The sequence below is a fragment of the Cynocephalus volans genome, chromosome 5 (genome assembly GCF_027409185.1).
Source record: "Cynocephalus volans isolate mCynVol1 chromosome 5, mCynVol1.pri, whole genome shotgun sequence".
Classification (NCBI taxonomy): Eukaryota; Metazoa; Chordata; class Mammalia; order Dermoptera; family Cynocephalidae; genus Cynocephalus; species Cynocephalus volans.
In genome coordinates, this window is record NC_084464.1 from 63,294,298 (window position 1) to 63,438,476 (window position 144,179).

At 40.1% G+C, this 144,179-nt stretch overlaps 5 protein-coding genes across 7 annotated transcripts in view; 1 reads left to right on the forward strand and 4 right to left on the reverse strand.

Moving 5' to 3' along the window:
* Nucleotides 1–11,139: 11,139 nt before the first annotated feature.
* On the reverse strand, nucleotides 11,140–25,465 carry LOC134377818 (glutathione S-transferase A4). The gene is made up of 7 exons (XM_063096547.1): nucleotides 25,400–25,465; nucleotides 24,345–24,449; nucleotides 20,719–20,770; nucleotides 19,163–19,295; nucleotides 18,143–18,284; nucleotides 16,279–16,410; nucleotides 11,140–11,738 (listed from the first exon to the last, which is right to left on the reverse strand). The coding sequence occupies exons 2-7, from the start codon at nucleotides 24,429–24,431 to the stop codon at nucleotides 11,616–11,618; spliced, it is 669 nt and encodes a 222-aa protein (XP_062952617.1). The 5' UTR covers nucleotides 24,432–24,449; nucleotides 25,400–25,465; the 3' UTR covers nucleotides 11,140–11,615.
* A 7,245-nt stretch (nucleotides 25,466–32,710) lies between these two features.
* CILK1 (ciliogenesis associated kinase 1) lies at nucleotides 32,711–70,557 on the reverse strand. Of its 2 annotated transcripts, XM_063097535.1 has the most exons (13): nucleotides 70,457–70,557; nucleotides 66,583–66,637; nucleotides 60,075–60,196; nucleotides 58,978–59,057; nucleotides 48,025–48,157; nucleotides 47,153–47,324; nucleotides 44,886–45,053; nucleotides 42,489–42,809; nucleotides 40,794–40,984; nucleotides 40,514–40,662; nucleotides 37,101–37,229; nucleotides 34,234–34,356; nucleotides 32,711–33,053 (listed from the first exon to the last, which is right to left on the reverse strand). In XM_063097535.1, the coding sequence occupies exons 1-13, from the start codon at nucleotides 70,555–70,557 to the stop codon at nucleotides 32,899–32,901; spliced, it is 1,899 nt and encodes a 632-aa protein (XP_062953605.1). In that variant the 3' UTR covers nucleotides 32,711–32,898. The 2 variants fall into 2 exon arrangements, with proteins under 2 accessions (XP_062953605.1, XP_062953604.1); XM_063097534.1 differs by lacking the exons at nucleotides 32,711–33,053; nucleotides 34,234–34,356 and adding an exon at nucleotides 35,626–35,692.
* LOC134378438 (uncharacterized) lies at nucleotides 70,514–89,478 on the reverse strand. 2 transcript variants are annotated; one of them, XM_063097536.1, is made up of 3 exons: nucleotides 89,301–89,387; nucleotides 80,727–80,844; nucleotides 70,514–70,729 (listed from the first exon to the last, which is right to left on the reverse strand). In XM_063097536.1, the coding sequence occupies exon 3, from the start codon at nucleotides 70,704–70,706 to the stop codon at nucleotides 70,587–70,589; it is 120 nt and encodes a 39-aa protein (XP_062953606.1). In that variant the 5' UTR covers nucleotides 70,707–70,729; nucleotides 80,727–80,844; nucleotides 89,301–89,387; the 3' UTR covers nucleotides 70,514–70,586. The 2 variants fall into 2 exon arrangements, with proteins under 2 accessions (XP_062953606.1, XP_062953607.1); XM_063097537.1 differs by lacking the exon at nucleotides 80,727–80,844 and having other exon boundaries at nucleotides 89,301–89,478.
* Nucleotides 89,479–92,255: 2,777 nt separating this feature from the next.
* On the forward strand, nucleotides 92,256–116,402 carry FBXO9 (F-box protein 9). Its single transcript, XM_063096629.1, has 13 exons — nucleotides 92,256–92,838; nucleotides 96,937–97,023; nucleotides 99,265–99,418; nucleotides 101,858–101,917; nucleotides 103,393–103,492; nucleotides 105,904–106,046; nucleotides 106,497–106,611; nucleotides 110,602–110,720; nucleotides 110,918–111,008; nucleotides 111,588–111,683; nucleotides 112,017–112,110; nucleotides 113,667–113,818; nucleotides 115,816–116,402. The coding sequence occupies exons 1-13, from the start codon at nucleotides 92,836–92,838 to the stop codon at nucleotides 115,922–115,924; spliced, it is 1,323 nt and encodes a 440-aa protein (XP_062952699.1). The 5' UTR covers nucleotides 92,256–92,835; the 3' UTR covers nucleotides 115,925–116,402.
* A 26,699-nt stretch (nucleotides 116,403–143,101) lies between these two features.
* Nucleotides 143,102–144,179, reverse strand: part of GCM1 (glial cells missing transcription factor 1) — a 12,576-nt gene continuing 11,498 nt past the window's right edge. Inside the window, exon 5 of the mRNA XM_063096088.1 lies at nucleotides 143,102–143,842. Within this exon, the coding sequence (XP_062952158.1) occupies nucleotides 143,102–143,842 (741 nt within the window). The remainder of the gene's footprint in view (nucleotides 143,843–144,179) is intronic.

Here is a 144,179-nt window from a genome sequence, read left to right on the forward strand (position 1 = left end):
ACTTGTAGGTTCTAGACATATTTGTCCCCAAGACCCAGTCAAGAGTGAGATACAAATGACTGTGCCATGTGCCAGTGGCAGTGAAATCTCTCAGACAATGGGATCAGCAGAAAAATGCCATCCTAAAATGATCAAGAAAGTGGCAAGCTTCTTGCTGGCACTGCAGAATCAAGACGTGAAAGGAGGCAGAGATACAGGCCCCTGGAGGTATGAGAATAAACTAGGAGGGGATCCAGCAACCTCAGACAAGTGGACAGGAGTCTGGGTACTAGGGATGGAATATAACGTTTTCCTTTGGGACGGGTGGAGTCCCTGTGTGTATTAGTCTGTTTTCCATTGCTTATAATAGAATACCTGAAACTGGGTAATTTATAAAGAAATGAAACTTATTTCTTACAGTTTTGGAGGCTGGGAAGTCCAAGGTTGGGGGACGCATCTGATGAGGGCCTTCTTCTTGGTGGAAACTCTACAGAGTCCCATAGCACCATAGCAATTCAGGGAATCACATGGTGAGAGCTAAGAGCGTGTGCATGTGCTCCCCTGCTCTCCTTATACAGCCCCAGTCTACTCCCTGATAATCCATTAAATCATTCACCCATTAATCCATGAAAGGATTAATCCATCAATGAGGGCACAATCCTCATGATCCAATTTCCTCTTAAAGGCCCTGCCTTTCATATATTGTATTGGGGATTAAGTTCCACATAAGCTTTGGAGGGGACAAACATTCAGACCACAGCATTGGGTGAGAGGGGAATCCTAGGCTCCTTGGGATACAACCTCCTGGGTGTGGATCAACAGCCACTCTGGCCTAACCACGGGAACGAACATCAAGAAACCCAAGGGCGCAGGTGTGGATCTGCTTTCAATCGCCGGCTCCCATGCCAAGGACAGTATCCACATTATGTCCAATTCTCAAATGGAAGTGCTAAGTGGGTGTTAATTTCATCCTCTTTCAAAGGAAGGGGGCTCCGGTCTTTAGAGAAATGAATCCTCACTATTGTTATGTAAGCTTATTCCATCTAAGTCTCCATCTCTTAATCTTTGAAATGGGGGTGATAGTTATACCACCCACCACAGAGGGTTATTGTGAGGACTGAAGACTGAATAAAGCAATATATAAAATATGTACTGCAACATCTGACCCATATCAAGTGAGCCCTCCACTGTTCTTTAAACAATTACAAACAGATTTAGTGTTTAGTTCTAGAGATTCTTTTGCTAAGATTGGCTTGTCTGTTACTTTTCTGCCGTTCATAAATGTTTGTTGCAAAAGCAATGGATATTTTGTAAAAGGAAACTAAAACTTTTGTAAATTTGACTCACTACTGCAATATAAGATACTTAAAAAAGAAAAATCTGGTGTGGCTTTTGCCTTCATTTTGATAGGAGCATTTTTGTGGTTTGCTGCTTTATGGGAGTGTATTATGGAATTTTATGTGACACTTTTGTCCCAGCACAGTTTCTCCCACTTCCCTTCTACCTGTCCTTTCCATCAAGGCATGTGGGAGACCAAGGAATATAACTCTGGAGGAGGCCACATTGCTAATAACCAGCCATTCAAATAATAGCATGTCACCAACCACTTCTAGTAAAAATCCCAGCAAATGTTCCTGTGTCCCGTAAGTATCTCGCTCTGCCAATCAAACACTGTACCTGATCTCTCAGCCTCAGTTTCATAGTGTTCTAAATTAGGCTCTCAGGATGGATGATGGATGGACTGAACTCGAGTGTGTCAAAAAAGCTTCAGCAGACTCCAGTCCCCACCCTGAACCCCTCCCAGGAGGAGCTGTTCCTTCTAGATTAGCTGAGCCCAAAGAAGAAGCCCCGTGCCTCTCACAATCTCCCACCTAGCCAAGAACCAACTGCTGTCCCTGGATTCTGCACTGCAAAATCCCAATGAGGAGACAAACTCCTGGAAGGCAGGGTCATGTATTTCTTCCATCCTCTGTAGAACCAACCCAGCATTACCCCAGACACTGTGACTGAGCAATTTATACCATTGACACGGTCAATGTGCCACTTTGAGACACCAGTTTCTAAACTTCATAAGATTCCTGGGTTGAATCTTTCATTCTTTCTTTCAACATCAAACATTTTTGGGCTCCTACTATGGATAAAGTGCTAGGTTAGGAACTCCAGGCATACAAAGATAAATAAAATGTAGTTTTATAAATAAGATATAGTTTTTGCCATCAAAAACATCTAGACCACTATCAGGTAAGTCAGAATGAAATAAGTATTAATAAAGGTATAATGTGGTATTACAGGAACTGAACAGAGCCTTATGAAATGAGTATATATAAATATAAATTTGTTTTTCTGACCCCTACCCCTCCTGGCCCCTGGCATTACAAGTTAAGGATCTAAACCAGGTCCTCTAATCCTTTTTGCTTGAGCTCTAATAAGTTTCAATACCGATTAGGATAAACCACAGCTTGGTAATACCGAAGACCAAGGTTGTCTATGCTTCAAAAAGTAAACCCAGTTATTTTCACTGTTCAAAAGTACATGGTCAAAGCTTAAAAGAACAGGTGCCATGGAAATATTCATTCCACCCTGTGGGAAATGAAGAAGCAGGGAACAAAGGAGCAGTGCTTTCTGGATTTCACCCAAAATGCAAACACTCTGACAACTCTGCTGCTGAAAGACCCAGAAACCCGAGAGGTCAGGTTGAGTGTATGCTCACACCCATCTCTTCACCTCTGGTGTTTCTGCTGCTGATATTGGCCAACAGGTGTGTCCTGAATTAAACAAGCCTGGTTCACCAAGTAAGCTCCTTGCATGGGTCTTACGGCATTGGGATTAAAGTCCCAGCACTCAGGGGTCACAGACTTCACCTGTGCACAGCTTTGCCTGAGATGAACAGTGGGACACGCTCCCCACCCACAGCCCAGGTACCTGTCCAAAGTGGGCTGAAGAGATACAGTGATGACTGCATAACAACCTTTTGCTAGTTGGAGTATGGTCCCTAGGTTAAAAAAAAAAAAAAAAAAAAAAAAAAAAGGCCCCAAATCTTTTAGAAAATGTGGAAGAACACATTTATTCTAACACATTAATCTTAGTTAGGTCTTGGGTACAAGAAAAAACAAAGACCTGTGTTCAAATCTCAGCTCTATCTCTTATTTGAGCTAGTTTTTCAACCTCTCTGAGCCTCAGTCTCCTCATTTGTACAATGAGGCTAACGGTGCATAATTCATTTGGTAAGTTATGAAGTTGAAATGACATAATGTGTGCAAACTGTTGAACACAGTAAGGACTCAAGAAATGTCACACACACACAGACTCACATCTCTAGATTGAGGCTGAAAGGACGAGTCGACACCAGTTGATGATCCACCAGAGAGGGCTCGTTTATTAGGCGGCACACACACATATATATAGGGCTTTAAGGGAAGGCTGATTGGCTTAAAATACAATCCCTACTTAGCATACCGCATGGGGCTTGGCGTGGGTGTGGCTGAGAAGGATCAGGGTGTGATCCCTTGGGGCATTTGGGTTCTTACAGAGGCACTGCTCACATGCGAAAAAAGTCAAACTTGCTTCTGATACAAATGGATGACATTCTCTACAAGTGTGATCTTGGGACCAGCAGCAGTGGCTTCTGGGAGTCTCTTAGAAAGGCAGAATCTCAGTCCCTGGCCCAGGCCTACTGAATCAGATACTGTGTTTTTAACACGATCTTCAGGTAATTCACATGTATATGAAAATAAAATTTGAGAAGCTGGGACTGGAGTGACAACCAGCTAATCGGTACTTGGGGCTCAGTGTGCGGCCCTAGGCTGCTCTTCCAGGATACTGCTGGACAGGCATACAAATCAGGGAGTGACATTTAAAAAGCAGGGTGAAAAAATCGTGAAGTGCTTAAGTTGTGTGTGGCTAAGGATCGAAAGAGGTCAGGGGAGAAGGAAGTTTGGAGATTTATAAGTAAATTTCCCATGCTAGATTATCTTTATTGACCCTCTTTCAAGAGAGGAATTCCCAGGATTCAAGACCCGCCTTCAATTTCCAAATCTAACCAAGTTCCACATGTGTAGGTTCCAGCCCTAGGGCAAGGTCAGAAGGAGAAGTCAGTTTCCTCAACTGAAAAATGAGAAGTTGGTTTGGAATTAGATAATCTAATTAGTCTCTTCCAGTTTTAACACTTCTGATCTTGTTTCTCTTCCCATGCCTTCATCCTTTGCCTTATGCTCCTATCTGCTGAACACACACCTTAGGACAACAGCCAATCTCTCTGGTGTGAAATTCTTCTGACAATGATAAGTCATTCTGGGTAACGTACAAAACAAGATGTTTTTCTCAATTATTTGAATAGTTAGGCAAAAGCAGGCTTTGAGTGAATTTTCTGGATAATAAAAATTGTAAGGGCTAATTTAAGAGATCATGAGTTTTAGCACGCATTTTGGGCCAGAATATGAGATGTCAATTCTAAATCTATTAACAATAGAAATATCCTTAACATTTTTACTTTGGCTTCTCTAGTGGGTCACAGTGCCCTTGTAAGAACCCAAATGCCCCTAGGGATCACACCGAGGAATGTAAGAACCCAAATGCCCCAAGGGATCACACCCTGATCACATAAGTCCTTCTCGGCCACACCCCATCATGGCGCTGGTTGCCCTTCTCTTCCGTACTCTCCTTCCCGCCGGCGCGAATCGCACACCAATCAGCTCACCCCAAGCCCCATGCGGTATGCTAAGTAGGGATTGTATTTAAAGCCAATCAGCCTTCCCTAAAAGCCCTATATATATGTGTGTGTGCTGCCTAATAAACGAGCTCTCTCTGGTGGATCGTCAACTGGTGTCGACTCGTCCTTTCAGCCCTATCTTCATTAAAATCAGCAGATAATAATTTGTCACTGGAACTAAAAACTCTCTGGATAACCCTGAATTTAAATTTGCTAGTTTAGAAAGACATAGTATCATTTTAGCTTTAAGTGTATAATGCATCACAGAAAGAATAGTTTTAAGTTGGAAGGCAGCAATATTAACAACACAACCAAGGTTTTTGGTATAGCTTTAAAATATAGCTTTATTCTAGCTTCAGTATAACTTTAAAGTTACAGTGATTATGAATTATTCCTATTTTTCTAACATATGACATTTGCAAAAGATTTAAGTAGTTAGATTTGACATATTACCAGCCAACATGGTCTCCTACATAGAACCAGCCCCTCCAAAAAAGATCTCAAGTGTTTATATGGCATTTATACTACACAAACAACCAAACAATATTACTGTGGGGGAGAGGGGCACTTACTTACACAGTAAGATAATTAAGGAGGAAGGTCTATACCAAGCTCATATGCTAAGTATATTTTCCAGAGATCCCTATATTTCATTTTTGGAAATTAAATTTCCTTTCAATTAGGGTCTGATAGATTGATTCATGTTTCCAAAACTCACAAGAGATTGTCTTATACCCACAAGTCTTACAAACTTAGATGAAAAATATTCCTGAGACAAGAAAGAGACTTTTTTTTTTTTTTTTCTAAAAGATGACTGGTAAGGGGATCTTAACCCTTGACTTGGTGTTGTCAGCACCACACTCACCCAGTGAGCTAACCGGCCATCCCTCTACAGGATCTGAACCCGTGGCCTTGGTGTTATCAGCCCCACACGCCCCCAAGTGAGCCACGGCCAACCCAGGAAAGAGACTTTTATCTACCCAAGTCGTCAAGACTGCTTGGAGAATAAACAAAGTAAGCCATCACATGGCCCATTGCTGTTGAAAGACTGGGGCAAGTACTAGCAAATTTTGTGTTAGAGCTTGCCTTAGAAAAACCCCTGCTTCTCAACTCGGCACAGTTCCCTGAAAATGCAGGATCCCGGAGGAAGACCTCAGCGTCCTATCATTTGGGTTAAATCTTCTAAAAAGTAGATACTTAGATGCAAGAAGATTTAGTTTTTCCATTAGGCACCATGGCACAATGTGGCTGGTGCCTATCTCTTTTTCAACCGGGTGCAAAAATATCTGAGATTTGCCTGAGGAGGAAAAAATATAATGGCTCAAAAATTAATAAATGTTTTAAAATTCCACCAGGCATGTTGTATAAACCAATCAACTGAAACACCACTTAACTCTTCTATACTTGTTTTTGAAATTACATTTAGTGTGATATGGGGTGGGGGCATTTTGACATGTCTGATATTACGCATATCATATGTATTTCATACAGAGGCAATGAAAGTCTTCAAAAAGCCTTGCCTAGATGTACATTTGCTATCTCCTTTTCATTTACATATCAACTCTACAGGGGAAAAAATACCTGTTTCTTTTAGTTGTTACAGTCAAGTTTTGAAATAATAAGCATTAAATTAACCACCAAGTTAAAACAATTGCTGACTATAAGCAGCAAATTTGGTAGCAAAATATTATAACTATCCAACCAAACCCAAAAAGAGTATGTAAAAACTTCATCACTAACCTTATCTCTTCTGGGATCTCATCTCTGGGGTTCTGTGTAGGGATTAAATGAATTTCCTTTCCTTTCCTATTGAATGCTCCCACTCAAAGGATTAGCCAATGAGCATTCTAGTTTGCACACACACAATGTGGGGCTTCACTGTACATCCATTGTTTGTATATTTGATAACACATGGAGTTACCCAAGGAAGAAGAAAGTAAGATTTCACTGGCTCATTCGACAAATATTTACTGTGTACTCCTCTGCGCCAGACACTTTTAGGCCTTGGCTCTACAAAGGTGGCCATGACAGATCTGATTCCTGCACCTGTGGTGCTTACATTCTAGTTGGGGAAGACAGGCCATATAAATATATAAACAAATAAATGTGGTTTGTCCAAAATATTAATAGCAGCAATATAGTGAATAATCATAACTTGTGGATAAGTGAAATGACAGCAAAGTTATAAGGTATGCGAGGGAAAAATTGGAAACCCTCAGTTATGAGGTACCTGCACTGCCTGTGAAGTGGTATAGTGCTATTTGAAAGTGGCCTATGATTAGTTGTAAATACATACTGCAAACTCTAGAGAGTCCACTAAAAATGTTTTTAAAATAGAGTAAAATTGATATGCCAAGAGAGAAGAGAAAATGGAGTCATACAAAATGAGCAGTTAAAACCAGAGAAGGGAGAAAAAGAGTAGAAGACCAAAAATAAATAAATAAAGAAAGAAAGAAAGAAAGAAGAAGAGCAACAAATAGAAAAAAAGTTAAAACATGGTAGATATGAACCCAACTACATCAGTACATCAGTAACTACTTTAAATGTGAATGGTCTTAAACACACCAATTAAAAGACAGGGACTATCATCAGTGGGGAAAAAACGAGACCCAACTATATGTTGTCTGTAAGAAACCCACTTTAAATATACAGACACAGATGATTAAACAGGTAGGAATGCCAGCGGGTGCCAAGTTCTATGAATATAATAAAATAGAATGAAAAGAGGAATGGCGGTATGTGGGGAGTGCTGTAGATTTCATGTCAGAAGATTCTCCTGCATGGGGATGTTTGTGCTTATAGAATAAGAAGCCTGCCATGCAATGTTCCAGGGCAGGTGATTTGGGCTAAAGGAATAAAAAACACATTGAACAATGAGGGAACACTGGCAAATACAAAAGTCCATGCTGGTATTATCTGTGGCAGACCCTGCCTCCTGAGACTCACTTTCTGCTTTGTTCCCAGCCAGCAGAGGCAGGAGAGAGTCAGGTGTTTCTTTGGGCTCCCAGTCTGCCAAAGCCTCTCTGACTGTGGCTTTACACTGGGTTGTTCTGTCCCAGATCTGGTGCCCCACACCGTCCAGCTTTCCTTGTCTGTCCCAGACACTGGAGCCTCCGCAATAGCCCTGTCCATGCGTGGCCATGCACTTTAATCCCGCGGGCTCACTTGCCCCGGCTTTATTCATGAGCCGCATGCCTTCCCCTGCTCCCTGTCTCACGCTGTATTTGGGTTCAGCCCTGAACACTCTAGCACACTGATATTTTTTGAGGATAAACAATACTGTCCCTGACCTCCTACTGTGTTATCAAAGTCTGGTAACACATAAAACTGTTGATGGTGGTGGTGGTGGTTGGAAGTTTGAGACTAAAGGGTGGGAGTCTGCACACAAAAGGGAATGTGATGAAAAGGAGGTAATGCCACCTGAGGCAGCTGGGGGAGGAGGGGACTGTTTCCAACATGGGAAGTGAAATGCACAATTTAATGTCATGCAACTGTGAACAGGAAAGACGACGTGGGAAGCTCTTTTCATCAGAGACAGCCTGGCCTCTTGTTTTTATTTCCTCTAATCCTCTAATTCAGTGCAGAAGCCAGCCTTCCTCCCTGGTTGTTTTCTCAAAGAGCCAGCATTGAGGACCCCCTTATGTCTAAGGGAATTAAACCCCAAAGAGCAATGTGTGCAAAATGGCTTAAGGTCCATACAGCAAGTCCTTGATCAGTATTATCAGGCAAGGACACTGGCTAGTAAAAACACACCAAAATGAGAGTATACATAGCCCAAACTTGCTTCCTTCCCACAAAATTCAGTAATACAGACCCCTAAGTGTTAGCAAGTCAATGTCTGGTTCCCATATGTAAACTAATCTCAAAATGAATGTAAAATGTTTCTCCTCCCTGAAGGTTCTAGAGGGAGCAGTCCACAAGGTCACCCTCACTTCTGACACCAAGTGCACACTAGGCATTCCCAAAGCCAGCCTCAGGTTTGACAATTCGCTAGAAAGACTCACAGAACTCAACTGAAAGCTGTTACACGTACGGCTCTGGTTATTACAGGGAAAGGATACAGAAGAAAATCAGCCAAGGGAAGAGATCCATAGGGCAGAGTTCAGGAGGGTTCCAAACACAGGGCTTCCAGATGTCCTCTTTCTGTGGAGTCATCCACAATGTTAACTCCTTCTGACAACGATGTGTGACAAAACACCTGCAGTGCTGTCACCAGGGAAGCTCACCTGAGTCCTGGTGTCTAGGGTTTTTATTGGGTGTTCATCATGCAGGCATGGTTGACTGCCCAAGTGGCTGATCTGTTTTCAATCTCTGCAGTTAGGCTGATACCATGTGACCCAAAGCCCCCAGCCTATATCACACTGTTGGTGTGGCTCACAGCTCTCACCCTAAATCATACTGTTACTAGCTGGCTGGCCAAGGTCCCCAGGCAAACAAAGATGCTCCTATTTAGGCACGTCATTCCAAGGGCTTAGAGATTGCCTCCTAGAGGCAAGGACCAGACCTCTCTTAGGGCAAGGTGAAATTCTTTACTGCACATGCACCTGTTTCCTCCTTTTTGTTGGCTACTGCATGCAGAGACCTGGCTGGAACTGGGCCTCTCCCTTGGGTAGCAGCCTGAGATGTCATTGTTCCTCAGGCCTGCCCTTGGTGCTTCACGTGCCACCATGCATTTTCTCTTCTAGGAATTTTAAATATTAGAGTGATGACAGATGCTGACACTGTGTAAGTACTGAGACAAATCACTATCTTGATGTTTGCACTTGATTTTCCTCTAATAAAAAAACCGAGGCACTTGCATTGATTGTGACAGGCATTAATGATCACCTCCCAATTATCTTTTGTTCTTTTTTTAACCTCTGAGCAAAAGATTCCTCCTGTAGTGAAGCATGAGTGTGTCTTCTCTATGAGACCCTCATCAAAAACTTGCCTTTCCTTGGTTTTTAAGTTTCTGAGTAGCAAATACTCCAAAAGCGGCTATTCTTTCTTTTCCAAAATTACTTCTGCTCTCCCCTACCCTGTGGTAAACTTTTCTAGAACAGGGGCTTGGTTCTACGATTCTGCCTTCTGGTGCCCTACCTGGCATATAATAGGTGCTCAATTTAGTATTTGAGATGGAAATCAACACACTTACAAGCAGTATTAATAGATCATACTTTTAGTTCTGAAATGCAAAACATTAGAAGCCTACAAAACAACCACTTGGGTAGTAAGAAGATAAAAATAATATATATTTGCATTTTCTTATACATGTGTCAAACATAACTGGAAAGATACACAAATTATAACTGTGTTTGCCTGTTTCTGTGTTTCCCAAACCTGGGTTGCTAGAAGGCAGGGTTGAAAAAAAGATTTCCAAGACTGTATAGCCCTTTATACTATTTTTACTTTTGAACCATGTGAATGTATTCCACATTCAAAAGTAATTTAATTAAAAAATTCCAACACTGCCAGCACCTTGGGGCCCGCCCGGGGTCTGGAGGCATGAAGCCTGGGACTGGATCGCCCTCCCACAGCCAGGCACACCACCAGTGCCAAGGAACATGCCAAAAATATCACCTTCGTGTGGGTGGCCCACCACAGCCACCACAATAACCATGGCTGACGCAAAAGCAGCTAGATGCCACAACCACCACGCAGATGGTCTGCCAGCCACCGGAGTGCATTGACAAAAGGAGAGTCACCAGCAGAGACCAAAGAAAAGAAGAGGATGTCTCTCTTCACAAAGCCCATTCCAGAGTGACAGAAGAAGCATCTGCTCTATGATAATACTGGGGAACCTGAACACACCTCTCAGCATTGGACAGATCATCTAGGCAACAAATCAACAGAGTAACCATTACTCTTTCAGAAGGAGAGAAGAAATCTAGGGTTATCGGTGGTGGGAGTGGGGAGCGAGAGGGGGATAGGGAGAGAACATACAAGGGACATAATGAATAAGTACAATTTGTAACAACATATATGCTAGTAATATTGATTTGATCTACGTATGTCAATGTTGAACCCCCAAAATATGTATAATCAATTAGGATTCAATAAAAATTAAAAATAAATAATGTGGCAGTGTTGGAAACTGATTGAGTCATGGGGGAGGATCCCTCATGAATGGATTAATGCTCTCCCTGGGGGAGGAGGGGTAGTGAGTGAGTTCTCACTCGATTAGTTCCCACGAGAGCTGATTGTTTAAAGGACCCTGGCACCCCCCCCTCGCTTCCTCTCTCACCATGTGATCTGCTTGTACCTGCTGGCTGCCTGCCGCTTTTCCTCCATGAGTAGAAGCAGCCTGAGGCCCATGCCAGATGCAGCTGTCCCAGAATCATAAGCCAAATAAACCTCTTTCTTTTATAAATTACCCAGTCTCAGGTATTTCTGTTACAGCAACACAAAAACGGACTAAAACAAATATTGTTTTTAAAAAAAAAATTCCAGCAACAGGGCAATGATTGGTGAATTATTTATTTTGGGTAATACTGACTTCATTCATTACCATTATTTGATTATCATAGCTCAGAGGAGAGTTATTCACTAGATATTTTGTTATACTTAGACACTAAAAATTAGGAAGAGACTGGAGGGGGTTACAAAGGGGATAAGGAAAGGAGAAATAAGCTCAGAAAAGAACATGAGATCCTGTCCATCCACATTTCAGGATTAACTACATTTCAGGATTAACTAACTACAATGAGTAACACGATCAGATCTAACTTAAATACCAGCATCTTAAAAAGGTTTTCTGAAAAAAGTACCATAACAATTATTCACTGGACCAAAAAAAGTCAATATTTCTAGAAGAGAAGATCTCTTTAACACAAAAGATCCCATTTAGGACCCAACTTACTACACAGGACCATGACAAAGCTGGGATGAACTAAGATATTACTGTGTACACAGCCATCTCTAGGGACAAGCTCACTCACAATGTGTCATTTTATGGCATAAAGACACTGTAGACAGTTCTCACATAGATTTCATCAGGTGGAGGCTTCTTCTTGCTGCCAGGTTCAAGGAATCTCTTAATTGTAGGGATATTACTTATTTTCACTGAGTACTCCTGCAAAAGGAAAATATAAAAGCGAAGGTTAATAGCAAAGGTATTAGTTTCTATGAAAACACAGATGTAGGCTGGCCAGTTACCTAGTTGTTTAGAGCATGGTGTTATAACACTAAGGTCAAGCGTTCAGATCCCCATACTGGCCAGTCACATAAGTAAAAATAAAATAAAAGCTTTAATGTTGGCATTCAAAAAAGAAGATGATGAAGAAGAAAGAAAACACAGTTGTGCAAATTGATCCATCAAATTTGTTCAGTAAACATTTGTTGAGGGGACCCAACCAGAACTGCAATCCAAGATGGCCAGTTACATTTTTCATAGCCTATGGCTCAGATCCCAGATATTTATGTAAATTGGAATGGAAAAAAATTGTATTTTTCATTCAGAGTCCAAATCTTATCAGTTTCAGTAAATGAGAAGAAAAGTCTATTTTGACCTAGTGCTACAGTTTACCTAAAGAGCTAAATCTCTATCATTTCCCCTAGACTTTTTAGCTCTTTTGAGTACATTCAATGGAATGCACTTCACTGCCTGTGAAGTATGTGTGTATGTTCATGAGCATGCCTGGAAAAATTTCAGATTTGATAAGCTCAGCAAATAAACCTGAAGTTCCCTGCATTCTGCCTTCTGGGTTTAGCATTCCACCTATTTTGGCTATTTTGAACAATATGAGGAAGCATATATTCATCATATATAATTATATTTTATTATTTTGTTTGTTTGTTTATTATTATTTTTTACATTCTAAGATGTTGTTGCAGAGCAGTTGGGGGGGGAGGGAGAGATGGCAAGGGAGAAGGAAACACGGTGGGAGAAGAAGTAGGAGGGGTGGAGGAGAGGCCTGTGGCACCCCGCTCATTCCTGCAGGGGAGACCAGGATACTTCCAAAAGTGGCTCAGTCATTGCTGTACATGGTGCAGATGTTAGGGGGCTGTGGCTGAAGCCCTTGCCCCCCACCACCCCAGCTCAGGAGCCTGGGGTGCTTATTGCAGTGGCTTGATGTTCATTGCTAGGCTGGTTGCAGGTGTTGGGTGGTAGGGCTGAAGCCCTCAGACCCCCACTGCCCCAGCTCAGGAGCCCAGGGAGCTTCCTGCAGTGGCTCGGTGGTTGTTGCTGGGCTGGTTGCAGGTGTTGGGGGGCATGGCTGAGATCCAAGGCCCCCCACCATCCCAGCTTGGAAGCCTGGGGCACTTCCTGCAGTGGCTCAGTGGTCATCGCTGGGCTGGTTGTGGGTGTCAGGGGGGCATGGACAAGGCCCTTGGCCCCCCACCGCCTTGGCTTGGGAGAGCCTGGGGCACTTCCTGCAGTGGCTCAGTGATTGTTGCTGGGCTGGTTGCAGGTTTGGGGGACACAGCTGAGGCCCTAGCCCTTCCCCCTCCCTGGCTTGGTAGCCCATGGGACTTCTAGTCCTTCTAGGTTTTATAGGTGTTCTTCGGTGATGCAAGACCTTTACTAGTTAATGTCAAATTCTGTCTCTGGTCTGTAGGTATTTTGTTTTTTCTTTCAGTTCTGTGTTGGATTATTTGCTGTTCCTACCACTTAAACTCTGCACTGGAACTAATTTGTTGTCCTTTGCTTACTTCTAAAATGGGGGAACTGTGGGGACAACACCTTAACTCTGTGGTTGAGCTAAATTTTTGCTTTGCTGCTGATTCTCTGGGGAAGGATTTTTGTGCAGCTCAGGTTTTAATGGTTGATGTTATAGGTATTTCCAGATCTTGTGAGATCTGGTACACCTGGGTTTTGTAGACACTCTGGTCTAGGCCTGAGTCTTTTCAGCAAACTGCACTCCCTGCAGTTCTATATTCCTGACCAGTCTCCACTGAGTGGTCCTATGCTGAATGGGGGGCAGATCAGCTGTCTTTGCTGTGCCCCAATGTTCCCCAGTGGGCCCATCTCCCCTACTGCCTGTGCTCCAAACACTTCCCATGGGATGGGCCATGCACTGGTCCCTTGCAATGACTCACCAGCCTCTGATTGGCTCCTTTTTTTCAGTTGTTGTGGTTTCTTGCTCCTATGTGGGTCCATGGGAACCCTGTTAGTAGTCTTGCTGGCCTGGGGGCCACCAAGGCCTTCTTCTCCCCTGCCGCTTCCAAGTAACTTCATCTGAAGGGCACAGGTGTGGCTTCTGCCAGCTCCTGCTCCATGAACTCACCAGGGCCAGCCTTGAAACAGCCGGGGTTCACAATAGTTGGAGTGGTCCTTCCTTTTCACATCGTGACTTCTCCTGCCTTCATGCACTCTGTAGGTCTCTATGCCTCTTCCCCTGAGCTCTAACGACCCCAGCTTGGCTGTCGTTGCTTTTTAGTGGTTGTAAATTTGTTGATTTGTGGGAGAGGAGGACTCTGGAGACCATCTATTCTGCCATCTTGACCAGAAGCCACATTTGTTTCTTTTATTATTCTAATCCCATCAGAATGTCTGACACTTTACAGGCAATGAATAGATTATTTCAGCATAATTTATAGCTCTGATTTCTGTGTTACATATACCATACTTGCTGGTTGGACTTTAAGCTCTGTGAAAACAAAGTACCTGGCACAGAGGAGTAATTAATTAAATGTTTGTTAAGTTTATCTGAGGGTGTTCCAGCAGGCAGCAGTTGATCTCGCCCAAGTTTGAATCCAAAGCCATTGGTACTTGAAGCCCATCCTCTTTTCATGATTGCCTCTCCTCTAAATAGAAACTCTAGATGCTTTCTTCCTGACAGCACTGCTTCCAGTGTCATCCCACTGTCACTGAACATCAGCATGTAGCTGGACATCCAGTTTGAGCTCCTGTAGCTTCCCGGGATGGCCACAGCTGTGACTTCCATTCTCTCTCCAAGGTCAATCTGCAGCCACTGGTATTTATTGGCACAAGGGGAATCCAGCCACCAACTCTTTTAAGTGCTCCCTGCTACTCCTGTGCTCCAGGTCTGAGCAGACAAAACAGCGAGTATCCTAAGAAAGGCTTCAGCGACACAGTCTGTGTTCACACTGGGGTCCTCACCCCAGAGCCCTTCTGCTGCCTGGGGGGCACCACTGCTGCCTCCTTGTCCCTCTTGCCACCCGCCTAATAAAATCTTTTAAAATGAAGACGTCGTTTATAAAAAAAAAGCTACTATTTACTAAATGCCAATTATGCGGAAGGCACAGACTTAATTAAGCACATACACAAATACATAGAAACATACATATGTTACTAATATTACCAAAAATCTTAATCATTATGGCAATTAATTATACATAAGTATGCAAATTTCTTTTATTACTTATTTAAGCTCTATTTGTATTATCCAATTTTGATCATTATACCAATATTTAGAAGCTTCTGCCACAGGATTTATCACTTCAAGATTTATCTGGAGTTCGTACTTGTTATGCATGATAAAACTTTTGTAACTTTTTGGTGTGTGGCTGGCTAAGGGGATCCCAACCCTTGACCTTGGTGTTATCAGCACCATGCTCTAACCAAATGAGGTAACCTTTTTTAACCCTTTAATCAATACAGGAATAACCCTTTAATTCAATACAGATCTGGTGTCAGATTCTGAAGTCCTTTAATACTGATGCTCAGTACTTCGATGTATTTCTAAATAATGCATTTTTAGGAAGGCACACAGACTAGAGGAAAGGGCACAGACTTAGATCCCAGACCCTCTGTGACTCCCAACTCAATCACTCACAGTCATGTGTAATGTTTCCACGCCTATAAAATGGGGACAGTAAAGCCCACCTCCAAGGGTTACTGGGGTAGGGATGGGGGACAGATGAACATGTAAGTGCCCAGCAGACTTCTGGAACAAAGCAGGCACACAATAAATAGCAGGTCCCTCCCTCATCTCTCTTCTCTGCTAAGCAAATAACTTTTAATAGTGCAAAAGAATACTTCTAGTCAAAAGCGTTCTAAATTCTGAATGAATAAAGTCAAATTAAAGTTCTTCTCTGTGTCTAAAAGATGAACATATGTGTGTGTACAAATAACTGTTTATATATATATGTATTATATATATATAATATATACATAAAAATAAAACTATAACATCATAAATACAATAGTGGCTTATTTGCCTTGCTGAGGATTTCTATTTTCATTTTCCGGGTGTATTTATTCAACCAGTGGTGGTTGTCCTCATTAGTATATTAAAATGATGTTTACCAGACTTGAAAAATTAATTTTTTAAAAAAAGTATGTGTATTACTATTTGGGGATTTAGTGTCTGTCTTGGCTTTTGACAACATACAGATGAGAAGCACCTCACTCTGAAGGTTATCTCCATGGAAAGTTCCCACTGGCAACTTTTTATATGGAGTTTGTTCCAAGAGTGTGGTTACGGAACAAAACTAAGATGGAAACTTCTTTCACATGTCCATGATCTTTCAACTCTAAAAATCTGAGGGCCAGAGAAACAATATCAAGTCCATACTTTCATTTCATTTTGCCAACTAGAATCTAAAAAAATTATGTATGCACATACACACCCCAAGCCAACCAATCAACTGACTCTGAAGGAAGGCCTAAGTTCTGGGCCAATCTTCTAAGACATGGCTTTATTTACCTGGAGGAAAGGAAATGCAGACAGGATATTAGGAATTTTCTCTTCTAGAGCCAAAATGGTTTGGAGTAAAATCACATCCGCAAGGCTCAGCTGATTACCAACAAGAAAGCTTTGTCCATGATCCCTTAAAATCTGCAGGGTATAAATGATTTGCATTGGTTATAATACTCTACATGGAGAAACCTATGAAGCTATTGAATCAGTGCAGTATCTGAGAAGGGTGTGAAACTATGGCTGTGTCCTTTCTTCTTTTTATAAATAACATCAATTAAGAGGACACTTCCTTATATCTAAGAGACAGTGAGTGAACGAGAGAGAGAGAGAGAGAGAGAGCGAGAGAGAGAGAGAGAGAAAGAGCAAGCAAAAAGGTGTGGAAATGAAAACATCCTTAAATATCTGCTGCAGATCAGAATGAGACACTGAAAGGGGAAAGGAAAACTTCATTATTTCTGGATTTAGCATGCGGTGTCTTGAAAGGATAGATCTACTCCATAAAGAATCTACAAGAACAAATCCAGGAGGCTTGGGGAGGGGCAGGGGTGATGTGAGAAGGCTAAGTAATAGATTGTCCCTAAGGGAGCCACTCTTTTTACCAGTCCTGTGTTTCTATGAACACCAGGACTTTTAGTCATAAACTAGACTTGGCTATAAAAGTACACTTCCTCTCACATCTCCCAAAACAGAGAAAATTAAAAGCTTGAGTTCATTCATGTTGACTCCCATTTTGAGGGTAACATATAGGTGCAAAGCGTTATAGGAATAGATTATGACTGGGGAGAGATAAGAAAGAGTGGTAGCAAGGGGAAGAACCCCTTCACAGTGAACTCTTGGATGCCCCTGAGTGTGTGTGTGTGTGTGTGTGTGTGTGTGTGTGTGTGTGTCGACAGGGACTACGAGTACAACTCCAAATCAAATACAGCCAGAGTGGTAGAGTATGATGAATCCAGAATCTGTAGTCAGAGGCCAGGGTTCCAATATCAGGTCTCCATTTTCTAGCTGTTACCTTGGACAGTTCACTCAATCTCCCTGTGATTCCACTTTATTACGTGTAAGAGGGGTACCAATTTTTACCTTGTAGGTACATTGTGAGGGGCCTCGATATAGCTTGGGCCACTGGGACATAGGAACCAGCAGCGACCCCTCACCAAGGCCACAGTCCTCTGTGCCCTTGCCACACCACATTTCTGCATCACCCTATTTCGCATTTACAAACTGCCTGAGAGGAAGACACCATGAAACAAAGCTCTAGAAAACCCCAGAAAACACTGCTCCTTTTTCTTAAATCTAATTCCATGAACTAGTCAGAAGAAGTTTGCTAAATATTAGCCTTTCCATATTTTTACATCCTCTTCTTTTGTGTTTGAATTAAAACACACACACACACACACAAATTCCTCCCAGTTCCAGAAAAGAATTTAAAGCTCAGAAAATCAGATACAGTAAGAAGAGGAAAATAACAAAACAGACAACAAAAAAAGCAAAGGGAAGAGAAAAAATAAAATGGTTCTTCTCATATCAAACTACATCTCATACAGAATAGCTGTTCAACAAATGTTGAGTGAATGGGTGAGATAGTTTCTGCTTCTTTGTGTCTTACATATGGTGGGCACTTGCTAAATGCAAGGAACAATAATGCACAGATGTGGTGAGCCCATGCTTTCTCTAGACTTCTAAATAATGTGGTCCTAGCAGAGTCCAAGACATCAGCTGTGTGCTGATGGCTACTGTTAGCTCTTAGGAGCCCATTGACTCTTAGGTTAGTCCAACAGGGCTCAGCTTTCCACTGCTCTGGGCAGAAAGGGCATTTGTGGTAGCTCTCTTGTGGTTTGGCTATGCTGTGTTCTTACATTTCTCTGCCACCTACCTTTTCAAACACAGGAAAGTATCTAATTTTAGCCTTCTGGGCCATGCTAACCATTTCCTTTTGTTGATCGTCTGGCTTTAAGAAAGGATGCATGATAATCAGCTCCAGCAGATCCAACGTCCCCTCCACATACATGTCAATCCTAAAACACAAGGCAGTGTTCTCAGTTTCCCCTTCTATAAACTCACTGACTTCCACAACTAAGAATTCAGAGTGCTTTTTCTTAAGGTACAAAAAGTATTTACCTACATCTGTCTCTTAAGAGCAAAGATGCAAAGTCAGTTTTAGTTATAACGCAGAAAAATCCTTCAGCAAAATCTGTCATAAATCAGAAAGCCAGAAAGCATGACAGCCATGACTGCCTTTTCTCCCTGGCTCCTACCCCTCCACCTTCACCCCAGCACCCATGCTCTGGTCTGCTGGTATGGGTTCAACTTCACTTTTACACAACCAGTGAATGTCACTTACTGAATGCTTGGAATGCACCAGGCATTGTGCTAAACACTCAGTATCCACTATCTTGTTGAATTCCACAACACTACGAGGAATGTACTATTATTGTACTTGCTGTACAGGAAACACATCAGAAAACTGGAGCTTAACACTTTGCGCAAGGTCATGCCTCTAGGAGGTGCAAGGACCAGATTTTGAGGTCAAATTATAACCCAATGCATACTATCCCAGGCTTTGAATGTCACAGCAGCTTCCTATTCCTAATATTCAATGATAATAAATTTGTAAGAAAGGTAAAAAGCAGTAGCAAAGCATTTAAAGATGTGAAAATCTAAAACAATGACACCCCAAATATAGTATTCAATATCTGAATTCGATTATTTTCTATAGTTTTAGACTCTCTGCACTGAATTTCCAACTGGTCTTCATGACCTCTCCTGGGTTTTTGCCCCCTGTTCACTCTAACAACACAAAACATAAAGTCAATGGAGCGTGCTGCAGAAGAGTGCTAATCAGCTAAGGCATAAGTAAGCTGACAACGAGGACACTCGACAGGGGCCACAGTACAGGGTTCTCTCCTTGAGGTCCTTGCCAAAGAGATGGTACTTGTCTGCTATGTAGTGGAGAATGCTTCGGGTCTGCACCAACTTCATCCCATCAATTTCAACCATGGGCACTTGCTGGAAAAGCAGGTGGTTACCTGAGAATGGAAGCCCAGAGTTAGAAGTGATCTCTTCCTTCCTGTCACCCAACCCCTAAAATATGCTCTATTAAATGAAAAGGGACAGTGGAGCCATAGCCTTAGGGAATAGTGAGAAGCTCCCTTATAACAGACAACCTTAATATCACTTAGGGGAGTAGATTTAGCCATAAAGGGAGCCTGAAAACTACAATACATATAAACCTCCCCTTTTCACTTTCACCCCAGGAAAAATACCTACGCACAGGGATAAGGGGTAGGGAGAAACGTAGTGAAGATATTTCTTCAGAGCTATACTGGCCAATACAGCAGCCACTAGCTATATGAGGCTATTTAAACCTAAATTTAAATTAAAAATTTTTTAAATTTAAAATTCAGTTCCTCAGTTGCACTTGACACATTTCAAGCACTCAATAGTCATATGTGGCTAGTAGCTATCGCATTGGACAGTGCAGAATAAAACATTTCCTTCACTGTAGAATGTTCTGTTGGACAGCACTGTTTTTAGAGAATCTGATAGGAAACCTAAGTCACCAGGTGATACTCACGTATACTCATCAGTGTCTCTCTATTCCACAGCCACAGACCATTTATACCAAATTTGCTGTCACTGGTTAAAAAGTAACCCATTCCTTTCTTCAACAAACCTGTATCAAACACTTGTCACATACCAAACCCTGGGGAAAGATGCAGGTATAGGACACAGCCCAGCCCTTGAGAGGCTGAGGCATTGGGGTGGGTCAGCGGGTGGGGGTAGAGGGCAGATGAATACTCAGCAGGTGACTAGTGACCCCAGGCCAGTGTCACACATGAAAGGTGGCACTGCAGCCCTGGGCAGCTGGTGCCCCTCAAGGGAGCCCTGAGTTGGGTCTGGGAACCCTGGCGATGGGAGGGAGGCTGCTCACAGCATTGCTAGGCATTCCCATCAGTCTGCTGGTGCCTCTCCTACAAAGGGTGGGTGTGGAGGAAGCAGAGAGAACCAGGAATGAAGGGAGGGGCTTTTGTTGATTTTACTTCTGCTTGGTATTTACTTCAGAAACATAGCCTCGTGCAAACCGGGACATTTATCTGCATAGTTCAAGCAGGCAATGATGCCTCAGATAGCATGAAGGAGGTGGGGAAGATGAGAAGGGGAGGGGCACAGGAGAGAAAGAGGGGCAGAAGGAGACTGGAGGGGGCGCAGGGGGAGAAAGGGACGGAGAAGGGCTGTTCACTGGGATGGGGAAGGACCTGCTCCCTCCCTTCTGCAAGCTTTTAAAGAACTGAATTGGAAGCAATTTCCTGGCAATTTCAGTTATTTATTCCCTCTTAATTTTCTGGTTTTAGGATACAGTTCTGAATGGTTGCAGCTCTGCCCTCCACAAAAATATCAGTTCTTAAAAAAAATTAGAATTCCAAACAGTTATTTCATTTTCATACTTACCATCCTGCAACTTGTGTAGCTGTTCTTTTGTTTCCAGAAATTCTTCATCAAACTAAATTAAAAAAAAAAGATTACCCCCCCAGAAGGTAAGTGTCATTACAGATTTAGGACTAAAAATACCAAGTTACTGCCTCAAGAAGCAGAGAGAAAGAGCACACTTAGCCCCCACATCTTGGTCTCTAAATAGCACCGCCCACTAAAAGGAACTAGGGCTCCTACAAGAAAAGGTTGATTTTGTTATGCCAGAGAGCAAGGAAGTGCTCGAAGACAAATGAGATATGTCAACAGCAAAGGCATGGAGGATCCTATTTGAGGGGAATTCCCTAGCCAAATCTGGGACAATTCAAGCATCAAAAAGAATGATGTCACTTATGGATTATCACACAACAACAACAAAATTCAGATGTCCATAAATGATGATACTAAAAAAAGGAAGCGAGAAGGAAAAGCTCTTTTTTAACAACAACTAGCACTAATTAATGTAGAATTAGAAACTAATGATAGAATTAATTTTATCTAGTTAATGATAAAATTAAAAAATCACCAATGTGCAACCTCCAGTGTAATAACTAATTCCGATAAAAATCAAAATAGGTGCAGAAATCATTGGCGTACAGAATATTCATACAATCTCCAAGTATCACTCCACATGTTAATTATGATAAAGAGAAAACGCATTTTTCAATGGAGAGATCTGGAGATCTTACCATCTAACTGATCTAAGTGATCACTCTTAGCTCCCCAAAGGGGAACAGTCCACATCCTGTGCCTCCTGTTTTGACTCAGTGGAAAGGGCACAGAACACCCTTTTTCAAACACTGCCAAAAATATTGCCTTTCCTATAGGAACTGTATTTCAATGTAATTAAATAGTTAATGAATGAAAATTACTATTTATAAGGGAATCACAGTAAATAAGCTCAGGTGAAATGACAGAAATAGAAAAATTTCCATTTTGTACTCCCCAACAATGATGATGACCAATAGCTGCTAAAACTATTAGTTGAAAGGGTAATAGCAGAAGCTACAATGCGTGAATAGGCTGATCTCATGAGAACACACTCGTCAAGGTTAGCATCACTGAAAATGAGACAACTAGGCATTAGACAGCCCCTGATGTGGTACAATAGATGTATGTTCACATTATCTCCTGTGACATGTGACATAGTCTGGCAGGGGAAAAAAAAGTTCAGAAAGAAAAAAAGGAAACTGCATCTAATCAGACTTCTGGGTCCAACTAGTGGTTTACAGGAAATATAGAGAATACAAGAGCATGTTAAAATCAGGGTAGCCTCATTTTACCACGTTACCTTGAGGGTAAATAAGCCAAATCCAGAATGAGGGAAATTCTACAGGGCAGTTTCTCCCAGAAATAAGTGGCACTAGAAACAAATTCAGACACCTCGCAGTATTAGCAGATCTTGGCTGCTAATACCATTTTCTATTCAAAGGGACTAGGGCTCCTTGGAGAAATCCCGGGTTCTAGGGTTAGGGCAGGGAAACTACAAGATGAGCCTGGAGCATCTTGTAGTGTCAGAAACTAAGGAAGTTCTAAGAAAAAAAAAAAGAGGAGGCCTACCTGTAAGAGCCCCAGTGGCCGCAGCTGGAACAATTTGAGCAAAAAAAATAATAAATAGAGTACTACTGGCTTATAACCCAAAGTATAAAATCAATATACTTAGGTCCATAGTGATATAAAGAAAGAACTGAATAAGTAAATAAGTGGAGTGTAAATCTTCCTTACATAAGAATTCCAAATGTAGAGACTCCCTCCTCCAAGAGGTAGAGCTTAATTCTCATTATTTTGAACATGGGATGGACTTAATGATTTGCTTCCAAAGAACAGTGGGGAAAACAGTAACTTTACAATGGAGGAACCTGGCAGACACAACCTTAACCAAGTGATCAAGGTTAACATCATCAGTGATAATTCATGTTGATATCATATAACCTGATGGAGTTCGGATGTGTTGTTCCCTCCAAAACTCACGTGGAAATTTGATCCCCAATGTGGCAGTGTTGGAAACTGATTGAGTCATGGGGACAGATCTCTTATGAATGGATTAATGCTCTCCCTGGGGAAGGGAAGAGTAATGAGTGAGTTCTCACTCTATTATTTCCTGCGAGATCTTGTTGTTTATAGGACCCTGGCACCTCTCTCTCTCTCTCTCTCTCTCTCTTGCTTCCTCTTGCCATGTGATCTGCTTGTACCCGCTGGCTGCCTGCCACTTTCCGCCATGAGTAGAAGCAGCCTGAGGCCCGTGCCAGATGCAGCTGTCCCAGAATCATAAGCTGAATAAAGCTCTGTTCTTTATAAATTACCCAGTCTCGGGTAATTCTGTTATAGCAACACAAAACGGACTAAAACATAACCCCTGAGATGTTGCAAGGAGAAGGGCACTTCACCTCTTTTGCATTCTCCCCCAAAACCCATTAACCCCAGTCTAATGAGAAAGGTATCAGACAAACCCAAATTGTGGAGGCTTGAAAACTGTCAAGATGGTGAAATAAAGGTGAAAGATTGAGAACTGTCACAGACTGAGGGCAACAAAAGAAACCTGATGACAAAATATAATGTTGGACCTGGAATAGTAAAAGGACATTAGTGGAAAAACTGCTGAAATCTGAATAAAGTCTGCAGTTTAGTTAGTCACGAACCAAGGTAAATTTCTTAAAATGACATGGTTGTGTAATTTGTTATCATTAGAGGAGACTGAGCGAGGATTATATAGAAACTTTCTGCACTATTTTATGATTTTTCTATAAGTCTAAAATTATTCCCAAATATAAAATTTATTTTTCAAAAATGCAGAAGAAACTGTTACAGATTTTTTTAAATAATGAAAGAAACATAATCAAATGCAATGTGTAAGCCTTGTTTAGATCCAGACTGTATCAAACTATAAAAAAAAAAAACCTATCTGAGACAATCGGACTGTTAGATGATAAGAAATTATTAATTTTGTGTGTGATAATGGTATTGTTATGTTTTAAAATCCTGATCTGTTAGAGATAAAATATTAAAATACTATACTCACAGAAGAAACGATATGATGTTTGGGTTTTGCCTTAAAATGCTCCCACAAAATAAGTGAAAGGAAGAGATAGATGAAACAAGATTAGCATGAAGATGAAGCAGGGTGATGGGTACATAGAATTCATGACAATGTTCTCTTTGGATTCGAAAATTTTTCTAACAAAAAGCTAAAAGAACAGAACAAGAACAAAAACAAAAACACAGTAAGTCAAGGCTTAACCGTATGCAGGCAAAATACCAAGGCTGCCAGTTTGAAGCCATTGAAGTAAAAAGGAAATTTACCCAGGGATTGTACAATCAATAAAAGTTCTGAGAGTTAGTAGCAAATTTCAGGTTAATTCCCTTTCTCCTAATTAATAAATCTTCATTGGTGGTAGATCAGAAGCCCATAAGTAAAAATCAAAATAAAAATAGAATTCTACTAAGTATATTCGATTTATCAAGAAAAATCCCCTGGGAAGAAGAATCTTCTGACTCAGTGAAGTACATATGGAAGAGAACTAGGACTGAACGGTGCTCTGAAACTTATTTTTCCCTCAAAGGTCTCAAAGTTGTATGTCAAATCTATGAAGAAACAGTGTCTAGTGTACCTCGACTCCAGCAGCAGCTAAAAGCCACCTGACGGATTCCATCCGACCTCGTCCGTTGGGATAGTGGAGCTTGGGCCTCGCTGCCATGACGGCTTTTCACGCTTTCTGAAAAACAAAGGCAGCGGCTCCTCGCACACGAACAGTCTTAATTTCGTGTCCTCAACACAGTTCTACGGGCTTAATGAATATTCCGGATTTTGGTACAGGAAGCTTTTTAAAAAATTGCTGCGTTTTCCCTTATTCAATAAAAACATACCACCGTTTTAAAACACGGGAAAAATCCAACGACTTGGGCTTTCATATCGTTTCTATCTATGATTTCTTATTCTGGATCTTGAGGAGCTGGGCCACTTGTTGTAAAGACATCTGTGCTAGCAGTACGGTATTTCACGGATTCAGAACATCACATACTTTGACCCCGAGAAACGTAGATTTTCCAAAGTCAGCTTGGTGATGCAAGACACAGAGGGTCGCGCTGGAAAACTGCACACCCACTGGAACCTCCCCAAACATTCATGCTTTCACAATCATCGTCCTGTTTTATTACCACAGCAACTGGGAGGTGGGCCGACTGAGATGACTAGCTCCTGCAAAATGTGCGTCCATCGCCACGCCTGCAGGGGCTGTCCCCGGGTCCTGCACACCCACCACCGCCGTGGGAGATGAGCCCCCGGCCTTACAAAATGCGCCCAGGCCAAGCGAGGCTCGGCCATCTGAGCCTAGACTCCCGGGGACTCCGCGTCCCCGCTCAGCCCACGCAGGGCGCGAGCGACCGCCCGGCCAGGTCCCGGGACCATCTGAGCCTACCTTCCACCAATGGATTCAGACTCCGCAGAGGGGGTTAATAAAATATCGGCATACCCAGGCAAGAACGGCCTCACCCCCCGCCAAGGGTACCACGTCCGCTCAGATGCGGGCGGGGGCGAAATCCAAGAGGGGGGACACAGAGGATTGAAAGGAGCGGGGTGAGGGATGGATGGCAGAGTTAGAAACTGGGAGGAGGAGAAAGCAGACGAGGGAAAAGGGCGGGTGGGGACGGCAGGGGACAGACAGACCTGGAGCGCGCTCGGAGCGCTGGGACGGAGCCTCACGGCGCGCGCGGCCCGGGGTCTGCAGCTGGCGGAGCCGCGAGGGTGGAGAAAAGGCGCTCGAGATGGGCGAGGCTCCGGGAAGAGCTCACCAATAGAGACGGCAGTATTTAGCATGCCCCACCCATCTGCAAGGCATTATGGATAATGTGGAAATAGCCCAAATTCAAGTCAGTTTCACTTAAAGTTTAGCATTTTGAGGATGAAATGACCTTCGTCTTGTTGGTTAGCTTTGGTTTTAATTAACATTTCCTGTTAGAAATACGCCACAATACAGAATTCAACCTACGTGAAAAGTTGCAATTCTCTTTAGGTTTATATAGTTTGCACCTAGCAGTCTGCTTTCGGATGTGAGGGCGATCTGGCTGCGACATCTGTCACCCCATTGATCGCCAGGGTTGATTCGGCTGATCTGGCTGGCTAGGCGGGTGTCCCCTTCCTCCCTCACCGCTCCATGTGCGTCCCTCCCGAAGCTGCGCGCTCGGTCGAAGAGGACGACCTTCCCCGCTAGAGGAGAGGACCGTTCTTCGGTCAAGGGTATACGAGTAGCTGCGCTCCCCTGCTAGAACCTCCAAACAAGCTCTCAAGGTCCATTTGTAGGAGAACGTAGGGTAGTCAAGCTTCCAAGACTCCAGACACATCCAAATGAGGCGCTGCACGTGGCAGTCTGCCTTTCTTTTAACTCCCCCAAACTTAGATGAATTTTTTTAAACACAAACATACGGAAAGTGTAATAGAAACCCATAGAAAGTGTAAGGAAATCCACATAAAAGACGTGTGACTAATTTTTGAAAGTTGTTAAGTAGGAAGAGTTCCATATGTAGATATCTAACATTATAAAAGTGCTGTCAACCCATACCGTATATTATTATATATATTATTATAACAGTGGATCTTAATTTTTCTAATTTTGTGTACACACACACAAATACATATAGATTTTTTTTCTTCTTTCTTCCTTGATCCCAGTGGATCTTCTTGAGCTTTCTCTTCATTTTGTACATTTTACAGACAAGTGCTCTAAGCTAAACAGTACCTGCCTGGAAGGGGGAAGTTGGAAGGTGAAGTTGGGGATGTGAGGGTGGTGCTAGAAAAGTAATTTGGTTGGTAAACAAGTTAAAACTAAAAAATGTATTAAAATAATCAAGGTCATATTATGGAACAAAATGCAAAATTCACATATTTTAAAGTTAAAAATATGTGTCTCCGAAATTATTTTTTGTTTTTAGAGGCAGCTTCTGCTATTTCTCAGATAATAGATGTTGTTGATTACTGTCTTCACCCATGAAGGGCTCTTGAGAGTACCTTGCTTGAGAAGCCTCTGGTGCTGAACAATTGCAGCAATTTTACATGATAGATTTTATTTTCATTTCTCTGGCGGAAGTGTAAAGAATGAATTGGAACAGTGGGGGTAGATCTTTCTGCGAAATCTAAGTGTCCCTGGGAATTAAAGTAGCATCATGAATTTGAAGAAAATGGGTAAGAAAAGGTGAGACATTAAGTGGGTAGAAAGCAAAGGATTTACTGATCCGGTGGAAGGGAGTGGAGGAAAAGGAAAAGTATGGAATGATGCCGTCCACCACACACACACACACACACACACACACACACACACACACACACACACACACACACACACACACACACTTCCTTTTCCACCCTATTTGTCTGTTTTTCATAACATTATTGTCATCTAACATACATTTAAAAAATGTTATTTGATTGTCTGTAGATGTAGATGTAAATTCCATGAGCTTTTGAAACATTTGGTTTTTGTATGTCCCGCTTAGTATAGAGTAGGCATTCAGAGAATACTCGTTGAATGAATGAATGAACATGCTTTTAAAGGGTTTCCAGCTCCATAAAGAATAGAGGAGGAAGACAAAGTTTGAGAGAGATTAGTTGATTTGTCTTTCGTTCCTATGAGCCATCCAACTGGAAATGTCCACTCGACAAACTGGAAATGTTCACTCGACAGTTGAATAAGCCAGTGATGACACAGACAGAAGAGAGGACTGAGAAGGATCAAATTGGCTGCAAAAGGATGAGCTTACCCAGACAAAGTATGTAGAGAAATAAAAGAGGTAAGTCAAAGACAGCTGGGGCATCCCAAGAGTCAGAAGTCACTTTTAAATATTACTAACAGTATATGTCCAGTTCCATTTTTCTAATTCTGACCTAACACAGAGATCACTCAGTTTATCACGGATAGGAAGCCATATTTCCCAATCCTGATGAAAGTGATCATTATTTATTCATTTTTTCCTATGCATCTTTGGGGATTTACTTTAATTGAACTAGATAGGAAAAGTATTATTATTATTCAGCTTTGCTGATAAGGCAAGCACTTATCTTCATTTCCCTAGTCCTAATTGGTTGAATCATTTCAAACTATTTTTTTAACCTTCAAAAACAGCAATTTCATATGTCTGACCTTATAAAATAGGGGTAACCTCATTCTAGCAGCCCTGTTCTCTTGGAAGAGTAACTAAGGTAGTACCATAAGACTTTTATTATTATATAGGCTTATGGAGAAATGAAAAATCCTGTTGTAATAATTCTATCATTCTATGATGGGTACCCTAACGACATTTTATTCCTTGAAAGCCGCTGAAATCATTCTATTCTTGGAAACCCTTGGAGTTGCCCTCAGTCTGGGACAATCTTACTCATAGTGCATATCTACCTACCTGATACACTTTCAGAGGCCTGGGAAGTCCTCTCAGCCTTAACCCTTCATCTGCCCACTCAGTAGCAGGTAAAATTGCTTTAACAAAAATCAAGAGCTTTCAATCTCACTCTGAGAAAATGTTTATATGTAAATACTCCAGGAAGAGGAAAACAATTGGCTTGAATTAAATTTGGTTTTAGTTATAAATGACCAGTAGTTATTAGACCCCATTCTAATAGCAGGTTTTCATATCAGAGAAAATTGCTCAGATCTTGAAACTGTGGGAAGGGGCGGGGTGGGCCCAATGTGAAGCCAAAAGATTAGAAAAAAGCCAACAATTACACAGTAAGGATAGCTGTGTTCCGATGCTGAGGGGCACATTTAGGGATTCACCAAGACCAGTTTGATTGGTAGATCATGATCCTACAACATTCTTTCAAGGAGTCAAAGAATGTTTAGAAAATGTATTTCGTGTGGCATCTGTATGTAGTTCATCAAGTTATCAGCTTCTTTTGAAGGTTTAAATTGTATATGTAAATGTGCCGTGAAACACTAAAAAACATACAAGGTAGGTATTGTGAAAGTTTGCTGGTACCAAAATGGAGTCACTATGTCAAACTCTAGCAAAATGGAGTCACAGAGGCCATAAAAAAGAAGCCCTCATGCACACAGGACTTACCACAAGAACTCCCTCAGGATACAGTATTTCAGATAAGCTTCTTGCAGAAGAACACTTGCCTATCAACAGCAGTATCAGCCAATAAGCTAACACCAACGCCTGTAACAAACCCCTCTAGCCTTTGATTTTGTAACCTTTAGTTTCAAAACAGTCTATATGGACTCTCTTTGTCTTTAAGAAATTGCCCCTTTTCCTGACCCCTCTGGGTATGCTATGGCCAGCCATAGCCTGTGTGCCCTGAATAGCAATTCTCTGCTATTCACAAATAAATTTATTTATTCTGGAGAGCCTGTCTCTCTGAGTTTCTTTTTAGGTTGACATAAGTGTGATTAAATCAGCAATAACAAATTATTTCCACCTGCTTTTAAAAAAAAAGGAAAATACCTAACTTACGAAAAGCTGAGTTAAAAACAAACAAACAAACAAAAAAACAAAATAAAAATACCTCTACACTATGGGATAAATATTCCTGCTGCTGGTAATTGTATGCTTCCAATTTCACAGCAATAACACTACACTAAGCATTAAGAAGTTATAAAATATCAAACTTCCAAATGAACTAGCATATGAAAACAGAAAATACTAACATTATCTTTTGATGGAAGAACATAAAAACAAGAACAGAACTCAAATTAATTTTTCTTAAACTGTGACTTTATTTGGAGAATTTTCCTTATATAGAGTTAACATTTTTGAACACCTTAGGACAAACTACTCAAAAAGCAACATTTTATTTCAGAAGTGTCTTGCTTAAGTGGTTTTCTGTTCTCCTATCTTCTCATTATTATGAATATTTGCTTTATAAATAAATATAATCTCAGGTACTCCTTATAATCAAATAAGGTGACTAAACTGCTCTCCGTACTGAGATATATGTGATCAGAAGACTTTGTTCAGGTCACTTTAAATTCACATTAGCACAATGTCTGTAGGAAACTGATAATACAAATTAATGTGATATTTGTCTCCAGTTATCCTGTTAATAGTTTCCATGAGAAGGTCCTCATAATAAATTATATAAAAGTACAGTACATTTGGTTGGAAACTGTAAAAATAATTCTAAAAATTAACTACATATATTAAACAAACAAGTTACTACAGTACACTTAAAATGATATAAAATAATTAGAATATCAAACATTCTCCTATAAACATATTGCTTTTGGACATACATTGGGCTGAAACATACAGCCTGCATTCCTTTTTTTCTCTCCTAAATGGCACAAAACAATGGCCAGATGCTAGGGAGATGCTATTTCATGAGAAAACATGGTGCCTGTTAACTCCAACAATACCTGTATTTATTCTTAAAACAATCTTTGTTTTGTGTTGCCTTGATTGTATTTAATTTTTGATAACTCCAGAAGATGACATAATGTCACTTCATTAGATGTATATAGCCTTTTAGGCAAGAAATGTGTCTAAAAAATTGTTTGAAAATCAATTTTCTTCCTACTTGAACTACCTTCCTACCTTTCATACGTGAGCTGGGTGAGGGCTTAGGAATTATTGGAATTTTATGGTAAAATGAACACTCATGCCAAGAGTAGCTTATATGCAAGTGCAACTTTCCCTGCTGTGCTTGCTCTACCTGGGGCACACCTGTACCCCTAGGCACACCACTGTCACTGAACTTTTGGGTACAGAATGGGAGCCAACCTTGTACCATTTCCTGATGTCCCAGAAAGCTTTCTGACTGTAAATGAGGTATAGTCATAGACAGATACGGTTAAACTCATCATTCCTGTTGGTGTCTTGCATGACATTTTATAATTGTGTAATAACTAAAATTATACACAAGTAGCATTTTATTTTCATTTAACAAAAAATGGTCATTATTCCCTTCTATAGTACATAGCATGTACACACAATTTGTCCTTTACCCATTTAGGGGGAGAAAGTGTACATTATAGGATCTTGCTAGTTCTTTAGAATTTCGATTGTTTTTTCAGTCTTCTGCTTTTCTCAAACTGTGCATCAGCTTCTTGACTTTCATACGAATAAAACATGTTTGACTCCCCAAGGGAAGGTGTCTGCTGGTAAACAAAGGAAAGTGTAAAAGGAAGAAAGTGAAGTATTTTCTGAAGTTGGACTCTACAGAAGTATTAGAAAAACAATTTTATTATGTGTGATAGCTAGGTAACTAGGTTTTAATGACCTTAACATAAGCCAGAGTACCAATATGCTATTCAACAATCCATTTTCTTCTCTAAGGGGTATTTACAATTCAAAACCCGCTTTCCAGCAAGCTCGGGAAGCTTTCAGATTAATTTACGTATATATAATACAGAAAGGGAAAATAAATATTAACCTTATAGTAAAGGACTCATCTCTGAAAACACATTTTCTGTTGCTTTAGATAATGAGTTGAGAATATAATACAGAAATGAATTCAGCTTTAACTTGTGCTTGCATATACATTTGACAAAGCTTTGCCGCCAGCTTGTTAACAAGAAAATATCACCTATTTAATCCACATCTGTTATGTGCTTTTCTCATGCCCCTAGGGATCATAGTGCTTGGTCAAGTATATTTTTGAGCCAGATTCTCTCTGAAACATAAATTACTCCCTGATTTTAGGTTAGGGCCCTTTGGAAGCCACCATAATTTGCTCAGGCTGCAATGTATTATTAATACACCAAAGCAATCATTTACCAACTTATTAGGTTGAACCATATGAAAGTGCCTATACTCATTTTAACCTACAAAAATGATTATTTTATAAGGTTCAACTTGCTGTATACTGGAACCTGGAACCAAAAGAGCCCTGAGAAAATGTCAGTCAACACACTGTTGAGATTACATCGCATTCACTGGTGGTGACCTTCCCTCTTGCCCTTAAAGTAACCATAAGCGGAGGCAAATGTGACATAGAGATGGACAAGAGTGGACCTTTTGTCTTTTTCTGTCTCCAAACTAGCTTTGTCATTTTCAAAATTGCTGTAAACATTCCTCTCAATGGAACAGCTTCTGCCCAGCAAATAAGATTTCTCACTCTTGAAAGAAACTACACAAGGGTTAAGAGTTCAAATGTGGCATGCTGTGGACACTAACATCGTGGCAACCATGACTTCCTAGAGAAGTGGAACCTCTGCTGTAAATCTTTTCTGCTCCCAAATGTCCTGAGAATTTGGCTAGGACATAAGATTGAATATTCATTGGCTGCTCCTAGCCAGACCTGGAGAACTGAGCTGAGTGCAAAACTCCTTCTCAGTTATTATAATTAAAAATCTTCTGCTGCTTTGAAACTTAGTTTTTTTGGTCATATGTCTTGTCCGGGATATAAGTTTAATTGACTATGTTAACCTTTATGCTGAGAACATTTTGAGGTGAAAAGCTTCTTTTTTATGGGTGCTTATAAAATTTCACTTCAAAAAGGGAAGAAAATGGAATGTAATGGCATAGCATGATTAAATTTGGTTTCACTTGGATATCTGCAGCCACATTAGAGGGTGCTGTACACATTTCAAAAAAAATTTACTTAGAGTTCTTTCACCTAGGGAACAAAACCAAAACAAATCAAATTACATAATAGTACTTTTAGAACAGCATAGTGGTATCAAAAAAATCAAACCAATGACAAGATATTAAGAAAAGCAGAGGATAACTTTTCTAAGAAAGTCTGAAGTACCTAATGTGCCACATTTAAAATTAAACCCTTTCAAAATATCCATACACATTGAGTAAATAACCCTCTATCGCATAGCCTTAAATTTCCCCCCTGTTGCAATACTGTAGTAATATTATTACATTTTTCAAAATCTGTATAAAATATTATCTGGAACCCCAAAGGAAAATTAATTAACCTTTAAAAAGTTCATTACAAAGTTGACTGTATAAAATGCTAAAACATAATCCGTATATACAAAATGCTGTTGTTTACGAAAATAATGGGACCTAGTTTTAGAATAAAATAATTTTATACAAAAAAAGGGTATTGCATTCAAATCAATATTTAAAAAAAACTTTAAAGAATATTGAAATGTTTTAGTTTCAGAAGAATAACTATAAAGTGTTTGCTTTCACACTATCTGCACATTTCTTGCAGACAGAACGTGAGTTGGCCAAGGGAAAGTGTCCTGCTTTCCCCCGCAGAAGGCTTCATCACTGAGACAGTCATCGCCGAGATGCGTATTTGGAAGCCCAGTCTGTCCGGCCGTGTACTGGCTGGGCGGCTGGGGGCCGTGGTATCAACCCAGGAGTGCTTCTAGGCTGGGTGTGGAAGAAAGGTCGCCCAGGATGAGGTCTCACAGCCTTCAGAGAAGAATAACCTGCAATGAAAAAGAAAGGCTGGCCTGACTGATAGGGAACCAATGCAAGCAAAGTGCAGATATGTGTATCTTGGTGACAAAAATGCCAGAAAATGAGTTTAAGAGGAGCACTTTGTCTCCTGCTCACAGTCTTCCTTATCTCAGAAAAGGACAACCCCATGATTATAGCTGTCAAGACAAAAATATTGGTGTTATTCCTGACCCCTCTCTTTTCCTCATATCCCACGTGTAATTTTTCAGTAAGTCTTATTGGCTTTACCTTCCAAACATACTCAGAATCTGGCAACTTTTTACGAACTCAACTATTAACACCCTGGCTCAAGCTAGCATCAGTTCTTGCCTAGATAATTGCAAAAGCCTCCTAGTTGGTTTCCTGCTTCCGACCTTTCTCTGGCATCAGTCTATTGACAACCAGCAGCTTGAGTGAGGCTGTGAAGATAGATGTCAGATCACCTCACTCCTCCACTCAAAACCCTCCAATGGCTCCCACGTTGCTCAGAGTCCGTGACAACATGTTTACAGTGGCCTGCTGCTGTGCTGTCACCCCTCTGACCTCCTCTTGCTACTCCCTCTCTCACTCAACGCCACTCTTGCACTCTGGCCTCCTTGCTACTCCTTGAATTTGCCAGGCCTGTCCAGCCTCAAAGCCTGTGCACCTAAGAATCACTCACCTCCTTCAAATCTTTACTCAATGACTTCTTGGCAGTGAGCTCTTCTTGGTTACCCTATCTAAAATTGCAATCTGCACCCCACACTCCAACCCCACCATCCCTACTTCCTGCCTCCTTTGTTTTTCTCCTTAGCGCTTATGAGCATCTGACTTACTATGTTATACTCATTCAGTTTACTTATTATCTGTAGAGTGCAAGTTCACAAGGACAGGGAGTTCTGTCTGTCTCACTCATTGGTGGATCCCAGGCCTATGACAGGCTTAGCACAAAGCAGTTGCTCAATAACTGTTGAATCAATTCATGAATAATCTGAAATAGAACTTACCAGGGGAGGGCCAGCCCATGACTCACTCGGGAGAGTGTGGTGCTGACAACACCAAGGCCACGGGTACGGATCCTACATAGGGATGGCCAGTTAGCTCACTGGCTGAGTGTGGTGCTGACAACACCAAGGCAAGGGTTAAGATCCCCTTACCAGTCATCTTAAAAAAAAAAAAAAAAGAACTTACCAGGGGAAGGGTCTGGAAGAGGTGCCAGGTGTACCCTTTGTATAGCAGAACCAATTTCTTTTTTCAAAAAGGAAGGAATATAGTTTCCAGTCAATCCACTAGAACTCGTAGAGCTGGAACCAACTGATTTGCAAAAGCAAGAGCTCATTACTACAAAGACACGTACCCACAACACCAACAGGGTTAAAAAACAGCAGTGCAGAACAATAAATAATTAAGTTTTTACTTTTAGAGAAAAAAAAAAAGAATTAAGATGAAAACAGTGAGTTTTGAGCAGAGCATTCCATCATGCCACACTGTCAGAATGACTAGGAGGGACAAAAACAGCTGTTCTAGTTGACAGCAACCAAATAGAGGATTGGTTGTTGAATTAAAAAAGGAGAAATTTGACATTTTTCTTTATTTTTTTAAAATAAAAATAGGTTCAGTTTGTTCTGAAATTTGCTTTTTTCACTCCATAATAATAGAATAGTTACCCTGCTGTGTCAGTAAATACAAATTCTAGAATATGGATAAGCCATAATTTATTTAATCATTCTCTTATTGATCAACACACAGGTTATCTTAATTATTTAGCTATTACAAATAAGTATATTCATTAAATATTCTTGTCCATAATCAGAAAAATTAACCATTATTTAAAAATATTAATTACATTCACTTTTTAAGTGATTTCTACCTGAGAGTGCTTTAAGGGCAGGGACTGTATATTACTCACCTTTGCATTCCAGGAGGTTAATGAAATGCCTTGCATATAACAGGTAATCAATTAATATTGGATGGATGAATGCATATCTATAATTATTATTATGTAGGCTTAAAAGAGCACATGGAATAATGAAGAATGTTGTTATTGGTCGTTATACAAACAGAAATTCTATCCATTAGGAAAAGAGTTAATAAGTGGTAGAGCTGCTCTGTCTTCACAATACAGAGTGTTCTTGGCAATTGCTTAAGGCAGAGTGGGAATGCATGCACGAAGAGTTATGTTGGTCAGCTGGAGTGCATTTTGCACTTGAGTGAGTAAAGAAATATGAATAAAAGGGCCAGCCCATGGCTCACTTGGGAGAGTGTGGTGCTGATAACACCAAGGCCACGGGTTCAGATCCCTACATAGGGATGGCCGGTTAGCTCACTTGGGAGAGCGTGGTACTGACAACACCAAGTCAAGAGTTAAGATCCCTTTACCAGTCATCTTTTTAAAAAAAGAAATATGAATAAAAATGGGAAGAGACTTTGAATGGGTAAGACACAAAAAGGAAAAAATTTACAGTCAATAAACACAAGAAAACATGATGAAACTCATTAGTAAACAGAACATGCAATTTTGAACCACAATAAGATTTCACTTCACACCCATCAGATTAGCACAAATTTCAGTCTTGACAGTACCAAGCAGCATCAAGGATGTAGAGTAACTCTCATACCCTACTGGAGAGCAATTTGGCAATGCAGGTATCTGTAAAGTTGAAGATGAGCACATCCTTTAACCTGAAATATTTACTCCTAGACATTACACCCAGAGAAACCCTAACTCATGTGCACAACACTAGGCGTATAATAATGTCCATTTCAGCAGTCTTTCTTTCTTTCTTTTAAATTTATTTTTTAATTGACATGTGTTGATTGTACATATTTATGGGGTACAGAGTTATATTTCAATACATGTGTACAACATGTGATGATCAAATCAGGGTAATTAGCATATATCTCACCGCAAAAAGTTATCATTTCTTTGTGATTTTTGAGCTCGTCTCTTTGTACAATAAATTATTGTTAATTATAGGTGTCTAGCACTACTGTATACCATTAGAACTTATTTTTCCTATCTAGCTGTCAGCACTCTAACAGCAAATTTTAAACAACTTATGTGTTCACAGAGAAGAGAGGGAATAAATAAATTATGGTCTAGTATAAATAATAACTTTGGTATTGCATAGACATATAATTGCTACACACATTATTTATTAAAATGAGTGAAGTGGCAATCAGGATTATGTTCATACAAATTTTAAACATGAAAAACCAAACTATGAATTTCATAAAAAGTTTTTTAAATGCACAGGAATAATAAATACCCAAATGTGGCCAGTGCAGGGGCGGGGAGAAAGGGAACTGGGAGGGAGAGGCCGAAGACACTGGGCTTCATGTGTATTTGCACAGTTTGACTTCTTAAGCTGGGTGGTGGGTACATGGGTGTTCTATTATCATGAGAGAGATATTATTTCTTTCTTTTCTTTGTTTCTTAGAACAAATGAACACCTAATGGAAGAAGGCAGGAAGAAGTGAAGCCCAGATGTTTACCTGGCAATGTAGAAGGGGAAGCAGCACACAGCAGGGGCTGCCTGGGAGGGAAAAATGACATGGGTAATGGGTCTGTGAGCCTGGCGGACTTAATGAAATTCATTCAGCCACTTAATGGAAAAAGTGGGGAGGGGCTTCCCAACTGTCCACCTTCCAACCAGAAGGGATTCTGAAGCCTTGGGCCTGAGGCTGGATCATCAGATAGAGGGGAAAGCTGGATGGAACCAAGCCACTTCCACCCAAGAGGAAGGTTGCTCACACAAGCCAGGGCCTCAGAGGTCAGACCTGGTAAGAGTACATGAAGATACATTTGCTTTTCCCTTGAGCCAGTGAAGACTAGGCTGTACTCCCCAGCTACTCTTGAAGGAAGGCCCCTGTGGGAGACAGCTGAGCCCCAAGGACTGCTCCCAAGAAAGAGAGACAAGGGCAGGGCTAGAAGCCTAGATTTTTCACACCAGGAAGGCCTTGTGGTCCCACAGCGCGTCCCACATCTCTCTGTACCCACCTTGCCACATCCAGAGAATTTGCTTTTTGTTATTTAGGAGCTAATAATCATTGCTCACCTGAATTTATTTTGCTGATTACTGATACTGTCCCTGAAGATTTTCCAGACAAACTGGAACTAGACCATGGATTAGATGGAATAAAGTCCTTGCCTGGATTCGGGAGTATGCCATTCCTTATATTTATTCCTAATAGAGAAGAAATTATTTTAAAATGCAAAATACAATGGATGAATGGATAAAGAAACTGTGGTGAGAGAGAGAGAGTGTGTGTGTGTGTGTGTGTGTGTGTGTAATTGAGTGTGTTTACAAACACAACATTATTATTCAGCCCTAAAAAGAATGAGATCTTGCTGTTGGCCACAACATGGATGAGCCTAGAGGACATTATGCTAAGTGAAATAAGAAAAAAGAAAAATATTACATGATTTCACTTATATGTGGAATCTAAGAAAAGAAAAATTCAAATATACAGGGACAGAACAAAATGGTGGTCACCAGGGCAGGGTAGAGGGGAGGAAATGAGGAGCTACAGGTCAGAGGATACAAGGAGCAGACATGTAGGATGAACAAGTCTAGAGGTCTAATGTACAGCATGAGGGCTATGGATAATAAAATTGTACTGTATATGAGAATCATGCTAATGAGTAGATTTAGCTGCACTTGCCACCAAAACAAAAAAACAGGTAACTTTGTGAGATGATATGTTAATTTCACTCACTCTAGAAACCTTTTTAGATCTATATGTACCGCATAACATCATGTTGTAGACCTTAATTACATACAATAAAATGTATTTAAAATGCAAAATGCACATTTAATCTTGCACCACACTTCAGAGATGAAATTAACACAGAACAATTTGTCAAAAACTTTCTGTGATGCAATCATCCAAGCAAAAAGTGTGGTGATGCCATCTGACAGATGGCATAGGAAAGATGCCGTCTTTGGGTTTAGCGTGTTTTCTCCTTTGGGGGTGGCTTGAGAGAGGTCTCTTATGCATCTACCAGCAGTTGTCCATGTCTTGACCCTCTGGTCTGTCCTGGACTTCAGTGCTCCTGGCATTCCAATCTTCCTCCTTCACAGATCACTTCCTTCCTATCCTGATAGAGTTTGGATGTGTTGTCCCCCCAAAACTCATGTGGAAATCTAATCTCCAATGGGACTGGAAGCTGTTTGAGTCATTGGGGCGGATCCCTCGTGAATGGATTAATGCTCTTCCTGGGGGAGGGGGGCCTGAGTGAGATCTTGCTCCATTAGTTCGCGTGAGAGCTGGTTGTTTAAAAGACCCTGGCACCTCCTCTCTTTCTCTTGATTCCTCTTGTCATGTGATCTGCTTGTACCTGTCGGCCATCTGCCACTTTCCACCATGAGCAGAAGCAGCCTGAGGACTGCCCCAGATGCAGCTGCCCCAGAATCGTAAGCCAAGTAAAACTTTGTTCTTTACAAATTACCCAATCTCAGGTATTCTGTTATAGCAACACAAAATGGACTAATACATGTCCCTTTCCAGGTTCTTCTCCATTCCCCATCCCCACCCTCCCATTCTGCAGCCCTCTGCTCTCTTCTTTCTGCATTTTCTCCTGCAAGGTTCCCCTTCTTACCTGACCTGGACCATCATCACCATCATGTGCTGAGGACTCTCACCTGTACCACAACCCTCACTGACTCTGGTCCCTCACACCCCAGGCCTCCCAGAATGCAGCTGCCTTGACCTTGACCTCTCTCACTTTGCCTCAAGCCAAACCATTTTCTCTCTAGAATGCTCATGTTTCCACTCATGTGGAGCACTGCAGCTATTTTCCAAAACTGAAAATTTGAATTTCTCTTTTATCCTTCTCCTTCTTCCCCTGGAGGCCTCTGATTTGCTCCCTGCTCCTTTTTGCCTGTGATCACTGTAGTTTGAGTCTTTGTCCCCCTCACACCTGGATCACTCTATACCTGCCATCTGGTCTCTTCTTCCAGGACCTCCTGGGAACTGTCAGACCTATATTCTAAGACCACCATGTCAATCCTGATGAAGTCTGGCAGTATTAAGAAGCCCTCTTCTCAACCAGATGGCAAGGAATTTAATGCATCAGGAGAGCCTGCCATTCCCCCATCCCTTCCCTTCTGACCGCACCCCAGCCTGTACCTGCACTTTTCTCCCCTGGACAACAGCTACAGCTTGCTGGCCCCTCACTCACTGAGTGCACAGATGTAGATAATACCGTGTCACTCCTCCAATGAAAACTCTTCCTGAGCTTCCCACTGCTCATGAAATCAAATCCAGTTTCTTACAACATCCCCATGATGTCTCTTATTACACACTACATCACCTCCTCTCTTCCTGGCCACACTGGCCTTTCTGCCCCTCCTCTCACAGGCCAAGCCCTTTCTGACCTCCAAAACTTTGCATCTGTCGTTTCCTCTGCCTGGTGTGCCCTTCCCCCAGCTCTCTGCACATTTGGTTCCTTCTCCTTCTTTGGGGCCTGACTGAGAGTCACTTGCTCAGAGGGGCCTTCCCTGACCATTCTGTCACCATCTGTGATTACTGCTTGTCTATGTGTTGAAGTGTCTCTCCCATGGCTAGGGTATTTGGAATGGGTGAGAACAGTATAAAAATATTTGCTCAAGCCCAAGCCTCACATTTTTATCTTATATAGTCGCCTAAGATAAGAAATTTGATATAAGAAACTGGGTCCAGCCCCTGGGAAGAAGGAACTGGCAGGAGCTAGGTAGTATGTCAGAGGCTCCTTTCCAGACCAGATTTAGGAGAAATTGCCAGTCAGTAAACCAGGGTAGGAGCTTAGTCCCACCATCCAGGCAGTACTGCAGGGGTTAAGTGTCAACTGCTAAGTGTAACCTGCACGAGAGCGAGGACATTGTCTGCAGGGCTGCTTTATAAATCCACTGTGTAGACGATGATGTGAAGGAGCTTCCTGGAGTTGTGCAAACCAGAGGCCCTGCTTGGCTGTTTTGTTCACTGTAATATTCCCAGTGCTTAGCATGCAATAGATGCTCAACACACATGTATTTACTACTTGAATGAATTTGTGAATGAAAGATTGGCTAATGCTGTAAATCTGGAATCTGGCGAGAGGCTTGGTCACCCACCAAACTACAGCATTGACACTTAACCCCTGCAGTACTGCCTGGATGGTGGGACTAAGCTCCTACCCTGGTTTACTGACTGGCAATTTCTCCTAAATCTGGTCTGGAAAGGAGCCTCTGACATACTACCTAGCTCCTGCCAGTTCCTTCTTCCCAGGGGCTGGACCCAGTTTCTTATATCAAATTTCTTATCTTAGGCGACTATATAAGATAAAAATGTGAGGCTTGGGCTTGAGCAAATATTTTTATACTGTTCTCACCCATTCCAAAGGGGAGCCCACAAGTATTTATTTGCCTTCCAAAACAGAAGCTTTGTGAATATGTGACTCCAAGGACAGACTTTTTACTAATGATCAGTAAAGGCAAGTCACTTATATTACCTGGCAAGTATCGAGAGTGTTTCAAGTAGTGCTGCTTGGCCGCGGTTCTCAGAGTGGGTGTGTCGCGCCTCTGATATGAAGTCTGGGTGGGGGCACTATTTCCTGTACCCATGGGCTCAGAGGGCTTCAGGTCCAAAACACTCTCAAATCTGAATCAAGAGAACATGGTGAAGGTGAGCATGAGAGAAAGAGAGAAAGAGAGAGAGAATCATCAGATAGGTACAAATGATTTCACAAACCCCAGCCTCAGTCTGTTCACAGATATAAGCAGCACACTTGCCTGCAGAGAGTGTCATTGCTCTGTCTCTTCTTGTTTTTCAGGTCAATCCTGGTGAGGGATGGACTGAAATCCAAGTCATCCAAGTCAGCCCAATCATCGGAATCCTTTGTTGACCTGGAAATAAGACCCCACCTTCTCCTACTATTTGGCTTGATCTCACCATTTTTGTGCTCCAGGCCAGCTAATATTTTCTGTGTGTACAAGTAGAGGGGGAAAAAAAAGCAATACTTGGTATTAATGGAGCTCATCCATGAGTACATTCTGAAGTATGAAGTATATTCTCATTCTGAAGTCTCTGTTATTAAAGGAAGATCCTGAGGCACAACATTCCCTGATATGTTCTGCCTATCTGAAAGGGCAATTGTGGAAAACACATCCCCAGGCCTCTGTCTCTCACCTATCCTGCATAGACTGCATTGGTAGTCATCTACCGAGGATACATAAAAAAGGATTTTATAAAAGAAATGTAAGATACTTTTCACATTTTAGGAAGATGGCTGGATTCTCATTTGGGCCTCATCCTGAAAGAATTAATATGATTTATACTGTAATAAATAAAGATGCAAGAGATTATGGATAAGATGTCAGCCATCCTGCTCTTTTACAGAAAACAATGCAAACAATGCCTTCTTTGCCTTCTCAGTTGACCTGGATACTATCTCTTAAAGAATTACAGAATTCTTTACAGAATTAGCTACAACAGGAAATTTCCAAATGCATACCACTTCCAAATCATGGGCTGGGGTAAAGTGAAGAGCTCAGAGATAACACCCTTGCCACCTCTGGCAACATCTCACAGCATGCACATTGGGAGCCAGCATTCAGTGAATACTAGTTCATAGAAAAAGTAGTACTTGTGCATAAAGGTGTTAGAAAGTTGGACTCTTCAGATGGCATTACCAAGCTAATTATGACTAAAATCCCTTGTCACGTTATTTTACTGAACCAAAAATCATTCTTTCCTTTTGAAAACTAGCCCAAGAGAAGAAAGATCTGGGTTCAACTAATAGCCCAGCATTAACAGCATCAATTAGCAGCATTAACATGAATAACAATCTACAAATATTAGGACGGGACTTTATCATTTTCAAAACATCTTCACAAGCATCGTGACCTTTGAACCTCATGAACACCCCTGTCTGGTGGACAAGACATACACTATGACCTTCCTTTAACAGATGAGGAAACTGAGTCCGTAGGGATTAATAATAACAATGACTAACATTTACTGATCTTTAACCAGGTGCCAGGCACTATTCTAAATTCTTTTCAAGTATTAACTCATTTAATCCTCAAAACAATTGTATCAGGTAGATGCAATTATTATCCGTATTTCACAGACGAGGAAATGAGCAGCAGAGAAGCCAGGTAACTTGCAGAGGGTCAACAAGCTATGATGTAGCACAGCTGAGATTTGAGACGCTGGCAGCCTGGTGGCAGAGTCCAGCTCTTGACCACTCCCCACAGCTGCCCCCACCCCTGACGAGGGACACTTCCTAAGAGGCAGAGCCAGAACTTGAATTTTGATGTTGAACTCCAAAGTCAAAGGTCTTTTCACAACTCCATGCTATTGCAAAGATAAACATATTATCATTAGACCTTATATACTGAAAAAGAAAATATTCCATACAATAAATAGGGTAAGAAGAGGAGTAAGACAGACACAAAGCTCGCTGGCAAATCCTTGCTGCTTACCGACTGAGGATTTTTGTTGTGGAGGGATGGGAAAAGCAACGGGCTGGGCTTGTCCTCCTGCGGATGGCTGGGGTGATCTGTCCTGGAGACCTCTGCTTTGTAGGGGTATATGAGATGCTGAGGTGGCTGGCTGGCTTGCTGTTGCCGTGAAGAAATCCGTGTGTGTGGCTTGGTTGGGGGCTGGGCAGGAGGGACTGGCTTAATATGAGGAGATGGGCCTGCCTTCTCCAGGATGTCTTTCTGTGATTTTCCTGAATCCTGAAGGCTTTGTGCAGTGATGCCCAGTGGATGTCCAATCTGGAAGTAAGGATATCGAAGTGCCTAGAATGACAAATGAGGCTTTAGGAGAAAACTCTAACCAGGAAAGTTAACACACCATCATGATCACTGGGCTCTACTTCATGTGACCAGTTTACAACAGTTTCTTAGCCCAAACAACTATAAGACAGCATCCTGAATCTGTAATATCCCTTGTGATTTTCCTTACCTGTGATACCATAAAGTATAGGTACTGGTTGTAATACTTAAAATTATTTGGATAAAGTAGCTGAAAAGCATTCTGGCTCAACACAGATCCTGCTTTTGCAACTTATTTGCTATAATTTATTTCACAGATGAGACAATAAGCAGCAGAGAAGCCAGGTAACTTGCAGAGGGTCAATGAGCTATGATGTACCAGATATTTCACCCTTCTAAGCTCATTTCCTCATTCCATAGAAAGAGAAAAAAATCATATAAAATTGAGAGCGCCAAACATAGTGATCCTGGAAGATCACTGGATCTTTTTGTACCAAGTACAAAATAAGCAGACACATATGCTTTTATCCCAGGAGTGCCAAAAGTGTAATACATAATATAGTTACACCTACTCTACAACTGAATCTTGTCAGCTGTTTTGGATAATCGAGTTTTCTGTATAGCCAAGGGAAAATTCTTAAGGTACTGGGGTTTACAATTCTTTCTGAAATATTCCCTATATTCCCTTGTCTTTTTTGAATGGAAGCCATTGAACATAACATAATCTTTCTTAATGAGTCTGGGACAGAGTTATAAACATCTGCAATGATTATATATAAGTATAAGTACAGAGGCAAAGAATGCAGATACTCTGGTAGAAGTTCCAGACTCTGGCATCTAACTTAAAAAGCCTTCTCTATAGTCCCAGGCATTTCAGCAAGTCTCAAATGATTTGGGAGTATTTTTAGTTTTTCTGACACTGTTCTTAAAAGCACACATTCCTCTCTTGGTTGCTTGCTACAGAAATGTTTCTTTTCATCTCTTATGTGCACCCTTTTAAAAAGAATCATCAGAAAGCTTCCATTCTGCCCTGAAACCATTTTGGAAATTTCCCACCAGCAAGTGCATTTCTGAGAGCTTTCCTACCCTCTTGAGCCATCCAGAGTCTTATGGCAGCAAATTCTGGCTCTTTCTTCTTGGAGCTTTTGAAAAACTGCTTTTCTACACTCTTTAATTATTCCTCCAACTATCATCTCTCCAGCTATGACAAATTCTAACATCACACTGGCACTTTCTTCAAATATCCCCATCACTTGTGCTTGGCCAAATCATCTTCTCTCATTAGAAGTGGTTGCTTATTTGCCCACAGCATTACCATGCCTCTTTTGAGTGCATTTCATAGTCTAAGTCAAAGTGGCCTGGGGGAAGGTGGGATGAGAAAAAAGGAGGTATGAAGTCAGAAGACCTTTCATCTGTGTGACTGATTGAATTGCAGCTGGTTGCACTACCTGTACAAGTTGCTAGACAAGATATTAGGGAAAATCGCTTACTTTCTGAGATTCAGTTTTCTCACTTTAAAAAAGTGAAAACAATAACACCTAACTCTTGGAGTGTTTATCAGGTTAAAATTACATAAAATATACTAAAGCATTTACAAACTGTAAAGTGCTGCTATAACATGCTAATTGCCATTATTATCGTAACTCTATCTCATCTGTCAATCTTTGTCACCTGTAGAATGAGCAAGGCAGACTTTACAACGTATAAAGTTGCCTTTCAACAATGAGTACTGGCTTATAAATAAACTCCTACCTAATCTTAACTCATAGAGAATATATCTGAAAACATTCTCCAAAGACAGATATATATCATTACCACATAGATGGTGATGTATCATTTGAATTGTATGCCCATTTTCAAAGCAACTATATTGTTTAAACCTTAATGACTTTAATTATACACAGTAAGTTTCAAACTACTTTAAGTTCTTATACCTTATGTAGAATACCACTAGTGGTATTCAGTACCATTTTTCACCCATAATGCTAAATAAAACATTTCCCGATTTATAGAAATTATTATGTGATTTATAGAAATTATTCAGAGTTAGACATGAAGTTCATAAGAAACACAAGCAAATAGAAGAAAATGGAGGAAAACCTGACTAGCTGTTGGTCGTTTCTTGGGATCCCACTGAAGCATGTCTCTCAGGAGCTGAATTGCTTCACTGCTAGCATTGGGAATCAAGGTCTTTAAGTTACTGGGTACGCACTGGGGCCAGCGGAAGTTCATAGCATTTGAAAGTTGGTAGCCTTCAGGCCAGTCAGTCTAAAAGAAGAAAAAGACAGAAAATCTTGCTCAGCCAATTGTGGTGACATGAGTTTGTACTCTGGCAAGTGTGTCCATAATGGAAAGGCAATCTTGTCATTACCCTGTCCACATTTACTACATGATGCTGTGTGTGAGGAGACACAGGGCTATGTCAATGAAGAGACTAAAAAGAACATGAAACCTGGGGAATAGAGGGAAAGACATTTGATTTGCCACCACCTTGTTTCATAATCTTTACATACTATAGTCTATATCGTAACATTTTGGGACTGAATCAAATTAATATTTTTCCAATTGTATTCCATAAGACAGAGGTTTGGAAACTACTACTGAGATATTTTTGGGGGGAAAACAAAATAAAACAAAACATCTTGTTTCTGGTCAAATAAATTTGAGAAACCCTACATATTACTATATCCCTAACTTGATGATTCACAACACACTCATACATGCTGAGTAGTCCAGCAGTAAATGAGGCTGTTTTGCCCAGTCTCAAGCCCTCCACTTTTTTATGTATCATATCTATGGGACACTAAATGCTAGAGTGAATGAAGGAAAATGCTGAACAAATGGTCTTTAAGGTTCCTTCTAGTTCTGGCACTCTACTGTTGTATAAGACACATCCTCATGTAATTGCTTCCACTTGTTTTTTTTAAAGCCAGTGGCACTATGTATAGCTTATATCATTCATCACTTAAACAGTTCTTGAGTGCTTACTATATGCTTAGTGTTATTGGATATCCAGAAATAATCTAATGCAAATCCTGCCCTTAAGGATATTATTGTCCTTAAAATGGAAAATAGGACATTTATTAAAAAACACAATAATACAGAGTAAAAAGTGATAAAGACCACAAGAGAGGTACAGATACAGATATGCACAGGAGGGAGAGATTCCAGCAGGGAACCATGAAACTTTGCTGAAGAGGTGGCATTAATGATTCATTCAAATGATTAAAAAAAAATTGTTGAGGGTCTAGTTTGTACCAGCAATGGTGCTGGGACTTGGAAAAATAAATGCAAGACAAATATTTGCCCTGAATGAGCTTATGGTCCAGGAAGCAGCTATGTACACAGATAATTACATCAATAACACAGGAGACAGCTGAAGATGGGAGATTACTGAGGGCCATGGAAGAAGAGCGAGATTTAGCCACATGAGAGACATTCACTCAGGCAGAGGGTGTATGTTCAGAGCACAGAAGCAGGAAGATTCCAGGGCACAGCCAGGATGTGTACAGGTATCAAATGGGGGATAGGAATGTGAGTTAAGGGGAGTGGGCAATGGGGAGTCAATGAATATATGCAGGAGGGGAGGATACTACCAGAGCTGTTCCTTAGAAAGACGAATCTGGCTAAAGCCTAAAAGATTAGCAAGAGGGAAAAGACTTCAAGGCAAGAAGATTGAGAAGATGCCCCCAGATACAGGCAGGGTGATCATGGTCCAGTCTGTGATGGCAGCAGTCAACTGGAAAGGATGAGAGCCACGTGAGAGATATTATGCAGTGATATTCAACAGGATTCACTGACCAGCTCTTGAATAAAGGGAAAGGGGAGTAAGAGAAAAAGACAAGGTGAGGGCTGAAACTCAGCCTCAAGGCTGGGGCTCTGGGATTATGACAGGACCACAGACAGAAATGGGGGGTGAAAGAAGAAGCTGGGTTGGTGGTAACCAAAAAGCAATCTGTTCCAGACATGTTGAGTTTGGGGTGATGGTGAGGGAGTCAGGAGAAAATCCCATAATAATTGTAAATATGTGAATGGCATTGTAAAGGAGCAAGGTGAGGGCTACAGATTACATTTAGGAGACTTCTGAATAGACATAAGAGTTGTAGCCATGAGACTGGAGAAGCTCCACAAGGGAGGTGAGATGATGCAGACAGAAAAGCAGAGGGAGCCACGACAGATACCACACTCAAGCGGAGAAGGAGGAAGAGAAGCCAGCCATGTCTGAGAACATGGGCAGTACAGAATGACCAAGGCCAAGAGAAAGATTCTAGAATGGGCAGGTGCTCAACAGTGCCAGTGCTGTACAGGGTTAGAAGAGAGGAAAAGCCACAGGCTTGGGCCCACAGGCCTTTGTTCCATATCATTACCTTTTTTGGTGTCCCCAACACTTGGCAAATTTTGAATATCGTGTCAATTTCGCTGGCCCCAGGAAAGAGCGGCCTGAGAGTATACACCTCTGCCATGATGCAGCCCACGGCCCAGACATCAATGGGGGAGCTGTAGTTGGTGGACCTCAGGAGCACTTCTGGAGCCCTATACCTGCAGGGACAAAGGTTCACTGCTACTATTGCTTCCACCGGTCAGAAATTAAATGAAATAACAATCAATTCTCAGTGAGAAAGCTTATATATTTCAATATTGTCTCTAGCTTAGTGTGGGTACGTGGACTTGTGAGGACTTGGAACTGCCATGACTGCTGTTGAAAAGTAGTGCTTCTCTATTTCACAGCATTTTCTACTGAGCATTTCTCTACAGGAGTCTTCTCAGCATCTTTCAGAAACAGAGAGACTGAGAGAAAGACAGAGAGAGAGAGAAAGAGAGAGAAGAGAGAGACAGGGGGAGTGTGAGAACATAAAACTTGTGTGTAGGCTACTTTTTTGTCAGGGCAAATTGCTTAAATCAGATTCCCAGGGTCTTAAAGTACTATCAATAGCAATTAGATTTTTCAGACAGGTCTTTGGAGAATTATTTACATAACTCCTTTGGGAAACTATCCTCAGGAAGGCCTATCTATAACACCTTATTTATATTATGGAAAATCAGAATGGGTTTCCTTTTAAAATTATTTTTAACACAAGCTTTTAGCCTTGTACAATGCCAACATACCTACAAATATGTGTTTCAGACTGCACTGCTCCCTTTTAGTGAAAAGTTAATGTTTGTGACTTTAATATTATCCTCAGTATAATGGTATCTTTTAAAAGTACAATGAAATAATTTTGAGAAAAATAATATTCACCATCTGGTAGACACGTAGTCTGTGTATGGAGGTCTTGATCGGATTTCTCGTGCCAATCCGAAGTCTGCAATTTTCACAAGTTCTGGTCCCATGCAGAGAAGGTTCTCAGGCTTTAAGTCTCGATGGAAGAAGCCTGTAGAGACAGAGGATAAGGAACCCAAATTTCAGTTTGCTCCTGCTTTACTCTTGGCAGCCGTACTGCTCATTTCATAACAGCGACAATTTAGAAGTAAGTCTGGCATGACACCTAAGATTCCATGCATTTATCCCATGGTAATGTAGAGTCCTTTGGATTTTTCACAGGACTTCATTCATTTCCCTGTACAAAATTATTCAAAAGTTGATCTTCATAATTTTTTTTTTTTACAAGAGAGAAAACTTTTAAAATATTAAAACTCAGTTATGGGCTGAGATAACCTTGCAAAAAGAAATTGTCACTCAAGGGAAAAATATGATTCCTACCCGGACCAAGTAAGTCATAAAAAATTTGAGATTAAAACCATTTCAAAAGACAATAGTATTATGAGTATTAAAAGTTTATACCACAGCAGAGATGCAATTGTGATTTTTGTTTAAGAAACAAAGGATTTATGAATATGACCTACTCAAATCAGATTTGGTGTGTGTGGCAACACATGTGTAAATGTGAAGTATTGATTACTTTGCCTAAGGAAGAAGTATGGAGGTACATCTGCAGCTCACATTGTGAAAGGCAAAGATAACTCATCAAAGGGAAGCCTGTCCCAGCTACTGCAGGGCTCTGAAGGTGCAGGCAGGAGATATTCAACATGCCAGTCTCCCAGATGCACTCAGACTCCCAGCAATCAGCACATATGCCTCTGAAACCCCCAAACCTCTCACTTCCTTAGAGTCTCTCTGCCATAGACATCACTCAGCGTGACTCTAAATCTCAATGGAGCACCACGACTGGAAATCCAACTCAGTTGATGCTGCTGATGAGGTTTTCTGTTATGAGCTATCATAATCAATGTTGTGAAAGCTGGATTCCGTCTACCACATTATGGGAGAAATTAACAACAATCACTTAAGGTCTACAGTATTCCTAGACAACCTCTATGTGAGAGGGCTCAAGTCTACATCTCCAATGGGCCTTTTCCACCCTTCTGGAGACCTACATCTCTAATCAGATAGCAACTGGATATCACTGTCATCCCTATTTCAACTTGTCCAAAACCACTTTTCTCCTCTCCCAGATCATCTCTCCTTCCCAAATCTTTGATAAAATTGCCAGGTACCTTGTGTCATGTTGGGTCTACCCTTCTCCTTTTCCAGTCATGGGACTGTGTCCCATTTTCCATCAAAATATCCCATATCTGTCCCTTTCTACCATTTCCACTGCCCCCTCCCACGCCCTGGCTCTCACTGCCTGTCCCTGCATTGCCCCTTCCTTGCTCCAGCCGCTCTGAACTCCCACACATCCTGATCACGTAAACACTATCTTTTCCTTGTCATTCTCCCATCCATGCAGAAAACCCTTCATGGCTCCTTTTTAAATTATTTAACAAGGCTGAACTCCTTTCATTCTACCTAGAGAAAACTTATTTTCCAGCACTTATCAGTATGTGTAAAGTGTGTTCCAATCAGCTAAAAATTCTCATTCCCTTTAAGTTCACTGTATTTCTCCTCATTAATAATGTTGTCCCTTGCTCCGTTTTGTCTACCTCAGCATCAACTTTTGCCATCCTTCAAGACCTGTTTTGAGTTTCCCTTCCTCCATGAAGCCATTCTAGTATGCTAGCCTTCTTCATTCATTCACTCTTCCAACAAATATTCACTGAGGGCCCACTCCATGCCAGGCAATGGGTTAGGCTCTGTGGACTCAGAAGAACCTAAATGGGCATGGTTCTTGCTCTTGTGGATGTAATAGGCCCTCCTCCCTGAACTTGAGAATATTTCTTTCATTTTCAGGTATGTTAACCATTTTTCACTAATTAGATGGAAGCACACTGAGGGTAGAGACCACATTTATATTTCTTCTAGCATACTGGCAGGATCATGGTGGTCTCATAATATATTCTTGTCAATTGAACATAGGTCTTGCATAGGTTTGTAGGAAACATGAAGGAGCTTAATGGTGACAAATCTACCTGGGCCAAGCAGGCAAGGTCAACAGACAATAGACCAGAGCTGTGGGAGGGAGGAAGCCCCATGAGACAGAAACTGAGAACTGAGAGAGAAAAGCAATGACCCTCTAGGGGACAATGAGGGCTCAGAGATGGACATCCTCATCACAGAGGTTGTTCCAGCTGGACGAAATCTACTAGTCAAGGTTATTTTCCAGAAACTGTCTCTGCTCTAGAGAAATGAGAGGGTAACTGTGATGTGGTTATATGTGAAAATGCACTAAATTCTAAGTATCATGGGAAGCAACAGTGTTTTAATAAAAGGATCTCTTTTCTGTTCATCATTCTGAAGACAACAGTTCCAAATGGTTAATTTTATGGCATAATGATGGAACTGCAAGGTAAATGGCTGGCTTAGATGGATAAAGTGAATATAATCACAGAGCCTAGAACCCAGTGCACACAGAAGGGGATGAAGGTACAGAAATGGTCAAATACATTCAAGAGGGACACAAGTGAGAGAAGGAAGTATTTCCTTCCCACCACAGGGCTGCTTCTGCTTTCCATAATCCAAGGCATTGAAGAGATCAAACCCATTAGACCAGGGAGATGCACAGCAAGTTTGCTATTTTTATAGCATATGTATATGTATGTATGTATTTATTTATGTGTATATACATATGTGTGTATTTGCACATATATTGCTTCATTCTTTATCCTGCCACTATACTGATATATACCTAGTGGCCTTCCTCATACCAATTCCTTGAAGTAGCCTAATGAAATAGTAAATTAAACCTAAATTATAGTAAGAACCAAACTTGAGCTCATCAACTCAACAAATGCAAAGAGTAATTCACTATTGGTCAAGAATAGCCTTTAAAATGAAAGAAAAGAATTTCTGATATGGACAAATTTGAATGGCTTATTATCAGCCTAATTAAATAAAGATTATCCACACCCACCAGAGTGGATAATATTTATTAGAAGACTTGGTATAACTGAGTCACTGTGTTTAGACAGCCTGTTCTTGAGAGCAACCTCCAGCTCCCAGAAGGTCTGGTTGTGAGCTCCCATCTTGAAATTGGCTTAAGAATGTGTAAAGACACAGCAGTTATTAGAGAGTAATCTTTTATCAATGCACCTAGGATGATTCCTGCAACCTCTGAAAACATATGAACTGTGAGATCATGGTTTCTCTTCCTAAAAACTCAGATCTTTAAAAACACTCCAGTGAAAAAAGAAATGGCAGGCATTGTTTTCTTACAGAACAGATGGGAAAACTGAGTCATGAGGGTGAGGTACAGTAGATATATTATTCACAGTCCTACCAAGAAATGTGTCATAGCTGTTACAGTGTCAACTTCTACTCTTTCCCTCTCAATCCATACAGCTAAATCTTGATTTGTGGTTTTGGTCCTCTCAAGTCCAAAGTAATGGTGCTATTCCTTGTAGACTCCCTTTTTTCTCCTCTAGGTTGGATAATTATTATTTCCAAACTTATGTGGCATTTCTCTTACCATGAGTCATCTGTCCTCCAGCCCCCAACCCCTTGGTACTCCATCTGCCACCATCTACAACACCCACCTCAAAAAACTCGCTTCTTCTCCCGTTCAGCTCATCCTAATGCTCCATTCGTCCTCAGATACAAGGATCATTCTTGCACTCCAGACCTCCTACTTTGCTTCCACCCTGAATCAGGCTCCTATAAACATCAACCACCTCCTCTAATCAGCCAGGTTTTGTCTCTTCCCTCACTGCTAACTATTCTTTAATCCTAATTGCAGAGAATATGCACAGTAATGAAATGAGGAGAATCAAGACTCTGATTCCCCATGTATCCCTCTAAACAGCTTCCCTTTCTACAGATCATGCTTCAGGCCCAAAACAATCAGAAAAAAAAAAAAATGAATTGCAAACAGACTTTTAAAAATGACCGATGACAACTGTATCTATCAGTCGACATATGCCGTATCTGCTATACTGTCTTCAAGTATAAGCCTTTATGACAAATTCATGAATATGTCTGTAGAATATCTAGCCTTCTGTTAATTACTGAATAATATGGGAATTAGTTATTATTGGCCTTATACCCATGAGTTATATTCCTTAGTAATTAAAAGCATAAGATCCTTATGTTATATACGGTTACTTTTCATCTCCACTTTAACAAAACATTACTATTTCTACATGAGAGGCAATGCAGCTTAGTGGTTAAGTGTACAGACCAGCAAGATTGCCTGATTGCAAACCCCAGTTCTGTTACTCACTGGCTGGAAAGTCACTAAACCTTTCTGTGCCTCAGTTTCCTTATCTGTAAAATAGGGAAATAATAGAATCTACCTCATGGGGTTGTTTGGCAAGATTAAATGTGTTATATCTGTAAAGCTCTTATAGCAGTGCTTGGCACATTAGCACCTTGCAAGAGCTAGTCATTATTAGTACTATTACTAGACAATTGCTATTTTACTCTCTGCTGTAGATTGGATGCCCACCCCTGCAACCTCATTGAGGCTTAATTCCCACTATAACCGTCATGGGTAGAAATCCTATTACAGCAATTGAAATGTGGGGCCTTGAAGAGGTGATTAGATTGTAGGACCATGCTATAATGAATGGATTAAAAATGGTGGTCAGGGCCTGGTTCTGAGGGCTTTAAAAGGGGAGCATGAAGAGTCTCTGCTCTCTCTCTGCTTCCACCATCTTACAATGTGAGGGGTCACTGTCGCCACCACCAGAGGTATTCCTTTGCCTGTGGATTTCCCAGCCTCAGAAACTACAAGCAATCAATTTTGTTTTCTTTATAAAATACCCAGCTCCACATATTTTGTTATAAGAAACAGAAACGGACTAATACAGAAAACTGGTACCAGAGAAGTGGGGTGTTGCTTATGACAAATACTTGAAAATGTGGAAGTGGCTTTGAAACTGGGTGTTAGGCAAAGGCTGGAAGAATTTGGAGGAACAGGCTAGAAAAATCCTAGATGCTGGTGAAAGTTTAGATGATAAGAAAACCAGGGAAAGGTTGGTTAGAGATTGGTTAAATGGTGGTCAGCAGAATGCTTATGGAAATATGGACTGTAAAGACCATTCTAAGGTGGTCTCAGAAATGGGTTTTTCAGAAACTGGGGCAAAGATCACCCTTGCTATGAACTGGCAAGGAACTTGGCTGCACTGTGTCCATGCCCTGGGACTTTGTGGAAGTTGGAACTTAATAGTTGTGAACCGGAGTATTTGGTGGAAGAAATTTCTAAGCAGCAAAACACTCAGGCAGCTGCATGGCTACTCGCAACAGCCTATGCTGAGTTATGGCAGCAAAGACATGATGTAAAGCCAGAATTTATAATTAAAAGGAAAGCAGAGTGCAAAGATTTGGAAAATGTACTGTCTGTTGTGGTAGAGAAGCAGAGCACACTTAGAAGAACAATTCAATGGTATACCAAATAGCAGCACAAAAGAAAGGGATTATTAAGAGAAGGGGGAAAAGGCCCTGAAGGCATTGCAGAAGCTCTGGGACCAACCCTTCCATTTCAGGCCCAAAGGCCTAGGAAGACAACATGGTCTTAGGAAACAGGCCTGAGGCACCCTCCACAGGCTCACTGCCAGGGGTCACCTTGGGAAGCAGCTTCCTGCACCGCTACTGGCTAAATTAGCCCCAGGTGTGGCCGGACCCACAGCTTTGGAAAATACAAACTGAAAGCTTTGGCAGCACCCACATAACGTTAAGTTTGCAGGCTCTCAGAATGCCAGAGCTGTGGAGGTTTGGGATCCTCCACCAGATTTCAAAGGATGTATGGAAAAGCCTGTGGACCTAGTAAGAGATTTGTCACAGGGGCAGATTTACTGCATAGTCTTCGCTAGAGCAGAAACGTGGGGTCAGAGTAGCAGTAGAGGAACCCCCATGCCTAGTACCATGCCTAGTGGAGATGTGGGAGTGGGACCGCCACAGAGACCCCAGACCTATGGAGCTGCCAGTGTGGAACGCCAGCCTGCAAGAGCTGAAATGTGACCTGAGACCAGGAAAGCCATAGGAGTGGAGCTGCCCGAGGATGTGGGGACCCAATCCCCTCACCAGCATGCAGAGGACATCAAACATGGAGTCAAGGAACATGATTTACCAGCTTTGAGATTTAATGCCTGCCCTGCTGGGTTTCAGACTTGTTTGGGACCTGTTATACTTTTCTTTTGGCCTATTTCTCCCTTTTTGAATGAGAATATGTACTCTATGCTTGTCCCACCATTGTATCTTGGAAGTAAATAACTTGTTTTTGATTTCACAGATGGGACTTTGGACTTTTGAGTTGAAACATGTAAAGACTTTGGGGACAAAATGAATGTGTTTGTATGTGAAAAGGACATGAGTTTGGATGGGGATCAGGGGCAGAATGCTGTAGATTGGATGCCCCCCACCCCCAATTCATTGAGGCTTAATCCCCACTGTAATTGCCAAGGGTGGAAAATCCCATTATGGTAATTGAAACGTGGGGCCGTAAAGAGGTGATCAGATTGTAGGATCATGCTCTAATGAATGGATTAAAAATGGTGGCCAGGGCCACACCCCCTTTCCCCCTTCCTTGTCCTGCCACCCTATCCTCCCTTCTGCTCCCCCTTCCCCTCTCTCCTTCCACCCCAACTGTTCTGCAACATCTTAGAATGTAAAATAATAATAATAATAATAATAATAATAATAATAATAAATTGATTAATTTTTTAAAAATGGTGGTCAGGACATGGCTCTGAGGGCTTTAAAAGGGAAGCATGAAGAGTCTCTGCTCTCTCTGCTTCCACCATCTTGCAATGTGAGGGGTCACTGACACCACCACCAGATGTATTCCTTGGACTGTGGATTTCCCAGCCTCAGAAACTGTAAGCAATAAATTGTTTTCTTTATAAAATATCCAGTTCCATATATTTTATTATAAGTAACAGAAACAGACTGATATACCCTCCTAACAACCTGTTAAAGTAGGCAGGCAGATGTGGCTCCGTTTTTTTCCAGGTAAGAATTAAGGCTCACAAAGCTAGTGACGTGCTACCTGTGAGGAGGTGGCGCTAGAACTCTGATCTGATTCCTTGCTGGGTACGCGTTCTGCTGATATATACAATGTGGCCTAGAACAATAAGCCCACTTCTTCCAAGTCACAATGAAAACCCTTACAGCTAGGTCATTCAGAGATCACACAACAGCAAAGTGTTGTTCCGATAAGAACCTTCCTGTTCAAAACTGTCCCACTTCCAGAAGACAAGAACAGACCTTCGATTTAATTTCAGGGTACTGCCTGCCAGTCAAATAACAGGGATTTTCTCTTTCATCCAGGCAGCAAATTTGTTGTGCCTACTTTTTCATTAATAACCTCAGGCAAGGACAATATCAAGCCACAGAGAAGGCTTTCTTCCCTCTACCACATTCTGTTGTTGATGAATCTGACATGAATATATGGAAATAACCAGAAAATATTTAAATTTTACACATTTATATAACACACCTTCCTGCTGTGGAAGTTGTAATTTCACAGATATTACTGAATTTAAACCTACAATGTTTTTTATCAGGAAGGCCACTAGAACAGCAATGCACAGAAAGGCAATGGACTGTCTCAAGGTCATGCACAGCAAGACAGTGGTGAAATGCAGAAGCACAGAACCATCTCTTGGGGAAAGACATAGTCCTCCAAGCCATTGAATACATTTCTATTACCTGCATGAGTAAGTGTGACCCGGATATGCGTAAGGGCAGGTTAAGTATGAAACAGACAGTTTGCACTAATTATTTAATTCCTGCAAAGTACATATGCTTTGGTATTGCTCAGTCAGCACCAAGCAGAGCCGTGTTTTCATTCCCCATGGGGGAGAAAGACTCAGTGACATGAAGTATGGTCATAGCAACCACCTGCAGCACTGTTCTCCCCTCTCAAAGGACTCTGCTCCCCAGGGGCAGGACGCACCTTCCCACAGTGAGAATGAGCTAACTAACAGGGAATAGCCTGAAACTCACAAGACAAATCTGTGAAGTGCTTTAGATATTTTTTTCCATTACTGAAGGAAAGGAATAATATGGAGATACATGTGTACTTAATCAAAGTCAACACTATGCAAAAACAATATAAGAGTTCCTAAAAATCATTTATCATTGAAAATTGGGTAGAACCTCTAAAATTAGTATTCAACCCGCTTACAATTATTATTTTCTTCACTTCTTATTCTCTTGTTCTCTTTGAGAACAGGCAGGTTTTTATATTGAAGCATGGCAAATGGGCACTGGCTGTCTGAACTAATCTCCACTACCACTTTATTGCAGTGAGACCTTTGCAGGTTTTTAATCTCTCTGAACCTCAGTTTCCTTTTTTTTTTTAAATGAGACCTCAGTTTTCTCTTCTTCAAAACAGATACCATCTGTTCTTTCTACCTGAAAAGTTGCCAAGGAGATAAATAAGGGAACATACGAAATGTTACTAAGCTCAAACTAGAACCGGGCACTCAACTGCTGGGGAAAAGTGCCAACAAGAATCTGCGGTAATGGCAATGGTTCTGGGGTTATAAAAGCAGAGGTCTGACCTTCTCCATAAACTGAGGCTTCCCTTACACTATTTTCACACACAATCTGAGTGTCGAAGGCGTGGGAGGGAAACTGCCAGTGCAGAGTTCTAAAGGGCTGATCTGACAAAGTAGTATATGGATGCTAAATTACGGCTACGAATACATACATATGTGTGTGCACACATGTACATACGTGTATGGGTTTGCATGTGTGGGGGTGAGTTATCTGTAGGTACATATGTACATGGGTATGTGTGCATGTTGACATATGCATATCTATGCATATGTATGGGGGTGCATATGTGTTGCCTGTGTGTAGGTGTGTGTATATATATATACATTTGATTAGGCAGAGACCTGGACAAAAGGCTACAAGTTCTTTCTGGCAACAAATACTGTATGTCATGAAAAGCACCAAAAAGGAAAAGAAGAGAAGCCAAAGAATATAAACTTTCTTTTAGGTCCACTGCTAAGTTTCCAGTACTGAGCAAAAAGCCCGAATAACTGTGACACTATGATTGGCCCCTATCTGAACACATGCCTGTTGACCTATCTTCTTTTGAGAATCCCTTTTATTTCTCATTATTTCTTTTCCTTGAGCTCTTAAATCTAGTAAGTGACCTTCTCCTCCTATTTGTGTCTAAGATACCATACCAGAAGCTTTTAGTGTTTTGTAAATTCACACCATGCCTTGTGAATTCTCATGAATAAAGGCTAACATGCTAGCTCTATAAATGTCAGTGAATCAGAAGTAACTTGTACTACAAACTTTTTTGTAGAATTGGTTCAGTTTGACTCAGTCTTGCATGTTACTCACAACGTGCCTAAGGTTGACAGGGATTTGCACAAATAGCCTATAGTCTGTTTGTACTTCATTTAGTCTCTAACTGTGAGAGGCTACTTAGAGGATAAAGAGCTTGTTGGTAAGGACCCCAGATGTACTATGCCATCTTCTGCAACGCAAGGTTTTTCTATTCACTGCCAATTTGTATCAAATTTGAACCGAATGAATTGTCAAAGGACTTCAATCCAGTTTCCTTACTGGGTAATAAAACTCACTTGTTGGTTCAATATTTGCAATGGCGATAACATCCTTAGACTGAAAGTGAATGGATTTCTGCCTGTGGAAAATCAGCCACTTTGCCCATCTGTCTGTATATAAAATGACTTCAAATGGCTCCCGAGGGGACTTCTGGCTCCACCCATGGATACGTCCATTGGCAGCTCTCTGCTCACAAGAAGGTATTGATCTAACCCCAGCCAGGTCTGCATCCAGTTAGTAACAAAGACCAGCAATGCTCCAGGTAGTTGCTGGAGAATATAACCTCAAACTCATTGCTGCTCAATATCAGATTTGCTGAAGGGTTTGTGGCCATCCATTCCTTTGGATACTCTAAATCTCTCCATGGACTAATCAGACCAACACTAGAGTAAATCATACTGGGCCCCAGTAAAACTGTTTTCTCTGATCAGGTGATGTAATTGGCCTACATTGAGAGATATGACATAAAACTGCCCTATGTAACTTGTCACTGTGTTTACAACAAAGTTATGTTACATACTGTTCCCTCTAAAGGGTCCATGAGAGAAGCCTCTTTCTGCTCTCTGTATTAAGAATATTTCTACTTTTCTTGGGCAACTGGTCTGTTTTCACCTCGGGAAAACTACAGATGTTGTTGGTAATGTTTCACATTTTGCATGGTCTGACAACATGCTTAGAATCTAATATGTAGCCTGCTTCCTCTGCTGGAATAAAACTTGCTGGCATGCATTTGGAGGACCAACCTTACCCCAAGGCTACATCCATACCTTGTTTTGCCTTTGCCTTTTTTCGGCTTGCTAATTTCTAATTTATTTTAATGTTTATTAATGTTTTTATTATTTATTTGTTTTATTTTCCTGTGTTGCATCTTGTTAGACCACTTTTAAACCCTTTTAAAACAAGTAGACATATAAATACAGAAGAGAAATGAGAAGCCACAGTGAGGCAGTGTCAGTTGGTGGACTGAGCACCACACACAAAATTCTCAGAACTATAATCTTAGGTTTCTCATCAATACACCAGTTTAATGGTCAGGAATAATTCTTAGATCTATAACTACGAAGCTTAATGTTAAAGCCTGAAGAATAAAAACATACAGACATAATAAATAATGAGGGAATTTCAGAAATCAAGTTACAAAAGATAATGTATTACAAAACCCACTGTCAGCCTCTCAACTCTTCAACCTTTCCTGGGAGTCAGTTACAAAGAACATTAATGCTTCCTAAACATCTATTTGATTATAGCATTTCACTGCCATTCAAAAGCACAATACTCCAAATCACCTACCGTGTTTGTGAATAAATGCAAGTCCTTGCAATATCTGATACATGATATTCCTTATAGCAGACTCGGGAAACAACTTATTTCTGTAAGGGGCAGAGAAAAACAAAGTTATAAATCTGGCCTTATGTTTGGAAACAAATCCCGTTTTCATGTTCTTTTGGTTATATAGTAAGAACTTAAGAAAACATTTGCTCAAACACTAATTTTTTGACCAGATCGATAATAAATACCAAAGAAAAACAACCATTTGTCCATACAGGGGAGCTACCTTATAAACACTAAGTATATTCAGTTACGTTACAAAGAAGAAAATATTAAACATTTTATAGTAAAGCAAAAAAAAAAAAAATTCCTTCCAACAGAGCATATAAAAATCTAAAAATGTCTTCTCTCCATGATATAAACTAAAACTTCTAAAAATTTTAGTGGGGAAAATTTGAGGTCTTCCAGATGCAGGCTGTATGAGACACAACGGATGCTGACATTTTCCCTCTGGTTGGGCAAACCACACAGTTTCGCTGCTGTTATTGATAATGATGATATTTGTTAAGATCACTCAGAGGGATGCTGTGAATGGTATTCATTTTGTCACCAAGAAAATGTGCCCCAGGGGCTTTGCATGGTTCATTTTTAAAGTACAAAATTACCATAGCAGGTAAGTTCTTATTATTTCCCTCAGCATGCAAGCACCTGAGCACTGTAGCAAGAGAGGATCTGAAATAAAACTAGAACTTTTCAACAGAGGTCTCAAAATAAATGGAGCTGTGCAGACCTCTGACTTGCAGATGCTGTGCTCAGATGTTCTTGTGGGAATGAACTGCAGAGTGCCTGTTAAATCTTTCAGCTGCTTTGGGTGAATAACCCTTTAAAACATGAAAACAGCTGCATTGAAAGTAGCTTCCCTGAATCTATCACAAGGCCTCCCTAGTAGGAATGTGGGTTGGGACCCTCATCTAGCACGCAGCTTTCAACATTAAAGCCCAATAGCAAGTTGTTAAATGACTGGAGATAGAACTGGGAGACCACAACAAACAAAAGCAGAAAGAAAACACATCCACTTTGCAGTATTTATTCCTAAGATTGTGATGACCAAACTGTACCTTTCCTTAATGAGCTGGTAAAGATTTTCCTTCATGTACTCGAAGATAAAATAAAGATGATCATTTTCCCTAATAACTTCTTTTAATTTTACTACATTGGCATGGTTGAGCTTCTTTAAGGACTGAAAGGTGAGGAAGAAAAACAAAAAAAAAAAATTAGAGAAAATCAGATGTTGAAAAAGAAAAGTAATCCTACACATACTTAGAAAGAAATACCTAATTTTAGGACCACAAAAATGCCATGTTATATTTTATTGCCAAGACAATTTAATAAACGGTCTTTCTCCAAAATCGATAGCAAGTTTACCTGGAAAAACGATTTCGATAAGCTAACTGGAAGGTTAAGTATTCAACCAGTAACTGCTATTTCTGGCTGCCCCAACACCAGGCAATGTTCCAGAGCTATTTTAGGCCCACCCCCTCCGGATGATGGAATTCAGGCTGTGGCCAGAGGGGAACCAATAAAAGAAGCTGAGGCTTTGATTTTTCTAGCACTGGAGAATGCAGCTGTGTAAGGCTGAGATCACCAGCTAACAGTCGGCTGACACTACGAATAGGAAGTTTTTCCAATAGATGAGGCTGATAACCTGATTCTCTCGACTTGTCTGACTCATGTGTCCATGAGATGTAGAGTTTTAATCACGGAGCAGAAGAAGGAGACACCTAATTGGAAAGACCCTGAAGTGAGACAAGAGAAATCCCTCTGCTTCTGAGAACAACAAAGGCAAAAAAGTCAGGCAATGGGTGAGGAAGAGAGCGTGGCTCAGAAAGCGGTGCATGAAAAAAAGGAAAATGGTGCATGGCTTCCTGATGGCTCATCCTCACACGGGCACAGTTTTGTGGGTACAAGTGAGCACAGCCATGTGTCTGCTATTTTCTGTTTGCATCATTAGTTCCATCAATGGTGAATGAATACACTTTTGTATTAGTGAGCAGCAATCCTGTTCAGTTACAACCGCCAGAAACACACAACTGCTGGTCTGCTCTCTGATGATCAGAATTTGATGGGCTGTCTCCTTCAAGGAAGCCTCCAAAGGTCACTTTCGCCAGTTAGATGACTCCTGTAATTCAAAAAGCCTTTTCCTTATAGAGAAGTGGGTCCAATTCTGATACATTCTAAAGTCCTCTTAATTTTTGAATTTCATGAGGAAGAACATCCCTTTTATAAAACAAATAAAATATCTGAAGACAGAAGTGTTCAAATGAACATCCAAATCTGGAAGGACACAGTAATAAAGTACCCAAGGGATGAGAGCTTGGGAAAGCGTAATATTAAGTTACTTCAAGCAGCTGGGAAGAGAGAGGAAATATGGTCAGTGAATGAGAACAAAGTAAGATTCTTCTGGAGCCTTGTCCCCAAAGGACAAGTTCCTGCCAAGACCCTTCTCTGGCAGGGAATCCTCAGTTGTTTTGCCAACTGTTTTGGCCAGAGCCATCTAGAATTACCTAACCAGGCCAATTACTTCTTTTAGTCAGGTTAGATTCCTGGTCCTCCATGAGTAACAGACACAAATACTGCTTAACTTGTATTCATTGGACTCTCACTGGCTGCGGCCATCTTTTCAGCCTGTTTGCTTGCAATACATCATGAGCGATGGCTGAGACAGCCAGTGGATGAGCAGCTGTGGGGCAGATTCATTCAGAGAAAAATGAAAGTGGTTTTAAAGCTTTTCTAGAAGAGAATTCTAGGCAAGGAGTGGGTACCTTCAGCTCTTAGCCTGAAGCACGGTTGACCCTGAATTACTGGCCCAAACCTAAGAGTCTCACACTCTTGTCTCTAAGGGAGGCTCCTGAATAAGTTAAAATCTGTATTAGTTTAACATAAAAATAATTAATTTTATGTAGGGGACTTCATGTGACTCACTTCACAGAGATATATGAAGATACTTCAAAAAGTTCATGGAAGGAGCTGGCTGGTTAGCTCACTTGGGAAAGCATGGTGCTGGTAACACCAAGGTCACAGGTTCAGATCCCCATACTGGCCAGCCGACCAAAAAATAAAAAAGTACATGGAAGGACTTGTATTATCTTTTAATTCCATTTTTCCATAAACTTTTTGATGTATCCTCACTTTCCAGAAAGAAGGCATCTTATTCAAAAAGAAGGAAAGGTTCCCAAAGGAAAGGGAGAGGCAGGTAGTTGTACCAGAGTGTAGAAGCAGAAGCAGCAAAGAAACCTGGTCCACAGTCCAAATGGGAACTGTTTATCCCCAAGGATGAAGGTTCCAATTGGATATTATCAATTCCACCCTCCTCAGGGTCTGATCAACAGTTTCTTAACTATTAAAACTACAATGTACTGGGCCCCAAGGATACCCTAGAGCATAAGACACAGTGCCTGTGCTTAAGAGGCAAACAACCTAATTAGGAAGAAAAGACCTGAATGCAAAATACATGTAACAGACTAACGAACGTCATATTGTGTCGAAATGACAGAGACCAGGAAGGTCAGAAATGTTTCATGAAGGAGTGACCAGCAAGCGCTGTGTGGTCAGTGAGCATCACCTGAGGTGTGACTTGAAGGAGTGTGTCACCCAGACAAACTCATCAAGAGGGAAAAGGCACATGGCGGAAGCCCATTGCAGGTAAGATGTGGAAAAGGAAGCAGCAGAGTCTATGCCTGAAGAATGAATGATGAGAATTACTCCAGTTTGGTTCTGAAGGAGGATGATCTGGAAGAGTCTGGCTGGAGAACTGGGCAGAGGGCAAACTGTTTGGATGCCAGGTACACACTCAGTGAATTCTTCTGGCAAACCTGGTAGCTTCAGTAGAATTACAGAGGGAGATGCCTGACTCAATTAGGTTGGGAAGTAAACGATATGTGGGGAAGTGGCTCTACAGGGAGAAGTTTGGAAGGTAAAGTAAGGAAAGGGAAGAGGTGGAAGCTCAAGGAGAGAGAGGCCTGAGACTTTTGGGGGTTAGAGAGAATGATGGGCATATTTATAGACTGAAGAGAAGGAGCCAGTGGAAAGGAAGACTTTTAAGTTTAGAGTTTAAAGGGGATCCCGGTTAAGATGGCGGAAAAGACGGTCTCCAGTGTCACTCTCTCCCACAAATCAACCAATTTACAACTATTAAAAAGCAATGATAGCCAAGCTGGGGCCACTAGAGCTCAGGGGAAGAGAAGAGACCTAGGGAGTGCATGAAAGCAGGAGAAGCCACAATGACAGAAAGGACCGCCTCTATCATTTTGAATCCTGGCTGCTTCAAGCCTGGAGCTGGTGAATGCACAGAGCAAGAGCTGGCAAAAGCCACAGTTGTGCCCTTCAGATGAAGTTGTTTGGAGGCTGCAGGAAAGAAGATGGCTTTGGTGGCCCCCAGGCCAGCTAGACCACTAACAGGGTTCCCGTGGACCCACACAGGACCTAGGAGCTACAACAACAGAAAAAAGAAGCCACTCAGAGGCCAGCAAAGAGGCCAGTGAGTCATTGAAAGGGACCGGTGCATGGTCCATCCCATGGGAAGTATTTGGAATGTGGGGGGATGGTGGAGACCGGCCCACTGGGGGAACACTGGGGCACAGCAAGGACAGCTGATCTGCCCTCCAATCAGCACAGGCCCACTATATGTAGACTGTCAGGAATATAGAAATGCAGGGAGTACAGTTTGCTGAAAAGACTCAGGCCCAGACCAGAGTTTCTACACAACCCAGGTGTACTGGATCTCATGAGACTCAAAAGTACCTATAATATCAACCATTAAAACCTGAGCTGCACAAAAAGCCTTCCCCAGGGAATCAGCAGCAAAGCAGCAATTTAGCTCAACTACAGGGCTTAAGTGCTGGTCCCCACAGGAAGTTCCCCCATTTTAGAAGTAAGCAAAGGACAACAAATTAGTCCCAGTGCAGAGTTCAAGTGGTGGGAACAGCAAATAATCCAGCACAGAACTGAAATTAAAAACAAAACACCCACAGAACAGACACAAAGTTTGATGTTAACTAGTAAAGGTCTCACATCACCAAAGAACACTTATAAGACCTAGAAGGACCAGAAGCCCCCTGGGCTCAAAAGTTGGAGAGCGGGGAGAGCTGGGGACCTCAGCCATGCCCCCAACACCTGTAACCAGCCCAGCAACTACCACGAGGTCCCACAGGAAGCATCCTGGGCTCCTAAGCCAGGACAGTGTGGGTGCCGAGGGCCTTGGCCATGCCCCCCTGACACCCACAACCAGCCCAGCAATGACCACCGAGCTGTTGCAGGAAGCAACCTGGGCTCCCAAGCCAGGGTGGTAGAAGGACAAGGGCCTCAGCCACAACCCCTGACATCTGCACCCAGCTCAGTAATGACCAAGCCACTGCTGGAAGTCCCCTGGTCTCCCCTGCAGGAATGAGGGGGGGTGCCACAGGCCTCAACCATGCCCCTCCTTCCTCCCCCTCCCCCTACTTCCTTCCCCCTCCTCCTGTCCCTCTTCCCCCCAACTGCTCTGCAACAACTCTTAGAATTTAAAAAAATATATTAACAAACAATTTTTTAAAAAAGATACGAGAAGGGGGGGGCAATTGTTGGAGCAATGATATAAAGATATCAGAAGTTAAGATGGTTAAAAAAAGAAGACAGCAGAAGAAGAGTAGTCAGGACATAGGCAACTTACTACCTGGGAATGGTGTCTAGAATACCATTGTGCCATGAAAGCCAATACTTCAAAGAAAAATGTCGCCATGTCCCATTCTCCCATGACACTGCAGGAGCAAGGATTCCCCTCCCTGCAGCTGGCAACAGGTGTGGGCTTTCCAGAGGTAGACACAGGGAATGGAGGTAGACAGCAATGGAAGAGAAAATAGATGAGAAGGGACAGTGGCATCATTGGTACCACAGTACACGATTTCTCTTCCTTTGCTTCTGCTGCTGAGATTAGGCAGCAGCAGGACACGAGAAGTGATGACAAGAGTCCTTTACTGACCTTCCTTTCCCTTCCTCTTCTGAGTCAGCAGGCAGAGAAGAAGGACCACATCAAGGAGAAAGGGATGAGGAACCTTGGTGAGGGGCTGCTTTCTAGCCCCTTCTCCTTCCCTCCCTTCTGTATGCGGTGCATGGCCATGGCCCATTGATGGTGTGTGTGAGGGTCAACAAGGGCAGGCGGGATGGCTGGCAGCAGATGTGGCATCAGTGCATGAGCAAAACTCAGGGGAACATCTGATGTCACAAGCTAGAGAAGCAGTTTCATCAACTGTCTGGCTGGGCAGCCACTGCTTCCAAGATGCTGTGTGCCTATGGTTTTTCTAAGCTGTATGTCTGAGTAACCTCTCTTCTATCAGAATCAACACACAATTAGTTGTACAGAAAGGTGGAAATTTAACATCTAAGCCAAGGATACTTCTCTGAACTTCATGTCACAGAGAAAATGCCCTTGGATCATCCTTTCCTGTTGATCTCTGATGTTTTTGGATCTCCCAGAGCTTTTATTCTCTAGATTAGAGGTTGGCAAACTGTAACCCATGGATAAAATCCAGCCCACCACCTGTTTTTGTGCGGTCATTGAGCTCTGAATAGTCTTTACAGATGAACATTTGCAATTTGATGATAGGGAACACTAACTTTGAGCCCCAATTAAGTTAAATGTTATGTCCCCCCAAAGAAAATGTCATTCTTCCCACTGGAAGATCTATAATACAAAAATTATGTTCAATTTATTATTATATTTTATATTTCATAAATAAAATTATACAGAAAAAAAAATTTTTTTGAAATTTGTTTTTGCTCTTATTATACATGAACCTATACAATATCCTCAGTGCAACATTTCTGCCCATGAAACACAAAAGATTTCCCACCTGGCCCTTTACAGAAAAAGTTGCCAATCTCTGCTCTAGACTTTTAACCCCCCTTCCATGTGCAGGACTCCCTTAGGGGAAAAGGAAGAGCTGGGTTTCAGTGTCTACTAGGTGTCTCAAACAGGGCTGAGAGGGCTCAGTGCATGAAAAGAATTATGTGTAAAACCCAAAGTGGTCAATCCAGTCTAACGGAGGCAAGAGAACTGAAACAGAATCAAGAGAAGAGGGGGAAGGGGGAAAGGAAGGGAATAGTAACTCCAGGCAGAAGGGTGAATAGAAGTGAAGTCACATGCTACGCAATGATACAGCTCCACCTTGATCAAAGAATTCCATCACAGACAATAGAGTGCAAATTATTACAGGAAGAAACCAAAATAAGCACCATTATTATGTCTAGGAAAAACACTCAACAAACAGATTTTCTTCTATATTAATAATTAGGACAATCAGCTTTAGAGGCAACAATAATTCACTAAATCAACACATTCAACTTATTTATCAAAATATATTGCAGAGATCCATTAAAGATGAAAGCTTTCTAATAACAGTGTATTCACTAATAAACTAACAGTAATTTTCTACTTTCAGCTATTAGCTGCATGATGTTATCATTTGCTCCCTTTTTCAGCATTAGTAAAAAAATTCAAATGGAATGACTACATCAACTATAAATCTAAGCATGCAGAAAGCTATTTTAATCAGCCATATATAAATTATTCCCTAGCGTATGAATAAATACCTTAACCTCCCGAAGGTTCATGCATTCCTCCCAGGAATAAAACTTTCTTTTCATTCTAAAAGAGAAGAAACAAACAGCACATTTACTCCCAGTAATAGGCTAAACTTTTTTTTTTTTTTTGATGGCTGGCAGGTAAAGGTATGGGAACCCTCGACCTTAGCGTTTGTTATTAGCACCATGCTCTAAACAACTGAGCTAACCAGCCAGCCTAAACTTTATTTTTTAAAAATGTTTTCATTTTGAACCTAATGAACAGTGCTTAAAGTTGGTTTTGATTTCTATCAAATATGTTTTATTATACTATCCAAGACAGTACTTATTTTAAAAGCTAGCAGTGCAATCCCAAGTCATAAACTACCCCAGCAGTGGAGGTGTGGTGCAATACAATGGGGCCTGCACTGCTCTCTGCTCTCCACTAATTAGGCAACTTGTCCTGGAGGGAAATCCTTCAGGCTTATTCTGTCCAGACCAGAGCTGTCCAGTAGAACTTTCTGTGCTAGTGGAAATGTTCGGTGCTGTGCAGTATGGTAGCCACTAGACACATGTGGCTGTTGACCACTTGGAATGTTGCTGAATATAAATTTAATTAAGTTTATGTTTAAATTTAAATGCCACATATGGTTACTTGCTACTATATTGGACAGCACAGTTCTAGACCCTCTGGTGCAGGGTCAGCAAACTATGTTGGGTTTTTTTTGTTTGTTTTGGTGCCTGGCCAGTATGGAGATCCAAACTCTTTAACTTGGTGTTGACCTTAGTGTTATCAGCACCACACTCTAACCAACTGAGCTAACCAGCCAGCCTCCTTGGTCGGCAAACTATGGACCATGGGCCAAATCCACCCCACCATCGGTTTTTATGCAGTTCACAAGCTAAGAATGGCATCTATATTTTTAAATGGCTGGGGAAAACAAATCAAGAAAAGAATACTACTTTGTGATATGTGAAAATTATATGAAATTCAAATTTCAGTTTCCATGAATGAAGTTCTATTGGAACACAACCACACTCATTCATTTTATATTGTCTGTTGCTGCGTTCACACTACAACAGCAGAACCGAGTTGGTGCGACAGAGACCATATGGCCTGCAAAACTTAAAACATTTACTGTCTGGCCCTTTACAGAGAAAGTGTGCCAATCTCTGGTTTAGAGCCTGAGGGGAGAGGAAAAAAAAAAAAATCCTATTAGTTAACCAAAAATCCAAGTTTCAAGGTTATATTTTTCAATGCATTTCCAACATGTTTCTTACTTGAGTCTGACAGTGGCCCTATGAGACAGATGGGACAGGCGAGGAAACTAAGATACAGACAAGGTCTCTCTACTAGCTACTAACAGACCAATTTCCATCTCTCCACCTCACTCTGACACTCTGTCCAGGTGACGTATTTCCTGGTTGAGTGATCAATTATTTTATTCATTCTGCAAATATTATTTAGCCAGCCTATGTGGTAGATGCTTTGTCAGGCACTGGACATATGATTATAAGAAAGACATCCCTCATGGAATTTACATCATAGCAGGAAGGCAGACAATCATTCTCTGTACTAAGTGCTATGCAGGAAAGATACAGGGCTCTATGAGAATGTACCTCAAATGGACCTAATCTAGTCTGGGGAATCAGGGAATGCTCCTCTAATGAAGTGATATTTCAACCAAGACCTGAAGGACAAGTAGAATCTGGCAAGGTGGGAGGCATGGAGTGGGTAATACCAACCTTTTCTAGCCAGAAAGGTTATTGGTGAGTTCAAGAAGCTGAAAGGCCACAGAGACTGGATCAAAGTAGGCAAGAGGATAGTGATAAGAGACAAGGCTGAAGAAAACAGGCAGGGGCCAAATGATGTAGCAATTTGTAGGTCACATTAAAAATTTGAGGCTACACTGAGGTCAAGGGCTCGGATCCCTATATTGGCTAACTGCCAAAATATAAAAAAATAAAAAAATAAAAATTTAGGGCTTGTTCCTAAAACTGATAGCTATCTTAGTTTGAATTCCCCCCAAAGCAGAACCTGAGGCAAGGATCTGGGTGCAGGTAGTTTATTTGGTAGGTGATTCCAGGAAGCCAGGGCAAGGAGCAAATTAACTGGGAGGGAGGAGTGGGAAACTCAATAAAGAGTACATGGGGCCAAGCCCGTGGCGCACTCGGGAGAGTGCGGTGCTGGGAGCGCAGTGATGCTCCCACCATGGGTTCGGATCCTATATAGGAATGGCTGGTGCACTCACTGGCTGAGTGCCAGTCACGAAAAAGACAAAAAAAAAAAAAAAAGAGTACACGACTGAACTGATACCAAGGTGAGCAGCTGGGGTCAAGCCTGTTGGAGGCCTTTTAAGGAGCTGGGTAGAACATACCTCAGCTGAGTTGTCCAGGTGCAGTTGAGGTGGGATGCTGGTGGTGGGCACAGAACTGCTCACCACAGCTGCACTGAAGTCAGATAGGACAAGGGGATGTGATGGGACAGTGGGACATAAGGAATGTGTGGCACAAAGGATTTGGGTAGATTAGACTTGTATGTTTAAGATAATCCCTTCAGTCTGGTATGAACAGGAGAAAGAATGGAAGCCAGGAGCCCTACAGAGGATTTAGTATTTGAGGTAGTAAATGGGCTGAATGGGAGATTAGCAGTGGGAATATGGAGAAGTAGGTGGGTCAGATAAATATTTAGTAGAATCAACAGGACTAGATAGGCAAAGGGGGGTGGGAAGGCAGTAGAACTGTAAGATTTTAAGGGATGGTATTGTCTTTTATCACAATAGGGAATACTGAAGAAGAAACCAGTTTGGCGCAAGAGAGGGACACTATGCTGAATATGAGTTCAGTTTTGGACATGATGAGCTTGAAATGTTGCAGGGAATTCAAATGGACATGTTGATAAGGCAACTGGATATAGATGAGTGTAGCAGGCAGACTCTAATATAGTCCCCAAAGACTTCCTACCTCCTGATATTCACAACCTGTATAACCCCCCTCCTTCAATGACTTGCATCTAACTAATAGAATACAGCAATTTGAGATGTCACCTCTGTGATTAGTTTACAAAAGCAAAAATATATGACTTCCATCTTAGTAGAAGACTCTCTCATTGCCTTCTTGTCTCCCCTGTCTTGATGAAACAGGTTGACATGTTGTGATCTGCTCTTTGGAGAGGCCCACATGGCAAGGAACTGAGGGTGGCCTCCCACCAACAGCCATCAGGGAACTGAGGCCCTCAGCCCAACACCCACAGGGTACTGAATTCTGCCCACAGTCATGTGAATGAGCTTGGAAGTGACTCCTTCCACAGTCCTGCCTTCAGATGAAACCCCAGCCCTGGCCAACACCTTGACTGCAGCCTCATGAGAGATCCTAAAACAGAGAACTCAACTAAGCTGTGCCCAGACTCCTAACCTACAGAAACTGCGAGATGATAAATGCATGTTACTTTAAACCACTAAGTCTTAGAGTAAATTGTTACACAGCAACAAATAATTAATGCAATGGGTCTGGACTTAGATTGCAAAGAACAAATGGGGTGGGGGGAACAAGACAGCAGTCCCAGACCACCACACATATAAATGACCCAAACTAAGTCACTTAATTTCTCAGAGTTTGTTTCCCTACCTGTAAAATGCTGTTTATTAACCTACTCATTACTACCTCACAATATGAGAAAACTTTGAAAAGGAACTAGTGCTATATGCAAAGTAGTAAGTCTAAAGTGGGAATGTTCTTAAGACCTCTAACATGAGCACACAGAAATCATCTAAGGTTCTCCATGCCTCCCACCCTCTCCCCTTTAGAAATGTTTCAAAAACAGGGAATGGCCAGGGTAGAGGTAAAACTATCTTGACAATGTGTGATTGAGGATGAATTAATGAGAGTGAGGGATAAAGCTTACTTTTTAATAGCAATCAGTTCCCCAGACTCAATGCTTCTTCCCAGCAGGACGGAACCATAGGTTCCATCCCCGAGCTGCCTGATTGTCGTGTATCTATTCATGGTGTGCCCGCTGAGGCTGGACACTCATCTCAGGGCCGAGGCGGTTCAGTCCTGCAGTGACAGCAGGCCTCCCCAGAGTGTAACCAGATTTTTCGATGGCAGTACCAGCGCAAGGCATTTAACAGAACGTGACTATCTCCCAAATACATATTTTCAAAGATCAATCTTCTGCCTGTAGGGAAAAAAGAGAGACAAGAATAAATGCTAATGTACACTTTGACTTTGTGTATTTTTTATAGTCTAAATCAGGGGTCTACACCCCCAGCCCGCCACCTGTTCTCATAAATCAAGTTGTGTTGGAACAGAGTCACACCCACACATTCAGCAGAGCCGAGAGATGCTGTATGACCTGGGAACTCTATCTGGCCCTTTACGGAAAGGGTTTGTCAACCTTTTCCAATTTTTTATAAAACTATAGATATTGTACTTGGGAAGTGAATTTGTCACTGACTCAGAAATGAATCAGCTCCAATTCAATGCTTTTCTGCTGACTAACCATCCTAGGCAAACTCTGCATGATAAGTATGGTCGATGAAAATTGCTGAGCTCCAAAAATCTGTGCTAAATATATTGTGTTCTCTGCACTTCAGCTATGTTGAACAATGCAAACATACAAAAGCCAAGAAATGGTAAAATTAAAGTTCTCCTGACAGAGAACTTACATGTGCTCTGTGCACTATTTGTGGCTATCTATCAACAGTATTATTTTTGCTATTAGACATTCAGAAGCTAACCAAAGAACTAGTAATTCAATGGCTATGTGTAGGGTGTACCCACTTTTAAAGTCATTTACTTGTGTGTTTTTTAAAATAAGTCATTGATTTTTCATGTATGTAATTGAGAGTCATTTGGGCTGCCAATCATAAACTGTAGTAATAACTTAAATGATTGTAATGCCTTTAGGCAAACATTGATAAAACGTAAATGCTTAAATAAGAACAATAGAGGCATTTTTTTTTTTAAAGTATGGCTGTTAAACTAATCTGAAGACTCAAAAGACCAGAAAATAATGATTGAAAGGATGTGACATTCTGCATCCAGTCTATGCAGCTTCTCCTTCCAGGAGAATTCTAGTCAATACATGCCGAAGGAAAAAGGGAAATAAAATATAGAAGGAAAAAGGGAAATTCACTATTAGACAAACACCACAGTAAGATTTGTTGCAGGCAAGGTTTTCTGATGGATGTAAAAATTAGTGAATGAAAGTTTAAGGAGAAACAGAGTATTGACATGGTATCAAAGTACCTCTAAGATAAGAAATATTTTACTTTTATAAGTTTTATAAACTTCATGGAGAAAGATGGTAACTTCACAGGAAGAAATCCAGCAGAAACCTCATTATCCAAGTGATCGAGTTCACCATCACCATTAATGAGATATGACTTATGTACTCTGGATGTGATACACTGAGAAGGGCACATTACTCCTGGGGTGTTCTTGTCAAAAATGCAGCCCACTCATGAGAAAACATCAGACAGGCTCAAAATGAGGGACATTCTACAAACAACTGACCAGTACTCTTCAAAAGTATCAAGATCACAAAAGACAAGGACAGACTGAGGAACTGACACACATTAGAGGCAATTAAGGAGGCATGGCAATTAAATGCAACCTGGCATCCTAGACAGGATCCTGGAACAGAAAAGGACATTAGTGAATAGTTGGTGAAATCTGAATAAGGTCTTTAGTTTAGTGAATAGTATTGTCCCAGTGCTAATTTCCTGGTTTTGACCATTGTTCTGTGGTTGTATAAGATGTTAATATTAGGGGAGCTGGGAGAAGGTTTCTAGGAACTCTGTTCTATTTTTGCAACTTTTCTGTAAGTATAAAATTAGTTCAAATTAAAACTTAAGAAATAAATTCAGACTGTGTCCTTCTGAAGGCTGTGCGTGAGCTTGAGAAACCTTAAGAGAGAATAAAGTTTTATGCCTGATTTCACCACACTCTATCACACAACTGAAAGAGCTTTTGAGACCAAGCTTGCCCCACCCAAGTAGCTCATTCCTCTTCTCCACTTTAAGGCCCCTGGGTAGAGAGGCATTTTCCTTCCTCTAGAAACTCTTCAGGATCAGACTCCCTACAACTTCCTTCAGCAGCTCATTACAGTGATACACTCCATTGCTGATTAATAAATATTTATAAAGCACCTCCCGTGAGACAGATGCTATGTTTAAGCTCTGCAGATACAAAGAGAAATAAAATATGGTCCCTTCTTTCAAAGAGCTTAGAGTTTCCTGGCAGGTGATGAAGGTGGTATATTGTGGGTAAGGGACAGATATGTACTCATGAATATGAACTAAGACATTTGAAGTATGCTCGGGGTATAGATGCGGGGAGAGAGCAAGGAGAAAGTCTCCTGGCTTCCAGCTGAGTCAATTACATCTGGACTTGGGAAGGCAGTAAGAAAAGTGTTCAGAAAAGACTGACTCTTGAAAGAAAAAGAAAAGTAGGTGGTTTGTATAGCAAATGGGGTGCTAGCACTCCAAGGAGCAGAAATGAAGGCACAGGGACTTAAACTTGAGGTGGGGGAGGAGCTCGGAACTAGAAAGAGATAATCCTAGATTTTTATTTGTGGAGGACCTCAGAGGTCATTTTTAAAAACTTAAGTTTTGACTAGATTCTGTACTGGAGGAGAAGAAAATGCTAATGATAATGCTAATAATAATAATATCAATCGTAAATAAATGCTATATAAAATAATGTCTAACAGTAGACACTACTTGGTCAATGGGAACAATTGAAATATGGATGGTAGATTAAAAAAATACTGTACCTGTGTTAAATTTACTAAAGCTGATGTGTCTCCTGTAGTTCAGTAAAATCACAGTCTTATTCTTGGAAAATACACCCTGAAGGATTTACAGGTAAAGGACCTTGATGTAAGCAATTTATTATTAAGTGAACAGAACAAAAATTTGCGGGGAGGGATGGAGAACAAATGGGGTCAAATAATAATAATAGACAAATCTGGGTAAAGAGTAAGCTATGGACTGAATTGGTTTTCCCCAAAATTCATGTTAAAACTCTAAACTCAAATGTGACTGTATTTGGAAATAGAGCCTATAAAGAGGTAATTAGGTTAAATGAAGTTATAAGAGTAGGGCCCTAATACAACAGGATTAGCGTCTTGCACCCTCCCTAGTCCCTGGCCCCTGCCATGCAAGGACCATCTACAAGCCATCTACAAAGCAGGCAGACAGCCCTCACCAGCAGATACCAAACCCTTCTGGAATATTGCTCTTGGACTTACCAGCCTCCAGAATTGTGAGAAAATAAATTTCTGTTGTTTAAGACACCCAGTGTATGATAATTTGTTATGGCCGCCTGAGAAGACTAAGATAGGGTATATGGCTATTCTTTGTACTACTCTTGCAACTTTCCTATAAATTGAAATCATTATAGACAAAAGTTTTGAAAATTTGCCTCAAAATGGTAGAGAAAAGGAATCTTTACAAAGGTAGATAGATGCATCTTAAACATTTTATTTCAGCTTAAAACATACAAATTAGATTTATTTAATATTAACTCATTCAGAAGACAGAATGCTATCATAAAACATCATTTCTCCACTTAATGATTACTGTATTGTGGACTGTTTTGGATTTAGGCTGTGCCTCGACATAACATAAAAAGAGAACCTGGGCCACAGCACCAGCAATTCTGGCTCTGCATTTGTTTCCCTCTCTTTTTCTTCTTCACATTTGTCATATGTATTTTGATATAGCAAGTATGAATTCTGCATCATTCATAATTTCATTTTCCAACAGATTGCATCCCAAACTATTGTTGTATGTCATCTTTCTAAGAAAAATCACTAGTACCTTGATTTGTCAAAAATCAGCTAAAAAACAGCATTCTTTATTTTTTCTTTAAAAAAGTAGGCTTTGCCCTAAGAGACAATGGGAAGTCAATTAAGTTGTTTAACATGAGCGGATTTGCATTTTGTAATCCAGTTAGAATATTTTTCTTCATGTCTGTGAGGGTTAATTCTAGGTGTCAACTTGATTAGATTAAGGAATGCTGAGAAACCTGGTAAAACTATCTTTTTGGGTGTGTCTATGCAGTTGTTTCCAGAAGAGATTAGCATGACAGCCTGAGTGGACTGGGTGAGAAAGGTCCATCCTCAATATGGGTGAGAACCATCCAATCTTCTGGGTGCCTGGAGAGAACAAAAAAATGGGGAAAAAAGGCGAATCTCTCTATCTGCTGAGCTGGGATACACTCTTCTCTCCTGTCTGTGGACACCAGAGCTCGAGACTCTTCAGCTTTTGGGATCCAGGACTTACACCAGGGACACCATCAGCTTCCCTGGTTTTGAGACCTTCTGGACTTGGACTGAGCCATGCTACTGGCATCCAGCTTGCAGACAGCCTACCGTGGGACTTTTCTTCACAATCGCATGAGCTAATTCCCCTAATAAATCCCCTCTCATATATTTATAACAAATCCTATTGATTCTGTCTCTCACCCTAACACAATGTCCAACCAAAACTTGCCTACTTTAGTTTAAGCTAATTTCCTCATGCTTAGTTTTTCGGGGGACCTAAAGAAACCAAGTCATAAAAGTGTGGATGCACATGAAATTAGTAATCAAATGTGTGTCTCTCAACCGTCTCCTGTCTTAATTACACAACCTTTCCTCACAGGACCCATTTCCCATTCCTTTAATTATCTTTGGCATTCATCTCTAAATCCTCACACATTTCAACATCTCTTTGATGAGCTATGGTGACCAAAACTTAATAATGATCTATATTATAGTAGTACGTGGGTCCCCCCCACCATTTTTTTTTTTGACAATGGCATTATACTACTGGTTCAAATCTATCAATAATTAATCACAGTAGCCTTTCTTTGATAATGTCCCACTATTTCCTCACCCACTTAAAGTGTATAATTGGAAAAGTGCTTTCCTAGATTACCACTGAGAAAGCTGTCTGTGAAGGAATTAAGAAATTTATTGAAATCAAGACAGACTGGGTCATTCATTCAACACACAGTCACCCTGACAATTCCTCCTTGTTACAGTTTGTCATATTACCAAGGAACGAAATTCAATTCCTCTGGCAAGATTTGACTCACACCACACCATAGTAGTTGCTTGCTAATGTCTTATGTTATTGTGGGCGATTACACAATGATTGCACATCAGATCAGACTAGTGTCTCTTCAAGCACTGGTGTCAGGTTGAGAGTGTGTAATTCTATTCAGCCTTTACTGAGATGCTAAGTATTATACAAGGTTTTGGGGCACATCATGGATAATGTAAGGGTCTTTAAGTCACAATTGACACGTACATGAGAAATACAGAAAGTGCTATGAGGACATAGAGAGAGCAACTAACTCTTGGGAGAAGGGAAGAGATCTGACAACTCTTCAAAGGAGTGGTGGTACTGAGGTATTGAAAAATGAGCAAGGTTTTATTACACAGAAAAGGAGAGAAGGAATTATGGGCAGAGAAAACTGTGCAAAAGGTTGATGGGTACATGAGCTTGGTATATTCACAAGAGGACAAAAGCCTCGTGGTTCTTACTGTGGCTGAGCATTAGAATCACCTGGAGAACGTTTAATATCTACAAATGCCCAGCCCCACCCCCAAGAGAACCAGTCCACAAGAGGGTGGGGACTGAGCTTTGATAGTTTTAAAAGCATTCCAGGTGATTCTAATGTGCAACCAGTGTGGCTGGCCGGTTAGGTCAGTTGTTAGAGCACAGCCTTATAACACCAAGGTCATGGGTTTGGATCCCCATACCGGCCAGCTGCAAAAAAAAAAAAAAAAAAAAGTGCAACCGAGGTTGAGAAGTCCAGGTCTACAGCATAAAACCAAGGAAGGGCAGTGGGCAAATGGCCTGAAATAACTAGACTGTTAGGGTGGGGCCCAATTGTTAAGAGATATGTCATGCAAGAGTTTGATCCTTATCCAGCAGAAGCTCTTCAGACTGTCTGAGCAGAGAAAACAGCATGAGGAAGATCCCTCTGGAGACTGAAAAGATGTTAGAATTAAGAGACCAAAGGCAGAAAGACTAGTTAGGAGGCCACTGTACACATCCAGGTGAAATATGATAAAGGCCTGAACAAAGGCATTGGACTGGTTGACTCTTAGATACAGCAGGACATACAGGTTTGGGATAGGTAATGTGTGCATTTGTTATTTGGACAATGTGCAGAGACATGGGCTCTGTTTTCTGGGGTGTTGAATCTTTCATTGGAGATGCTCAGTACAACTGCAAATACCTCTAATGCTGTTCTATTTTTTTCCCCAAAGATAGCACATTATTAGAGAACTTATAGGAACATAGCACTTACACAAGGCTGCTACATTGCACGACTCCAGAGTACACATGGAAAACAACGTGAATGATGCCAATGGGAGTTGTGCAATGTAACACCCCGGGGTTCAGAACAAGGGGCATCATAGTCCCATCATACACCTGAATTCTCATTCAACTCTGGATGCCAAACTTCAAGAAAGATGTTATAGAACGTAGTGAGGGGCCTGAATGAAAGCACAAAAACAGTAGTTGAAGAAACACAGGATGCTGGAAGCAAAAGAGACTTGGGAAGCCATGACAACAGTTTCAAGTATAGAAAGGGATATCAGAGAGAAGGATTAGTTGCACTATATATATAGATCCATGGAACAGAACCATGACCACTGAGCTTTCTATTGTCTACACTAGTGAATTATTTCCCATACTGAAAAAAAATGAAGTGGTATTAGCCAAATTAACATTAGACAAGCAGTAGCAGTCAACCCACAGTCATCATTTTTGTGGTGGCCTAAATATGATGACTCATGTCATAATCTGAAAGTAAGAACAAAAACTCACTATTGCTCTGGGAAAACAATAGGGTGAAGGACAACACACTAGAAAAAAGAAGGGCACTGTGGCAGATGCCACTGCTAGTCTACCCAATAGCAATGTTCCCCTTCTTGCTTAGTTTATAGAAACCTGATTTTATTCAGGATTCGACATACTCGGGCATGGCAGCCACATACTCCAGCCCCATGGCATCAACTGTGATCAGTCTAAGCCAAGCAAAATAAAACCACTTCCTATTAAAAACTATTTAGGAGTGGGACTATGGCTCTGACTTATGAGATCGAAAGGCAACTGAGCTGCTGAGGGAAGAAAGGCTTCTAAGAAAGAATCTACTCCCTAATGAACACAATTGACAAAGAGGCCTGCCCTGTGTGTCTGCCTTTAACATGGCAGTTGTGTCTGGTTGGCTTCTGGTGAGGGCCTCATGTGTGTCATAACAGAGCAGAAGGCACACTTGGTGAGAGGGGCACTCTGAGAGCCAAACTATCTTTTACAATTGACCCACCCTCATGATAACTAACCCACTCCCATGGTAACTAACCCACTCCCATGATGAAGACAAGCCCTCATGACCCGATCACCTTTCAAAGGCTCCACCTCTTAATACTGTAACATTGGAGATTAAGTTTCAACATGAGTTTTGGAGGGGACAAACATTCAAACCATAGCACTATCCCTTGATTTGGAAGTTTCTCCAATAAAACTTATTCCTTCACCCATTCTGTGTGACCCTGTGGAATCTTGTCCTAGCCCTGTAACATGGCAGGTGGTAACCATGAAGGGACCCCCTTTGCATGCCAAGTGGGTCCCAATATGCGGCCCACTTTGCATGCCAACTGGGCCTCAATGTGCGGCCCTCCCTGGATGTCACTGATAGTGAAATTTACCACATGGGGAGCAACAGCACTTAAGTCAAAGAGAACCAAGAGAAACAACTCTCAATCTGAGATTTAGCAGGAAAAAAGTTTTGACACACTGATGACTATTTTTATTGTACATCCTTCTTTGATACTTAATGAGAGACGTCTACATCTACAGAGACATTTCTTTAAGAGAGAAGCAAACATCAAAGGTGTAAAATGCCTATGTGTAACAGCTATTCTCTTTTTAAAAGTTGGGTACTTCAATGTATTTTATTAACTCGGTGTTTTAGAATGCTCATTTATAACAATAGCCACTAAGCTATCCTATGTCTTTAGTTGTATCTAACTCAAGTCTCAACTCAGTATAAAAACAAATCACCACCATGTCATCCTGGTTCCTCTCAAGTGCATGATGTCTGCTCCTCTCTCTTGGGGCGTTGAGGCCACACACCTCCTCCAGGGGCAGAGAACTAGCCACGACCCCACCCACATACACGTATGTAATCTGTTGAAAACATTCGCCTGGACAGGAGAGATAAAGATGGCGCCTGACTGAAGCTGCCAGGGAGTGGCCAAGGAAAGACACTTTAAAATTATTGGATAAAAGATATTTCCGTGCTTGTGCTCACCGCATGATTGCAATAGCAAAGCATTAGAGCAAGATGCGTGTTCACATGACCTTTAAGATGGTAGGTTGAAATTAGGAAATCCCCTTGCCATATGCTTATAAAAGCAGGTGCTTGTGTGAAAATAAATGGAACTGCTTGACGGAACCCCTGCCGCGTCTGAGTGTCTCTCTGTGGGGCTGAATAGGCGGGAGGCAGACTCACCTTCCTCCTGGGCTCTCCTGGCCACTAGGGTGGCAGGAGTAATCCTACCAGTTCCCTCTCGCTCATCCCGTGGCGGGGGGATAAAAGGGGCTACTGGGAGCTTCGGGGCCCACCGCCCCTGAGCCCTCGCACCCCTCCACAACATTTTACCCATAAGTCATTCCATTGAGACCTCAGTCCATAAGTAGAAGACAGTTTCTACTGTTAGATTCCTTCAAATTTGGTAAAAAAGCCAACTATTGTCTTTTCTATGGTTGTGAAATATACTCATATTTATGTTGCATGATATAGAAATATGTGAAATATTTATTTTTTAGAAGTATATAACTTTATTTTATAGAAGTATATTCAGACACAGGAATACCTGAAATATGCTCAAGAAGTTAAGTATCAACAAAGCATCACTCAAGTGAAAAATTAAGTATAAGGTACTATGTTTAGTACTGAGCTACGGGTGATAGATCTGGCCTCTGGGAACTTCTCATTGAGCTGACAAAGTAAAATACACGTAAATGACCAGGAGAGATGGTAGTTGAGGTATGTTACTGGAGGAGTGGGGACAGGAGTGCACAGGAAGAAGTTGCTCTGCAGATCACTAGCTAGGAATCTCAACAAAGGCTCTGGGCCACTGATCTCTAAATAATGGCTAACTTCTCTTGTTAAGGGCATGTCATTTATCCATATTCTGATCCATGTATCTTTGTCAAAAATAATTTTTTAAAAGTGTAAAAAGTCTTTCTTGCCAGCTGTATTAGTTTCCCATGTCTACTATAACAAATTTCCACAAACTTGGTGGATTAAAAGAACAGAAATTTATTTTCTCACATTTCTGGAGGCTAGAAGTCCAATACCAGTGTCAGTGGGCCAAAAATCCAAGTGTTGCCATTTCCTCCAGAGTCTCAAGGGGAAATTCATTCCTTATTTCTTCTAGCTTCTGGTGGCTGCCAGCACTCCTTGGCTTGTGGCCATATCACTTCAATCTCTGCCTCCACGGTCACATTGTCTTTTCTTGTTCTATCTTCAAACCTCCCTCTGCCTCTCTCTTAAAAGGATTTGTGTTTGCGTTTAGGGCCTACCCAGAAAATCCAGGATAATCTCCCCATCTCAAATTCCTTAATTTAATCCCATCTGCAAAATCTATTTTGCCATATAAGGTAACATGCACAGGTTCCAGGGATTAGGACCTTATAATTTTTGTGGATTCTTGTTTAGCCTACCACTCCCCAACAAAACACCCCAAAGATTTTCATATATCGTCTAAATTACTGCAGCAGTGGTTTTCATTCATTCAAAGTTGAGTGTTTTAGGAATGAAATCAGAAATCTATACTTACTTACCCAAGGAACAAAGGCATTCCTTTTTGAAATATAGAGAGTATTTTCTCTTTAACTTTGCATGATGGACAAGACTTCACAATTCTCACCTGAAATCTCTAAGTACCTGACATTAGCATATGGAGATTCCATTATGTGGGGAACAGAGGCTGTGAACTAGCAGTCTGTGGGCTGAATCCAGAGGTAGGCTTTGAGTCTGTTTTTTAAAATTGGAAATTTCATATACAAATCCTGATTCAGGGTTTCTCTGGAAAAACTGAAGAGCTAACAACATGGGGTCTTTGGCCCTCAATGGTAACAAAAAGGCAGACTTCTCACCTCCTTAGGCTGGGTACATGCTCTGAAGCTCGGCACAGCCCCCATCCTCTCTGTTGTCAGTTGCCATTTTTTTTTCAGTTGTCATTTTTTTTCTGCACCTTCACAGCCACTTCTTTTCCTGGAAGAAAAATATTTCTCTTCTTATGCCTCTATTAAAAGTGACAAAGTAAAAGCCTGAAAAATAAAAAAAACCCTCATGTTTAAAGAAAAATTGTTCTTTTTTTTAAGAGAGCAATTTCTTACTGTTTGCCAAGCATACACAAGGCTTTCTTGAGTCTTCTGCGCTTCCTCTGCCCTGATAGTATTTAAATTCAGCTCCTGGTATAGACAGTTAACATTACCAGAGAAGTGAATGGAATGTAGTAGCCCGAGATTAACTTGGGAATTAGCATATTAGAACCAGAAGAACTTCCAAATATGCTGACTGACTCCAAGAATTAACTTGGATAAATCACTCACTATAACTAATCCACACTTTGCTTCTTACTATGTCAAATAAGCCAAAAATGTAACTTGTCCACAGTACTATTATCATCCTTCCCATTTCACAGATAAAGAAACTAAGACACAAGCTGCTTGTCCAGGGTATACAACTTATGTGATAGAATTGAGATAGAAACCCAGGCTGACTGTACCAAACTTACAGGAAAGGTGGAACAATCATGAAATCTTTGGAGGGTCTGAGAATGAGAGGAATAGAAGTACTTTGTATCTCCAAGTCCAAATATGGAAACCAGTAATGTGACTGTGCTTTAGTTGGCTTCATTCTACAACCAAACATCAGTCAACTTACTGGGGCCCTCAGCAGCCCCAACATGCCCATGGTGGAAGTGAAATGAATGCAACAAAGAAGCACTGGGTCCCAGTTTCCACTCAGCACTGACCCAGTGTGACTCGGAGCGTCTCTTGGTCCTTGGGTTTACTTTTGGTAGAATCAGGGCATTGGACTTGATGATGTAAGCTGGCTTCTTCCTCTAATGCTCTGTGATTCTGTGATTCTGTATTTGGAATCAAGCTAGCATTTGTCTAAGAAAAGAACGGACAAATGTTTTTGCTTTTCCCATCACATGCACATCAGGCTAGTGTAGAAGACAGTGCCTCAAAGGGACCTTGTATGCCACACATCTCTCTTTCAAGAGAGGCACAAGTGCCTCAGCCAGGCCCCAGAGTTAATATTTGATTCCTTCTCTTCTTTTTTAGTCCAGCTCACCCATCACCTCTTCAGAGCCTCCTGCCTCAACCCACACAGACACCATAGACAGGGATGCCACAGAGCTCTGGCCTCACCTCACTGCCTGCCTTTTCCCCATGGTGAGTGACAGGAGGATCTGCCCTCTGCATCAGCCAGGACACTCTCCACACTTCCTTCATCTTTGTGTTCTCAGACCTCACACTCTGCTTGCACAGAGCAGGGACTCAAAGATTGTTTCAATGGCCCAAATGTGAATTTTAGTCTTTGCTATTTATTTTCTGTACCGCCTTGGGTAAGTACCTCAAAACTCTCAGTGTTTCTGTTCTTCAAGTGCAAAGTGAAGATAATCAAATTGTTTGATCTGACCAGAAATGTTTTGACATTCTGAAGCAGAAGAATCGCAAGTACCACAGAATGACTGGAGCAGGCAGGCTGCCTGGGCCCCCCCACAACAATGCTGGAACTACTGTGTCTCAGAGGATCATAGGAAGGCCCCTCCATGCTAGCAGATCAGGCCTTTGGGTGAGGCTGTACCCGACTAACAGAGAAAGATGGCTTTAGCTCTCTTTCAAAGAGTTCCAGAAAATCTTTGAAATGTCATGATTTTCCTGGCTAGGTGACATTGGTGAAAACCTCTGCCCCAATTCTCTCTCCTGGACTTCAATCCTCGATGGAGGCAAAGAACATCTGCTCATGGCCAGGAGCTCACGATGGGCACCCTGCTCATTCATAGCCTGGAAGTCATAGGCAGGGCAGGGACAATGGTAGTCCATCCTTTATTTTGAAACCTTGATGGTCATTGAATACAGGCAACCATGATGCATTTTTCTAAGACAGGGGATAGAAAATTATATGCAAACTTGGGACTCTCTGGGAGCTGTGGTTTACCAGGTCCCCTTACAACATTCGGACACTTAGGAGGAGCTTGTCTCCCTTTGTCTTAATTGTTTTATACTGAAAAGTTTCCCTTACTGTCATGTATCCTCATAGGAAAACTGGATTATGTGCAAAAATCATTAAATGACCCTTTTCATGTTACTTCTGAGCTCCATTTTACCTTGACAGGCTTATAATTACACTTCAGATTCTAGGTTGGAATGTGTCACAACTTTATAAGAGTAACTTAATAGTATTAATTTCTTTTAAAAGGGTACTAAAAATAGTACATCTCCCTGGGCCCTAATTCTTCTGGCCATATACATTTTAGTAAACAAATCTTTTAGGCATTTCGCCTCTTGGACCACTGATTTTTTCTGCATTGGAAATAGCTACAAGGCCAAAAGAACTGTCCTTAATGTGGAACTTGCTTTGTCTTTACCTTGACAGAGGAGTGCATTAAAGATGCTTCCAGCTATTGCACCAACTGGATGACAGCAGGAGAAAATCATTTATATGGCGTGCCCTTGTCTATGCCCCAGAAATTGCTTCATGCCTTCATCTCCCTCTCCTCCTTCAGCCCTGGCTTCTGAGACAAGAACTCCTCCTGCACTAGGTCCTTAATCCCAAGAGAAGGGTCTACAACTTCTCACCGCTTCTCCTGCAGTAACAAAGGTGCTCATGCCTGAACTTTAAAATAAACATCAATCACTTGCAGATGATTTTAAGCTAGGACATATAAGTGGCTTTTGTGGACTGTGAAGGATGGAAGGAAGAGCTAGAAAAGAATAACTTCACCCTGCCTTGTGTAAAACTGTGGATGAGCTAGAGCAAGAGCCCCCAGCTTAATGAAGACTATCAAGGGTGGCAATAGTCCCTGCTCCAACTGCTCGCCTGATTGCCAGCCCACGTTTTAGGGGTGTACAAGACAGGGTGAGGTGAAGATAAGGGGATTGAATAAAAAATATATATGTTTAAGCTCTATACAAATATTACAGCACAAGCTGGCCAGTTACAGTTGTAACTGTACACAGTCTTGTAACACCAAAGTCATGGGTTCAGATCCCTGTACTGGCCAGCTACAGAAAAAAAAAAAAAACCAACAAAGAAACCCCACAAATATCACAGCACATTTAACTAAGGTGCTGATCTCACGTGGTATAAGATGCTTCACTATCACATATAATAAACAAATCAACAACTATATTAAGGAAGAAATGGCTTAATATAAAAATAAAATAGAGCAGGTTTCAGCAAACTTTTTCTGTGAAGGGCCAGTAAATATTTTAGGATTTTACGGCTATTCACCACTGTCACAACTACTCAACTTTGCTGTTGAAGCATGAAGGCAGTCAGACAATATTTAAATAAACGGGTATGGCTATGTTCCAATACCAGTTTATTTACAAAAACAGGTGGTGGGAAGGACTTGGTCCATAGGCCATAGTTTGTCAACCCTGAACCAGGAAACCCTGCAAGTGAGCAGAAACACTTTAGCACTCTCCACACAACCCTCATTTGCCCCTAGGTTACAGGGTTACATACACAAAACTGTGTTTATCCCTAGAATATAAGCTCTGTGAGGGTAAAAATTATGTTATGTTCACAACTGTATTCTCAGCTCCTAAAGGGGTCCCGGGCATCTAGTTGGCACAAATAGGTGCTCACTAAAAGGATGTGTTGAATGAATGAATGAGCAGCTTATGGATCTATAAAGGGTAATTCTGACTATAGGCGATTTTTCTGAACTACCAAGTCCACCCCGACTGCCACCCCATCTGGCCCCCTTTCTTTGCAAAAGTGGACAACTATATTGGGACTACGGCACAAAAATTATGAATCCTTCTAAAAACTAACACTAATTTAGGAAAACATTTTCTTTTCAACAGCTAAGATGACATGAAGGTATGTATATCTTACTTTTTTCTCATTTAGCTTTGTCTTAGCTAAATAATTCTCTAATAAATTCACTTTCAAAGCAAAGGCAGTGTCCAAGAGAACAAACCATTAACAATTATCTGCTAGGAACTACAAGTTCATGCAAATAGTAACTTTCATGATATTGTCATATATGTAGTTGGACATTAGACCATAATACTTTATCTCTTTGGTTCTGGGGCATTATCTTTTATAGTAGCTACAAGGGCAGTCACATGTTAGCAGCACTTTATCACAAGTCATACTTCACTACAGAAAGGTAAAAAATGACTCACACTGACCTCTCCTCAAAAACAGCCACCTCTGGGCCATAACTGTACATTTATCAAGTGCCTACTGATGGTCCTCAGCATGGTAGGAGAAGTTCCAAATGAAATGTGAGGACTATTGAGGCCCTCCCATTTCAAAAAATTGAGTTAGGATGGCAAATGTCTTCTGGAAACTGTAAGTTCATGCAGATAGTAACTTTAAGGTTATTGTCAAATATAGTTGGGTATTACACCATAATACTTTCTTTTTGGTTCTGGGGAATTATTTTTTATGTAGCCCTCAACAATTTAAAGTAAGATAATATATAACCAAATGCTAATTAGTGTAGATGTGAATGCTAAGTTCAAAAGGATCCAAGTTCAAAGCATAATGTTGAGGAATCTTCAGACTATAAAATTAGAATTTTTTTTTCTGTAAGGGGCCTTAATGATCACCCAACATCCTTCCTTTACAGATGAGATCCAGAGACACAACTATAATAAGAATAGAATCCCTGTTATCTTCAGAGTAGTGTATTTTTATATGTGTGGATATAACATAGGTTTGATAATCTACTAAAAATGTATCAAACGCTCCTGACTTCCCTTTTGGTAAAAGGCACTTTGTTAATCCTGAACCCACATATTAAAAAAAAAAGTGGCAGGTATTCCAAGATATGCTTTATCCGAAGTTAGACACAGCTTCACAAATCAACACACACAGGATTTGTTTCCACCCTGCACAGGTGAGTCCCACCACAAGAACTCTTCCTATGAAGATTTCAACTTCCAGGGCACAGCAAGTCAGGCACTTAACGTGTAAGGACACTTCAGTTTCCTTGGAAGGAAATCAAGAATGAAAGCTTTCTGCTTGGATTGAGTATTTCCCTAAAATATACTGAGTAGTAATATTTTCCTAACAGGAGAAAGCAGCTCACGAGGAGCAGAGAGATTGAGCATGAATGCCCACATCAACCTCAGTTACCATCTCGAGGTGAACCCAAGCTGCTGCTTTTTACTTCTTCTTTGGCTGCAAGTAAAGGATTTTCTGATTTTCTTCTAGCCACAACATTTTCTTAGGATTTTAAAGCAGTTTGTCCCAGAAATGATTTGCTACACAAACTCTTTTTCTGAGGTAATTTTCTAGAACTCATGTGTTTTGATAAGGAAGTTAAACTGTATTTCAAAGGTAAGCACAACCGCAGACTAGGACATGGTTACACTATGACCCCAAAACAATATGTGCATAAATCATCCTGCACACACCTCTGTTTGCTCATTCTCTCAGTCAACACATCAACCACAAATACTGAGGTCCACTGGTAGGAGATTTCTGATACTCAAGTCATAAGCTCTTCTCAGAATGCTGTGGTTGTCAAAGATTGCTAAGGAAAGAAGCAGTGAGACACTATCTGCAGGTTCACAGAGCAACATACACAGAAAGGTCATTGTACCCAGAATTCTGCCAATGAACCACTAGGCAAACATACATACTCACACACACCCCACAAGCAGAAAAATGCATTTTATAAGGGCAAACATCAATAGAAGGGTTAGATAGAACTCCAACTCAGCAAGATCCTACAAAACGAAACAGTGGAGCTTGCTGCAAGAGCAGCAGTGAAAAACAAAAATTTATTTTTTAAGGCAGTAGTTTTCCTGGCAAGTTTCAGATGGAAAAATAGCAACTTATCCCAGAAGCAGAGCTGTAGCCAGTAACAACCTAAGTTCAAGCCATTTTAGGTAAGGGAGGGATAATACTTAACAATGGATTCACTGCAAGGTTACCCTGCATCTCTGGGCCTTAGGCTGATCCATGACTTGGGGTCTACTACAAGTCAGCTGACAAACATTTACCAAATACATGCTACATGTTCAGGACTCTGCTAGTCATCATCGAGGGATGAGACCTTTGTCAGGCATACGCCAGTTACTGAGTAGGCACTGTAGACCATCTTCACACCCCAAGCACCGAGGGAAGCATTTCCCCTATTTTATATGTGAGAGGATTAATGCAAGGAGAATCCCACAAGGCCACACAACTAATAAGTACAGTCAGACCCTGACCCCAATTCTGCCAGACTCCGAAGCCCATGAGACCACATTACCATGCATAAAATACGGCTCCTGACCTAAAGAGGCTTAAAATAACCTAACCCAGTTAGAGATCAATACAGCCAATATAATCAAGGGCTAACAAACAAGTATCTCGAGACTTTAAAGAGAGAAAAGAAATGAGTACAGAAGATATTATGAAAGAAGTAGGACTTAGGCTCCTTGTCCAAGGATGGATATGAGTTGCGCAGGAGAGTGGAAAGCAGAGGAGGTTCTGAGGAGAATAATGGGAGCAGTGACATAGCAGTGGGAAAGAGACTGGCACCTCAGCAGGACAGCAAGAAGACCAAATGGCATAGAATGCAAAGATGTACGCTGAACTGCAAATAGGATTCACATAGGAAGATGAGGCCGATTATGAAAAGCCTTGAAAAAGCAGGCATATCATTTTAGGCTTAGATAGTGGATAATGGAGAGGAACTGAAGGTTGCAAGGCCAGGAGAGACATGAGGAAGAAATCATTTAAAAAGATTAGAAGGGCAACAAGATGCTGAAAAGACCAGAGAGAAGTCTCATTCCTTCAGTCATTTGGCAAACATTTAATGAGGGCTTACTAAGGGCCAGGAAGGGTGAGGTCTGCGTTAGAATAAAGAGGGAGGGATCTATATAAAACACATTTCAAAGGTCTTGATGAATCACTGATAGAAAGGATGAAGGAAATGAAGGAAAAGGCGGTTAAAAATAATTCCACTGTCATGACTGACATAATTTTCACCTTCACTGGGAACCTCAATAAGCAGTGAGAATAAAACAAACAATGAAAGTACGAAAAGGGCTCTGATGATGTTGAATAGTCAATAAATAAAACCCCAGATGGCTTGTTCCTGATCCTGGTAGCTCATTTACACAGTCTGTAGGGAAGAAACTTGAGTGAGAAAAACCACTTCTTTATGACTAAATGCTGAGTTCCCTTGGCAAAAAAAAAAAAGGGCAGGAGTCTGCCTACTTCGGCTCCACCCTCCAATGCACCCCTCCACCATGTGAAACTCATTAAGAAATGGGCTGCCCCCTTCCTGCCCAGACACCAGTGTTGACTTTGGAGAAGGTGACAAGGCAAAGTGGAAAGGGAGAAACAGAAAGTGGGCAGGGTCACTATAAGGCTGGACCTCAGGGAGCAAGGAATGGTTCAAGATGTCATTTTAAATAAAGAATTCCAGCACTGCTCACATTTCTACACCCACTTCCTAGTGTTTTACAATTCCTGCTCCTCAGATAGGAAGGCCTTCAAGATTCTTTACCAAATTGTAGTGCTTTGTTCAGAAACTATTTCAAATGTGCATATTTATGCATACATTAACTCCTAGTGCACTTAAGCATATGGTTGATACACAAATTCTTCTTAATATGTTCATACGTATCTTTATGTATATGTTTTAACATACCTTTATATGTTGACTACACAAATTTAAAGCTCATTTAAATTTTACATTCAGCAATAGTAACATTCACTATTGGGGCACACCCTGAAATCCCCCCATTCACTGGGAAATGTGGGAAATGAAAACTGTAACTATCAAACTTCTATTACTACAAAGAGTGCTCCAGGCCAAAATAAAAAACACAAGCGGCAGTACCTCACAGAAATCCAGCCCCCATGCAAAATTCAGAGTGGTATTTCCTCAGCCTGGTCCAGCTTTAGCAAAAGCAGGTCTTAAGAACACTCTTCTCTGCAGAATGATGCATTAAACTTCCTTACATATAAGCTCTCATGTTAGTCAAAATCAAACTTTAATAGATCAACGTTACAAAAGAAACAGTTGTTCTGGAAAATCCTTTAACATTCTTCTCATAACATCTACTCAGATTAGTAATAAAGAAATTAGAGCAGAAAGAAATTCAGTGAAAAATGGTTGCAAATAAGTACGTGAGGTTTCTTGCTCAGACCCTTTGCGGGACATCCAAGGGCCTAGTCTGGGAAATTCCAAGAACAAGTCCTCAACATGCCCCCACAGGGAATTCAAATAGATAGGATCATCCCCTTCTTTAAGACGGAAGGTAAACACCCATCAAAATCCTCCAGACTCCGAGGAAACAGGAGTTTTCATGCTAGGAGGGAGAAACCCACATGACCGCGGAGAGAACTACAGCCCATTAGCCTCTTCCTTCGCGGGGCCACGGGGCAGGGGTCCCCCCTCAGCTCCAGCCCAACACCCCGAGTGACAGGTCGCCCGGCAGAAAGCCCCTTAATCCGTAAGCCCCACTTACTGGCGCCGCGAACACAGGCGGGGGACCGCCCTGCGGTGAGCGCAGCTCCTCGGCGAGTGGGGCGCAGCCGCCCGCTCGGGAACTGGAAATGGGGGTGATCCCTGCTAGGACAGGCCGAGGGCTCCGTGCGGGGACGCCCGGGCCGCGCGGCGCATGGTAGTGCAGCAGGAACCCGGCCGCCTTCCAGCCTCCAGCAGGAAAACAAACAAAAGGCAGGGTGGCTTCTAGCGGGGACGACCGGCCGCTTTCCCTGGGAAAAGTTACCCTGCAGCTCCCCTCGCTGGCCCTGCGCGTCCCTGCACCGCGTACACTTCGCCCGGGGCGCCCGGCCGCGCCGCACCACCCTCGGCCTAGGGCGGCACGGAGCCAAGGCATCGCTGCCGCCCCCTGACCACGAATGCGACCCCCGACTCCAAACGCACGACTTTTTACAGATTGACTCCACCAACTTAGAAATGGAAGTTGTCGATGCATGTTCTGAGCACACTTAAAGGGAGTGAAAGCATTTTCCCGATTTCAAAAAACGTACCGGTGAATGTAATCAATGTCACTGAACTGTACATTAAAAAAAGGTTAAAAATGGAAAATTTTATGTAATCTATGTTTTACCACAATAAAAGAATATTTAAAATAAAAACGTAATGATAACTATTAGCATTCATTTGAACTTTTAAGAGTTTTTATATTAGCAACTTCAGTTTGAAAAACTGGATTCTTACCCATGTGGGAAACTGACTAGATGTCCTCTACACACCTGTCCTCTCTGTGCGACAAGTTACATGAAATCTTAACTCTTAACACGTACTTTTTAAACACATTCACTTAAGTCATAAATTATATTACAAACATTACCTTAAATCACCCTTATAAGGATTGGCTCTGAAGAGCCTTGAAAAAAGAAATGCTTCCAGATCCCTGATTTAAATTTACATGATTGTTCTAAGCCAATGGTTCTTAAACACCAGCAGGAGATATCAGAATCATCTGGAGGGCTTGCTAAAAACAAATTCCTGCCCCCCCCCCCCCCCTCCAAAGTTTCTGTTAGGGAAAGCACACTGCTCCAAGCAACACAATTTCTGCTGGTCAGGGGAGTCATGCTGCCCCAAGCAACATAATTTTGATTAATAAATCAGTAATCCTTTAACACATTGTGGATACTTCTCTGAGTTTAAATTTCCCAGCTCATCAGCATATCAATTTCCTCCCAATATTTTTATTTTTGAATTCTAAGGACTAAAGATAGTTTTTCCTGAAAGAATCTATACAAAATGTCTGAACAGCTCTCTCCTCTTGCTCCTGTTGAAGAAACATACCACATAGAAGACTGTCAAGCTTCCTCTCCCAAATAGGAAAGGATCATCTGGCCACTTGGCAAATGTGTGACATTCATCTACCTTTGTGTTTGCCTATATAACAGCCAAACCCTATGGCAAGTCAAAACCAAAAATCATTATCAGTGAAAAGAAAAAAAAAAAGAGGGAGCCTAGCAAGTCATATACTACTCCTGTGAAAAGCAATTTTTAAAGAAACTACAATTATCAGTTTTAGTCAGATTCAATTGTCCAAGCAGTGGACCTGTCCAAATACAGGGACCGTTTTGGTCTACCTTTAGCAAGGATTCACTGGGCTAGTAACTTAGACCAGTAATTCTGGTCTCGGGAAAATTATAATCCTGTAAATATAATATGAGATAATATAACCCTGTAACAAGGTCTAATGGATGCAGTGGAACTGACCTAAAATAGAAAATTAGTAGCTGTGAAGAATAACAGTGTTTTATTACTTGCTCAATTTATCTTTACAAATATTTTAAGCTTTATTACTTAATTGCTTGCTAGAAATCAACTGCGCTAATTGACCAGAAATATCTTAAATTAGTATTCAACACTTTTAATGAAATACGTTAGTTCTGAAAATATTCCAATACCCAATTCCTGATTTGCAAAACTGATCTTTAGCATTCAAGTCACATTCATCATTTTCTTCTGTTATAAATCTTTAGATTTAATCCTTTCCCCAACATAAATTTCAAAATCAAATTTTAAAGATGTCATTGGGAGGAAAATTACAGGTAAAAAAAACCTAGAGTCTCCTTTAAAAACTAAAAACACGAAGGTACTTTTTACAAATAGCTGATTCAGGGTGCAAATTAAAACACACCCATCCAAAGAGTGAGTCCTAATATTAAACATGACATCTGTACTTCCTTATTGTACCTCTTCATTCTCTGGTCTTTTTTTTTTTTTTTTTCCTGCCTCCATGTCTCTGCCAAAGATGTACTGCATTTCTAAAATCTCCAGAATAAAAGAATGGATTAGAAATTTAAACTCTGAGCTCGGTGAATGTAGTGTCTTGGAATCCTGATGATTTAGTCCGTGGCACCTAGTAGAAACCTTACAAACTCAGTAAATGTTTGCTAAATGAAGGTAAGAGGCTATGAAAGTTGCATGCAAACTTCTGTAACTCAAAAGGTTTAAAGTGTGGAAAAATAAAATATCGCGTAACTAGTAAGACTGTCTTCACTTGAAGTGAAATCAGGTGCTTGAGCTTTAAGAGGCGGGGCAAGGACCATGTGCAAGTTCCGGTGCTGAACGCGGAGCGGCCGACTACAAATCCCAGAACGCCTCGCGGAGGCCGTCTCCGCCGGACTTGGGCTTCACGGCCTTGGAGTTACAGGCCCTTCCCCCATTGCCTTATGGGATCTGTAGTGAGACGTGCCTTGCGTGGGCTGTTTTCTTTCCGTTCCCCTGCTAAGTGTGTAGGCGCATCTTTTCCTCCATCTCTGCCTTATCTGTGCACTGTAAGAAAGTTCAGTCGTTGTAAGAGCCTGTGACTGTTGTGGAGTTTCGCTGTTTCCCGCAATCCTAGGACTGTAGCCAGAGCCGCGGACCGCGTAGCGACCGTCCGGAGCGTCCAGTTTAGTTTTCCTCAGGGCGGCTTGCCTTAGGGGCTCAACTTTAAATTTGACTTACAAACACTTTTGAAATAACGCTTGTTCAACTTTGCCTACGTGTTCGCTGCGTCGAATACATGGGTTGTGTTTGAGGTTCGGCGAACTAGTAGCCGCACACAGTGGACCCACTCCCCTCGTCCACCTCTAGACGGCGCGCGCGTCCAAGGGGCCGGGTCGCGCCTTCAGGCGTCGGCGTCACTGCGCGTTCTCAGTGCGTCGGCGCAGGTTTCCGCAGCGTCAGAGGCAGCTCCGCCGCGGTGTCCGGGGTATCCAGCAGGGCAGACGCTGCGGTGCTCGCAAGTCCTCGGCCTTTCCTGGCAGCGGGTGTCCCTCCGCTCCCCAGTCCACGGCAGCCGCTCCAGCGCGCTCCGATCTGGCCCTCTGCCCTACGAAGATGGCTGCCGTACGCCGGGCCCGCAGTTACTGCCGCTGCCTGGTGCGCTTCTCCGACCGAGAACTCTGCTAAGTCCCGCTGCAGCAGACAGGCAGGAGTAGACACCCGGACACCCACCACCCCTCCTCGGAGGACGGTGCAGAGGGGGTTCGGAGAGCCCCTAGACCGCGGCCGGCCGCCCCGCCAGCATGGTAACCTGGGAAGGGGGGTTTCTAGGGAACACTGCAGGGCGGGGAACGGCCAGGCCTGGGGATGGGGGCCCGAGGGAGCGGGTAGGGGAGACTCGGAGGAGCGGGAGTTGCATGGCAGCCTCAGGAGCCCTGGCCTGAGAGGGAGTGGAAGGGGTACCAGCCCTGACAGCTCCCCAGGGTTCTTTCTTGCCGAACCCCGCAGTCGGACTCGGTGTGAAAAGAAGAGGGTTGCAAGACGGCCCGAAAAAAGTGCCCTTTCTCGGCTCACTGAGGAGGTTGAACGAATCTAGCCCCTTAGAGGGATTTTATCAAAAGCAGTTAGTGTAGGTTGGGGTGAGCCGTCGCAGCATCTTAATTCGGCAATGAGCCCTTGCAAACAGAGACACTTGTTGATTGCACCTCTTCCGGAAAACCGGGCCCACAGAGAGCCGTTCCCACCCCTTAAGAAGTCTTGGGTTTAGGACGCACCTGCCCGCGAGGCATCAGTGCCCTGGGTAGGAAGTTGGCAGGCGGTCCTGGTCCTGGCGGAGAGGGGCTGGAGGGATCGAGTCTCACTTCATGGCAGCAAGGGCCTGAGCAGCTTCTGTGCAGTGTGAAGGGACTGCTAAGCTGCAGAAGTTGACAACGCAAATTCCATGGGACTGTTGCACACTGGAATATGTAGTCTCTGTCCTTTGCCTTTGTTGGGCTTCGAATAAATAGTGCATCTGAGAAACTAATCTCTGGCTAGGGCTGAATTAATTGAGGATGAAATAATACCAAACTGTCTTATAGAAGACTCAAATATTTATTGAATAATTGGATGCCTGAGTGAATGAATTTTATGAAATTAACCTAGAGGGTAGAAAAAAGCACAAATTGACTCTGCCTGTAAACTTTCAGTAGTTCTGTGAACGGGATTAAGCACTTAATTTTTATATTTCATTATCCCACCTGTGAAACAAAATGATGAAAATGAGCTACTCAAATATATGAACTACTTAATTGAAAGGTGACATTTAGGGCGAACTCTTATGAAAAATAAAGTGAAAACCTCTGGGTGGCAACCGAAGGCCTACTTATTTCAAGTCGTATTTGAGTTGACTAAATGTGGTAATACCCAAATCTGATAGTTTTTTTGTGATCATACTATCAAAATCAAATAATGGATAGAACTCTATTATAACACAGCTCAGGGGAGAAAAAAGTTGCTGTGTCCATTCCTCATCCTTAAGATATTCATTACATATACGCATGATATTTTATTAATTCAACCAATTTTTTTTGAGCTCCTATTATCAGCCTGGCATAGTGTTAATACAATACTAGATTTTTATCAGTTTAACTCAGAGGCCATTCACTCTCTTCTTAAAACCCTCCAAATCACACCTATGACCACCATTTTTAACCCATTCACTATGGCATGGTCCTACAATCTAATCACCTCTTTAAGGCCCCACCTTCAATTACCATAGTAGGATTTTCCACCCTCAACAGTTAAAATGGAAATTAAGCTTCTAATATATGAAATTTAGGGGACACATTTCAACCAATCCACAGCAGCTCCCAACTTAAAGGGACTTTAAAAGATGTATTTGACAAAACATTAATGCTTAAATTTTCCATTTTCTGTAAATTTATCTTGGCCTCTTGTATACTTCTTCATCGGTTTATTCTTTAGTGTGCCGAATGTTTTACCTTATGCTAACTAGTTTGGATCTTAAAGATACCTCTGTTTTAAGTCTAGTTGCCAGAGATAAGATAGAAAGTAAGGCTTAAATGTAATATAGTGCAAGTATATTTGGTTGCTGTGTCCAATGATCTGTGTTAATATAAACATTTTTTTTTCCTGGAAATAACTTACAGTGAAAATTTGCAATTGTAAAACTTATATTGGAACTAGTAAAATTAAATTGGCGTTATTATTTCTAGCTAAACTTTAGGGTCATTTCCCTGATCACATTTCTATATAGGATTGAAAACATTAAATGTTGAGCAAGTTCCATTTGCTAATAGGTCTGTTAGCTAACAGACTGAACTGAGGCAACATTTCGTTTTCACTGGAAAGTAGGATTAAGTTTAATTTAGCAAACATTTATTGAGAATAAAAGGATAAAATGGAAGGAATCTGACCTGAGACCTTATCAAGCCCCAAGCCATACACAGTAATTCCAGTCCAGCTTTATAAAATTGGATTCACAATTTTAAAAATAGAAGGTGCTTCTTTACAAATGTATTCAGTTATGGGCCGGCCTGTGGCTCACTGGGGAGAGTGTGGTTCTGATAACACCAAGGCCCCGGGTTCAGATCCCATATAGGGATGGCCGGTTTGCTCATTGGGTGAGCATGGTGCTGACAACACCAAGTCAAGGGTTAATATCCCCTTACCGGTCATCTTTTTTGGAAAAAATAAAAAATTAAAAAATTAAAAAAATTAAAAAATAAAAAATAAAAACAAAAGTATTCAGTTACAAGTCTTTAATGAGCTTTTCTACCACATTTTAAATATTAATAATAAACAGAAGTCATATTCACATTGAGCGTGTTTAACAACATGCCAGATGTGTAAAAGAAGGGACATCTTTCTATGTTTTTTTTTTTTTTTTTTTTTAAAGATGACTGGTAAGGGGATCTTAACCCTTGACTTGGTGTTGTTAGCACCACGTTCTCCCAAGTGAGCTAACCGGCCATCCCTATATAGGGATCTGAACCCGAGGCCATGGTGTTATCAGCATCACACTCTCCCAAGTGAGCCACGGGCCGGCCCCTTTCTATAGTCTTTTAAGTGATTCATGAAACAAAAACTATTTGCTGAACTCTGTATTACAACTAAATGTTATTTTCTGAAGCAAATGTTCTTTTTAACTACCTACAAAAACATTTTAACTGGAGCCCAGTGGAGTTGTTTATTCTACAGAATTAAAAAAAAATTAAACTATCAAATTTTATCTGATTGGTATCATTAAACTTACCTGTGAAGAAGATACCTAGAGAAGCAACTCTATATTTCATTGGCCTGAAACATTATAGTATTTTCTGTTTTGGTGTTTGCTGAAGTTTATGGACACTAAAATTATTTGGGTAGTTTTTTTGCCTCAGTTGGGTTCAGTTATATTTGGAACATCTGCCAAAGTACTTTGTCAGCTGCATTTCAGAACACTTCTCTTCCTGTTGGAAAACACACCACCACCTAAGAGGTAGTCTTGCCAGAAAAAATCTTACCAGAATCTAACCAAGCCTTTCTAGATCCAACTACAGTTTACAGGAAGTAAGAGAGCAAAGGAACATATTTACTGACACTTCAGCAAAATCTAGACCCTACAGAAAAATGACCCAGTTTCATTACAAATTATAAGAAAAAGAGTGAGAGGAGAGGATTCCAAGCATTGAGACATACCAACCAATTGCAATATGTGGACTTCATTTATATTTGGATTTCACAAACTAAAATATGTATTTTACATATGACGGTTTGAGAAATATTACTGTGACTTGATATTTGATATTAAGGAATTATTTTTTTACATTGATAATTATTGAAGTTGGGTCATGAGTACTTGGGGATTAATTACACTGTTCTCCTTTGTATATGTTTAAATATTTTTCTCATAAAAAATCACTTTATTGTAGAACTAAAAGAAAACTAAAAATATCCTATTTTATTTCATCTTTTTCTAAGAAGAAAAAAATATAGTTTTTATTGTAGATTGTCAGTAAATAGTTACATGATGTATAAGGAGGAATTTGCTTCATTTACCCAATTACATTAATCGTATCAAATCGTTTATGAATAGTAATGGACTTGAATTGTTATTTTCGATATAATTAGATTGCTTTTTGGATGAATGGAATTGCTGTTAAATTTTGTAGGAAAATGTTAAGATTCACGGTGATATTAATACAGTAGTTCAAAGTAGAGGATATGCTTTTCACATTTTTTGGCGGGGGGGGGGGGGCGGATAAATAGACTCCAGATGCACCCTACAGCCTTGGTGCTCAAAGTGGGCTTCACAAAAAGTGTTGACTTTATGGTGCTTAAATAGCTGACTAGGAGATACAGATTACAAAGAGAAACTAGTGCTTGTATACTTCTAATGTTATTTGGATTTTTCTCCTCAGGCAGAAGCTGAGGAAGATTGTCATTCTGATACTGTCAGAGCAGGAGAGGATGGTGAAAATGAAAGCTCTGCTGAAACAGATCTGCAGGCATGTTTCTTTAATTGTATATATAATTCTTATTCCATTACTTTCCATACATAAGTTGAAGTTGGAGATTTGTAGGTTCTTGTTTACATTAAGTGTATTTTCATACTGGTTTATAGAATACTTAAACTATGTTATGGGTTTCATTTCTGTAAAAAGAAATAGCAATATTCGTGGCTATGTAGTTCAATGTATGGGTTTATAATATTCAAACTAAGGCTTAAGGATGACTTAAAACCCATAACTTAAAGAAAAAGATTGACAGGTTTGACTGCTTAAAAGTTTAAATTGTGCAAATAACAAAAGGCACCAGAAATGAGAGATAGTCAGTCAGAAAACTATTTACCACATATGGGCAGAAGATTGATATCCTTGGTATATAGAGCTCTCATAAATTAGTAAGTGGAGCACAGGGTAGATATAAATGGGCAGTTAATGGGAAAAATAATATACATGGCCATCAAACATTTGAAGAGATAATTAGTCTCATTAATAATTTAATCAGATTGGTGAATAATGCCCGTTGCTGACCAGGCTGTGAGAACACTCATCCAAAGTACATGAAAGTGTAAATTGCTACAACTTTTCTGGAGGACAAACTAACAATATGGATCAAAATGAAAAACATGCATTTCCTTTGATACAGCAATTGTACTTCCAGGAAATTAATCCTAAGGAAACAATGGGGGAAGTGAATAAATATGCATGTGCAAAGATGTTTATTATAGCATTGTTTATATGGAAAAATGTCATACAATCTAAATATCCATGATTCGTGTTAAGTAGTGATGCATCCATACTGTGAACTAAACTGCAGCCCTTTAAAAGGAAGAGGTAAATCTGTTTTGAAATAGGAAAAACGTCACTGTAATTGGATAAGTGCATCTCACCAAATTTATAAGATTTATAATACTTGTTTATTTGAGATGCATTGTCTAGTAAATAATGAATGCTGCTAAAGATTCTGTAGGTCAGAGAAATATGTGCAACACGTTAGAAATAGGAGTGTGAGAACCAAGAGTGTACATCAAACAGAATTTAGAGAAAAAATTTAAAAACATATATCTTATGCTTAAATATTTTTAAACATGTATCTTTAAAAAGAAGGAAACCAGGAATAATATATACAGTTCTATTAGCAATGGCCATCTTTGGGAGGAGGGATATCCCAGCTTGGGTTCTATTTGGCTTATTAGAGAGCCTCTTTAGAAAACTCTCTTGGGATCAGTGCTCATGGAAGGGAGGAAGGAAGGGAAGCAGGAGTGAGCAGGGAGAGAAGTCCAGCTTCAGTGCAGTCTTAATGGACTGCCTTAGCCAGTCCCTCCAGAATTCTGAAGATGGAATACCCTTTCAGAGCTGGCCTGAGTTGCAGTGAGAGAGGTCTTTATCAGCCATTGGTCAGTCATTGGGTGGGGATTGGGAAGGTGGGGTGAGCTTGTTGAGACAATAGCCAGAAGGGCTGACAACTCAGGGCTGTTTTCAGGTAGTACTCCCAGCAGTTGAGGTAACAAAGTTTTTATTCATGAGGGGAAATCTGGGCAGCACATCAAGACCACTATTCAGGAGGACTTTACTTTTTCTTTGTTTTAATTTTTTTTAATTATATGTATTAGAAAAAATATTTCCTTGTTTTTTTTTTTTTTTTTAAAAAGATGACCGGTAAGGGGATCTTAACCCTTGACTTGGTGTTGTCAGCACCACGCTCAGCCAGTGAGCGAACCGGCCATCCCTATATGGGATCCGAACCCGGGGCCTTGGTGTTATCAGCACCGCACTCTACCGAGTGAGCCACGGGCCGGCCCAAAATATTTCCTTGTTGAAATACAAAATGTTTATTGAAAGAAAGACTTTAGGTTCGCCTACAGAATTTTTGAGCAGTGTTCTTAATGTCTCTAGATAATGCATTCATTAACAAATTATTAGAAATTTTAAGTTCAGTCCGTAAGTGATGGCTTACATTTGCAATTTTAATTAAAATTTGTTTCAGCAATACCATTAGACTTTTGCTATATAAAAAGACCTATTTTAGGCTAATTTTCATGATTCTTTAAAGTTTTAAGCAGAAAATTATTTTAAAAGATAATAGACGTTTAATGGGTATTAATTTAGTAAATTAAAAGACAGTGTTTTCTGGTCTTTGAAAATAAGTATATACATGGAAATAGATGTTGGATATATTGATAAGCTGTTCCAGAGCTAAGCTACCCTTCCTTGATGGATCCTTAAATACTTTTCTCCCCTCAGGCACAACTCCAGATGTTTCGAGCTCAGTGGATGTTTGAACTTGCTCCCGGTGTAGGCTCTAGCAATTTAGAAACTCGATCTTGCAGAGCAGCAAGAGGCTCTTTACTGAAAGCAGCAGATACCAAAGGAAAACAAGAACTGGCAAAAGAAGAAAAGTTAAGTATTATAGACATTGTAACAAATTACCTTTTTTGGGGGGGGCACATAGAAATTTTCAGTGACATGAGTAGGTAATCATTATACCTGTACTCTGGTGACATAGCACATAACTTGTAAAATAAAACAATTGTCCTCAGAAAAATTTTGGCTATTATACCAGTTTATATATTCCTCACTAATACTTCTAGGTACTTCAGATGGTACCACCACTCCACATGGCTTCTTTCATTATGGGTATACTGTCTTCATAGAACTGTCTTTTGTTAACTTATAGACCCTGAGATTCACTTCGTCTCTAAGATACTGTTGCCTCTGAATTTATTAATAGAAAGCCAAAAGGAAAAAAAAATTGTTCAAAGGTCTTAATGAAGTATTTTGTTATATTTTGAGTTAATCAAGTTACAGTGATGCATTAATCATTTCTTTATCATGGAAAATTTTGAAAGAACACTGAAAATACTTTGAGTGCTGTCTGTCACCTCTCCTGGTCCTTACTCACATGGTGTAGGCATAGCTCATCAGCTCACTTTTGCCTTATTTGCCTCTTCCTTAGAGGCTATCATCTTTACACCATCAGATCCAAGTTTCGTTTACAGACAATTAGTCACTAATTGACATTACCCTATGAATAAAGTCTTCCGTACTTGTTTTTGTTTTAATTTCTATTTTGAAATAATTGCAGGTTCACAGATAGAGGGAAGTCCAATGCATCCTTCATCCGGCCGCCTCTGATGGTATCATCTTGCATAACTATAGTACAATATCAAAATAGGAAATAGATATTGGTACAATCCACAGAGCTTATTCACATTTCCTGGGTTTACAAACACTTATCTATGGGCTAGCCCGTGGCTCACTTGGGAGAGTATGGTGCTGACAACACCAAGTCAAGGGTTAATATCCCCTTACCAGTCATCTTTAAAAAAAAAAAAAAAAAACACCTATCTCTCTGTATGTGTATAGATAGTCCTAAGCAATTTTATTACATGTGTAACTACCTCTGCAATCAAGATACAGGACAATTTCGTCACCACAAGGCTCCCTCATGCTACATCTTTATAGTTATTCTCTCCCTTCCCCCTTCTTCCCCAGCCATTCCTAACCACTGGCAACCACTGATATGTTTTCTATTTTTATAATTTCGATTTTCTAAGAATGTTGTATAAATGGAATCATACAGTATGTTACCTTTTGAGACTGACTTTTTTTACTCAGCATAATTCCCTTGAGATCCATGCAGGTCCTGTTTGTCAGTAGTTTGTTCCTTTTTATTGCAGAGTAGTATTGAATGGTGTAGATGTACCTGAGTTTATTTAACCATTGACCAGTAGAAGGACATTTGAGTTGTTTCCAGTTTTTGGCTGTTATGAACAGAGCTGCTATGAATATTTGTGTGCAGGTTTGTGCATGAACATAAATTTTCATTTCTCTGGGATAAATGCCCAAGAGTAAAATTGCTAGGTTCTATGCTAAGTACACATTTGGTTTTAAAATACATTGCCAAACTGTTTTCCAGAATGTCTGTACCATATTATGTTCCTTCCAGCAACCTATGAGTGATCCAGTTTCTCTGCATCCTCACCAGCATTTGGTGTTGTAACTACTTTTTAATTTTAGCCATTCTAATAGGCGTGTAGTGATATCTCATTGTGATTTTAATTTGCATTTTTCTAATGGCTAATGATGTTGTATATCTTTTCATATGCTTATTTCCCACTTGTATATCTTCTCTGTGAAATATCTGCTCATGTCTTTTCTAATTGGATTGCTTATGTTTTCACTGCTAGGTTTTGAGAGTTCTTTATGTATTCTAGATACAGGTCCTTTGTTTTTTTTTTTTTTTTTTTTTTTAAAAGATGACCGGTAAGGGGATCTTAACCCTTGACTTGGTGTTGTGAGCACCACGCTCAGCCAGTGAGCGAACCGGCCATCCGTATATGGGATCCGAACCCGGGGCCTTGGTGTTCTCAGCACCACACTCTCCCGAGTGAGCCACGGGCCGGCCCTAGATACAGGTCCTTTGAATGTATGGCTTGTAAATATTTTCTCCCAGTTTGTAGCTTCTCTTTTTATTCTCTTAATAGGGCATTTTGCAAAGCAAAAGTTTTTAATTTTGATGAGGTTCAATTTATCAACTTTTTCTTTTATGGATTGTGCTTTTGGTGTCAAATATAAGAACTCCGTGCCTAGTCCTAGGAGTTTTTTTGTTTGTTTTTTGTTTTGTTTTTCCTCTAAAAGTTTTATAGGCTTTATATTTTACATTTAAGTCCATGATCTATTTTGAGTTAATTTTTATGTAAGGTATGAGGTCAAGATTTATTATTTTGTCTGTGGTGTTCAGTTGTTCCAGTACCATTTGTGAAAAAGTCTCTCCTACCATTCATACTCATTTTTAATACAGGTTTTTAAAAATTGTTTCACTTTTTATTTTTATAGGCTCGAAAACTCTTTCTAAAAGCAGTAGAAGAAGAACAAAATGGAGCTCTCTATGAAGGTAAAAACTCAGGGCACAGGATCATATTGTCATGACATGTCTGAATAACAACTCGTTACTGACCAATTTTTTTTTTTTTTAGCTAGAACAAATTTGGTATAGAATATCAGTCTCCCTTTATTTGAAATTGTTTTTTAAAAATTCAAAAATAGAAATTGCATTTCTACATAACCTGAAAGTGCTCCAAAAAATGTTGCTGGAGCAATCAGGAATACAATATTAGAGCATAATACAATATTATGTTTCCCAGCAATATTTTTTTTGGAAATAAAAATATTGCTGGGAAACATCATCATATTGGTAGGATGAATAAAATAACATTTTTCTTCATTTAGTTTTTGTATTTATTAGTTCTTCATTAATAAAGTTAAATTGTTATTCATTTTAAAATGGGATACTCTTTCTTTATAGGTGAAAATTACTTCAGAGGCAGGGAACATAAAGAATAAATTGAGGAACATATAGATGTTTTTTAAGTTCTAATTTACATTTTACCGAAAGGAATGTGCTTCAGCTTTGTCTTTTATTAACCCAATAAAAATGTGTAAGTAACAAAGTGATAGGACTGTTTATCTTATTAAGTTTGTAATTATGCCTTCATTTTGTGATGGTAAAGATAATAATTGGGGCATGGGAAAAATGCTTGTGCTTGAATCATTTTGAAAATGCCCCCAGAAAAGCATTATTCAGAGTTATTGCATTTATCTGCAAGATTCTTCTAGTGATATTTTTACTTAGATTTTAAAAGGGCCCATTGGTCAAGTCCCTGTGCAGTCTTCATTAGTTTGGATTCCCATCTCCAGTTAGTGTGTGGTAATTCACCCAGAATAATAGAACATAGCAAAATAAACTGAATTGAATAGACTTCATCCAAGGAAAAAGAACTGATCAGCCTGAACAGCCCAAAGTTCTGTTGGTACATCTCTGTGGAGAGAGATTGACTGTTACAGCCTTAAATCACCTGGCCAGGAGATTTTTTTAAAAACAGGTGTTAAAGGTTATTTAGCTAAATTAGAGGCGGCTGGGCTAAAGGAAGTTGAATTTGAAGAATAACAAAATTCTTTTTATTCCGTCCCCTAGAAAGCATTTGCTTTTCCTCAACTCTGTGTCCTATAGAAAGAAAAGTTTACTTAGAAGTGTTTTTCTTGGAGCTATAGTAGTTGCATTTTCAGAGCTTAAAGACAGCACATAAACACTTCTGAAGATGCATAAGAGGGTGAGGAAAAAGATGGGAAGGACTAAAAGTTGAGTAAAATACAGCATCTTAAGTTTCTATAATACGTTAACTTTAGAAGCAAGTTTCGGAGCAGTAAGGTTTGGAAATAAGTTTGTTCACTGAACTACTGTTGCATGTAGAGAAGGGGAATTTGGGTGTTTGTAAAGAAAGTTACCAAATTAAACCACAGTTAAGAGTAACCAAAGGAAATGACAGAAATGTGTGGTCATAGCTAATTTAGCTTTATTTCTTTTTTTAGCCATCAAGTTTTATCGTAGGGCTATGCAACTTGTACCTGATATAGAATTCAAGATTACTTATACCCGGTCTCCAGATGGTGATGGCGTTGGAAACAGCTAGTGCGTATATAATTTGATAGACAGTAATGCATAGACTTTGTTAAAGTTAAGCGTCTTTGCCCTGTTGACTCTTAACATAAGAAGATGGTGGTAACTCTGTTAAGTTATATAGTCTTTAGTAATATCCTTGTTTATGAAGTTGTAGAAATTTTTTAATTAGGGAAATTTTAAGATTAAAATATAGAAATGCACATTTTAAATAGAGAAAAAATAAGATGATGAAAAAGTTTTCTTTTATAAAAGCAGTGTGATTACTAGGAGTAAATTAAAAGACATTTCAACTTTCTGAAATCTGTTTGAAGTAGAAAGTATTAAACTAATTAGGCCAAAGGTAATGATGTTAATTATGGTTGAAATGGGTAATGAGTACGTGGGATGTCATTGCTCTAGTCTCTCTCCTTTTGTATGTACTTAACTTTACATTTTTAAAAGAGGTTTTTAATTTTATAAGGAGAATGTTGACTTTATTATCTTAATGTATATAGGTAGAACATTATTAAAACTTTAAAATGACATTTGTTCAGAATCACAGGTGTAGGATGTCAGCATTGCTAAAAGAAAGCATGTGTTATTGTGTAGTTGCCTCTTGCAAAGTCGTGAAGTAGCACTGATGGTTTTATATGGACAAAGATCAAGAGAACATACTTTTAATCCAATACTTTTGAAGCTATTTGCAAGAATAAAATTGTTTTGGCTTAATCCTAGCCCCAGAAGCCCAGTCTGCTGATATTAGAAAGGAAGAGAGTCTGTACCCATGAGAATGTCAAGTTGAAAGTGGTCAATACATAGAAAAATAGTTTTGGTAATGAGATATTAGCTATTATATTGCTTCTGTCATGAATAATGAAGTTACCTTTATTAATAATATATGCTTATTGCCAGTGTTTTTTTAACTGCATATGGTATTAACACTTAAGCTTTGGATAAGTGTATTGATAAGGCTAGGGCTCACAGACCCTTCAAGCCTGTTGTACAGACTGGGTCACAAAACCTTCACACGTAGGTCCACACTAGGTAATTGGGAAAGATCCTGGGAGCCCTTGGCAGACGACATGAGCTCAGTCCTCAGCAATGGCAGCAGTGGCTTACAGGTCCAGCGGCAGCAGCCTTTCGGAGGGTCCTGGCAGCAACAGCCTCCAGCAGCAGTAGCGGCATTGTGGGGGTGGGGGGCCCCTTGGATCAGAGCCACTCGTCCTTTATACTTAAGTCCATAATCTAGGATACCTGGGTGCACATGCAACAGTTACATTAGTCAATAGCCAAGTGCCTGTGCATGTTTACATCAAATGCTCTACAAGATTCTGAACATCTAAGGGGCCCTGACTGTTTTGAAAATATTTTAGTAAAGTCAGTATTAATTACCATTTTTAAACTTTTCAGTTAATACCATTCACCAAATTAGAGTTTAATGGTGTGAAGTAGTTTATACTTACAATGCATCATTTGGGCTTTTTCTAAACCTTTAAATTCGAGTAGGAAAAAAACAATTGGGGTAGAGTCATTTAGACCCAGCTCGTAGCCAGTTTTATAAACAGGTGCCAGGTGTTAAGAAAGTTTGTTTTAAAACAAAGTATTTCTTTTCTCTCCCATCCTTTTATACAAACCCAGATGCTATGAAAGTTTTTTAAAGATACATTTTTTTTTCTTGCCAGATCTGATAAGCCCTAAAAGTTTCTTTGCTGTTTTATTACCTTCCTCCGTAAAATATAGAATAGCCATTGAGCCTATCTATCTAGTCTCAACCACACTTGACTTTTGTTGTTATAAGAAGCCCTTCCTAGTTTTCTAACTTCATTCTCATCCAAGCTTTTTTGTAAGTCTGATCATCCTTAAGGTTAACTTTAGCAAAAATGGAAAGCTAGACATTTTTCTAGAACTCTTAACTACACATTTGTGTATGCTGATAGATAATTTGTGGACCCTAAGATTTTTTTTTTTTTAATTAAATATTTTCCTCTGTAAAGGTAGGGTGATAAGTTAAGGCACATCTGTTAGAACCCCTGGTAAGTAAGTACCTCAGATGACATCTGTATATTTAATTTGTATCCAGTTAGAATGGATTAAGACCACTTAAAAATTTTATTTACGTAAGATTTTCAAATCATTTAAATTTTTTCACCAACTCATGAAATCTCTACTTTACAATAAAACTAATTACTAAATTTCAAAACTTGTTTCCAAAAATTCTAATTCTTTCTGGGTGGTGATTACTGAAGCTTTTCTCTTTGAAAAACTTGTTATGGTATCCTTTGCAAGACAGGATAAACTATTATCACATTTTTAGAATGTAGTAAGAAAGTTTGCTTTTAGGTGACTTTTTCTAAAGCAGATTTGAAAGTACTATGAAAAATCACTTTCTAAACTGTATGTTTGTAGACTGAAGCACTTAATTTATTCACTCCTTTTTTCAGCACTGAAGATGATGATGATGATGATGATGATGATAGCAAGATGGTAGATCTCTTGTCCTACTTCCAGCAGCAACTCACATTTCAGGAATCTGTGCTCAAACTGTGTCAGCCTGAGCTCGAGAGCAGTCAGACTCACATATCAGGTGTGAATTCTTGGTTTGTATAACTCAGTGTGAAATACTTTAACCTTAGATTGAAGATTTCCAAACTTACAGTGTCAGATAATTTGCCAGATAATTGCTGCCCTAGTTCAAAGTATGGTGGGAGATTTAGTTATAATTGTTGTACTATTTTTCTAACACATTTATTTTAATATATCTTGGTGATAAAATAATCTTGGAAAGAGGTACTTTTTAAAAGTAATTTCAGATCCATTCTATATTGAAAAAACAAAGATATTTGTGTCTTGATGTTAGGAACCACTAATTACTATTGGGTAGTTAAATACACTCATGTTGTAGCTCTGAGCAATACTGAGAGGTATGACTTATAAATTTATAATTTCTAGGAATATATAAATGCTCTGAGAGTGTGGTTGTGACAGTAGAATGACATGTAAAAGAGCCATTGGAGGATTTTATTTTTTTCTGCAGTGCTGCCAATGGAAGTCCTGATGTACATCTTCCGATGGGTGGTGTCTAGTGAACTAGACCTCAGGTCATTAGAGCAGTTGTCCCTGGTGTGCAGAGGATTCTATATCTGTGCCAGGTACTTCTTTTTTTTTTTTTTTTTTTTTTTAATGCCTCAGGCAGTAGTGTAAAGAAAGATTATGGTCTTTTGCCAATTTTGATAAAAGAATTTGATTGATGGTCTGGGTAACAGCTTAGAATGAACAGAAGTTCTGCTAGGCTATACTTAACGTGATTTTCTCAAATAGTATAGCATTTAAAAGGCTAGAATTGGTAGGTTTCCAGGATATAGAATAATATGTAGAATGGAGGTAGTCACACATACTATTTTCATAACGTTTGCATGCTAGCTTGGCTGATTTGGAAAGAAGAATTATATTAGAAAAATATATTCAAGTCATTTTTACGTTAATTCTGAACCCACTAAGAGGTTATGATTTAAGTTTAGATCACACCAGAATTTCCTTTTGGCCCATTAAAAGTTATCCTGTACTTTAAAAATCTTACTCCATGAAGAATAAACAAAGTTTAATATAAAATCATTTGGTCAGTGGTCTATCTTGAGTGTCTTATATAAAAATATATACTTAGTCCTTAGCATCTAGAAATCTTTTATAACTTTAGCTCTTAAAATTCATATGCATTGTTTTTAAATTTCATTTGGAATCTTGGATTTTGCGTAAAATATTTGAATTGCTTGAAGCCTCTGTCTTTGGTGATTCTATTTAACAAGCACCTATTAAGCACCTAGTGGATTGCCACCAACCTTTTGAAATTGGGATCTCTAGCATTGTTATTCTTTTAATTGTAAATGAGAATACATGGTAAAGAAGGAATTGATTAAGAAAGCAAATTTTCAGTAATAAAAACTTTGTGTCCTTATAAACTAAAAGTAATTGTTAAAAGAAAAAATTTTAATTATTAATTACATATTTCAACATAAACTTCAGGGGTTTATGTTTTACAGTCTGACACCAATATAAGTAGTTTTTGCTTCTTTAAAACTGAATATTTTAAGTTACGGATGGAGTTAAAAATATTTTGAGCTGTATCAGAATCATGTAAATTGTTTTTACATAACACCATTTTGACCATTTTTTAAAATTAAATTAATTTTTAAAATTGATACATAATTGTATGTATTTTTGGGGTACAGTGTGATATTTTGATGCATGCATACAGTGTATAGTGATCAAATCAGAGTAGCTGGCATATCCATCACCTCAAATCTTTATCATTTCTTTCTGTTGGTAATGTTCAAAATTCTCTCTTCTAGCTGTTTAAAAAAGTGAAATGAATTATTGTTTGCTATAATTATTGTTTGCACTACCCTACAGTGCTATGGAACACTAGAACTTGTTCTTGCTATCATCTAGCTGTAATTTTGTGTCCTTTAACCAACATCTCCCTACCCACCCCCAGCCTCTAGTAACCACTATTATACTTTCTAATGCTGTGAGATCAACTTTTTTAGCTTCCACATATGAATGAGAACATGTGGTATTTCTCTTCCTGTGCCTGACTTATTTCACTTAACGTAATGTCCTCCAGGCTAATTCATGTTGCCATGAATGGCAGGATTTCACTGTCTTTATGACTGAATAGTATTCCATTGTGTATTTATACACATTTTCTTTATTCATTGATTTGTTGATGGACACTTAGGTTGATTCCATATCTTGGCTATTATGAATAGTGCTGCAGTAAACATGGGAATGCAGATATTTCTTTGACGTACTGATTTCCTTTGGATATATGCCCAGTAGTGGGATTGCTGGATCATATGGTAGTTCTATTTTTGGCCCTTTGAGGAAACTTCATACTGTTTTCCATAATGGCTATGCTAATTTACATTCCTACCAACAGTGTACAAGAGTTCCCTTTTCTTTGCATCTATCAGCATTTATTTTCTGTCATGCTAATAATAGCCATTCTACCTGGAGTGAGATGATATTTCATTGTGATCTTGATTTGCATTTTCCCGATGATTAGGGATGTTGAGTATTTTTTTTCACGTACTTGTTGGCCATTTGTGTAACTTCTTTTGAGAAATGTCTCTTCATATTGTTTGCCCGTTTTTAAAATCAGATTATTTGGGATTTTTTGCTGTTGAGTTGAAATCAGTTCATTGTATATTATATCAGATGATTAGTCTGCAAATATTTTTTCCCATTCTTTGCCTCTTTATCCTGTTGATTATTTCCTTTGCTGTACAGAAGATTTTTGTTTGATGTAATCCCATTTGTCTATCTTTGCTTTTGTTGCCTGTGCTTTTGAGGTCTTAACCATAAAATCTTCAGACCAACATTCTGAAGTGTTTCCCCCGTGTTTTCTTCTAGTAGTTTTATAGTTTCAGGTCTTACATTTAAGACTTTAACCATTTTGAGTTGATTTTTGTATATGGCAAGACATAGGAGTCTACTTTCATTTTTCTGCATATGGATATCAGGTTTTCCCACCATTTATTGAAGATGTCCTTTCCCCAGTATATGTTCCTGGTACTGTTGTCAAAAATCATTTGGCTGTGTATATGTGGGTTTATTTTTGGATTTTCTATTCTGTTCCATTGGTCCATGTGTCTGTTTTTATGCCAGTACAACACTGTTTTGGTTCCTATAGTTTTGTGGTATATTTTGAAGTCAGGTAGTGTGATGCCTCCAGCTGTGTTCTTTTTGCTCAAATTGCTTTGGCTATTTAGGGTCTTTTGTGGTTTCATATGAATTTTAGGATTTTTTTTCCCTACTTCTGTCAAGAATGTCATTGGTATTTTGATAGGGATTGCATTGAATCTGTAGATCACTTTGTATGGTCATTTTAACAATATTTATTCTTTTAATCCATGAGTATGAAATGTCTTTCCATTTTTTTGTGTCCTTTTTAATTTCTTTCATCATTGTTTTATAGTTTTCATTGTAGATACCGTTTACCTCCTTGGTTAAATTTATTCCTAGGTACTTTTTTTTTTTTTTTTTTTGTAGCTATTGTAAATGGGATTTCTTTCTTGATTACTTTTTCAGCTAGTTTGTTTTTGGTATATAGAAATGGTGCTGATTTTTGTGTGTTGATTTTGTATCCTGCAGCTTTACTGAATTGGTTTATCAGGTTTAAGAGTATTTTGGTGGCATCTTTAGGTCTTTTGGTAAGTGTGAGATCATACCATCTGCATACAGGGACAACTTGAGAATCATGTCAATTTTCAGTATGTCTTTTACTTAGCTTTTTGCACTTATTCTATAACAAAGTCCTCTTGGTGCCACCTTCAAAATTTATCTCCAGTCTGACCATTTCACCCCTTCTGCAACTACCATTCTGACTCAGTCTCTGCTGTACTTGATCTGGATTATGCAGCAGCATCCTACATGGTCTCCCTGTTTCCACTCCTGTATATCCCTAACGCGTGTTCTCCATAAACCACCAGAGTGATCTTTTAAAAGCATAAAGCTTGCTCAGAACCCTCCAGTGGCATCCATCTGATGTGAGTAGCCCTTCCTGCCTACAAGACACGACCTCCTCTGCCCCTGACCACCTCTCCTATCACATGGTCCACTTCTCACCTTGTTCACTATGCTGCAGCTCTTTGTTGAGTCTGCCAGTCACACTCCCACCTCAGGACCTTGCAGTTGCTGCTGCCTGGGATAATACTCTTCGCCATCATTATGGTCACCTTCCCAGAGAGGCCTTTCCCAGCCACCCTATCTGAGACATTTGTTATTTCCTCACCACCATTATTCCCGTCGGCTTGGTCTGCTTTGTTTGCCAGTTGATTTGTTTTTATTTGTTTTACTTGTATATATTTGTCGGTACAGTATGTTGTTTTGAACATGCATATTATTGGTTGATTTTTGCACTGAGCATACCACCTGAAGCTTTTCTCTCGGTTTGCTTCCCTACCAGTAAAAGAGCAGGGCCTTTGTCTTGTCCATAAGTCTCTCCCCAGCCCTTGAACAGTGCCTCACAAGTGCTCAACAAATACTTCTTGAATAATAGATGGCTGATAGCAAGAACACTTATGTCTGTGTATAGGGACTTAGCCATTTAAATTTATTGATGTTGTGCTTTTATTACCTAGAGACCCTGAAATATGGCGTCTGGCCTGCTTGAAAGTTTGGGGCAGAAGCTGTATTAAACTTGTTCCATATTCATCCTGGAGAGAGATGTTTTTAGAACGGCCTCGTGTTCGGTTTGATGGTAAGCTCAACTCTTTAGAACTCAGGAGAAATAGTGATCCATAATGCTGGTTTTGATAAATCCATAGTTTTAATTTTCTATAATGGATCTAAGAACTAGGAACATGTTAAAGGAAACTACAATAAAAATAAAGCTAGAAATGTGTTATATGATTGTAATTTTAAGGTTTTTTTTCTTTAAATCTTCTTTTTTAACAGGAGTGTATATCAGTAAAACTACATATATTCGTCAAGGGGAACAGTCTCTTGATGGTTTCTATAGAGCCTGGCACCAAGTGGAATATTACAGGTACAACTGTAGTAAACTGAGTGGAAAATTCTGAGTATTAGTTTATTAGTTACTTCCACATCTGTTCTTTGTTGCTTTTGATTTAACCACAAAATGGCCCTCATTATTTTCATCCTGTGTTACAACATAGGAACTGCACTCATACAACCAATAGGTTAATATAAATTATATAATTCCTTCTAGCCTCTACCTTATTTTATATTTTAGAGCTTTGGCCGTTGGTATAATTATTTGCCTTTTTAAATAGCTTCTGCTTTTATTCAACCTTATTGTTCACCAGATATTACAATCTTTGAGAAATAGACTTATGCAAGCAATGTCTAATTTTTATTCAGTGAGTAAAGCTTAAGTTCAACAGTTCCCCCTGGAGGATAATAAAACGCCTTTAATTCTTTGTTGCTGGAGTAACAGGTTTTCAGTCAAGTTTGTCTTAATGGTGTTTTATCAGTTCTTTGGCGTATCGTGTTTTAGGTTTGGTTTCAAAGCTATGAACAGGTTTAGGTACTGATAAAAAAGGATATGTCTTTTACTTTATGTGTGTGTGGTGTGTTTTGGTGATTTTTTTTTTTTTTTACTTAGGTACATAAGATTCTTCCCTGATGGCCATGTGATGATGTTGACAACTCCTGAGGAGCCTCAGTCCATTGTTTGCCGTTTAAGAACTAGGAATACCAGGTAGTATTTTTTATAGCTTTCTATCTAGTCCACATTTCGCACAGTTACTTGCAGGTTAATGTTACCCATTGTTTTCTTAATACTGGATGATTGAAAAGGCAGTCATAGGGGTGGGGGACACTTGTGAAAAATACCAATTCATGGGCCTCTGCCTGGAGAGTCTATTTGAGTAAGTCTTTGGGGCGCTGGAATCAAGGTTTACTCACATTCTAGCTGATTCTTTTCAGTCGAGTTGAGAAATACTATTAATTCATTACTTCCTGAGTTACTTAAGTACATATTATAACTGATTAATAGATTTAGATACTTAAAGTGTATATTTTTATTTTTTAGAACTGATGCAATTCTACTGGGTCATTATCGCTTGTCACAAGATACAGACAATCAGACCAAAGTATTTGCTGTCATAACTAAGAAAAAAGAAGAAGTGAGTATGAAAGGTGGAATTAATAGTTTTTTTCTTATTTCAGTACCCTATTTACTCGAGCGTTCTTGATTAGAAAGAATAAAAAAATACTGTTTCATTAATTATACTATTACATAAAATGTATGTTAACTTCTAGAAGATCTCTGAAGAGAGTAGGAGCTTTTTTTAAGATGTGGTTATTTTTTTTATTGGATCACCTTGTTTTTCTCCAAATGGTGTTCTTTTCTTGTCTAATGTTTTTGCACATGAAAACATAAATCCAAAATCTCCCATGGAATAACTAGTAGAATTATACCTGAATATGTTCTTTGGCCCTTCCTATTTTGAATCTTAGGGTTTTTTCCTTCCTAAATTAACTCATACAGGTAATTCTTTCACAAGGATATCTTAGGACTTCAATTTCTACTGGAAATAAGCTAAAGTAAGATAATTTCCTTCCTATTCTTACAAAAGGAAAAAAAGGCCAAGCAAATATAACTACTGATATTATTACTTTCTAAAGTGCTTTAAATTCTCTTAACAGAGGACCTGATTTTTTTCACAACCTTTCTCAATATGCACTTTTTTAATCCTGGTTAAAAACCATAATATAGCCAATGAAGTCAATTGTGAGGTAATTGGAATAAAAATTTGCCTACTGCCTTTACAATTAATAGTTTTTGAAAGAAATTTCCTTTGTATGAAATCCCCTCTCTTTCCAGGCATCATGTATTGAGACAGGGCAGGGTTTTATCTGCAAGTCCTGTCACCTGTTGCTGGCCTCTTTACCTCTCTGGTAGTCTCCTGAAATCGGGCAGCAGTCTGAGGGACAGAGATCATTCCTTTGACTGTGATCATGAGTTTTCTGAGGTCAAGACAGGAATTGTGAGGTCCTAGTTGTTTAAGTTTTATCTAATAAGAGAGTTTAGGAACTGTCATATAGAGGAAAAACTGTTTTTTCCAATTTTCTCTTGAGCATATGATATAATGAAAGCGCCCATAGTGTTTACATTTTTGTTTTTAGCAGCAGTATTTGCAGAAGTGTGATTCTAATGAACCTTGTCACATCTATTTCTCCATTGACTGTTTTACTGTTATTGCAAAAGATGTTATACTCTGTGCTTTTTCTGCATCCTTTACAAATTTATCACTTTCCATCTTAAAAAAAATTCCCAAGCATTTTTTAGCAGGAGATACTAGGCTTAGAGTTAGGAGACAGAAGTTTTACTTCCTGTCACTGAAACTGCTGTGTAACTTTGGTTAACTCATTTGACCTCCCTGGATCTTCATTTCTTCAGCCATTAGATAGAAATAACCCTCTGTGTTAAACACGACTGCATTATTATGATGATCAACTAAGGTGATGATGATGGGGAAAAACATGATATTTTTAGAGTACTTAATATTTATCAAGGTACTCATGCATTCTCATGTGATATCCAAAACAACTCTTTATTGTGTGCAGGTTTATTATGTTACCATTCGTGTCACTCTTGCATAATATATTCTTGTAAATATTTATACTCATATAAGGGAAGTATGGTTTTATTATAGCTCATGTACCTTTTCTTTTGCAGAAACCACTTGACTACAAATACAGATATTTTCGTCGTGTCCCCGTACAAGAAGCAGATCAGAGTTTTCATGTGGGGCTACAACTATGTTCCAGTGGCCACCAGAGGTTTAACAAACTCATCTGGATACATCATTCTTGTCACATTACTTACAAGTAAGTGAATTCAATAAAAATACCAAGGTTTCAGTATAAATGTATACTTTATATTCAGCTTAGGAAACTCAGATATGTTTTAAATTTCTCAGAGTTAACATTACGTTACAAAGCAAAACCACAGTGTAACACTACTACATACAAAAAAAATGGCCAAAATGAAAAAGACTACACATGGGCAAGGAAGTAAGACATCCGGAGCGCTCTCTCATTCCCCTGAGGAAGTGAATTAGAAGCCCCACTTTGTAAATGAAAGTAGCATTCCGTGAGTAGAATGGTATTTAGTCAGCTGTAAGCTATTCATGCATTAGTGGTTTTAAAGTACCAGGTCATTTTTCTTCTCCCACAGCTCAATCTTATTATCATTTTTTTTACTTTATTTGCATTTGGTTTATCCTTGGGGATTACCCACTGATTTTAATAAAATTGTAGTTAGGAAAGCAAGTCTGCTTAAAACAAACAAACAAACAAAAAAAACTCATGTATTCCAAAGCCAAATCTATTAGGTGATTCCTATTTAAAGCTCTTTGTTCTATGAGATAGGATTTACTTGTATGAAATAATTAATGAACTGACGAGTGTGTGTGAGAAAGGAGCAGTACAGAAATAAGTAAAATTTAAAAAGCAATTAGGGAAGAGAAATATTAGTTTGTATGGATATTAAGGTTAGCTGCTGTTAGATTTGTAAGAATATTGGTGTGTGATTGAGGGCTCTATTCAGAATGAATACAAAATTCTGAGGACAAGTTTTGAGGAGGTCAGTTTTCATTATCCTGCTTGCAGCCTTGACCACACTGTCGAAAACTTTCATGTGATTTAATGTAAGGTCACATTTCTACCTTACAAATAACTTTTCCCGCTCATTTAGAAGGTCCTTACAACTGAGAAAGAGCATTTTTCTTTATCACCTTTACCTGCTAGTCCTGCTGTCTCCTTTTTGTTTCTCTCTGTAATCTGATGCAGTAGAATTTCTTCTCTTTTCAAAGAAAGAAACCAGACCCAGAAATAGAACCAAGCAAATGAAAGATAGCTATAGTTCATGCTTGGCCCATTAGAAAAGCACCATTTTTTTAGGGGAGAAAAAGGACATTTATGGCAACATTTATAGCTGCTAGTGATCACATTGACCTTTTTGTAATGTTTGTAAAGTCGCCTGAATTTTCTCTCTCTCTCTCTTTTCGGGGTGGGGAGGAATTAAAGGCTGTGGTAGCATAACTTGTCATCTGCTTCCCCTTCCCCATGCCTATAATAATGGTGTTGTTAATAATAGTTTCATATTAATATTTAATATGAAAATATTAAATCCCATTCTAGGAATGTAATTCCTAAACACATTTTGTTTTGTTTTTGGTGGCTGGCTTGTTTGGGGATCTGAACCTGTGACCTTGATGTTGTAAGGTTGTGCTCTAACCAGCTGAGCTAACTGGCTAGCCCTGAAATACATTTTAACAGGCTCCTTAAAATGTCCCTAGCCTTTGACTTAAAAATTCTACTCTTAGGAATTTGAAGGACATATCAAGAATATAACATTATTTTTAATTGCCAAAATACTGGAAACAACATAAATCTTCAAAAGGGGGATTATTAAGTAAATTGTAGCACAAGCGGACCGTAAAATATTATGGAGCTACTAAAAATGGCTTTTGAAGAATATTTAATGATGTGAGGAAATGCATATGTTATAAGGTTAAATGAAAAACAGGATTACTAAAAGAGTATGATCTCTCTCAATAGAGAGATTGAGGTGCTTGCAAGAAACACTATAAGAAAGTACTTCATAAGGTTATATTTAGGTGGTGGAATTATGAGTTATTTTTCCTGATACTTTTCTAAGTTTTTCAAATTTTTTTACAATGTGCCTATGTTAGTTGGAATTTACTGAGATGAATTAAAAATAAAGAAGGCTACAGCATAAAATTAGGTCCCCCTACAAACATGCACAGATTTTAAATGAGCTGAAATTTCTTTGTGCTAGTAATTGCGCGCTTTCTTTCCAGATCAACTGGCGAGACTGCAGTGAGTGCTTTTGAGATTGACAGGATGTACACGCCCCTGTTTTTCTCCAGGGTGAGGAGCTACACTGCCTTCTCAGAAAGGCCTCTGTAGAGCCTCGAGTCCAGTCCTCTGTCTCTGGTGCATGGGTAAAGTACACAGTGCAGAGAGCACCTAAGTTATAAATGTACATACATATATAAGGAACCAGAATTTATTAAATTGTTGGAGTTCTTTTTAAGAAGAGTATAAATTGATTTTTTTTTTTTTTAATTTAAAGAAATAGTTGATTCTCGGGGTGTTTTGTTTTGAAGTTAGACAATTTGAAATAAGTTGTTTAAGCACATTTATGTTGTGAAAAACCTTAATGTGAGGTTCAAATCATGTCCTTTTTCAAGCAGATTTATGAGCAAATTTCTGTCATATAAACTGTCTTCTGCCTGAGCATCCTAATATTTAAATGCATCAGGGGAGCGCTCCACTGAATAGGCATTTTATTTCCCGCATGATATATAGTATCTTTGCACTAAAGGCTCAAAATGAAAACCTTCTCTGGATTTGTTTGAAACTGTTTGACCAATAAAGATCACAAATAAATGTTTCTTTCAAGAAAATATATTTGTTTTTTGGGGGGTTTTTTTTGGTTTTTTTTAAAAAAGATGACCGGTAAGGGGATCTCAACCCTTTGCTTGGTGTTGTCAGCACCACGCTCAGCCAGTGAGCAAACCGGCCATCCCCATATAGGATCCGAACCCGTGGCCTTGGTGTTATCAGCACCGCACTCTACCGAGTGAGCCACGGGCCGGCCCTCAAGAAAATATATTTGGATGGCCTTTTGAAAATATCAGAATATTTAAGAAACAGTCCTAGGATAGCCAGCAGAGGCTTAATCGTTGTCCCCTTTCATCATTGGTCTTTACATGTAGTCACAGACTGTAGATACCTATGACGGTACTTCAGAAAGTTCATGGAAAGATACGTATTATCTTTTAATTGTTTTTTCCATGAACTTTTTGAAATACCCTCGTATACTCCAACCTTGTCAAGGTACCTTATGAATGTGTGATGTTAAGTGGAAAAGAGTGAATCCCTCAGGACTGGACCTCTTAAGAAGCACATCCAACTTACTCAGCCACCTTTCTTCATTAAAAAAAATAGTAGAGGATCATGTAAACCCAGGCCTAATTCCTGTTCAGAATGAAAGTTGGGAGAGAGCCAGCTACGTAGTAAATTGTATGTTACCTTAAAGAAGCCCCCCTCCCTAGTGACAGTCCTATTAGTGTTTAACCTCAAGACCGTATGTGCGGTAGACCTGCACCAGATTCCAATTTGTTTTGGGTGATACAAATACAGCTAGAGTTGAACACTCATGTACTTTCAGAAATCAATGTCTGCAGTCATTGTAGCTTTCAACCTTGTATTGACATTAAAAGACACTTCATAAATTCCCACAATTCAGTATGAGGCAGGCCTTTTAAGAAACTGATACATGTTATATAAGATGAAAACCACTCATCCAGTGTGGGTACAGAAAGGAGAGCTCTACTTAGGTTAGCGTTTTGTAGCAATCTGACAATTGTTTCTCAAGTTGGAAAAGAGTGAGCAAAGCAACTTGCTTAAGATAAAGCAGCTCTCCATGGTATGACTTTTTGATCCATAAATAACAGAACATATGCCTAGGACATAGTCAGATATGGCTAGGAAAATAATTCTTAAAGAAAATGGAATTTGAGGAGTCTTGTTTTGTCACTCATTCCTGCATTAGATGATCTGTTGTAGACAGCCAGTGGATACCAAGCTCAAATTTAGCAATTCCTTTGCAAGAAAAGTAACTTTCACTTATTTAGCTTGGAGCTGGAAATAGCACTTTTTTCCAAATTACATTTTCTGTATATTTAAAATAGTGCTTTTAAAAAATATGAAAGCTATATGTTTATTAGAAAATTAAAACATACAGATAATAATACTGACACCTAAAGATAACCGGAAGAAATTTTTGCTGTGTAACCTTTCTCTCCTGTTCTCTGCACAGAGATTTTCCTTCCATAAGATTTTTAACTTCAGAAATGTCCTTCTTTTGTTCTGTTTGGACATTACAGAAACCAATACTATGGAAAGCTGACAGTAGTACCTTATGTCTTAAAAAACCAACAAAAACATTTTCCAGAAATTGCATTTTATATCCTGTTTGAACTGCCTGTGGTCAGATGTCCTCATAGGAAACCTAGCTTAAGCACCAACTTGTCAAATCACCTCCTCTTCTCTCGCACGTTTTCCTCCCAGCCTCCTTCCTACACCTTAGTAGAGGGCAAGGTAGGAGTGAGTTCCTGGGGTCCTGGGGGCTGGGGATGTGGACTTCAGTTACATATCCAGCGCAAAGCATTACCTCTCTCCGTGGCTATGTGGTAACCATTCTCAACCTTATGGTATTTATCTTTTGACTGTTTATTCTATGCTGCCTTAGACATTTTGGTTTTCTAATTTTAGTATAAGCACTTCTGGAATGAACATTTCTGTAGTTAAGACAATTACACACGTCTTTAAATTTTCCCCTAGTGTGTTTCCAAGAAGTAGAATTACTGAATCAAAGGGTAAATGTTTTAAAATGTCTTAATCATTTTTCATAGATAACATATACACTGTCAAAAAACTGGAAAATAGATGAACAGAAAGAAGAAAAGGTAAATCACCTGTAGTCACCTCACCCAACAAAATCTACTATTCACCTGTTGGTGTTAATTCTGGCCTTCCACATATATATAAAAAATGGGATTTTTCACTCATACGGTGAAACACTTCTAGTTCTGTCTCCTTTCATGCTCTGGATCTTAAAATCTGACCAATCATTTCCTCAGTGATGGGTGCTGAGTGCCAGCCACAGCTCTAGGTAACTTGTCAACCATGACATATATGATAGGCTATGGCTCCCATGGCGTCTCTGGCTACAGAGAGTCTAGCCTAACCAGGGTCAGAGTAGAAACAATACAGGGCAATGCAGTGGGATCCCAGTCTCACAATGACCATCCAGTCATAACAGTCACCTACATCCAAAAAGTGATTTCAATCTTTTATGCATACAGGTGAATAAAATTTGCACACTCATCTCTGCTCTCTCCTGAAACCGCACTAACATGGCAGTAAAGAAAAAGGCTTAAGTCCTCCAAGTCAAATAGAACAGGAGAGGCACTGGTAGCAGACAGGAGAGGTATTTGGAAAGTAGAAAGCAGATGGACAGGTGACAGTGGTTTTGAGCATGGTGTCTGGGTTGAAGTGCTAGATTCATAACTTTGTGACTTTGAGCAAGTTACTTAAACTCTCCAAGTCACACAATAAATTGGAGGAAGTAATAGTAACTACCCAGAGCCGAGAAGAGTAAAGGGTACACTTCATGTTAATTGCTTAGGACAATGCCTAATCCAGTTGGTGCTTAATAAATAGTAGCCATTATATGTGTTATTACTGTTGTTGTTCCAGAGGGAAGCAGGGGAAGCTAAAAAGAGAAAACCAACTCAACTGATCTCCAACTGGAGGTTGATGACACCACACTGAAATGGCAAGACCTCCAGGAAGGTCCCCAGTAGGCCCCCAGATATCGAATTGGCCAGGTTTACACATGTCAGGCAGGAAGGTAGAGGCCTCCTCTCCAGGAAAACACCCCCTGCCTTCACCAAAAAAAAAAGAACTACGGATACTGACATTTAGGAGTCTCAACAAAATAGGTCCCATCCCACACTTCTCAGTCAAGTGCGGCAAACACAGTTTCAAGTCAACTTCTTAGCATCTCATTTGTGTATATCAATGGACAAGCAAGGAACAGCAGGCATTAGAAAAGAAAGTCTCTAACGTGGAAGACAGAGTCAAAGTTATTAAATAGTAAAAAGGGACACAGAAGAAATAGAAAAATGCGTGTAGTAGAAGAAATTCACAAAACAAGACAAAATTCTATATCTTCAGAGATGAAAGAAGTGGATCCATGCACCAAGAGCAAGAGACTATAAAAAGAAAGAAAACGTTGGAAGACAGATCCTTTGGATATTACAAATATGATAGCTAAAATTTTTCAAATTTCAAATAAAGTATTGAATGTTAAAACTTGAAGTTATCTTTGAAGCCATTTATTGACCAACCATCCCTGTGTGGAGGCAAAGAAATAGGGACCTTGAAGGCAAAGTTGTTCGTGTCAGGTGGTAAAACTAGGCCTTCACAAATTAAAGGAGAGAATTCATGCAAAGTGCCTGGCAGTGGTAAGCACTTGGTAAATTTTAGTCTTTTTTTTTCCCCCCCGACCAATAAGGAGATCGCAATCCTCGGCATGCACCATGCTCAGCCAGTGAGCGCATTGGCCATCCCTATATAGGATCCGAACCCGCGGCCTCGGCGCTCCGGCGCCGCACTCTTCCGAGGGAGCCACAGGGCCGGCCCAAATTTTTGTCTTAATAATATTCATTAAAAACTTATTATGTATTACTGCGTGATCTCACTTATATGTGGAATCTGGAACAATCGAACTCACAGGGATAGTAGGATGGTGGTTACCAGAGGCTGGAAGTGGGGGATGGACTGAGAAAAGAGAGATGTTAGTCAAACAGGGCTATGTAGGTTTCAGTCAGTCAGGAGATATAAATTCTAGTGATCTATTGCACCACATGGTGGCTAGAGTTAATATGTTTCAAAACTGCTAAAAGAATAGATTTTAAATGTTCTCACCACAAGGAAAGGATAAGTATATGAGGTGATGGATATGTTAATTAGCCTGCTTTAATCATTCCACAAGGTACATGTGCATGGAAACATCCCATTTTACACCATAAATATATACAGTTATTTGTCAATTAAAGATAAATACATATTAAAAAGAACTTCTTATGTGTAAGTAATAATAAAGTTGTTTAAACTTTTTAAGTGTGGGGCAAAAGGTTTTAGTTTCTAGGGGTTATCATTTATGCTCACAACACAGATATTGTTGTCCCATTTTATAAATAAGAAAATTGAGATTAAGAGAGTTTAAATAAACTTGTTCGAGCTAACCCTGGATACAGAGTGATGGAACAAGGCTAACCACAGAAACTTTGCTCATAGCCACAGCCAGTAGAGTCCAGCTCTAAAGAAATCATATCAAAACTCAAATATAATTCCCACTGGAGCTGAACCAATGGTTTAGATCAGTGCTGCCCAGTAGAAACATAATTTGAGGTATATAAGTAATTTCAAAGTTTTTAGAGCCACATTTAAAAAAGAAACAGATGAAATTAATAATATATTTTATGTTAATCCAATGTGTCCAAACAATATCATTGCAAAGTGTAATCAATATAAAAATAACTAATGGGATTTTTAAAACTTTTTTTGAATTCTAAATCTTTGAAATCTAGAGTGTAACTTACACTTCCAGCACACCTCAGCGTGGATTAGCTGTCTTTCAAGTGCTCAATAGCCACATGTGGCCAGTGGCCACTGTAATGGACAGCACAGCTTTCAACCGTGGGGTATGTCAAAGGAAAGTGACAGTAAGTGGATAATTTGTGCCAAGTTCAACCCTCACAGTTGTTCCTCTCCTTGTGTAATTGGCACAGGGGTAGGTAAGCCAAGCGTGGGGCTAATTCTCACTTATCCGTAAGCTCAGTGCCTCTGTACACGTTCCCTGATTCCACCAGGTGTCCCTTGTCTGTGTCTCCAAAACACCCTCCATTCTAATTTTGTTGTTACATGTCGATGTCCTCCATCAAACTGAGGGTTCTTTGAGGACAGGGCCCATTTCTTTTAAATTCCTGATTCCAAATTACTTCTGCGTTGCAGACATTTAATAAAATAATCCCTAGGAAGTACTCAACATATACCACAGGCTCTCTTTTTTGAAAGAAACAAACAAAAGCATGCTTTTGCCACTAGGTGGCACTCTTGTTCCAGGCTTTTTATTTTTGCTCTTTCTTCCTGGTCAGTGCTAGGGAGAGCTGGTTTTCACATTAACAAGAAAATAGGAACACCCCAAATCTTTCTGACTGGCTTTTGCAGCTGCAAATGATAGAATCTAAGAATTAAGGTGCGTATCCAAAAGGAAATGGTTCCTGATGACAGTGCTCTAACTCCTGCCATGGTGAAGTCCTCAACAGCTAGTCAAGAAATCCTGGTTTTCTTGGCCGGTTTTCATCTGGCCAGGTGGTCTTGGCTGTTTGAGGAAATTGAATATCCTGCTTTGGAAAGAATAGGAAAGGGATCCTGTGATGAGTGATCTGGGGTTGGGAGGAATTGGGAGGGAGCCAGAAGAGAGGCCAACCTGTTCCCATCAGACAAGCAAATGGCCCGATTTGTGACTCTCTTGGGAGGCCCCGAGTCCTGCTTCCTGTTGTGTTCCACTCATACAGAGATAACAGTGGATCACTATTAAGTCCACTTAAAGCTTCCATATTTGCACCTTCTTCCTATGAACCCAGTAGACTTTTAGCAGTAGAACTGAGATTCAGAGAAACTTGCAAGACTGTTCCAATAATGCTGGCTGACACTAGATACGGCATGGGTGTGAATATGGGTATGTGTGGGTAGCAGATTGAGGAAGGATAATGTGGAAATTTCATCCGCAGCACTTTTTTTCCTGACAAAATGGCTTTTCTGTGCAGACTAACTTTTCCTCATATCCTGGAAGTATATCCAGTCCAATTTACTGTGTTTGTGCCAAAGGAGCAGTAAATTGAAACCTGCTATATAAGCAAAGTGGTCATATAGTCAATTTATTATCAAAACCTGGACACTTTTTAGTGGAAAGAGTGCTGATTTTTATAATTACACTGTGACAAGAAGCATAAACTCTCCTGGGCAAATTGGGATGAATGGTCACTACATACGAGATGTAACCCCTACAGCCAGCTCTTTGTCAGATGTAATTAGAAAGAAAGTTATTCGTTGTGTTCTGTCAATTTTTCTTCCTCCTGACAGGAGAGAAGAAAATGCCTATGGTGTTTCCTAATGTGAAGAGTAGAGAGACTGCCATTGGACCCCACTAATTTCTATAGTTTTACTGTGAAACCACTTTGTAGAATGTTCCAGCATACTTGTTGCACCACAGTGGATTTTGGAGGCCCTCAGAATGCTCACCAACTTCTTCTGCATTTGGCTAACAGAGGCTTTGGTGCCAAGAATTGCCAACAGTTTGTAAAAGTACTGAATTCATATGTCATTTTCTACTTTTCTCACATCTGTTCTTGATTTCAGTCTGATTTCTTTAATGACTGATAATTTCTTCCAGGCATGGACCTATGATCCCAAGTTAATGTGTACAGTTGCTGAGAGATAATCTTTCCCTTGCCTGATGATTTGTATTTCCTTAAGGTGTATGGATAGTAGCAAAATTTCCCCTCCTGGCGTGTTGCTTCTTCATCCCCACCTGCGATGCACCTCTGCATGAGCTCCTGGAGGAGGGATTTATTTTGCACATTGTGATGTGAAGAGCTAGCTGCATGATGTGGTGCAAAGGCCACAAATTGGAACAGAGGATATGAGCCTGGAGCACCAAGCACAGAGCCTGACCCTGGCAGATGCTCAGTAAATGCCAGCTGATTCCCATTAGACCATCATAGTTAATCCTCGCAGAGGAAGAGGGGTCTCTCTGGCCTACTTTACCAACCAGGTGTCAGAGGAGGACTTCTCTGCTGGGGCGCCCTCAATTCAAGCCTACAGTAGTAGATGTGAGTACCATTCAAAGCAAAAGAGAGCTGTATACACAGAGGCTTCTATAGTTAAGTGTCTTTCAGTTATTAAAACAAAAATTAAAAAAACCCTAAGACTATACTTATGACCCATCTCAACTAGGTAATTTATACCACAGATCCCCTTATACTAGGTCAATTAAGCTTTAACTTATATCAAATCAGCAACTGGGCTTGATCAATTGGTAGTGGTTGCCTACAGTGCTGGTAGAGAAAGATTCTGAAGCTGTCACAACTCTGTAGGGAAGCATGCCGTGACTGATTGATCAGTGATGCCTGCTCTGGGTACGGAATTGGGAAGAAGAGGCATGTATACCACACAATCACCCTTTGTTCCTAACCCACCAATGGCTGAGACTGCCCTTAATACAAGCTTTGTGTAGCGTAGGGGAGGTAGATAAAAGGCAGCGATGTTCCAAAGGCTGATAGAAAAGGAAAGTATGGAAGATTATGTGCAATCCTTGATAGCATGTCAGGAAAATTTCAGTGACTTTCTGACCCTACTCAGGAGCAGCCCAAGACGGGTAGCTGGAAAGGCCTGGGCAACTAATTGCCAGGAACAGTCGAGGGCAAATTTGGAATACTGGGAAACCCTAAGTACGTCCACAGAGCCCAAGTTAAAGAGCAGGAGGAGAGAGGAAGTACAAAGGATTTCAGGTAAAATTAAAACAAATGCCAAACCTTGTCCTTGGAAGCATTAGTTTAAGAAACTTTAGTTTGGGGCCGAGCCCGTGGCGCGCTTGGTAGAGTGCTGCGCTGGGAGCGCGGCGACGCTCCCGCCGCGGGTTCGGATCCTATATAGGAATGACTGGTGCACTCACTGGCTGAGTGCCGGTCACGAAAAAATGACAAAAAAAAAAAAAAAAAAGAAACTTTAGTTTGTAAATAGCCAAAATGATTAACAGCAGGAAAGCCTTGAATGTCGTTAAATTTAATGTCCCTTCCGAAATCCAATGGTCTTGTTGTAATTGCTCAACAATGTCTCAATACACCCATTCCGAGGACTCTAATCTTGAGAAGAACTAAGAAAAAGTGCAGTCTGGTTCTTCCTTAATGACAGAGTACAAAAGATGACATTCGTAAGGGTCGTGGAGACTATAAATAGCAAATTTCTGTTCCTAGCTTTGCCCACCCCTGCCCCAGCTCAAGAAGAAATAGTGGTATTTGAAGCAGAAATAACAGTCTCAAAGCAGACCATTTTTTGAGTTAGAAAAAATAATCCTGAAGAACTTGAGGAGTCAGGAGAAAAGTAAAGTTCAAGAGGTTTTGTTTACGAAAGAACAAGTTTTGAAACAGGCTTTTCTTCTTCTACTGAGGCTGTCATGAAGCAGATTTCTGTGAGTGCGAGGACAGTTGCCCGTGGGGCCACCATGTTGCTTGTACACTTGAGCGAGCATGGTTCAGCTGATCCTTCTGGGACAGCCAATATTCCCTTGCGTTTTCTTCCTACATTTTCCAGTGGCTCAGCAGACTGGAAGCAGCTGTGAATTTTCCAAACTTTTTGCCAAACATTATCGAAAAGTAAAGTTTACAGAGCCTGGCTCAGTTTGAAAAGATGTAGGTTCTAGACTCACTTTTTTCCTGTATTACTTTTTAGGGAATATATATGCCAAAACTTTTTTTCTGATACAGAATTAATATACTCATTTTTGAAAATCCAGAGAGACATTCAGAAATTAGGAATTACTCATAAACCTACCACCAGAGATAACCACTGTTTCCATTTACCGGACTACTGTCTATCATTGACTAATAGGCATCATTGTACCTTGTTTGTACCTGGTCATCCTTGTCCATATGTGCTGTGGGACACTGGTATGCTAGGAAGATGTTCTTAGGGTCTCTTTGCCAGTTTTTCACCAGGAGCAGAACTGGCAGGGTTTGGGATGGGGAGCTGGGCGGCAGAGGTACAAAAATGGTGGTCACCACAATGATGAGAAGTGGGGTAACAGAAAGTGCTTGTGAGCATGGTGTAAATTTAATGCATTATGACTGTGGTGACACTAATGGTTGTACTGGGAGATAATTTGGTGAAGATTTGTCTTCTCTGATGTGTCCTGGCAGGTGGACAGGTATTTCACCGAATAGAACCACTGTCCTTCACAGTTTGAGAAACACTATCAAAGCCTAGTTTCTTCATTTGTAAGGTGGGGAGACCTCTGTTTACACCAGATCAATTGTGTAAAGTTCCCTGCAATCTAGAGATGAAACAATTATTTCAAAGCCTACTCATTGCAGCACACAATGAGGTTTTGCTCACAGTGCCTTTAAAACTTAACCTGGGCTCTATAGACACTAAGACTAAAGGAGGAAACTGAGGCCCAGAGATGCGTGGCTTGCCCAAGGACAAAGCAAATGTGAGTTCTACATAGGATCCAGGTCATATAACTCCAACTCTGAGGACTTTTTCCCACTGACCATAGATTTGCCACTATTATTTGAAATGGTCTGATAAAAAATACAGCTGAAATCTCTCAAGACCACATTTTTCAAAAACTCCACTTTGCAGCTGTGCAAAAATGGGCTTCTGATTTGTCTTGTCCTCCCTGCCTCTGTGAACGCAGCATTCATAGAGTAATGTTTGCTGCTGCAACCATTTCCCTGCCTCAGTGGGATGACCTTCGCAGAGGCAGAGTGGCATGCGTCTGCTTGCGCATCCACACATTGCAAACTCCCTGGAAGACATTTGTTGCAGGAGTGCACAAAATGAGAAAACACTCGCTGATAATTTGCTGCAGTATGTCTTGATCTGCTCTTTGTCATAGCTTGCCTTACTTCCCTGGGAATATTCAAAGAAGTGAGGTCTACCATTTAAGTCAAGAAAAGACATTTTTACACTTATACTATCTCTTCAAAACAAGAGATTATCCTGTTTCATTCTCATGATAACCGTGGGAACCTCTGCTAAAGAGTAAGTCAATGTAGGAAGGGATCTATTAAGATGCTAAGACAAGAACATTGTCTTCATTTTTCAGATAAGAAACTGAGACTCAAAACAGCTCAAAATCATTTGTCATTAATTTGCACTCAAATAAATGGGCCAGGCACGTGTTTGGTTCTGGAGATACAATGGTGAGCAAGACAGACACAGTCCCCAGGTTGGCTGCTCAGTCCACAGTCCTTATCTGCTCCTTTTCCCCAAGCCTGACCTGTCACCATGCTGGCTGTCCCCTAAACATGCTACATTTTGTAAGGTGAAGCTAGGGATCTCAATCTTCACAGCCAGCTTTTTGCAGATTTCTTGGCAGCGTCACTCTGGATCAGTAGCCCAAAGCAACCTGACCAGCCCATATTTCTTCAATGTTGGGCTGATGTGGCTCAGGAAACAGGAGCCTCAGAGAGAGACAGGTTCAAAGAGTTCTTTCCTTACAATACAATTACTTATTGATGCAAACACCACCAAGCTTTGATGGTTTCTGAGATGTGCCAACCATTTTTAAGGATGCTCTCATTTAAAGTCAGCCTTTTAACCTCCACTCATCCAAAGCATGTGTCCACATCTTGGTCCAGAATTCTTCACCTCAACCCAGAGTGCCATATCTCTGTCCTAAGCCCTGGGGGTTTTTCCTACCACAGAACCAATAAAAGCCAGCAGAAGAAACCACAACTACTATGATTAACAGCCTGATGGAGACAGAATGACAACTGACATGCAAAAGAGTGTGTTTATTGGAACATTGGGGACACCATGGAATTTAAATAATTTTTATTTCTAAGTATTGCAAAGGGAGCTTTGCTAGGCCCTAATGGTGGAGGCTCAATAAATATAACTGGATGTTCTAAGTGCTCAGCCATAGCCCCTGAGTCCCTCAGGGAAGTTGGCCTGCCAAATAGCAGGTGGGGTAAACTCTAGGACAGACTGCCAAAGAGACTTACTGTACCTGACACCCAAGTACCTGACACTAAGGCATACCTGGGTGACACCCATCACACAGAGCTTAGGGCTCCTGGCAACACACAGGGAGAGGAATTATTGGACTTCCAGTGAGAATCTCTATGGACTGAGAGCTCTTGAGAATGAAGATTGCCCAGATTTTTTAATACCTAGGTACCATTTATAGTAAAATGGGCCATTGATTTAATAACTATTTTTAGGGGGATTAAAAAAAAAGAACATTACAACATTGAATATACACATAAATAGGGAGATGCATCTATTTATCTCTGAAATACTAGAATATGGTAAAAATAAATAAACTCATAGAATTGAGGTGACGCTCATGTCAACATGGTGGCATTTATACTCACAGGACAGAGAAGCCCATGCTGTTAGGTTACATGAGGGTGTCAGATAAACCTGAACATTGACATGTCTATAGAACAGTGGCTACAATTTGGGGAGGCCTGGTTTTTGTTTGAGCCTCCAGGTGGACTCATGCTGGGACCGTCCGTCAGCAAGTTCGCTTGGCTCCTGAGCCTGAACTTTTCCATTTCAGGAATATGAGGAACCAATAGAAATATTACCCATGGGCCTGTCTTTTCTCAGAAAGCTCGCAATTAAGTTGTATTTATTGTAGTAAATTCTAGCTTGTTTTTCTTTCTTTTTTTAAAGGCTGGTGACAAGTGCTTTGTTCAATAATCATTGACACATAAAAGATGCCACAAAAAGATGTTATAAAAATGATGTTGGAAATTTGAAGATTGATGAGAAAGAGTGTGGTTTTATCTTCTTCATATTCCTCTTTTTTCTTTAGAAATAGGAAAAGAGTTTTCATTTTGTCTAAATGTCAAACCAACAAGATTCATCAGGCCACCATTCTCCCTTTTAATGTCTAATAATTTCAAGATCTCAGAAGTTATAGCTGAAGCTTTATCCTCAATGCCATAGGTCCTGAGGTAAAGTAAAGGAATTTTAAAATCAGCTTAACTTCAGCATTTAGAAAGAAACTGGAACAAATCGTTTAACACCTAGCTTGGTATCACTTATGACAGCACAAGGTACTAGGGCAATTATCATCAAAATGACTCTGTGAAAATCAGTCGTGTCAGATCCATTTCCTGTTCTGTGATAGAATGAAAACCCCATAGACAAGGATAATGTAGTAAGTTATTCGTTCTTAATCTCAGTAAGCTTTTGATTTTGAGTCATGTGACATTCTCTTTGACACAATAGGAAAGCACCCTTTTCATGAGCTTAAGCGACTTCACAGAATAGTACAATAAAAAAAAAGACTGTATTTACATCTTTCCAAATTACTTGTTCTCCTTTGTCACTGGATATGTTTTTAATTGCTGTATCAAAGTCTGTCTTACTGATAGATCCTAATTTTCATGACCATACTTGGATGATTTCTAGTTTTTTACTCTCTTAAATAGCACATCTAAGAACATCTTTACGTAGACTGTTGTTCCTTCTTCTACTTCCCTTCTACCTTCACTCCCTCTTTTTAAAAATTAATTAATTCATTCATTTTAATTGACATATTGTAATTGTACATGCTTATGGGATACAATCTGATGTATTTTTTTTTTCACACAACTTTTATTTATTTACTTACTGGTGGCTGGCTGGCATGGGACTCTGAACTCTTGACCTTAGTGTTACAAGGCTGTGCTCTAACCAACTGAGCTAACCAGCCAGCACAATCTGATGTTTTGATACATGTGCTGCAATGGATAAACTTGGATACTCATCATTTCACACATATGCCAGTATACCTGCAGAATACATCTCAAAAGTGGAATTATTAGAGCTAAGGGTAAATTCATTTGTAATTTTGGTAGATATTACCAAATTTCCTTCCCTTGATTGTACCAATTAATACTCCCACCATCAATGTGTGTCAGAGTGCTTGGTCATCGGGTTTTGTGGTCAAAGTTTTGGATTGGTCCATCTGGCAGATGAAAAAGGTATCTTGGTGTATAGTTTTACCTTGCATTTCTCTTACTGTAATTAAGTCGAACATCCTGAAAAGATTCTGAAAGGGATTCTGAAAGTGAGATATGGAAGAAAAAGATAAACTTTTGTGTATTAGTCCATTTCTGTTGCTTATAACAAAATACCTGAAACTGTGTGATACATAAAGAAAAACAAAATTTATTGCTCATAGTTTCTGAGACTGGGAAGTCCAAAATCCATCTGGTGGTGGCAACAGTGACCCGGGGTCTCACATTGCAAGATGGTGGAAGCAGAGAGAGCAGAGCAAGACAGACTGTACTCTTTCTTCTTTTAAAGCCCTCAAAACCATGCCCCTGACCACCATTTTTAATCCATTCACTACTGTGTAGTCCTACAATTAAATCACGTCTTCAAAACTCCACTTTTCAATTACCATAATAGGATTTACCACCCTCTTAACAGTCACAGTGGGGGCTGTTTCTAATACATAAAACTTGAGGGACACAATTCAAGCTTCAATGAGTTTTGGGGGGACATAATTCAATCCACTACATTCTGTAAGTCACAAATTTATTCTGAGCTAGCCTTGAACACAATTACTTGCAGCAGCAAACACCCCTGAAGTTTCCCTTTAAGCAGGATTGCCTTGAAATTTTTCACTAAAATTGAAAAGGAAGGTATGTGGGCACCCCCTCCCCCAAACATACACACAAAGTAGTATTGAGTAATAGTCTGCTGGTTTAAACCTCATTTGAAGGCTTATACTCTTAACTAACCGTTACTCTATACTGTCTCCTGGGTATCCTTGTAAGTTACTTAACATCTCAGAACTCACTTTCCTTGAATGTAAAATGAGGACAATAGCACTTTCTACATCATCAATGTGAGGATTAAATAAAGAAATGTATATAATGCATTTGGCACAATGTCTGGCCCACTCTGCATTCTCATTAAAACTATCAGGATATTTAACCACTTCTCCCAGCCTTCCTAGAAAACTTAGTGTCTCAGAATGGTGCTTCAACAGCTCACGGACTTCAGTTCCCTCAAAGGGATATTCTCCAGCTCCCTTAAAACCAGAGCAAACACAAATGGTTCCGAAGAACTGGGAAAGGACAGTCCTTGGAAGGTCCCTTGAGGGCACATGAAGAGCCCCACCTGACAGGGAACTAAAAGCTGTTTTTCTCCTTGGAGGACAGAGCACAGCAATTCTGCTCCTGTGGTATCATGAGAAGAAAATTGTTGGCATGAACTCTCACAAAAAGAGCATGAAGGAGCAAGAACTCTCAGGCCTTTAAATCTCACCCTGCGTCAGCCCAAAGAACCCTATGTCTCTGGGTCACTGTCCAATTATCGTATTTTATTTTATACCAAATGGAACACAGGTTCTCTGTGACATATCAAAAGCCCCCAGGCTTAGCAGAGGATGCTTAGATTTCCCAAATCAGTTTTTCTTTTTTTTCCCAAAATTATTTTTTCTTAGGGCAAAGGATAGCCAAGAAAGGAACCACATGGTATGTATGTCTTCTCTCCTGACCAAGGAAAAGCTGTTGTGGAGGTGGCCTCTATGTAAATATTTGCAGGATGAGTGGAGAAAATGCTGAGATCATCTGGATCCAGAGTTTTCCTCTTCACAGGACAATGCTCTAAGTTTGAGGGATATGGAGTATAGTCACATTTATAAAGCAAATGTATTTCACAGGGCCTAGTCTCCAAAGCCCTGTAGTTTCAGGTATAGCTTAACTTTTTAAAATTACATCTAGAAATGTTAACCTTGCAAAAGACAGAAAACTTTCCCCAGGCTAAAATCTCTGTTGTAGATATAGAATTGTAACATAGCAAAGTTGCTGGCTGTCAAGGACAGATGCCCTTGAGAGCAGGTTAACCTACCAATTGTTATGTAAAAATACTGAGGGAACTGCTGCAGGAAAACACAGTATTTGCTAAGAACAAGCTTTTGTTGGTGGATTGACTTAACCTTTTGCAAATTGCATTATGGAATGTCACTTTGCTTATTTCAATCATGTTACTAGTTTTCCATTTGTTAGCCATAATTCTGCCAATATCCTTGTGTTTTTGTAATGGTTAAATCAACTGGATTTTCTTGTAAAACTTCCTTGTCTCCACAGTAAAAGGGAGAGGCTAACTTTGGAGGGCGCTGACACATTCAGTTAAGCCCCTCCTAATGGGGAAATTACTGAAGTGCAGTCCATTCAGGTGTCAATGCATACATAGTGCTTGAGTATTCACGTAATTCTTTTCTTCATATCTGTTACACAGGGAAAAGAGGTGTAACAGAGGGAGGGATTCTTGGTCAGAAGCTGGACAGTTATTCCTTCCGTTTTGAATATCACAATGAAAGTATGGGAGTTGGTTCTGTTGTTAAAAGTTGTTCATTCCTTTTTTTCCTCAGTCAGCACAGAAAATTGTTTCTCCCCCTCTCCATCTCCCCCAATCCTCCCATCACCCCACTTTTGAATGGTCTCCCTCTCTCACTCATCCTGTGAGCTTGGAAGGACCCAGTTGGCCACCAACAGAGTATCTCCACCTTCCAACCAGGCCCTGATATCCAGGTCCAGTTTAGCTTTAATCCCTGCTGGTGGACTTCGTGGCAGGGGCAGGTTGATAAAAGACAGCAATGGCGGCCAAGGTGCTGCCTGCAGTCAAGGCCACCTACAGGTCAGCAGCACCTTAACCAAATGCCCTTACTCCCATTCTACTCCATTGACCAGTCTGGGGTTATCTTCTCACTTTCCTCTCAGCTCAGTTCTCTCCATTAACACATTTACTGATTAAATCTTACTTATGGTGAACAGGAAAGCACTCCCCTAAATGGAGGGCCATTGAGTGCCTTTCAGGATCAGCTTATATGTCAGTAGTGGAAAAATACAGGATAAAAGCACAGCTGTTATGAGTCATCTAGTAAACACAAATGTTATTAATCATATATGATTAACAACAGAGCCATTAAAAAGTACATATGACAAACTTACATTGACATCATTTAGTGATTTTTATTTGACTTTTGTTATTTTTAATTTTTTTAATCAAAATAACATTGGTACATGGTAAAAAAGTTTAATAGTACATGCAAAGGATTTATACTGAAAGAAGTGCCCCTGCCCCCAAGCTCCCCAAGAGAAAACCACTCTAAACCTTCTCTGATTTTGTTTTGTTTTTTGTTTTGTTTTGATGTAACCCCGATCATTCTAAATCAACACTTATTCCTCTGTTTCTTAATTTATCAAATTTGGATTTCTACTGATTGCCCAGAATGATAAATGGGATTTTAGCTCAATTGTACTATCACCCCTTTTTCCTCCCCTCTACCTTCCTCTTCTTGATTTTTTGCAGTCATATATTGTTACATGATTTTTCTCCATGCTTCTCCTAGATATATTTGTAACTTGAAATAACATATGAAGCCACTACTTACTTATTATTCCATCAGTGTTAATCAGCATCTTCTGATTCCCTCTCATACAAAGATGAATTGACTCTACCCAAATTCTCTTCCACTTCTTTTACTCTCTTACCTCTGTCAACTACCCCTTTACCTTTATAACAGTTAAGTTCTGTGCTGTAACTTTTATTGCAGTCTTCTGTATTTCATCTGTAGTTACTTTTAAAAGTTGGAACTCAATTATTGTGTCTATGTCACTAGCTCACCGTGTTATCAAACAAATGAGTTCGCCAGTAAATTTGTACACCAAGATTTGCAGCAGGAAAGATTAACATTTATTGGAGGGTGCTGACCAAGGAGAATAGGCCAGCTAATGCTGTACATGAATTCCTCAAAGGCTTAGAATCATAAGCATTTATAGGGTAAATTTTGAGAGTAGAGGTCGTGCTGGATTTTTTATTGGCTCATAGTGCAATCAGCATAGCTTGATTGATGTCTTACTTGGCTTCTCAGGGTCCAGATGGTACATGCCTCATAGCAAAACTGTAGCTCCAGGTTGTCTGAAAAACAGCTCAACATTTATATAAATAATGTCATCCTGCCCCATAACCAAGGTTCAAAATATCAAATAACCATGGGAAAAGAGAGAACTTGGAGAAATGCCTGCTAAGCTAGCCTTTATGCTTATCTTATATTCTGCTAGATAAGCATACTCCTATTTTTGGAGATTCAGCCAGCAAGTTTGACTTGCAGACTTTCTTCAAGGCTAAGGCCTATTCCAGCCCTAGGGGAAAAGGGTCAGAGGATCAATTATGGGAGTCCTGCTTTTACAACTGCACAACCATGGAGCAGCCAAAGATTCATTCCTTTTCTGTAGGTCTAAAGTTTCTAGCCTCAAGATCAAATGTCAAACAAGAGGTTTCACTTTATGGTGACTTTAGACCTTAGCCCCTAAAATGCAAGGACAAAAAGTGCTTTATTCTGGGGAACAAGCACCCTAGTAGAAGCCTCAGTTCTCCTAGAATTGTTAATTCAATTTCTTTTGAGACAAATCCTACTTTTATTTTCATTTTATTTAAAATTTTTTTTTAATTCCCTAAACACATATTTGGATAAACACCTGCTGGGAGAGGGCCTGACTGCCAGCAGCTGATCTGCAGAAAGGACTTCTAGAATTGGCTTCCCACCTCTTATCATTCCCGCCCTTCAGCTGGGTGACATGGAGCCCACAGCAGCTCCAAGGTCCTGCCTCCTCTGTTTCACTTCTTTGCACATCCTTAGTATACTCCAGCGTACACTCCATCCACTTCCCGTCTCTCAGGAATGTGTTGACATTTCTGAGGTACTTGTCTCCCTAATGTCCTCTTGGCTCATGAGTTCATTCTTTTCTGATACTTCATTACTGACATTTAAGATCTTAAGAAGGAGGGGCAGCAAAGACATGAGTTTGGTCTGCCACTGTGAACTGAATAATAGATGACGTTAATGTTTTTATACAAAACAGGCAGTAGAACTAGTTCCTACTCTAGACATTTTGTTCACACTACATTTTTGTTAAAATCAGAATAATAGTCCCAATAGTTGCTTTTGATTGGACTTTGATATTTCTTTATGTTCGGGCCACTCTAAGTCTGCTATATACACTGAACAATTCTTGGAGCCTGGCACTGAGCCAGGTGCTTAACAGCATGTATACCAATTACACACACATATTATGACAATATCAATATAAATAAATTTTAGTGCTGTAGTAACTAGTAATATCCATGTTCCTATTTTATTTGCCTTTTATATTTTTCTAATTGTAGTTTATCTTGACCTTAACAGATTTTGGATCCTTACTATCAGGTATCATGCCTTGTAACTTTCTCAAGGCCCAAGTGTGGTTCTTGCAACTAGCCAATGCTCAGTAGACACAGCTGGTGCAATTCTGCCTGGCAGAGTGGCCAGCATAAGCACAGTGCCCAGGGCAAGTGCGTTAGGAGGTACTCAATGAAAATGTGTTGAATACAGCACCCAACTGAAAGAAGTTCCAAAAAGACAACCAGAAAAAGAAAGAGGAAATTATTTTTTAAAAATGTAAGAACACATTCCAGAACTAAAAGATATAAGTCATTATATTAAAAATCTGAAGATGGGCCCTATACAAAGAATAAAAAATGAGAAGACCCATACCAAGGCTCATTTTTATGAAATTTCAGGTAATAAAAAATATCTAAAACCTCCTAGAAAGAAAAAGTAGGCCCCATTCCAAGGACCAAAAATCAAAATGACACCCAAGCTTCTCAACAACAACCACAGAGGCTAGAAAACAATGGAACAATAACTTCAAATTTCTGAATGAAAATTATTTCCAACCTAGACTTCCATTCTCAGCTAAACTCTCAGCCATGTAAGTGTAAGAGTAGAATTAAGATGTTTTCAGATATGCAAGAGCTCAAAAATGTATCTCCCATGAGGGCCGGCCTGTGGCTCACTCGGGAGAGTGTGGTGCTGAGAACACCAAGGCCCCGGGTTCGGATCCCATATACGGATGGCCGGTTCGCTCACTGGCTGAGCGTGGTGCTCACAACACCAAGTCAAGGGTTAAGAGCCCCTTACCGGTCATCTTTAAAAAAAAAAAAAAAAAAATGTATCTCCCATGCATCTTTTCCTTGGGAACTAGTGGAATGTATGCTTCATCAAAATGGAAAAACACAGCAAAAATGAGAAAAACATGGAATTCAATAGAGAGAAGAAGAAAGTCCAAAGATGATGGTGAAGAGAAATGATAGAATGACTGCAAAGCAGCAAGATTACAGAGCAGCCTGTCCACATATGAGCAGAAATAAAGATTCTGGGGGAAGTATCTTCAAGAAAAAAATATGAGTTACCATAAAGAAAAGGACTTTTATAGCCTGGACAGTGTTTGAGGATAAACTATTATTATTTACATAGAAAATTAAGCATTGAGATGAGATATTATTAACTCTAGGAGAAACAAACCATTGTCTAAGAAAGAAAATGTAATTATAGTATACCACATGGCTTAGCTATAACCATAGTCATAAAAGTAAAAATTCTTAATATTCATTTAACCAAAGATTGTGATAAAACTTCAATTCAACAAACAGTGCTGACACAATTTAATATCTACATAAAAAATAAAATGAGGCTCAACCCTTACCTTATGCCATATACAAAAAATTTCACCAGAAATGAAGCACTGACCTAAATGTAAAAACTGAAAGTATAAAACTTCTAGGAGAAAATTCTTGTGACCTTAGGTTAGATAGGACACAATAACTGGGAAAAAATATTTGTAAAATACATATTTGATTATAGAATTTTATTCAGAAGACATTAAGAAAAAAAAATCTGTAAAACACATCTGATAAGAGATTTACATCCAGAATATATTATTCTTAGAACGGTTTATTGGATACCCGAAAAAGAAATGGTCAAAAGATTTGAATAGACTCTTCACAAAAGAAGATATACAAATGGCACACAAAAAAATGCTCAACATCACTTGTCATTAGGGAAATGCAAATTAAGACCACAATGAGATACCACTAGGTACCTACTAGAATGGCTAAAATTTAAAAGACCTTGAATACCAAGTCAAAGAGCAACTGGAACTCTCGTATTATTACTGGTAGGACTGCAAAATGTTACAGCCACTTTGTAACACACTTTGGCAATTTCTTTTTTTTTTTTTGTCTTTTTCGTGACTGGTACTCAGGCAGTGAATGCACCGGCCATTCCTATATAGGATCCGAACCCGCGGCGGGAGCGTCACCGCGCTCCCAGTGCTGCACTCTCCCGAGTGCACCACGGGCTCGGCCCACACTTTGGCAATTTCTGCTAAAGTTAAATATGCACTTAACATATGATGAAACTATTTCACTCCTAGGTATTCAGCCAATAGAAATAAAACCATATGCCCATAAGAGAGCTGGTAACACAAATGATTATAGCAGCTCTGTTCATAATTGGCAAAACTGGAAACAATGCAAATGTCCATTAACTGACATTGTATGGACAAACAAAATGTGGTATAGCCACCCAATGGAACGAAAAAGAAGGAATTGCTAATCCATGCCACAACATGGATGGGTCTCAAAAGCATTATGGTGAGTGAAAGAAACTAAATACAAAAGACTTTATTATTTCATTTATGTGACATTTTTAAAAAGGCAAAACTGTAGTGACAGAAAGCAGATAGCAGTTGCCAGGAGCTGGAGATTCCAAAGGGGCATGACAGATCTTTTCAGGGTAATCACAATGTTCTGTATCTTGATTTTGGTGGAGTTTCACTGTATACAATGAATGTGTTAGTGTGTTATCTAGAAATATAGAGGTAAGTGCAAAAAGAAACAGCCAAAAGAGTTTAAAGTAGAAATTTCTTGGAGGGCTGGGACCAGGACTTGAGAGCAGAGATGACTGTTGTCCATAGCAAGCTCTGTGGTACCATCTGAACTTTTAAGCTACATATATGTTCTTGCTTTGATAAACACCAAGACTGTAGTTTTTCAAAGTGAGAAAGGGTTTGGGATAATGGGGCACCTAGTCTAGTGGAGGTAAAATGTTTGAAATACCCAGAAAGACTTGGACCAATAGAAACTAAAGTTTCCTCCCAGACAGTTGCTGTTTCTTTATCTCCTTTAGTGCAGCAGGAGCCTTCCAGACCTGGGAGTCTCCATCATGCCCATGGCCTGTTCTTTTTTTGGCCTTTGGAATACTCAAAACAGCCTAACTGAAAGGCCATTCTTTGTAGGTAGCTACAAAGAATGTTTGTCAAACAGACTGTCCCTAATCTGAAAAGTACTTTGGATTCCTCAAAAAATTAAAAACAGAATTACCATATGAGCCAGCATTTTCACTTCTGAAAATTGAATTGAAAGCAGTAGAATTGAAAGCAGGATCTTGAAAAGATATTTGTACAACCACGTTCATAGCAGCATTGTTCACAATAGCCAAGAAGCAGAAGAATCCCAAGTGTCCATCGGTAGATGAGTAGTTAAATAAAATTCTGACACATGGCTACAACATGGATGAACCTTGAGGAAATTATGCTAAATGATATAAGCCAGTCACAAAAAGATAAATACCGCATGATTCCAGTTATATGAGATACTTAGAATGGTCACATTCATAGAGACAGAAAGCAGAATGGTGGCTGTAAGTGGCTGGGGGGAAGGAGAACAGGGAGTGTTTAATGAGTACAGCGTTTCAGTTTTGCATGAAAAGTTCTGCAGATGGATGGTGGTGATGATTGCACAATATGAATGTACTTAATGCCTGAACTGAACACTTAAAAATGGTTGATTTAGTAAATTTTACCACAATTAAAAAGGACTTTGGATTCTGCTAAGTGAGCTGGCACTTTATCAATTATGTAAGCTTTAAATTGCACATATCATTATCAGTAAAAACATTATGACCACAGCATCTTAATAGTAAGAACCAGTATTTGCAGGGGTCTACTACTGGCTTTATGAGTTACACAGAGTTCAGTGTAACAATACCTGGGTGTATAGAAGGATATTAATATTTCCAACAGAAGGTCTAGTTCTTGTTCTCAGGGAACAGTAAGGCATCCTGGAAGTGTCCTGAATACAAAGCGCTTTTTGGACAGAAGAAAATTACTATGATAATTTCACTGTGCCAGAAAGAGTTTTTCTTCTCTGGAAAGAAATGAACACTTGCTGGGTAAGCTTTTATTTGGGAAGCTGTAAGGGAGATTCATGTCTGTTCAAATATTTGTACAAAGCAGACATTTATATGGAATAACAAAAGACCACGCATAGCCAAAGCAATTCTGAGCAAAAAAATAAATAAATAAGGCTGGAGGCATAACACTATCTGACTTTAAACTATACTACAAAGCTATAATAACCAAAACAGCATGGTACTGGCATAAAAACAGACACACTGACCAATGGAATAGAATAGAGAATCCAGAAATCAACCCACACACCTACAGCCATCTGATCTTTGACAAAGGCACCAAGCCTATACACTGGGGAAGAGACTGCCTCTTTAGCAAATGGTGCTGGGATAACTGGATATCAATATGCAGGAGAATGAAACTAGACCCATACCTCTCACCAGATACCAAAATGAACTCAAAATGGATTAAAGAATTAAATATACACCCTGAAACAATAAAACTTCTTAAAGAAAACATAGGAGAAACACTTCAGGAAGTAGGACTGGACACAGACTTCATGAATACAATCCCAAAAGCATGGGCAACGAAAGGAAAAATAAACAAATGGGATTATATCAAACTATGAAGCTTCTGCACAGCAAAAGAAACAATTAACAGAGTTAAAAGAAAACAAAGTGGGAGAAAATATTTGCAAAATATACATGTGACAAAGGATTAATATACAGAATATACAAGGAACTGAAACAGCTTTACAACAAAAAAAACAAGTAACCCAATTAAAAAATGGGCAAAAGAGCTAAATAGGCATTTTTTTTTTTTTTTTGTCTTTTTTGTGACCGGTACTCAGCCAGTGAGTGCACCGGCCATTCCTATATAGGATCCGAACCCGCAGCGGGAGCATTGCTGCGCTCCCAGCCCCGCACTCTCCCAAGCACGCCACGGGGTCGGCCCGCTAAATAGGCATTTCTAAGAGGAAGACATACGAATGGCCAACAGACACATGAAAAAATGCTCAACATCACTCAGCATTTGGGAAATGCAAATCAAAACCACACTGAGATACCATCTCACCCCAGTTAGGATGGCTAATATCCAAAAGACTGTGAATGGTAAATGCTGGCGAGGTTGCGGAGAAAAAGGAACTCTCATACATTGTTGGTGGGACTGAAAAATGGTGGTCTATATGGAAAATGGTATGGAGTTTCCTCAAGCAATTGCAGATAGATCTACCATATGACCCAGCTATCCCACTGCTGGGAATATACCCAGAGGAATGGAAATCATCAAGTCTAAGGTATACCTGTTCCCCAATGTTCATTGCAGCACTCTTTACAATAGCCAAGAGTTGGAACCAGCCCAAATGTCCATCATCAGATGAATGGATATGGAAACTGTGGTATATCTACACAATGGAATACTACTCTGCTATAAAAAAGAATTAAATACTACCATTCACACATGGATGGACCTAGAGAGAATTATATAAAGTGAAATGAGTCAGACACAGAAAGAGAAATATCACATGTTCTCACTTATTTGTGAGAGCTAAAATAAATAAGTAAATACACAAACAACCTGGAAGGGGGGGGAGGGAAGAAGACACAACAATTACAATTCCTTGAAGTTGATACAAGTGAACAGAAAGGAGATTGTTGGGAGGGAGGAGGGAGAGGGGGGAGGGAGGGAGGTTTCGGTAGTGGGCTACAATAATCAACCACATTGTATATTGACAAAATAAAGTAAAATAAAAACCCACAAATATTTGTACAAAGATCTTTACACTTTCTTCAAATCCTTGGATCCAGTGATTATAGGTTTATAGTTGGTTGTTTATCCTCAAGGACTGTGTGTGAGAGCAAAATACTGGAGATGTGAGTGAAACTGAATTTCATCAGACACCACTTCCTAGAATTTTGAACCAAATTTTTTAGGAAGCACAGACCCTGTTTTAGAGTGTGGGTGAAAGGCATTTGGGGTGAGAATAAATTTAATGCAGCACTGAAAATAACAAACTCCAGCTACACACAATATGATGACTCTTAAGGACACAATGTTGAGCAGAAAAGACAAGATTATAAGAGAATGTACACTAACTAGGTGGTGGCTGGACTGGTGTGTCCTTATGACAATTTACTGAGCTGTATTCAATGACCTGTGCATGTTTTTATATATATATATTAAACTTCAGTAATTTAAAGTACAGATCCTCCTCGACTTACGATGGGATTATGTCCTGATTAACCCATCGTATATTGAAAGTGCATTTAATACACCAAACCTACAGAACATCTTGTCTTAGCCTAGCCTGCCTTAAATGTGCTCAGAACACTTACTTACATTAATCTACAGTTGGACAAAATCATCTAACACAAAGCCTATATTCCAGTCAAGTGTTCAATTCATGTAACTTATTTGAATACTGTACTGAAAGGGAAAAACAGACTGGTTGTATGCACACTTGAAGTATGGCTTCTACTGCATGTGTAACCTTTCACACTATAAAGTTGAAAATAGTAAGTTGAACCATTGCAAGTCAGAGACCGTCTGTATACTATATGATTCTATTTATTAGGTTTCCCAAAAAAGGCAAAACATAACTATTGCTTAAGAATACATACAAAAATAAATAAATAAATAAAAATATAAACAGCCAGTCTTGTGATCTGGGGATGCAGGAAGGGGCTTGTGATCAGGAGTGGGTGGGACTAGGGACCACAATAAGGGTAACTTCTGAAGTGCCAGTAAGTTCTATTTCTTGGCCTGGATGGTGCTTATACAAGCGTTTGCTTTATAACTCTAAGCTGAATATATAAATTTTATGCACTTAAACCAATTTCGCAGATTCAAACCAATCTAAATGTTTATCAATAGGGAACTACCTAATTATAACAGTCATGATGTATTATGCACCATTAAAAATGAGGCATTATAAGGACCTAATGTTCAAAATGTGTCCTAATCAAAGGATCCAGCAATCCTTCTTCTGGGTATACATCCAGAGAAATAGAAGTCATCATGTTGAAGTGATACCTGCACCCCCATGATCATCGCAGCTCTGTTTACAATAGCCAAGATATGGAACCAACCTAAATGTCCACTGATGGATGATTGGATAAGGAAACTGTGGTATGTATACACCATGGAATACTACTCTGCCGTAAAAAAGGAATAAAATACTCCCATTTGCAACAACACAGATGAGCCTGGAGAAACTTATGTTGAGTGAAATAAGCAAAGCACAGAGGGATAAATACCGCATGTGCTCACTCATGTGGGAGCTAAGAGAGAAAGATGGAAGGAAAGAAAGACCACAGTAGTGCTTTGGTCTTACAGAGGGAGAGAACATTCCTGGGGCTCAAACTGGAGATGGGGGAAAGGGGGAGGAGGAGGGATGTTGGGGGATAATTGGGTGGACACAGGGTACAAAAGAAATATCTGGTAATGGGTATGCTGCCAGTATGAATCTGGCCCTCACATCATGGGCACGAGGGGTGACAAGTAGCTTTGCATCTCATGAATATTCATAAAAAAAGTGCCCTAAAATGACAAAAGCCATGCTACAAATGAATCTGGTATGATATTGTTTATGTTTATGCTTGTGTATATGTATCATGCATTTCTTACAATATTTTTATATATAATATATAATAATATATATGCAGATAATATCTTTAATCTCCAGAAGAATAGTTAAGAAACTGGTCAGTGTTGAAGAGAAGAAGGCTTCTTTTTCACTTTTGAATTGTGCATCATATGCATTTGTTGCAATTCAAATAAAAACAATCATTTACTTTTGAAAATGCTTGTTTATTACATGGTTCTTTCCAGATTTTATGACTAGGCTCACCTTTACTGCAAAGTACTTTAGCAAAGGAGAGCCACTGGAATTCAAAATACGGCTGGCCAACCATGGCCATGTTAATTGCACAAAGACTTTTCTAAACAAATGTTTCTCACATGTTATGAACCTGGCACCAAGTAAGGTGCCAGAAAGAATAAAGATAACTGGGATAAAATCTGAGCACTTGGAAAGGGAAGTCAGGGAGGAAGAGGGAAAAGGAAAGGAGAGACGGAGGAGAACACTTGCTGCCACTGGAATTTCTCTTCATGTGACCATTTAATTGTGCTGTGCTTTGTCTGTATGAAATGGTATTAGGTCACGTTTCTTATCTTAATGACTGTTAGAAATCATCTAGAAAACACATTTCTATAAATTAATCCCACAACTAGACAAAATATTGAATACTTCAGTGGAAGAATCTTCTGTGCTCTACATGTCCGCAGCTCGTCGACTATCTCTGCTCGTTTGCACTCAGTTCCCAAGAAGGCACAGATGAGATCTGGGTAAATGGGCTTTTCACATCTCTGCTCAGTTTGATATGCATTGATGGCAATGAAAAGCCAACTGATAGTGCAGCTGAGGTCCTGAGAGCCCCAAACAATGTGTGTGGAGGGTGAGGAGCAGAGAGCATTTCAAGCCACAGATTGGAGGAGTTTCCATTCATTATTAAGGATGGAAGTACTAGGGTGAAGGAGCAGGAGCCAGAAAGATTACTTTGAGTGAACAAAGAAGTCTTGCCTACTGCTTGTTGCAATTTCCATTTATCTGAGGTTATGTTTTGAAAACTGTTTCCTGAGGAAATTCATCCAGACATTTCCCAAAATGGAGTGAGGGAATTGTGAAAGATTTGGGTCATCTCAAAGGACACAGGTTTAGAAGCATTTCATTGTTGCAGTGATCCAAACCCATGTATGGCATTTGCTCTTCAAAATCCCAGATCCTGCTCTTGCCTGGCAGTGAATATTGCTGGGGAGGATGAGGGGTGTAGCTGAGGAGAAAGGGGTCGTCCTGAGGTGAATGGTACGTGAGGGAAGGGACGTAGCTGTTGAAATCCACAGACACCTTCTCTTCATAAAAATCACTCCCTGAGTTTGGCCACAATGGAGAACAGCTAGTTTTGGCTGCAGGCGGTTCCAGTGGAATCTGCTGGAAAAAAGGTTCAGAAGAGTTCGGGGAAGAAGAAAAGTCACCAGGCCAGCTGGTCAGAGGAAAAGGATAGTTGGAACAACAGCTGTCATTAATAGGATTTCTCCCCAAAGAGGCATTTTTATTCCATGTTTGCAGATTGTCATAATCCGAATAGACTCCAGAGAAGGAAGGCTGGAGCAGGTCTGCACTACTGTAGATCCTACTATTAGACAATTTGCATTTTTCATACAGTTTAGTGGGGTCCAAGGTAGAAGTCGTGTCTGCCAGATCGGTGCTTCCCCCCGAACCATAGCTTTTGGAGAAGGATAAGCAATCATTCAGTGAGTTCTGCTGGGGAGCGTTAGCTATTAAACGTCCACTGTAACTACCAGACAATTGGACGCCTTCCTGGAAAGACCAAGTTAAAGGTAAACTCCCCTGACTTTGTGTTTCACCTGGAAGAGACTGGAAAGGAAAGCGAAATGCTCACGTTAATAAGTTAAGCACATTGACACCACTACCATAGGCACCCACGAGTTACTCTGTATGAGTAAGTGCCCGTCAAATTTTCCTCATTCCTTACATACTTGAAGCAGCTTTACCACAACCAGTCAAGACTTGAAAGAGGCCAAGACTGCCTCCATTTCCATTTTAAAGCTTGCTAACCAGTAAGAGCTGAATTTCCCTACGCTCTGTGGAGACAAGAGTATATTTGAGATGTTTCTCATTCAAACACAAATCTGATCTCCTAACTGCCTTTTCAAGAAACTTACAAGCACCTATTTAAGAAAAATCATGCTCC

Bases quoted from the DNA above. Each gene is read 5' to 3' on its own strand.
- LOC134378438 (XM_063097537.1), bottom strand. From the start codon at position 70,706: ATGTATTTGGGAGATAGTCACGTTCTGTTAAATGCCTTGCGCTGGTAC.
- CILK1 (XM_063097535.1), bottom strand. From the start codon at position 70,557: ATGAATAGATACACGACAATCAGGCAGCTCGGGGATGGAACCTATGGT. The intron at 60,197-66,582 runs GTATTTATTCAT...CTCACCTTTCAG, and splicing joins TGAACCTTCGGGAGGTTAAG to TCCTTAAAGAAGCTCAACCA. The intron at 40,663-40,793 runs GCAAGTGTGCTG...CTCTTGATTCAG, and splicing joins AGCAATGACACTCTCTGCAG to ATTTGAGAGTGTTTTGGACC.
- LOC134377818 (XM_063096547.1), bottom strand. From the start codon at position 24,431: ATGGCAGCGAGGCCCAAGCTCCACTATCCCAACGGACGAGGTCGGATG. The intron at 20,771-24,344 runs GTACACTAGACA...TTTTTAATTTAG, and splicing joins TAGCTGCTGCTGGAGTCGAG to TTTGATGAAGAATTTCTGGA. The intron at 16,411-18,142 runs GTAGGTGGCAGA...TATACCCTGCAG, and splicing joins ACTTTCCTGTGTTTGAAAAG to ATTTTAAGGGATCATGGACA.
- FBXO9 (XM_063096629.1), top strand. The intron at 103,493-105,903 runs GTGCGTATATAA...TCCTTTTTTCAG, and splicing joins GATGGCGTTGGAAACAGCTA to CACTGAAGATGATGATGATG. The intron at 113,819-115,815 runs GTAAGTGAATTC...CTTTCTTTCCAG, and splicing joins TCTTGTCACATTACTTACAA to ATCAACTGGCGAGACTGCAG.